This window comes from Hirundo rustica, chromosome 14 (assembly GCF_015227805.2).
Source record: "Hirundo rustica isolate bHirRus1 chromosome 14, bHirRus1.pri.v3, whole genome shotgun sequence".
Lineage (NCBI taxonomy): Eukaryota > Metazoa > Chordata > Aves > Passeriformes > Hirundinidae > Hirundo > Hirundo rustica.
In genome coordinates this window covers 1,594-139,993 of record NC_053463.1, presented here as the reverse complement: position 1 = coordinate 139,993, position 138,400 = coordinate 1,594, and the positions used below count along the sequence as shown (strand labels likewise).

Genomic DNA, 138,400 nt, shown 5'->3' with positions numbered 1-138,400 from the left:
TAGCTGATAGGGGAAATACTTATTATGTGCCACTCTGCCCTCAGGTTATAGTCTTCAAAATCAGTTGATTGTTTCTTAAGGAGGTATTTCAATTTGCCTGTGTGTTGATAACACCTTCTCATTTAGTATAATTTCAAAAATTTTACTCACATGCTGCTACTTTCTGTGCTAAAAATCATAACTTACAAACATTAAATAGAATTAATCGGTGTTTGATTCTTCAATTATCACAGAAGTGAAGAAAAAATAGTGTAAAATTTCATTTTGTATGTCATTTGCAAGTTACACTTTTTGATTATTTTTCTTCTGATGGTAAGGACTGTAGATAGTCTGTAGCATGAAAATGTCCTTCATAATCACTTATTGCCAAAACGAACTTGAACCAGAGGACCCAGGGTGTGAACTGGCAGCAAGTTCACTGGAGGTGAAAGGAGTGTCACTGCTGAGCATGGTGTCATTGTATTTGATCTGTTATTACCATAAGAAAAGATTTTTCTTTTTTTATGAGCTGTGAATGTAATTAATTCTTAAACTGACTCCAATATAGAGTCTAAGGCTACCACTGGCCTTCACTTTATTGATGACTGCTATGAAAAGGTTGTGTTGATCTGGAACCATTTCACCTGGACCCACCTGCTGAAATTAAGGTTGTTCTACAAAGATTTCAGAGATAGGCAATGCCCAGTTTGTTGTTAAAGTGGGAAATGATAAGGTTTTTATAATCTTCCATGGTCTTTCAAATAGACAAAGCAAATTAGACCATTATTTGAAATATAATTTTAGCGTTACGTGGGGTTTTCCCTTTCTTAATTTTAGCCAAATGCATTGCAAGTTGAGTTGTAGCTTGGACAGCAAATACTTCTATTCATCTGCCAGCCCATATATCCAAAATTTAAATAAAAACTTCTTTGTTATTGTTACTACACAGATGGTACTACACAGTCAATGCAATGCCTGACTCATACCTCATCTCTCTCTCTTTGCCCCATCCCAAAACACATATGAAAAGAGCCTCAGAATTTTTTTTCTGATGATAGACTTTTGTACTTACCATCTCTTTTATGTTCTCCATATGTAGGGATCAGCTGTTAGTGTTCTATGCTCCTAAACGTTGTGTTTGATATTTTTTTGATAATTACATTGGTCCCTTAGTTGGACTCAATGATCTTAGAACTCTTATCCAACTTAAATGATTCTGTGATTCTCTGCTGGTTTTAATTTAAGGATTAACTTAAAAAATTTAAGGATGTTTGGGTTTTACATGAATACAAAGAGTGATATTTAAAGAAATTTGTAGGTGTCCGTGAGGTCTGTGAAGTAATTTTATCAAGGTCTGTTTTTCTTCAGTTTTGGGCCCACTGGGTATCATGTGCTGTTTTCCCGATGGAAACTGTAACAATACGTTTGAATTGAGATTTCAACACGAAATATGGAACCTGCTCCAAAAATGCACAAAGTACTACCTGTCTCCTTGCTGAAATCTAGGCAAAATACCCTTTGTGTCACGTTCCTGGTGTGTGAGCCCTGAGCAGCTGTGATCTAGCTGTTCGTATCACCGCTCCCCTCGAAGAACAGCGTTTCTGGCAGTTGTGAAATACTGAGTGAGAAAACGTATTTAATTCTTGGTACCTAACCAGACGGATTTGAGTCCCTGGGGCGGTACACCAGCTGCCGGAATCAGTATTTGCGGATGCAGCTGCTCAGCAGGAGGTGGCGCTTTGCGCTCTCGAAGCAGCAAGCAGAGGGTGAAAGGAAAGTTCGTGTTGGCTGAGTTTAATAATTCCGTTGCTTAAGACTTGTTTCATAATGAGAACTCGTAATTCTTCCTGTCATTCCATTCTGTAATAGATGGGTCTAAAGTGACACCCGAAGCTGGCTTTTAGAGACAGTCGGCTAATTAAATCCTCTGTGCATGAAAACATAGTATCTTGGGGAAATACAGATTAACTGAGCAGTATTAACTGGTTGCTCTTGGAAGAGGGGAACTTGTGCCCCAACTGCACAGCTACCTGGATAAGACTGTCTCTAGTCCCTCAGAGAAACATGTTGACAAGAACAAGGAAGGTCAGTGATGGAAGGGTGGGAATTGTGTCCATCATATCAATGGGTTGTGTAGGTGCTTTAAAAGGAATTTTCAAAGTTGAGATCTTCAAATGTACAGCTGATGCTCAATGAAATGCTATGTAAGTGGTCTTTACCGAGTGAAGTGTCTTGCCAATAGTTAGTTTCATCTGTTGACAGATAGAGAATTGAAGTTCTTTATTATGATGCTGTAAAACTGTGCTTTTTAACTTTTTTTAAAGATCAGCTGTGATTACAGTTTCCTGTATAATTTTACACAGAGAAATCTGATGTGATGATAACTTCTTTTCTACTATTGGTTGTATTCTTCATTTAGTATAGTTAGTGCAACTCCCACTTTTGCTTTTTGTAGTCTGCTGGGACATCATTAATGTTAAAACTTGGAAACCATGTGACCCTAAAGTATGAGGGACACTGTTTATACTTGATTCAAACTGAGACTAAAGAATAAATTTGCACCAACTGGGGATAGTTTCAAAGGGTAGGAGATCTGAATTCCAGGAAATCTGCCTATGACTCAATTAATACAGCATTATGACATCAGGGTAGGCTATTGTGTAGTCAGTAATGTTTTCCCCCTCCCTCTCTTCTTCAGATCTCAGTTGTTTTCTTGGGAGGTTAATTGAGATTAAGTGACATAAATTGCCTCTGAGAGCTGTGGACTGATGCAGCAAAATGTTTATTGTGCCTGAATCACTTCCCCATAGCTGAAAAATTCATTGACTCATGTCATATATTTTCTAGTTTTGAGAGATTTGATTTAATTGCAGCTTTTGATGAGCTTGGAAGCAGTAGCAGTTAGGCATGCATATCTAGCCCATATGCTCTGAGAAAACCAGCATGCACCATTTGCTTAACGTAATGCCCACTGAGACCTCTGGATATCACAGTGAGTTTGTTAAGAATCATGCAGTTACTTAATATGCGGCTAATCAAGAACCTTCATATTGTTGCTAAAGTGCAGTTCTCTATTTAATGGAGCATGGACTTGCTTCCTTTTCAGGAGACCAAAAAGTTTGTTTAACCAGTTGTCAAAATTATGGTTGGGCTGAATGTTAGGAACTGGGAATTTGTTTGGTTGGGTTGTATTTAGTGTGCTACTGTCCATCCTTGAAGTCATGGAGGAGAAGGGAGTCTGGAGACTACAAGGATTAGTGATCATTTTGCCACGTCTGCAGCTGGAATCTGCAATTGCTGAGCAGCCTGGGCAGTGCTACAATCCTACAGCCTGTGTCTCCACTGGCACTGCTGTCTGACGCAAGTGTGTGGTTTGTGCTGAGAAGGTTAGTCCTACACTTATTCTCCCTTCAGTGCTAATGACTGTGTACCTAGGCAGTAATGAAAAGCTAATTTGGTTTCAAATCCATTGCTGTTTTTTCTTGGGGCCACTGAAGTCAAGAGTGAGGCAAGTGAATTTGGGAAGGCAGAATTGCCCCTTTAGTTACTGGTAATAGCTTATGTTGGAATAAGTACTGGTACCTAGCTCATAGGATTAATTCAGTTCTACATACATATCAAATCAGTAATTAGCAAAGAAGGGTCCAAGGAGGACTGAGTCTGAGTGTCTGGAGTTTTCAGTGAGTGACAGGTAGAATAAGCAGGGATGATTGGACTGAATCCAGTCAGTTTATAAATGGAGAAGTCAGCACTGGTAGCATGTCACAAGAGTGTAAGCACAAGATTTATTCAAGGAATATTTAATTAACTGGAAGGTAATGGAAGATACAGTGTATAGCTCTTCCATTACAGAAAGTACTAGATTGCTTAGATGATTTATTACTGGGGAGAAATAATGGCTTCATGTTTTTTCCAAGATACAGAATGAAAGTGATATGACATTTTAAAGCTGCACAGATTGCATTGATATGGACTTAAGAATTTTCACTAAGCTGAGTACTGTCCTTCTGTAGATATACTTTTTCTGATCTTGTTAGATAAAACATTTCAGAGGAAAGATTTTGACTTGGTTTTGCAACATCCACTCTATGGTGCAGAAAATCTGTAGTGTAGCTGCTGTCTGCTGCCTTTAAAGATAAAACTCAACCCAGTAAAAATAATTTTCTGGTTAGGGGACTAAGACACTGTTGCTACGGAACGGGAAGTGGTTTCAATTTTTGTCATGAGAAGTGTATGCTGCAATATGTTATGTTGACCTGTTAAACCTCATACCAGTTACAGGAGTTGTCAGTTGAGTATTTTACATTGGCTGATTTAAATTTACATTTGTATTGTCTGCAGAGGTGTTAAATACAGAATAAAATCTGTCAGTCTGGTATGACTGATGGGCTCTTGAGTAATGAAGCCTGGAACTAAAATGGCAAAAAGGGGTGAATCTGCTGTTGCTAGTGTAGAGACTGCTGAGTTTTACAGGATGGAGCAGCTGTATGTAAAGATGCTTTTCAGCCCCTCTTAAAGTAGCTGTGAAAATAATACTATTAATACACGTTGGAAAACCAGTGAGGTTTTAATAGAAATAAATGTGCTTCTCTAGCCTGTGGGCTGCTGGTCCCATTTGGGAAGGCATCTACGTTAATCTGACATCTTGTTTAGCACTGATAACACTAGAGAGTCCAATTAAAATATTTCAAGAAGACATCCCTATACAAAACTACACAAGACTACACTGATTGTCCGCTAATGTGTATTGAATTTTAGCTAAATACAGCCCCGGGTGCTGTGCTGGAAAGCAGGAAAGCTTGCTATTCAAGCTCCTAATTCCTTTTATATTGATTTGGCTGCTAATGATACAACCTTCTACTCTAATTAACTGACATCTGCATTAGGATGAAAAAGAGCCCCCTGCTTGAAGCTGTCTACTTGTTTGTGTTATGAAATGTGTCCTTCTGTTATATTTTGCCCAGATTAGGTCAGTCTGTGCAAAATAGACCATCTAAAGGATTGACTTTCCTTTTAAATACCTTGTAAAGCGAGTTTATCTTTCTGCTCTCTCCATTTCTGCCTGTTTTTCCAGAGCTTGTGTTGCTGGGAAGCCTGTCCAGAGCTGGTTCACTGACTGGGTGCTTTTCTAAACCTTCATTCCCCATGGACTATTAGCTCCTTTCACTGACTGGAGGCTGCCAAGAAAAGTGTAAATTGAGATGAAGATGGGCTATGAAGACCTGAGGATGATGAGTCATTTTGTACGGTTCAGGTTATGAAACAACTCAGATGTAAGGGACTTAAATCAAGCTAAAAACATTGCTAGATTGAAAGGGGCAATCTGCTTATGAAACCGTGTGGCTGAAATTACAAGTCATCAGTTCTCAGTTTGGGAAATTTTGATGTCAGCATATGAAAAAAATAAAATACATGCTTTTTTTACATCACTTTATAAGTTAAAGACACTAGTTTGCAGAAGTTCATCATGAGCAGTTGTTTGGGTTCATTATGTGTGCTGTTGCCACATATGCGTTTGCCCATTTTCCTTTAGGAGAAGGTTGGGAGGCTCAGGAAAAATTATGTGAAGTCAGGATTCTCTCACAGTTTTACTTTTGTACAAGCTTCGAACCCAGTGACAGGTGCTGTAGGAAGCTGCTTTCTCTTGCTGTGGGGACTGGAACTTCTCTCTTATGACATCTGAAGAACAAAAATTAAAACAGGGCATTAGACTCAGTCTTGGAAATACCTTAACATAGGCAACTGGAATCTGAATTGAATAGTTCATGCTTGAAAATCTGAATTAAATACAGATTTGGGTGGATACCTGAGCAATACTATGCTATCATGAGTAATAGCAGGACTCCTGATGACATCTGCTAACTGAGATCAGTCAAAACCAAATGAAAAATAGTCCAGTAAATCGATCAACTCATAATCTTTTCCATTTCATTAGCATTTTATTGTGCCTGATTTACCAGATGGAAAATGTAACTCAGTGATGCTTGAGAAGGGAGGCCAACCTTGAGCTCTTAGTGTTAGCATTTCAACCTTGTTGAGGGACTATCATGTCCTGTCTAGGATGAATAAAACAGCTCAGATATTACTCCAAATATTTTAGTAAATTGCTTCATGACAAGTCATAATCTTTCAGGGCCCTTCTGTGTTCAAAATGTATATAAAACTGACATTTTCACTGTGATTTGTAGTTTTGTAGTAATTCCATTTACACTGTGATTTGTATTTGCATATAAAAAATGAAGTGTTCAGTGCACAACAGAACTTCTGTTGTGATACCACTACTCCCTGTTGGGAGTAGAATAGCAATTGGTTATGTAGTGTATTTGTGTAACTGGATTCCTTGTGCATTAATTTTTTTACACAAGAATGGATTGAAATTGGGAAAAAAGATGGGAAATCTCTTAGCTGTTTTCTGCTAGAACTGTGATAACAGGTGCACATGCTCGATTTCAAATGACAGGTGTGACTGGAATAATTAGCTGCTAATCTCACTTTTCTACAGAAAGACTGAGCAATTCCTGTTTTGTAGCCCTGAAAACATAATGGAGCCCTGGGGATCATTGACAAAACAAGCTTCTTAGAGTCACTAGCACTTAGCAAAATTGACTTCAGTTAATCAAAAGGTTCTTTAGGGTGGGGGGGTGAGGGGGGAAGGAAGAAGCTGAGGGTTTAGAAAGCTGGAGAACAAGTAACTGTGTGCAGACAGTTAAAGAAATTGCAGTTTCTTGCGGTGAAGCTCAGTGACCTATAATACCAGTATCTAATGGGCAAACTTATATTGAAGTAATTTAAGTACTAGACTGGTGGGGAAAAAAGGTGAAAGGGAGGAGAGTACAGTGGCACTTTGCTCAGCCTGTGTGGACATAGAGCCATTGACCACAACTCTTTGGTTGCATCCATCCATCCATCCATCCATCCATCCATCCATCCATCCATCCATCCATCGTCCACCAATTTGTCCACCCTTCAAATCTCTATCTTCAATTTGGAGATAAGGATGTCATGTGATTTACTAGTCAATTTTGATTGAGCCATATTATCAGTAGCACATTTCTCAGTCTTTTTACAAGTATCTCTGTATATAAATAATCTTCTCTTGTGTTCTCATGCTCACTAGCAATTCTTCTTGCAAAGTGCTTCTAGAGGGTCCCGTCCATACCTCTCAGCTCTTCAAGCATCTCATGGTGTGAACTCTGTGATTCTGGCCATACAGTAAGTCAAAGGCAAAAATGATTTTTCTCTGCATCAGGATATGTGATTTGAGTGTTGCTTAATAAATTTTGTCATCTGATGCGGGGGAAGAACAGCTGAATCACATGCCTTACAGGAAAACAGGTGGGTCCAATGAGAAGAAAGATGAGCCAAAAATCACACAATTATTTTGTGCTAGCTTAATGTCTGCTTGTTCTGCCCGAAGGTAAAGACATAGTTATCAGACCCATTTATCAGGTACACCATTTTAGTATAAACTTGTTTAAAAAAGGGTAGAGCCCCTTTGTCATCTTAATTAGACAGTAACCCATTGATTCCAAGTGGGCCTTCATTTTCTAATTATTTAGTACATAATGTCATTAAATATCTTCGAGTGGACAGGATTGCTCTAAAAGCTTTAGTTCCAGAGCTCTAATATTAGGCTTTTGGCATTCATCCCTGTGTGTGAAAAGCAGACCGTTTGTTTACCAGGAATTTAGATTCCCATTACTGGGGGAATTAGCAGTGAGCTATTAGTCTGATTCAAGCACTTAACAATTGCTGATCATCTCCTCCTAGCTTGGGGATAATGGAGGTGATCAGCTGTAAATGGAAAGTATGTGGGGCTATTTTCACGGAGGCACTTGGAGAAAGTGCAGCATCCTCTGACCTCTGCTAACCCTGGGGTTTGCAAGAAACCCAAACACCAAGTCACTTCCTGGAGGAGAGCTAATCACCTATCAGAAGAGCTTCCATTAGAGACTAACCAAGCTCATCCTCCACCGACCCTGCCTCAAATGAAAAAAGGTTCAGCCACAAAGTCCCTGGGGTAGAAGTGATTAGCCTCCGATTGTATTTACCAGGATCTGTTTCAGTGGGGGAAGCAGCTGTGGAATAGCTGTGGGTTGTGATTCCATAGCAGTGCTGAGCGATCCTGTGGAGCTCAGCAGTGCTGATTGGCTTCCTCTGTCTCCACTGTTGTTCCCAAAAGGCTTGCCTGGTTCATGGACACCTCAAAGATTACTTTGACAATCCTCCTTTTTATTCTTGTGTAAAGTTGCCTACCATTTTGGCAAATAGAGTGACATGATTTTTAGGATGTATTGAAAAAAATACTTTTATTCTTTATAGATGCTGAACCTGTAGCCCTTTCCTATGAACTAAAAGCTACCTTTTACTGTCAGCTGATTTTGAGAGGTGTGCCAGGGATCTGTAGCCAGGAATCACTGTTTGAAACCCACAGTGCTTTAGCTTTTCGTCATCTGCAGTAACATATTGTACCCCCTTCGAAACAGAAAACTGCAGCCACTTGACTCTTACTAACACATAGGCATTTCTTGGAGGGAGTGGGAATGATTTGAATGAGGCAAGGACACTAATTTTGGACTTGCAAAATCAAGGTTTATCTCTGGCATCATCTTGCTTATGACCTCAGGCAAGAAATGTGAATTGCTTCTCCCAATTGTCGCAAGAAACCACTTATCTAACAGTTGGCTGAGCTCACTGCTGGAGGACTATACGAATGCCCTTTGTAAATGCTACATTAGATCAAGTTAAGAGATCTAAGGCTCTATCAGAGTTTAGAAGCCACATCTGAAGTACCTGACAGTTAATGATATCTGTAAAAGTTGTCAAGATGCTTTGTAAGAGATTCTAACTCTGTTCTTTACATTTCTGTTCCATAATGCCTTCAGCAGTGAAGACAAGGAGTGCAGCTTCTATGAAATGCAAAGGAAGGCAGGAGACTTCTAGAGTTGCAAGATAAATTTTATTAGTCAGACCCTGCATTATTTTACTCTTTTAAAATAATCTACATTACAGTAAATAGAAGGTTCCCTCCTCGTAGATGCTTTCTGAATGCTCATTGCTAAGACTGTCTGGATAGAGAATTTTTATTGGATTATTTTTGTGTTTTATGGATTGTCTTTTGTGAGACCACAGGTGCTCACAGGATGTTGTTTTCTACTTTCCAGGAACAGAAGCTGAGGGAGGTTTGTTAATTGCCCTGTAGTATGGTTAGTAAGCTGTTCTGAATGGGTTTAGGAAATGTGCCAGTCTTGGTACATTGGTGGTGCTAACAGAACTGAATTGATAGTGAAACGGGCATGACATTTCCACTACCAGTTCATTTGTGCATGCATGTATGCTGTGTAATTGAAAAACTGTGATATTTGGAGATTCGGTGTTAGAAAAGTCTAAGTGAAAATGAGTTTGGACTCACAACAGTGTCAGTACCTGTGAATGAAGGTATAGATAGAAGTGAATTTTGCTTGCAGTTATTGATGAACTATTGATGAAGCTAAGAAGCAGCTGTGCATATAAAGGTGCATGAAAAAGGGACACAGGATAATTGGGGAAAAAACCAAACAAACTGACATGTTTTGCTTCAATTTCAGTCTAGAGCATGATTTGTCTGAGTGTCAAGCATTTTCCTGTACAACCCAGGATAGGACAGAAGACTGCAATTGCAATCAATAACCTTCTTAAGGATTTAGTGCCCTAAACATGAACAAGAAAATGCTAATCCCTTTTTCCATATCGATCTGTCTTACAGCACTAAATTTGGGACAGAGGAAAGATCACAGCACAGATGAGTAGAAGATCACAGTGTACCAGTGTGTGTGGTACAGATCACTCAGGAATCTATTTCATTATTCTCACAAATATTCTCTCTGTTGTGTGAAATAGTGGAAACAATAACATTTTCTTCTTCCCTGTCACTCTCCATTAATTTCCAGAGATGACAGATGCTATTACATTACAGTCAAGGCTCTTGACACATTTCTAAGTCCCACCATATGGAGGATGGTCTAATGTAGATACTATATTAGGGTTACATGGACTCTGTTTTTATTAACTAATGGTAGCAAACATGTGGAAACAGTGCTGTCTCTTGCTCCAAATAGCCATATTTCAGCAGGTAATGAGAAATACCAACATTAGCACTCTTGTTTATTAAGAAGACATATTCATTCCTACTGCATGTAAATAATACATTGCTTCTCTGTGTGGCAGAGGAGATGATGCTGCTGCGTGCATGATTTCTTTGCTCTGCTTGCCTAGGAAATAAGTAGAAGTCTGGAATTGGAAATGGAAATGTTACCACTGCAGAAGGATAATTACTTTGATACACACAATGATGTAAGATTCTGTTATAAGGTGTCTGACATTGACTGAGAACCACGGCATATTACCTAGGTGGTGCTTCCCTGGCAACAGATAAAACACAGGGTAAAAAGAAATACTCTCTCCTCTGTTCAGGATTATAATCAAGTTTGGATGTGTACAGTATTGTTCAGATTTTTTGCCTCTCAGAATGAGCAATGGAGGAGCTGTTTTGAGCTGAGTTTCTGGCTATTTGAAAATGCAGGCTAGCTGGTGAGGCAGCTCTTGCGCACAATTGATTGTAGACTATTAACCTATGCTCAGAAATCAATATTCACTTAACACCACATTTTAACAGACAAACGCAGCGCAAACTAACAGCAGTTACACATTGCACACATTTACATTCAGAATAAACAGGTCATGAAATAGTGCTTGGCAGAGGAAGAATATGGGCCAGGTGGCTGGAAGGGGACAATGGTAACTTGAATATATGGACAGATACAAGGAGATTTTTGCAACTGAATGTCCGAGGGTTTTGTGATCAATGCACCTTCAATGAGCCAAATGCATTCTCTAAGGGTTACAGAGAAGGCTTGTCCTGAGGCCAGGCAAGATCATCTTTTGCTAGATAAGTGTAAATCTACTGAAGTTGAGCACCGTTCATCCTGAACAACAAAACCCAAGTGTGTTGCTAGCCACAGTAATGGATTCTGTATATGTTGAAGGGACAAAACAATGGAGGATAAACCCTAGTATTGTGTTCTTGATCTGGACTGGTATTTTTCATATACTTAAAAGAATGGATTTGAAAAGGGAACTGAAAGTAATCCAGAGATGGTGTTTACCAGGAACTTCACATGTATGTTTATTGACCTTTACTTGCAACTCACCCTGAAGCACAGGCTTCTAGTCTTTAGGATGATAGGCTCTACTGTATGCCTTCATAGGCTTGAGAAGTGGATACCAACAAAACTCATTAAGTGCAAGGTCCCACACCTGGTTTGGGACAGCCCCCAATATCAGTACAGAGTGGGGGAGTGAATGGATTGAGAACAGCCCTGCAGGAAAGGACTTGGATACACAGCTAGATGGAAAACTAGACATGAGTCAGTAAAATGCGCTTGCAGCCCAGAAAGCCACCCTGCACCCTGGGCTACATAAAAACAAGCATGGCCAGCAGGCTGAGAGGCGATTCTTCCCCTCTACCCCACCCCACCTCCCCACCCAATGTTCAACTCTGGGGTGCTCAGTACATGACAGACATGGACCTGTTCAAGCAGGTGCAGACAAGGCCATGAACATCTTGAGAGGGCTGGAACTCGTCTCCTATGAAGAAAGGCTGAGACAGTTGGTGTGGTTTGGCCTGGAGAAGGCTCTGTGGAGATCTTGTTTTGGTACGTCAGTGGGGATGATAAGCACAGAGAGTGACTTTTTACCAAGGCCTTTAGGGACAGGATGTGGAACAATAGTTTTAAACTGAAAGAGGGTAGGTTTAGATTGAATATTAGGAAAAAAATATTCCCTGTGAGGGTGGTGAGGCACTGGCACAGATAGTCCAGAGAAGCTGTGCTTGCCCCATCCCTTCAAGTGTTCAAGGTCAGGTTGAACGGGGTTTGCAACAACCTGGTCTAGTGAAAGGTGGTCCCTGCCCTTGGCATGGGGGTTGGACTAGTTGATCTTTTAAGGTCCCTAGAAACCCAAATCATTCATTGATTGTATGCCTGAGGATGAGCTCCAGATGGTGGGGTGGTCAGGGACACAGTTAGGTCATCCTTACAGTCAGAAACCAAACCCTGCACAAGTTCTGAAAGAAATCAGACCTTTGACTGAACCTATTAAGCTGGAACATTAGCCTGTTACTCAAAATGTGTACACAGCAGAAGCAATGGTGAGATCTGTACCTGCAGAGCTGCAACCTGACCGGGGGGAGGCAGGGTGCAAATATGTGGGAGGTTTCCAGTGATTGTCATTCTGGTTAAGGACGTTCCTCTCGTCTGAAAGCCTTCTGTTTCCCAAAGGTAAATCTGTCTTGGGACATGCCTGGATATGGAATAATACTAATAATATGGGAAGGAAAGATTCCATTTATGCCACATTAATGTGGGCTCAGCAACAGGGGCAGGAACAGAGCCAGAGAAGGCCAGGAAGTAGCAGCTCCAGAATATACAGAGGAGGCCATAGGCATACTGCTCTCTTTGGAGCTGTCTCGCTGTGTCTTCCCTTCAGCCACCTAGGAAATAAAAAGGAGGGATGAATCCCAGTTAGACACATTTATGCTCAAACTTCTGGCTGCAGAACCTCTAGTTCTGAGCACTAATGTGAGACTATTGAAACTCCTGTGGCCAGACATACAGCCTCCTGTTTCTGCTTGTCTGTGGGAAGAGTAACTTAAGGTAGAGTACTCCAGTGTTCTGTCTGCACATGGCATCCCTTGGTTTGATGTCCAAAGTCACATATTTCCAGATCCAAGGTTTTTCGACTGCTGTCTCTAGGCTACTTGACTTGCTGCTTTGTGGGTGCAACAAAGCATTGCATACCTGGGACATTGCTGAAGAGAGAGATATGCTGGCACTGTCTCCTTGGAAGCTTAGAGAAGATGAGTAAAGTAAGTCTTCCTGTCTTTTTAGAGCTGTCTGCTTCTGGTGCATTTGAGACCAAATGGCATTTTCTGCAAACAGAAGTAAAGAAAGAGTAAAGAGTAAAGAAAAGAGTCTTACTGTGCTTTTCTTGTGCACACCTTGGAGTCTAGTGAACAGAAGTCTAGAAAAGCTGTTTTAGGAAAGGTACTCACAGGCTGTGTGGCCTTGATTTAGAAAATATGTATTCTCTGTTTTGTGAATGGCCTGTCAGCTTGTGGATTTACTTGTGAGATTGAGCAGACTGCAAAAACAGTTTGAACTGTACTTGAAGACTTTTGGATCCTTTTGTGACTTTACCAACTTTGTATTTTGCAAGGGGCAGGTTTGTAGTATCTCGGATAAGATGATTGAATTGTAGATGTGTCTATAGTGCTGGGTGTAAGGCTTTTATATACTGCAGGAGGTAGGTTTAAATATTAATCAATTATGCAATTATGCTGTTTTCTTTTATAGCCTTTTAAAGCTATTACAAGCATGAAATATTTAAATTTCATTGAGGTATGTTGCTAAAATGCTAGGAGATAAAAGAAATACAGACTTAGGGTTACAAAGCTGCACGTAACAGGACTTTTGCAACTGCTGTGCTGGATCTAGTAACAGGCTGCGTTGGGAGCTGCGTATCTTGACTGAGTAAATGAGGGCTGGGTGTGAGTACAGAAAGAGGATGAGGAGGGGAATTCTGAGCCCATAATCCTGGTGCACAGATGTGGTTACTCAGCAACCTATGGATACAGCATATCTGACCTCCCCTTGGTGATGTTTTTGCAGTGCCCTTCATTTGAATGATGTTTGGAAATAGCTTCAAGGGTGTTTGAGATTAAAAGAAATGTTGCCAAAAGATACAGAAACAGTTCTTAGAGCAGATCCAGGCTGGTCCCATAGGTTGCAGAGGAGATCACGGAGACATTGCAGAAGAAGATAGAACTATACACAAGAGCAGTGCAACACAGGATCTTGAAACCACAGGATTTAAATTCTCTCTGCTGAGCTGTTTCTCTGTGATGTGATTGATGCTTACCAAGGCATTTGTTGCTCTCAAACATGCTGAGTATCTGGTCACACTTCTCCTTCTGATTGCCGCTGTTCTCACATGTACACCACAAGGAGACCTCCACACTGGAGTTACTGACATAGTTGGGTGTCATGGGTGTGCCTGTCCCAAATCCCCAGATGAAAGAAGCGTTATGAATCATGTCATACTAAAGGAAATGCTGCCCTAGAGACAGAAGCCTTCCACTGTGATAAGCATGCTACGCAGGTGAAGTCAAGAGTGCCAGCTAGGTGGCCCAGGCTTGATGAACCTACCTGAAGTCTGCTGAGCTGTGAGAAAGTGTTGAGATTGCTACGCCTGACTCAGGCACTCTGTGAGATGTATTGAGAACTGAAGCTGGTGCAAGCATTAAATTGTGATGTGTACACAGCAGGAGAAATGGTGAGAACTGTACCCACAGAGCTCAGTGCAAACTGATGGGGGGGAAAGCTATTTAATGGTGCAAGCATTAAATTATGAAGGATTTTTATTTTAGGATGTGAAGGACTTGCATGGACTCAGCTGTGGTACTGTCACATGGCAGCAAAAGGTACTTTTGCTTCTTGTGTAGCTGGCAAAACTGTGTAGCCAGGTGCCTTTTGACAGAGAAACAAATACTGCACACCTATAGTGTGCCACTCAGGCAGTGTTAATTTAGCACAAAACCAGCAGAGCCATCTAGAAAAATGAAAGGTATAGTCTAGATTTAGAATTTCTGAGGTACTGCTGCTCTTTATATCCTCTTTTAAGCCACTCTGAAAACATTTTAGTAGGTTGGTAGATAGTAAATAACTAAAATCAAAAATGACCTTCCTTCTAACAGCTGGTAGTCCTATATTCTGGCTGGCCCTGAGAACATAGTTCGCACAATACTAGCAAGCCATCAGGAGTTTAACAGTCAGGCAGTGATGGAATGCTGTGTTTAATCACTGCTGTGATGGGATGTAACTCTGTTACCCTGGTTTTTCTGAGCCTTTTGATTTTCTTAAATGGAGTCAGATCTTTTTAGTTCTTGTACAATATTAAGAGCAGTTTTCTACCTTTCTCACAGATGTAACATAAACAAATCCTTTGTTTTTCATTCTCTGTCCTTTGTTTGCATATTTCTAACCTGAAAACAATTGTAACTGACAATTGGTCTGGCCACTGAGGCTGAGAGGTGGAAACCCCAAAAAGCCAATCTTCTGCTAGACCCACAAATGTATAAAAAGTAAAAAATAAACAAAGGGGCTCTCTTCTCTTCGCTCTCTTAGCTGGGAGCTGGTTCAGAAGGACTTCTGCCTTGCGAAATCTCTTGTCTGCGTGTGACTGCTTTGTGTGTCTTGGTGACATAACTCCAGCATTAGGAATGACAATGACTTAGTTCACACAAGCCCACAGAGTGCTGTTGATGAGGCACTTAAAGTGCTTTGCACCAGCTGATGATGCAAAGAGGCATCCAGAAATCTCAGGCAAGGATGGGGCAAAGTACAGCAAAAAATGCCATGGAAGAGCTCTGTTTGGACTGCATTTACCTCCAAGGCAAGGAGCATCAATTAGTAAGGCATATTCACCGGTGTACTGAGCGCTACATCCTGCCAGAGACTAGGACGGTCCTTCACCATCACCTTGCAGCATCAGAGTGCCTGCAAGTTTGTGGCCTGAAAGTATCTACCCTGTATGTTCCTGTGGATATCACTTACCAATCATCCCCATGTAAGCCTGCAGGCATGCAGCATGGTTGTGCAGAGAGCAGCCATCTGGAGATATGTCTACAGGTTGACAATTTTGTTGGAAGTCAGCCAGTCGGGATCTGTAGGAAGGAAAATGAGACCATCAGTGTCAGTGTTGTTCTCTTGGATAACACCCTCTGCTGTCTGACCTACTTGCAGATATGGTCTTCTAAGCAGGAGTCCAAAAGCCAGAGGCAATTTGGTTTGGTGTTATACTGGAAGGAACAATCAGGAACAATAGTTTTACGGCGTCTTTCTCCACAAAATTCATCTTGACATGGACAGAACAGGATCCTTTTGGTGAAATCCTCAGGAACTTTCTCAAAGAAATTCCTTAGCCCTCTGTGGCACTTGCGCCGGTCACACACATCCTCACTTCCTGCTCCCTTGGTGCAGATGGAGGCATAGTCTGTGCGCAGACGAAAACACTTCTTGCTCAGATTACAGACGTGTGTTGCTCTCAGACATGGATTTGTTGCATCTCCTGCTAACTGTGAGCCTATAAAGCCAAAAGAAACACAAAAAACATGAAGCAAGTCTCTAAAAGAGATTCTGTATGGAAGCAGGAGTATGGTCAGATTTGAAAAATCAAAAAGAACCAAGCAAACCAGTCCTCCTATGTGCCTGCAGTATGACACTGTAATTATACTAGTTACAAAAGAGTACTTTTTTATTGGTTCATAGGAGGGTGCTTGTTTCAGAAAATGGATCATTGTGGGTTATTACTGGTTTCATGGGCCTGGATCTGTGGCTATATTTACACTTGGTAGGAGTGACAAATTTAGGCAAGTAGCCAGAGCAGGCATTCCTCTGATTAAAGGGGCCATTACCCCAAATTGTTCTTAATAATCTTCAACACATGAAAAGATAAGAGAGGGCAGAATTAAATCATGTAACCATTACAATTCTTACCTGATACCAAAGCTGCCAGTTTATTATAATCTGTCTTCCAGTGTTCTTCATTCGCTGGATTCTCATAGGGAGAGGTCTCCAAATTGAAATAACCTAGGCAAGATACAAGATATTTAATGCAATGGGAGATGGGAGAAATGCTTTGTGACCAGCTTTGTTGGTTTGTTTGTTTGTTCTCAGATTGATATTTTTCTTATTTATGCCTGTTTCTTTCCTCAGGCTGGAGTTCAGAAATGCTCTGTCTCACCCAAAGCTAAATGCCAGGAATGGTTCTTCTTTTGTCCAGTTGGAATTTGGTCTATGTTGTCATTTGGATTTTTCAGCTTCAGTAAGTATGAGGTTCTGAGCAGCACAGCAGGTTGTAGTGGGAGGTCAAGCAGAAGCATCCCACAGAAGAAAGTAACAGAACACTTAGGGATGCCCTGGCAATATGTGTCATAATCACATGCATTTTCAGTGATGGACAGACAGCACCATTTTGAGGTATTTTTCACAGCACTAAATCTAACTATCTCAGTGTAGCTGTCTTTGTCTCTTAGGGTTGCTGGTATATTTGAAAGGCTGGTCCCATACCAGATCAGTTTTCTCTGCTTATCAAACAGAGCAGTAATGAATTCTCTTTATTAGGAGATATGGTTCCAGAGCAATTACCTACAGTGCTGGGAAGTAGACTTTCACGGTGGTTTTCAACTAGGGGGTGGGGGTAAGCCTTACTAGTAGCTTGTAAATTTGTATTACTTCATCTCACCATCTGTCATGCTGGAGTGAACAGTCCAGAAAATGCGTAAGCAGTGCTCCTGTCTCTTCATGCGCCGGTGACACTTGCAGTGCAGCAAAGAGCTGTTCCCAAGGTCAAGCTCTGCATTCAGACATCTGACCCTGCTGTCGTGATCCAGTGAAAGGAGGCGAGTCTTGGCCAGGGCACAGTTTTCCAGGGTCCTGTATGTGGCATTGCAGGTGGAGTCAGAGAGGCACAGCTGCTCCGCCACGACACAGTCACTGCTGGGCAGAGCCATGAGGTCTCCTGATCAAGTAGAGAAAATACTGTTAGGACCCCAGTCAAGATGAATGCCATACATGCGCCTTGTCATTGTTCTGCAGGGATCCTATCTTCAACAAGGACTCCTTGCAAGAAACAGAACATGTTGGGATCTTTCATGTGGAGTAGTTAAGGAACAAGAGCTGTCTCAATTTAGGGGGAAAAAAAAAGGGGGAAATTCATTAATATAAATGAAAGAAGGAACAAAAGGTTAAATAAAAGCCTCCAAAGTAATTTTGTTCAGCTTGGCCAGGATCAGGGATTGCTCTGTATTTTAGAGACTAATAAATCCCTGTGAAACCTTGGGGTGGCTGAGGCCTGCTTTGAAGAAGCTCTTCTCTCTGGGCACTGAAAACCACAGTGCAATAAGCACATAGTAACGCCATACTGTGTACTGTGAATCAGTGCGGCTGCAATTACTGAAGTATATGCTGGTCATTAAGAGATGTACTGAGAAAACCGTTTATAGGGTATAAAAACAACTACTTTAATAAGCCTGAAGACTTAAGAATGTGTGTTCTTTGCATAATAAAATGAATCCTTGAATAACAAAGGATGCAAGTAGCTTCATACAGAAGGACTAATATGCAGTCAAATAAAGTACATAGAACCCAGTCCCTAAAATCCCTGCCAAAGATGCAGATGAAGGCTTGGCCCATAAGAACGTCATGCAGTTCAAGAAGTCCAAGCCCAGGTGCTGCACCTGGGTCAGGGCAATCCCAGACCCAAGTCCAGACTGGGAGATGAACCAATAGAGAGTAGCCCTCCAGAGAAGGACTTGTGGGTTCTCAGGGGTGAGCTGGTCATGTGCACTTGTAGCCCAGAAAGCAGATATGTCCTGAGCTGCATCAAAATCAGCATGGCCAGTAGACCGAGGGAGTATGTTTTGCCCTTGTGAGACCCCAGACCCCACCTGCCATGCTGCATCCAGGCCTGGGGCCCTCGGCACAGGAAGGACATCAACCTGTTAGTGCGGGTCCAGAGGAGGCCCAAAGATGCTCTGAGGGTTGGAGCACTTCCTGCTATGAGACAGGTTGCGAGGACTGGTGTTATTCAGCCTGGAGAAGGCTCTAGGGAGACTTCCAGTACTTAAAGGGGACTTATAAAAAAGGAGAGACAGCAACTTTTTATACAGGCAGATAGTGATAGGACAAGGGGGAACAGTTTTACAATAGAAAGGCAAGATTGAGATTAGATGTTAGGAATAAGTTCTTTACTCAAAGAAGTAAGGGCATAGCACAGGTTGCCCAGAGCAGCTGTGGCTGTCCCATCCCTGGAAGCGTCCAAGGCCAGGTTGGATGGCACTTGGGGCAACCTCGTCTAGTGGAAGGTGTCCCTGCTCATGGCAAGGGGGTAGATCAAGATGATCTTTAAGGTCCCTTCCTGCCCAAGCCTTTCTATAATTTTATGATTATGTTGTCATGGGTAGGTGAATTCAGTCTGTAATCTTTCTTCATTTCTGCAGTATATTAATCTATTTTTACAGTACAAGTACAATGAAGTCTTGAAACAAGACACTTTCCTAAATATATATATATATATATATATATATATATATATATTATATGGTATGTTTCTTCCCTTCAGGTCAATATTCATTGGCTGGCTTTAGGAAGTTACTGTGCTGAGCCTTACATCTACCTTTGGCGTTCTTTGGCTACATCATCTTACCTATCATTCTGTTGTTCAGCAGGTGCAGTAGTACTATTTCATTCTGCCATCACTATAAATTAGGGGGAAATTTTGGTACAATTCATGTTGCCCAGTGTGCCATCTTCCCCATGTAATATGTTCTCTCACTCACGTCATTTTTGCTAGCTTCATCAGTTTATTTGCTGTAAGCAGTAGAATGCATAATTCCATGCCAGCCTGCTTCTCAAAGTTTCTACTTTCCCTACTGCCCAGTAATATTATCTAGGTACCTCTGTCTCACTTGTACGAGATTCTTTGTTCTTCTAGCAACATACTGTGCTTTGTAGTTCACCTGGCTCTTACATAGAGACTTGATGACTTTTTGAATTCCCTGAAAAATCTCTCATCAGGAATGCTTTGTTGGTTCAGGTAAAGCTGCTCTAAACCTCACCTTTAAAACAGTCCTCCTCTATAGATATCATTTACTAGCTGTGCATTGTTGTAAGCCCTGAAGTTTGGCAAGTTATTTCATTTCTTTAAAATTTTGTCTTAGTAGTCCAGACAGCAACAATGTGAAAGAATGAGAAAGCTAATTCTTTCCGAGATCTGTGGTCTAGGTTGCATGACGTGTTAAAGATGTATGCGTATGGGATCCCCATCTGTAGTTTTAAAAAAAAAAGTAATAACCAATTAATACATTATGATTATTTATACCTTAGAAAAAAATTGTTAGGTACTACAGTACACCTTTATTCCCTCTTTTCAATGTCCTGTCATATAGTTATGTCTATCTTGTTGCCCCTGGTGCACCACTCTATTTAAAGAGACAACAGTTACAGAAGGGACGCCCTTCCTTTATTAAACACGGTTACCAAAGAAGCATTGGCATTTGGACATGGCAAATTTGGGGAAATCTTTTCAATCGTGTGGTGCCAGTTGCTACTGTGGTCTAAGTGCAGCAGCCTGTCTTTTAGCAGTGAAAAAGCTGTAGCTTCTTCTGAGTGTAAAGCACCCCCTAGACAGAAACTATGAATGTTTCAGAGCAGTTTCTAATTTCCTTATTCCTAGTCACATCAGCACCGAAGACTGAACAAGAGATGAACTGGGAAAAGGAATAATTTCAGTCCTCAGCTCTTGTGATTTGGCAATAGTAGGAGGCAGAGTAGAACAATCAGCTGCATCTCTGCAGGAGTTCCTTGCATTGATTTTGGCAATCTGAGCCTAGTCTCGGAAAACTTTGGGTCTTAAGCATTCCAGAGGGCGAATGCATGGGGGGTACCTATCAAAAAGTGCTCTGGGCGAAGCCAGCGAGAGCGCGGGGCAGCCGGGACCAGCTCAGGCGAAAGAATCCCCCCCTTGTGCTCGTCCGGCCGCATTCAGGGATCAGCTCCCGGCATCTCCTCTCGGATTCTCACGCCTGGCCTCCGGGGCAGACGGTCCCATCCCCAGAGCGTCCCTCCAGTTTGGCCACAACCACAGCGGAGGTTGCCAGTTCGGGCCAAAGCAGCAGCCGCCTTTCCCGCTTTGAATCGCGAATTCCTACCCGCCGACTGCGCCCGGGGCAGCTGGAGCCGGTGGCCGGGAGAGCCGGGCAGCGGCCGGTAGCGCCGCGCTCGGGACGCGCTCCGCGCCCGCCCGGCACCGCGGGGAGCAGCGGTCAACCCCAGCGACCGCGACCCCGGCGCCGCTCCCGCAAGCCGCGGCCGCCCCGTGGCGGGACCGGGGTGCGGGCGATGCCGCTGTCTGCCCGCCGGGAGAGGGACGGGGTCGTGCCGCCCTGCCCAGCCCACCCCGCGCCCCGGGCGCTGTTACCGGCTCGGGAGAGAAGCAGCCCCAGGAGCAGCGCCGGCCCCATGCTGGCGGTCGGTGGCTCCGAGCGCTGGGGCTGCAGTTCGCATGCTGCGAGCGGCCCCGCCTCGGTGCTGTTTGAGCCCGGCCCGCCCCATCGAGGTGCGGGCGGCGAGCGCCGCCCCCGGCCCGACCCATCGCGGGTCCCGGACCCGCCCGTGGGGGCCGCGGCGGGCGGAGACGCCGGGGGGCCGTCGGGCTGGTGCAAGATGGGGCGGGTGGCGGGGTCATCCAGCGGCCGCTGTCCCCAGGGCGACCGGGGAGCCGCTGGACCCGGGACAGTGCAGGGACGCTTCAAAGGGGGCGTTTTGGAAGGGGCTGCGCAAGGCGTTTTGTTTATTGATTCATAGCACACCTCAGTACCCAGAGCAGAGCTGTGACTGCGCACCCTTGGGGGCGTAGTTGGGTAAAGGACAGTAAGTCTCCGACTTAGGGGAGTCTCCTTCACTCTAGAAGGAGCGCTGTTGGAGGACACAGAGGCTGACTGGCTTTTGAGCAGATTCCCCAAGTAACTCTTCGGTCTGTGGAAGGGATGACTGAGCTTGTAGCTTCTTCCTTTTGGCTTTGTTGTGAAGGCTGTTATTTCAGTTTCTTAACCTTCTGCTGCCTCTATCTTGAGTGAGCTGCTTGTCTGCGCCCACACGAAAGATGGCACTTCTGAGAGCCCACATGGCATTTATGCAGCTGTGCTTCTTTTGAACACATGCTTTGTTTTAATTTGCATCCTAAGATCAAATTGACCAGTGTGAAAAAGTTACAGTCCAACACATGCACGTCAAACATTAGCATATGAAAATGAGGCAACCGTTTTGTAAGTCAATTGTTTGCATAAATAGAGAGACCTATCCCATCTGCCTGAAAACCTCAACAGAAAGGGTAATAACTGTGCAAATATATTATGTATTCACAATCAAATTCAGTGGTGCCCTCCTCTTCTTGAGTTTTTAAGAAAGGTTAGTCCTGCCTGCTGCAGGGAACTGCTGTGAGAGAATTCTTCTGCATAGAAATTACTGCATATCACCGTATTAAAACAAGCAGCAGTTCCAGTGATATGCTAGACATTTCATCTCTACATCCATGACTGCCACAGCCAGTGAAGAGTGGATTTGACCAAGGAAGTATTTTGTTTGCTGTAGATGCTGATTTAACTTAGCCATACTTAATTTTGTATAGTATTAATCTTAAGAAGATTATAACACGCTGGTGCTTCTGCTGCTTCTTTTCAGGGTTTGAGTCAAAACCAGAGCACTTTGCTGGGAAGTGCAAAAGATGCTGAGTCTTGGTCATTTGTCAGGAGTACCATCAGAGAACTACTGGGGGAGGTAGCACAGAGAAGGGCTGAGCAAACACTTCTCTGCCTGGGCTAATATTTACAGCACCACACTCTGCTCTTTACAGGGCTAGAGACAGCAGACATTCACAGCTACTAGTAACACCTGTACACTACAGAAATATCAACCTAATGCAAACAACCCAGCAGAAGCTGATGTCTATATTTATGGAAAACCAAATAAAACCTCCTCCATTTCCTAGCACGAGTGCTAGTGCCCTAAACGGCTCTGGCTGCTCATTGCCAAAGAAGGTTCAGCAGTTTGACATCCATAGCAGCTACCCATAGTTTTGTGTTTCAGTTCCTGGGATACTTGGCCACTTCTGGCTCAGACAGTTTTATTCTTCTGTTCCTATGAGTAAAGAATTCAAAGCTGTGCTAGTATTTTAGCCTTGGTGGTGTTCACAGCAGGAAGGTCAAAGACATTTAGGTGTCTGTCTGGTTAAGTACAGTCATATGGCTCACTGGGTAGACTATATCTTTGGTGAAAATAATTTTAACTCATTCTACAGGAAAAGGGAACTAAGAAATTATGATGATAAACATTCAGGGTGAGTGTTATAAATACCTATCATATTGTTGGCTTTTCGTAAGTATTAAGTTAAATGCTATATGTGTAATGTTAAAATGGCTTTGCTGTATAGATATAGTTTTTATTTCTGCTATTAGCAAAAATTAGGCAAAGTAGTAATAGTTGATATAGTATGTTTGAGCTGTCTGCTTGGCTGGATAACACCCAGTGAACATATGATGAGGACTCTGCTGCTGACAGGCCAACTATCAACACCTACCATCTGAAAGAAAATATGGACCCAGGCCCAAACTAAAAGTAATAAAAAGAACAGATTAAAGCCACAGCCAAGAAACATGCATGCTCTAAAAAGACAGACCCAAAGAGTAGCCATGCTAAACAATTCCTATAATATAGAAATTAGTTTGTGAAAAAATATAAATGTGCATAATAGTCTATAAATATGCAATGGGCTAATGTAATAGAAAAAGTATTTAAAGAATGTCTCCAAAGCTAGTAAGTGTGCTCTTGGCTAAATGCCAAGCACCCGGCCGTTAACTCTTTGTTTTATCGTTGTCTCCTATTGTCTTTACTTAAACTTTTTAAATTTTACCAAGAAAGTATACCACATTCTTCACAGTGAGCAATGGACATGCTGAACAACAGAACTTCAGTCCAGAGGGACTCTGAGAAATGAAAGAACTGGATCAACAGGTGCCTTATGACAATTAGGAAGAAGAATCATATTCTGAAATAGGGCACTGTGATCCCATGCATCTTTCCTGGCTGAGGACTGAGTGGATGGGAAGCAGTCCTGCTGGAAGGACCTGGAAGTTACCATGGATACCAGTAAGATGTGATTGAATAAAACAACCCACATACCACACTGCACTAGGAAGAACATGGCCAGAGACTGAAAGAAGTTATTCATGTCTGCTTAGCATTGGTGTGGCCACACCTGGACTGCTGTGTGCAGTTTCCTGCCCCTGAAGTTCCAGAGGGATCTGGAGGAACTAGAGAGGGTCCAGTGGAGGTCTACCAAGATGGTAGCACATGACCTACAAATTGATTATCAGAACCTGGGGTTGTTTGCTTGGCAAAGAGGAATTTCAGAGACCATCTACTACCACCCTGCAGCTACTTAAAGGTGAGCTGCAAAGGCGATATGTCATCTCATGCCTGGTGATAAGGCACTTTGGGGAGGCACGCCACAACCCCTGGATCCTAGGGTCCTAAGCGGTCGCCGCTGGTCAGCGTAAAAAGGAGCAAAGTGGGCTTCATATGCAGTCTGAGATTCCTCTACTTACGTCACATAACTTGAATACAGTGCAGAGGTGAAGACAGGGCACAAACCTGGACCAGGGGTTTTAAGGGACAGAAGCAGGGTGGAGTTTGGGGTTAAGGGGCCAACAGGGAGAAGTTCAGGGAGGGACACAAGGGGAAGTTTACAAAACATAATCCCAATGGGAAGGCCAATGTGATGAGATATATATATAAGCAGATCAATGAAGCCTCCAGGAGTAGGGGATTCCCCAAGGGGCAGTCCAGACAGGGGCTGGCACCAGGAGAATTGACAGAGAACATTCGGGAATAGGGGTAGGTATCAGAGAAGACAGACAACCCAGGCTAAACTACCATCTTGGGGGGAGGTGGGGGGGTGGAGAAGGAATAAACCATATGGTATTAAAACACAAAATTACACACTGCAACAGGAATAAACCCAAATGGCAGGTGATACAAGAAGTGATAATGGCCATAAATTCCATCTTGGATTGTTCAGGCTGGGTGATATGAAAAACTTTTTCACAAATAAGTTGGTGCAGTGCTCGAACAGGTAATCTATGGATGTATCACACCTATAGACTGACTAGCACAGAGATGTTGGATCAGAGACTCTCTAAGTCCCTTTTCATCAGCTAGTTAAGGCAGTGGTTATTGTGCACATGCTTGGATGACAGAAGCATTTTAAGGCATGAGCAGCTCAGAAGAAAAATTACTTGTAAAAGGAAAGCAAAAACACTTTTTCAAGAGAAGAAAGGAGGAGTACCTTAGAACAGCGCTATTCTGCTACCTTAAGTCTAAATTTTTTCAGAGGTAAGAACATAGACAAAGTAAGTAGTTTTAATAGTGTATTACACAAGATTTTGATTCAAAGACATTTAAGTGATGTACTGCGAGCCCCTTTTTCTGATCCAGGTATATCCATGATGCGTATTGTCTCTCCTTGTCTCAAGTACAGCTTGATTAGCTTGCAGGACAGTGTAACTGGCAGTGGCAAGACAGACCCAAGCCTTAGGGGCTGTAGCTGTTCAATGTAGTCAGAAAAATAATGGAACTTCATGGTTTTGGAAGAGTATTTCCCAGTTTAGCTCTCTTACTAAAACTGCGCTGCTTGCTTCCCTGCCTTCCTTCAGTTGCAAGAACAAAAGGCAAAGATCCCAAGTGGAGATAAGAAACAGGAAAGAGATGAGGAACAGTAATAACAACAATATTAATAAAAAAAGGTATAAAAAAAAAAAAAAATTTGCATGGAAAGTCCGACAATACAGACAGACTCTTCCCAACTATGTTTTCCCCCACCAGAAGGAACCTCTCCTCCTCAGAAGTGAGGGTTCCTTTCTCTGCCCCCATCAATGATGTGAGGTGGCATCAAATAATATTAGGGTATTGGCCATGCCACCTCCCACTGATTTATGCCAAAACCAGGACAGGAACCAATGATTTTACTTTCTTGTAGTCTGGGAAGTTACTTAAACACATATTAAAGCAATCAAGTTAAAGAACATGGATTAGATTATTTACCCTTGTTTCAGCAGCAGTCCTGCAGCTGCTTTCCATAGTGAAATGGACTGGACTTCTATTAATTCAAGCCATGAGACAGAGGCCACATTAGGCCACAAAGATCAGTGGTCCTACTCTGCTGACACCTTCACTGCCTTTCACTGCTGTGGAACACAGAACCAGAGCCAGTAGGTTCTTATTTTAATCACTGCTGTAAATTTTCTCCTCTTTGCTTGTAAAAGAGACAGGCACATGGCAGGGCAGCAGCACAGGGGCTGTTTACTTTACATGTTATCAGCAGCATTATGTGCTTTAGAGAGTTGTACCAGGAAAGACTGAGGTACAAGCTGCTCCTACTGAGTCAACAGTATGCCCTGGTAGTCAGGAGGGCCAGCCATGTCCTGGGGTGCATCAAGGAAAACATTGCCAGTGAGTCAAGGGAGGTGATACTAGAGACCACCCAAAGGAGGCCACAAGGTCATCAAACCCAGAAGGCCTTGAAACACATTTTTCTAAGCACTCTACCTTTGCCAAACATTCTTACCTTGCTGTTGCCTTACTGCTGGAGTGAGTGTCAGCACAGGCAGGCAGCAGCCAGGACAGCCACAAACCTATGGCTAAACCCCCAAGAGTAATTTATTTCCCTTCCCTTGCTAACTGGGGGATCCCCACAGCAACCTCTTGGCAGAGGCACACAAGGGAAGACACAGGCATCATTAAACTGGTTCATGCCAGAGGATCACCAGTGTTCACATCAGTTTAGCAAGGGTTATTCCCAGCTTCGTGTTTACAATCCTCCTTAAGAGGCAGTCATCTACATCATCTACTTTTAACTCACTCCTCCAAACACATAGTCGACAGCTGGAAGTTCTAATTGCCCACCTAACTAACAGAACAGGAGGAGCACACACAAATCTGTCAAAATATATGGTGGTATATTTGAATGGAATGTGGAAGGTATTGAAGAAAAGGGCCATGTGAGAGTAGATCGACTGTATGGACTTCGCATCAGGTACCAGGAACGTTTGTGTAATAAATAGCTTTGTTTTTCAATACTGTACAGAACTTGCTTGATGTCCTTGTTGTGATTTCTGCAGTGGGTTCTCAGGATTGGCGGGTATTGGAGCGCTGATCCACTACTAGAAGCACGGGACAGGTGTGGGAGACCCGGCTGCAAAGGTGGCAAAACAGAAGCAGAACCGATTTGAATGGCTCCTTGCTTTGTCTCATGTACAGAAAGCTTTCTAAAAAGACCTGAATCTGGATCCCAGGATCCACCTCCCAGCTTTTTGCAATCACCCTCCCTGTCCATTCCCTGCAGCCGCAGCGGCGGCAAGCCGGCTGTGACCCGGGAGATCCGAACGAGCCCGCGCAGCGGCCCCGCCCTGCTCGGCTCGGCTCCGTACCGCCGGGTCCCGCTCCCCCCACACGCCCAAGCTCCGCGGACCGGAAGCGGAAGCGCGCGGCTCCTCTGTGGTGGCGATGCCGCTCGCGTGGGCCCAGCTGCGTCTTTCCGGTTCCGCCGGAGCGGCGCGGGCGGTGAGTGACGGGATCCCGGGTCCTTCCGTGGCGCCGAGGGCGGCGCGGCCCCGCCCGGCCCATGGACCGGCACAAAGTGAAGCGGCAGCGTCTGGACCGGATCTGCGAAGGTGAGGCGGGGCGGGCGCCCGACGGCAGTAGCGGGCAGCGGCACCTGCCCTATGCCGCGGGGACCCGACGCAGCCGCTGCGCGCCCGTGGGGCTGAGTGTCCGCCCGGCCGGCGGCGAGCAGGGCCCCGCCGCACGCGGAGGCGCTGCCTATGGCCTTCTGGAAAGGGCCGGATGCTAGTGACTGTCGGAGACTTTGTGGACGTACAAGTTCTGCTCACTTAAGGGGGAAATGTTATCTGGGTATGCTGGGATGGAGGGGGGGAGGTCACTGGGGAGGGGGTGTGAAGCGACTTTGTCATTCGTTTTAGGAGCCTGGAGTAAGATGGCATGCTGCTGAGTAGATCATCTGTAATACATTATTGATAATAGATGCTTTATTTTCCTTCATCTAAGTGGTGGCAGAGGTGGTTGAGGGTTTTTTCCGAGCGTCTTTTGCTGTGTTTGTTTCTTATTCATGTCTTTTGCTTTGCCTATTCTATTCCTAAATACTATTAGCAACTTATTGGACTAACGGATGAAGGTTCCAGGATTCTTTTCTTTCATATAATCACTCCTGCTGACTTTCTTAATAGGCATACGGCCTCCTATAGTGAATGGCCCAATGCCAGCACGGCCACTGGTTGCACTCCTGGATGGACGAGATTGCACTGTGGAGATGCCCATCTTGAAGGATGTTGCTACTGTGGCATTTTGTGATGCTCAGTCAACTCAGGAAATCCATGAAAAGGTGGGCAAGAAGATGAGCAAGATTTGGAAGTAAAGCTTTGCTACTTAGGTAACCAAACTAGATATTGATTTGGACTGTTTTTTGGTTTTTTTTAATAGGTGCTGAATGAGGCAGTAGGAGCTCTGATGTATCACACCATTACCCTTTCTCGTCAGGATCTGGAGAAATTCAAAGCCCTCAGGGTCATTGTGCGTATTGGCAGTGGCTATGACAATGTTGACATCAAATCTGCTGCAGAATTAGGTATGATTACGCCATTAGGTGTCTGTTGTGATCAGAACTGAATGTGAAATGGAACACTGCACATGTTTTGTGTGTTATAGCTGAGTACATTAAAAAACTTTTATGTTCGAAGATTTGGAGCTGCTCAGTATCAGGTGTCTTTAGGAGGCTGACCAATAGAGGACTGGAAGGTGGCTTAAAAGAAAGATTCTTAGTTTTTAGTTTGCTCTGCTATAGATGTTAGTGTCTTTGTTGTTGCTTGGGATTCAGGAACCTGAATATGGTGTTTAGGTAACTTTTGGTGGTGTCTTTGGTCTTTTTGTGACCGCTGAGCAAATGGATGTCTGAAAGCCACCTGCAAATGCTGATGCAGGATAAACTCACTGTAAATGCTTCATGAGTTTTCCTCTTAATTTTATATTTGTAAGGAGGTTCTGATACAAAACTTTATTAACCCGAAGCATGTGAAAAATGTCTGGATTAGGTGACAAAAAGGTGCTATTTATTAAACAGATGGAAGTGAGACTTCTGGACCTTTTAGCCTCCTAGGTGAGATGGATCACTTAAGTACTCTTCCCCTTTTTAAGTTTTACAAGTGTAAGGGATTCAAAAGCTTACTTAGTGTAATGCAGGTCTTGTTAAGCTTAAGTCAAATACAGGTATTAGTATATAAAATTGAAAGAGGAAAGCATTGCAATTTTCAGATCTGTAAGAATTACTGGTAAATGAAGAATGTGTATTGGGCTAGTGCTTGAATTACGTCAAAAAAGCCTTTTCATTTGGATGATTCAAAGGAATAGTCTCAAGAGTTCCTGTCAAGATCCTTGGCTTTCATCCAGCCTTTATATATTTGTGCTGAGTTTGGAACCTAATGTAGTCTTACATTTCTCTACTTAAGGTCACTTTCTTTGATTCATTCAGATTCAAAGATTTCCCTTTTCTCACACTGCACACTCATTAATCCAAGGTGAAATGAGTCAAAGTTCTTTCACCATCACACCATTGCTTGCCACTTTTGCTTTGGAGTGACAGTGTGATGACCCTTACACATGGCCAGATTTGCTTTTCCATGGACAGTTAATGGTTGTTTTCATGCTTTGCCAGGCGTTTTAATTCATTCAGAGGTAAGATACTGTTCCTTGTGTGTTCTGAATCTTCAGACCAAAGGGCTGTTGTCTGTGTTTGTGTCTTCTTACATTTAGGTGTAATACTGCACGTTAACACAAATCTGTGTCTGGCTGTGTAACAGATGGATGCACGGGGCTTGTCCAGAGTTGAATGAGATGGTAATCAATGAGATTAAGAGAAATTGGGTTTTTCTACCACCCCTACTCATGGCCTCTGAGTCGTCTGTGTGGCATTATGGCAAAACTGGAAATAATTTGATAGAGAAAAACAGTCAGATATTGGGATTGTCCGTGGCCATTGCTCTCCTAATTCTCATGGGAAAGCACAGTCTGAGTTTAGCCAAATGTCTCCTGTGACTAGGCTTATGAAACAATGATGTCTTCATGATGTCTTCAACCATTATCTAGATTTTATTTCTAGTTTTTAGCTAGGTGGTGGACTTTTGAGGTAGAACAGTTGCCTTGGTTTGTCAAGCAACTAGGGTTATGTTTGGGAAGAGACCATTTTTCAATCTAATTTTCTTGGCTGGTTTGTGAACCAGCAGAAATGAAACACTATCTTTCCAGCCTCCTCCCTCTTTTTTTTTTTTTTTTTTTTTTTTTTTTTTTTTTTTTTGTTTGTGTGTGTGTGTCTTGTCATAGACTGCTCAGGACTTACCAGATTTTGATACAGTGTTCCATCTTTCCCTTTTCTCCTTTTCTGGTAGTAATTTATGCTTTTAGGGCTTCAACTCTGCGTTACTAATTTACCATGGGTTTTATGGTCCTTGTGGTTGTATGTTTTTCTAGAGTGGGAGTGTTATGTGTTGTTATTTTTAAGCTTAAGTTCAAATGGATTTAGAGAAGCTCCTGGGGCTTCTGTCTGCATTTAATGAGTTAGTTACTTATTGTTCCTCCTGGGGAGGCTGATGCTTGCAGTGAGCATCTGGACTGTGAGGCATGAAGAGTTCAGCCATCTGTCTCAATTCTTCTACAGTCTGCCTTGTTAACTTGTCAGAAGTATCTGTGGGAGGGGTGCATCTTTTTGAATGCAGATCTCTTTAGTCAGTTGCTTGTGTCACTTGTATGGCCCAGTTTTCTCATTTTAGCTAGTTTGTATGTTTGTTTTTCTGGTAAGTGTGTCAATTAAATAGATATTTATAAGGAAGGAATGGTATTTCCTGGGATATTGGAAAGATGGCTGGTCACATCTGTATTTTTTTGTAGAACGAGGTTCTGAAATGAATCCTGTGTTTCTTGAGTTCTGGAGTACTGAATTATCTTGGAGCATTTGTGCTTAAAGAGCTTTATGTTGGTTTAGAATTGTGATGCTAAAAATTTTATATGACCTCTATGGCTTTGTAGGCATTGCAGTTTGCAACATCCCCTCCTCCTCAGTAGAGGAGACTGCTGACTCTACTCTCTGCCACATCTTGAACCTCTATCGCCGTGTTACTTGGCTACATCAGGCTCTGCGGGAAGGGAATCGAGCCTCAAGTGTAGAACAGATTCGAGAGGTGGCTGGAGGTGCTGTGCGTATCCGTGGGGAGACTTTGGGCATCATTGGACTGGGTAAGTGATGGGAATTGTTAGACTAAAAAGAGAACTGTAAATGTTTTTGGGAAGCTAAGAGTCACATACTGAGAAAAGTGATAATTCTAAAAGTGTTCTTTGTGAAACACACAGACTCTTAAGGAATGTTAGTGCCCTGTTCTGGATATCTTCAAGAGTTGGGTGTATGTCAGGGAATTGGGTACTCTTTTTTCGATTTCAAATGGTTAGAAGAATTGGAACATTCATATAGCTCTTCTTGGTGACCGTTTCCCTCTGCGCTAGGTTCTGTATCAGTAGCAAAGCTGCCTGAAAGGAGGCTACGAATTCATTCTCCAAGTTCTTGTAGCCAGATTATCTCTGACTCATAGTCTAGATTTGGTTTGAAAACAGAACTGCTTCTTGACTAAGCTCTGGCTATTGCATGGGGAAGAACTAGAATTAGCTACACAGGAGCAGCATTGAATAGCCTCCTCTGGATCTCTGTGGCAACCCCAGTCGGGGTTTCCAGGGCTGCGATATCTTGGGCCCTGGCAGTAAACTTCAGTGTAAGCACCCAGTCTACCCCAGTATCTTGTCTTTAAAGTTGTTTTACCTTTCCTTGATGATTGTGGGTTTTCTTTTGTGAAGGCCGAGTTGGACAGGCAGTGGCTCTGCGAGCCAAGTCCTTTGGCTTCAACGTGATTTTCTATGATCCCTATCTGCCGGATGGAGTGGAGCGATCCTTGGGTTTACAACGAGTAGGAACCCTGCAGGATCTACTAATGCACAGCGATTGCATCACATTGCACTGCAGCCTGAATGAACATAACCATCACCTCATCAATGACTTCACTATTAAACAGGTGCAGCAGGAGCTTGATTTCTCCCACAGAGCACTGTGGAAATGAATGCAAACCAAAACTGCTGCTTTCACAGAGGCTGAGAGCGTGTGAATCCTGCTGCCTCTGTTGTGTGCCTCCTGCTGCCTTTGGAGGCTGGGCGCATGTGGATCCGGGTGCCTGTGCTTTGTGCTGTATAGAATTTTATGTTAAGAGAAGAATAGGATTGGCTCTTCTTGCAAAATAGTTTCCTTTATAAAGAATATTTTAAGTGATTCCATCATTTCAAATTATCTTTAAAATAATTTACTCTGCTGGTTAGAGCTAGATGTGGTGTGGCTGGGACTGTATACGTTGTTTTACACAGCACTGCTAAAGCCTCCCTTGCTAGCCCAAGCCCACTGCAAAGCCAGTTTTGGGCTAAACTCCACTAGTCTGTGAATGCTTTCCAGTGCTTTTGTGAGAGACATTTGGACATTGTAGTCCAGTTTTGTATAGCTGGATACTTGATTCATGATTCCTGTCCCGTTTTGTTGGTTGTTGGTTGTTTTTTTTTTTAATATAGTAGGATGAATATGGAGTGCAGAACTTGAGAGTTCCACTTTTGGCCTTGTTGTCTTGTGGTTTTGTTTGTTCGTTTTTAAAGCAAATTTCTCAAGCATTGCTTGCAGGCATTTCCCCTGTGATAAGCTTTGCAGTGAAAGCACTCTTAGTTTCTCCAGGCCTCATCTAATCACTGCAGGCTCCTGCTCATTTCCAGTAGACTTCCCAAGATTCGCTTAGCTTCCATGAAAAGTCTCATTCTCAGTGCACGTACTGTTTTTCTTCTTCCAGATGCGTCAGGGCTGCTTCTTAGTGAACACAGCCCGGGGAGGGCTGGTAGATGAGAAAGCCTTAGCACAAGCCTTGAAAGAGGGGAGAATCAGAGGAACAGCATTGGATGTGCATGAGTCTGAGCCTTTCAGGTAATGTTGTACTTGCATACCTGCTGCTATCTAGTGGTTCACCTAAACTGGATGATTCTTCTGGGGGTTTGGTTTTGTTTTGTTTTGTGGAGTTTTTTTGGGGGTGTGTTGTGTTTTGGGGTTTTTTTGTTTGTTGTTGGTGTGTGTGGGCTTTTTTTGTTTGGTGGGGAGTTTTTTGGGTTGTTTTTTTTGTTGTTGTTTTGTTTTGTTTTGTTTTTTGGTTGTTGTTGTGTTGTTTTGTTTTGGGTTTTTTTGTTGTTATATGGGTTACAGTGATGTCCAAAAGGACAAATGGGGTTACCAGTTCTGGAGAAAAACATTCTTCCCTCCCCCCCAGTTTCGCTCAGGGGCCGTTAAAAGATGCACCCAATGTTATCTGCACCCCTCACACTGCCTGGTACAGTGAACAGGCTTCCATTGAATCCAGAGAGGACGCAGCTAGAGAGATCCGCAGAGCTATTACAGGTAACGAAGAAGATTTGCAGCTGCTGCTGAATTAGTGGCTTTTTGTTAGTTCACTGCAAGGATTATGCTGAGCGTTCTGAATATTTAGACTCATTAACTGGTTTCTGTGACTGGAGTGTAAGTTGATAATTGTATCTTTGCCGTCTGAGAATTCTTGTACCTAATGCCAAAATGGCTCTCCTTGAGAGAGCCTTTTTACCTACATCTTCCAAATCCTTTGCAATAATTCCTTTGACAGTTTTACTGTATGCTTTTTTCTTTGAGTAGTACATGTTGTCTCTTGAAAAAAGTGAGGCTTGGCAGTTACAGTTTGTGGCAATAATTTTGGCATGATCATAGAAGTGGGAAGAAAAGATCAGTTTCTTGCCGTCCCCAGACACAGATGCTTAGAGGAGAGTCTCCCGTACCCAGTGTTATTCTGTGGAGGCGGATTAAAAGATTTTGCACTTTTCCTTTCTACTTTCCTTTGTAAATGCTGCAGGGGACAAATCTCTCCTACCTGTTTTCTGGTTTTTTTGTCACTTTTGGTGCCCTTGCAGGTCACATACCTGATGCTTTGAGAAACTGTGTTAATAAGGAGTACTTGCTGTTAGCAGCTCAGTGGTCCAATATTGATCCTGCAACTGTCCACCCAGAACTCAATGGAGCTGCAGCTTACAGGTGAGATACATAGGTTATCCAAGCATATCTTCCTGCTGAAGTAGGCCAGGGGTTTGACAACTGCTTGTACCTGCAAGCAGGTATGTCTTTGTTCTTATATACTCTATATGAGCTCTTTCCCAAACTCCAGCAGCACTTCTAAAGCTGTATGAGTATTCAACATGTACTTGGTCATATTTAGTTCTAGCCGCATACCGGTCAGTATTTCCAAATCCTTGGAAGACATGCCCAAGAGATACCTTAATATAAGAAAGCCTGCTAAATATCCCAAAAAAGGACTGTAACTCTACATTAGAAATTGTGCATATCATTAGGGCTATATAAACAAAGCACAGTTCTTACATGTAGCCCAGATATGGACCATTACTGAGACATTGTCCAGGGGATTTGTTTAGTAGTCCAAACAGAGTGTATTTGAGTTTATCTGTTACAACCTGGCTAAGTGATTGTGGACAGGTTGCTTCCCTTCTGTTTGTCTCCCATCTGCAAAGTAGGAAATATATTCTCTTTCCTTCGATGAGACATCTACAGACGTTGAGATGTATTTATGGAGAGGGCATAGGGAAGCAGAATGGAAGTGATGGAAGAATAGTTCATTAGCAATTCATGACTGTCACTCCTATTTTTTGTCTTGCATCTAGCTGTTTTATTAGTTTAGATTCTTAATTTTTCTGTCTTGGAGCCCAGTGAAGGATAACTGCAGCTTACACCTCTCCTGCTTATGGGGAGGGAATTCCCTCCATGTGCCTTCATAGAGTGCCTCATATTTTCAACTGGAGATAAATTTTGTATCTGTTTTCAAATGCTTAGTATGTGACCTCGGACTGTCTGGGTCTTTCTGCAAATAGGTGCCATTTGGCATTAGGATACCACTGCTACTCTTCAGCTCTGGAGACTTCCAGTGTTCTATCTCGGAGCATTTCTGTTAGAAAGAGGAATTTGTTTTCAGCACATCTGAGGGCATGGCTCCTTTTCCTTTGAATAACTCTGTTGGACAAGCTTGTAATTTCTATGTTTTTGTTGGTTTTAGGTTTCCTCCAGGAGTAGTGGGAGTAGCCAATCCTGGGCTACCAGAACCACCAGTAGTGGAAGGGATTGTAGCTCATGGGATCCCTCCTGTCTCTCATTCTGCACCACGTACCCCTTCCCCGGGAGAGACAAGCAAACTGGATGCAGAGAGAGAGATTCCTGCTGACCAATAGCAGTGTGTTTCTCTCCTCTCCTTTGACAGCAGAAAAAAGTAGGAGGGCATCTCCTCCTAAGACATTCTTTAACACCCTACAGACACTGTTTCCTGTTCACATGGGACAGGAGAATGCATTTCATTGCCGACAGACTTTAGCTCTTGCCTTTATTTTGTAACCTTTTAGTTATAATTTCCTTATGAATCTTTCTCCTTCTCTGGGGCATGGCAGCAGTGACCTTGCCTCCCCTTGGCTTAATGAATCAGTTCTCCCATGTATCTGCTTCAGTTGTCTGTGACAGGGAGCTGTCTTTGTGTGGTTGAAAATTGAAGTGAAGCCACCTGATCAGGGATGGTCCTCGGTATTCTGAACTTAAGTGTACACTTTTCAGTTGTGACTTGTAACTTAAATTTAATTTGGCTGAACCTCTTTAAGAGTAGCCATGGAGAGTATTAGAAAAAAAATATTAGTGAATTGGAAAAGTTGTGGCTATTGTCTTCATTATACCCTTGATAGAAGGCAGCCAGGCTAAGCTCTGTTTGTTACTTTGTTTTAATTAACATTTCCTGTGAGAACAGGCATAGTGCAGGCACTGTTAGTTCTTAACCATACCAAGTTTTCTCTATGCAGTTCTAGGCCTGAAGGTAAAAGTAACAGTGTCAAAGCCAGCCTTTTAAATAGTTTGGGATGGATTAAAATGTAATCAAATATATTTGGGTGGCCACCCTGTTTGTGAGGCTTCAGAATTGTTCACCCTGGTGTCTATAACTTGGAGAAGGTAAGAAAATGGAGAAATAGGAAAAGCATGCACTGAGAGACAGTGAGGAGCAATAATGTGCAGCTGCAGTTGCTGGTTCCTCACACACAAGTACCTCGTAGTCTGTGGCAGTGTTTATCTACAAGGGATCCATCACACTAGAATTCTAAGCTTTAAGATAGAGGGTTTTTTTCCTTTTTGCATAATTGCATCAGCTAGAAGTAGTATCCTGCTTATCTGTGCTAGTGGAGAAGGCAGCTTTTGACAGTCAGGAGAAAGTTTTTTCACCCAGAAGGCAGCTGAGAACTAGAACAGACTCCCCAGGGAGGCTGGCACAGCACTAAGCCCATCTGAGTTCAAGAAGTTTTTGGACAATGCTTTCAGGTCCATGTTGGGATTCTTGGTGTGTCCTGTGCAAGGCCAGGAGTTGGACTCCATGATCCTGATAGGTCCCTTCCAACTCAGCATATTCTATGATATACTGCGTCTCTATGGCAGGGCAGGGCAGCAGAGCAATGCAAGACAGCAGTTTGTTTTACAAGAATAGGCTTTGTGAAACTAAAAGGAGAACTGATACTCTCAGTTTTTTACCTGAAGCCAAGGCAGAATTGTTGCTGGCAAGTCTTCTCCATTTCACAAATAATTGAATATGAATCGCTTCTTTGAGGGATGTGGAGTCTTCAGCAAAAGAGGTTCCCCAGGAGTAGATTTTTCTTTAATTCCATGTCTTCCTTTAATTTAATCTTGTTACACTTCAGTTATAGCCTTTCCATGCACAAGATGTAACCATACCTGATTGATTTGTTCATGTTGTTTGGATATATTAAAGTAGGTGCTATATGGGAGGCATACCCTATCATGTGGGTTTCTCTGCCTCCCTTGATTATTCTCTCTGTTGTGTGTCTGTGACTGGAAGCTGAACAGATGGGAACAGACTGGAAAAACAACCTAAAGTATGGACAAAATCCACTGTTTAGGCGGTTTAGTTTAGGAAGGTATGGAAAGCTTTCAGAATAACTAACTTCTCAGATTTTTTTTTCCTGGTTTAAATTTTTTCTCTAATACTGCCTTCTCTATAGTGGCTTACTAATAATACAGTGATTCATTCCTTTCTCCTCCCCTTCTCCACTCCCCCCAGCAATTCAAGAAAGGAAAATAGTCAAGAAGTAAACTTCAGGTGTTTTTTTACAAATTTTACACTTTAGCTGTTTAGTATTAGTGAGATAATACTAGTTTTTTAGTGCTGAGTGTCTTTTTTTGATAAGGCATTTGTCTCAGTGAAGTTTCTTCGCTTCTGTGTTTTTGTGGATGATTCTGATTCTACTTCAAATTCATATACCTCCTTGGCTGCTCAGGTTTAGCAGATCAGACTGAGACTGCAGGCATGAGTGGTAGGCATGAGATTCAGGAGAACTTTTTCTGAACAAAAGCCTAGAGCTCAGAAGCCCATTGATTGCAGATGTACCTAAAATAACCATCAGCACTTTCATGAATTCTCTAATCTCTAGGAAATTCAGATTTCACAAGCTGCTGGCTCAGAAAGATCTTCTGATAAGCAGGTGTGGAAAAGTTTTCAGAGAGCTCATCTTCTATTACCACATTAGGGAAGCAGTCTATCAATAACTGCTCTTTATTTGCTGCTGAAAATTCCTGCCCTGCTTAGGGGGTCAGGTCTGAGATTATTTTGTGGTAAGGGGTATCTAATTACAATCTTTGAGGAACAGAGTACATTGACCTTGTCTTTTTTAGAGCACAATGCAAGATAGATTTATTTTTTTAGAAGAGGCAATTTATTTTTTTTTCCTTCTTAACTGCAAGTATCTCTATAGGCAGTCAAATAACTGAGCAGAGGAAGAGTAGAAAGATTTCATTTGGGGGAAACTTGAGTTTCTCCATTCATATTTTTGGTGGCTAGATACATAGGAATTAAATGATTGAGGATGTAATAAATATTTCCAGTTATGGGTACCAAGGAGTTGAAGCTGACAGCACTAATAGTGGCTCTGTTCTATCCAACATGATGTAGGCTTGTTATTGGATTTGACAGTAATTTTCACTTTGATTAAAACCACAGCAGAAAATGTTGAAGTAAAAATGAACACAGCCCTCATCTTGTCCTGAAAGGACTTTCTTTGCATTTATAGGATTACTCTGCTTGCGTGCTGTTTGTACCTCTGCTGACAGCCTGAACCTATTATTGCCTGACAAAGGCTGTTCTGAATGGATAACTCAAAGAAAAAATTACCGGTACTAAAGCATCCTGAGGTCTTCTTTCCCTGAGTGCCAAGTGCTTTGTTAGCACTCTGTTGTGTGATACACTGAACTTGCAGCTCCCCCTCCCAAGCTTAGTGCAGTATACAGAACCTTTGACTTTTTTTTTTTTTAATGCCTTCCTTCAGAACTAGTGCAGAGCTTTAATCCCAAAGAACAGAAGTCTCCCAGGGTGAGGCAGGAGTTCCCTAGCCACACTAATCTGCTTACAGGAGGTGCTCACACTATCCTAAGGTACATTCTGTTTTTCAGGGTCACTGCTGCTGACCAGCCTTTTTTATAGAGGACTCAGAGTTTCAGAAATATATTTTTGTAGACAATGATTAAACTGTGAAACATTGAAATAAAGCATGTAAACAAAAACTTACAGCACTGTCCTCTGTACAGATGTTTTCCTCACCTCAGTTCTCTCCTGGCTTACGAGAAAATGTTTGACTACTTCTTGGATATATTTTAATAAAGTTCTCCAAAGAACATGGCTGCTGTCTATGGAAGGGGTGGCCTTAGATACAGTATTGAAAGGGAGGGTTGAAAACCTGCACAGGTGAGTGTCCGCTTCAGTCACGCTTTTCTCAAATTGTGTAAATTCCACAAAATTGGTCCCTCGATCAGCCACTCTGGCAAATTACTTTCTTTGTATCCTGTAGTATTGACCATCAGTCAAGGCTGTGCAGGTGGCAGTCTGGAGAAGAAGCCATCTTCAGTGCTTAAGGGACACCTTTGGGTGTAGGTTGGTGGTTACTTACCTGATTTCTCACAAGCTGAAATTGTGATGTCTGGTTTTGCAGCCATTTAAGTACATAGTTTACCCTTTCACAATAAAATAGTATTTGAAATTAATGTACAGCTCATGAAACTAATTTTTCTAATTAATCAGAGATCGTGGCAACAGAATTAGCATAGAAAAGTTGGTATTGAATTTACTTCATGTTTTGTGGCTTATGGTGTCTGGGTCAATCATTAATGACACTGAGGAAACTTTTTGGTGGATTTTATCACTGTTGGCCCACCTGGTGCTGTATGCCATTGGAATATCCAGCACCATGCTTGGGACATGGGAAATGCTGGTCTGCTTTATCACAGCAATGGGAGTCTGAGCTGGTTGAATGGGAAGGGGCAAGGGAGGACTTGGAATCTTTCATATGGTGGTACTGTTTCTGGTGCACAGCTGATGATCTTTCTGTTTTCAGTAAAGAAATTTAAGACATGAGGGCCACGACTGGTCTTCAAAGAATGTAGTACTGATCTTGGATTTACCATGGCACTCAGGTGCAAGATATAATGCCTCTACTATCATTCAGTAGTTTCATGTAGGACTGTATTTAAAAAAATTGTGTGTAGTAAATCAAAACTTAGAGATGCTGTACAGCACAGGAGAGCACTGAGTGCTGATGCCACTGATACTCTGAAGTTTTGTGTAGTTGTTCAACTGGTATTGGGCATTGCCTTACCTGTATTCCAGTCAGTACATTTCATCCCTCTAACTATAAAGTAAAAAAGGAGGAAATACCATCTGCTTAAAACAACTGGGCACAACCATTGGAATAAATGGAAGTGAAAGCAAGCAACTTGCCTTTGCTGTTGCTAATTCAATGTCAAATGGGACTGTACCAGAGTGAAGAAACAATACATGCAACAGGAAACCTACGTCCACAAGAGTATCCTTGTGCTGGTATGGCATATAGTATCTGCTCCTCATTCCAATTTATATCACTGCTACTGTGCTTTTACTGCACAAGCAGAAACAGATATAAAATCGCATGTCATTTTTCTAACTGTAGGGTGCTTAAGTATTTTGTGGTTCATGTTGAAAAGGCAGGTTTAGGAGATTGTGCTATGCTACATGATAACTACTCAGATGTATTAGCTAATCATGACATCTGAATTCATTCACATACTGACTTTGTATCCTAATTACTTCCTAAATGCACCCCCTTTGCAAAATCTGTCTCACTGGAAAGCGAAGCACCCCGCCCTGTGCTGCGCTGCCGGTCCTCTGGGGCCGGCAGCAGTTCCTCATGCTATCTGTGGGATCCAGCCTGAGACGCGGGCACTGGTTCTTCCGTGTGTTTACCTCGAAATGTAGCTTAAAACTCGATTTCTGCCGTAATTCCAGGTTTTGAACTTGGCGGTCGTGAGAGATTCATCCTAGGCAAGGCCCACGCCCACCAACCGATCTCCCGCTGCACCGCGGGGCCTGTCCCTCCCGACGGCCCCTCACACCGCCCGGGTCCCGCCTGTCCCGCGCGGGGCGTTGTGGGGCAGGGTCGATCGCGCAGTGCACGCCGGGACGGCGGCGGGCGGCGCTCGGGCCCAGCGCGGGGCAGGAGCCTCTCGGTGCCTCGGGCGGCGGCTGCGGCCGGAGCGCTCGGGCGACGGCGGCGGCTTTGCCCGGCGGGGATGGCGGACGCGGCGGCCTCTCCCGTGGGAAAGCGGCTTCTGCTGCTGCTGGCAGCGGGGCCGGGCGAGGGCGAGACGGCGGGGTCGGAGCCGGGGCCTGCGCTGCCCGCACGGGCCTGGCGGAGCGGCACCGTGAGGGCCATGAGTGGAGCAGTGCCCCAGGATCTGGCGGTGAGGCCCGGGGCGGGAGTGGGGCGCACAGTACCGTGGACGGGGCCGGGGGTCGAGCCTCCCGCGAGGGCCGCGGACGGGCCAGGTTGGACTGGGGCGGGCGGGATGCCGCGGAGGAACTGTGCCGGCGGCCCCCTGAGAACTCCTGCAGCGCCGGGCCCGCCGGACGCTTCCGGGGCTGGAAGCGGCGGGCCCAGCCTGCGACGAGCGCAATGGCGGAGCGACCGGGCAGGTACGTGAGGGGTCCGGCATGCCGGTGCGGTGGTTGGAAGTAGCATACATGTGAAACAAATACGTCTGGGACGTTTCTGATCCTGATGTGTCTATTTGTGTATAACCTCAAAGCTTTATTTTGGGGTTTTGGGGGGTTTTGTTTTTCCGCCGGGAAGATGTTAAATATTCTCGATCAGCGTGAATTATATATGAAAAAATACATTGAGGTCTGAGTTTTGAGTGAGGCTCATCCATTTGATTTTGTCTCAGATTTTGTTTTTAGTTGTAGTAATTTGAGCTTCATGTAATGTATTTAAGCACTCGTTAGCATTTGTCTGGTTTATTTCTAGTATACCTCAGTGAAACGCTTGGGTGGAGATCTTAAAAAGAGCTCTTGAACTGTGTTGGTGGAGTTTCTCTTTGCAGGTGTCAGCTCTGCAGGCCCTTGTTTTTAAGTGCTGGCATGCTTTGAAGGGCTGTGTCTGATTTAGTGACCCATGGCAGCAGGAATGAGGTTCTGTGTTTGTGAAGAGTTTTAGTTCTCTTTATGATTAATTTTTTAAAAATTAGTAGTTACCATAAGTTCTTTGGGCTTGTTTGCAGAGTTCCAGCTTTGAGCTGTTTCTTTGACATTCATCCTCTAGTGATACTCTTTCTTTGGCCTTGTTGTAGAACTGCATCTAAGGCTGTCAGCAGAAAGCAGTGGGCTGGGTTTGGCTTTGCAAACCTGGGGGGCCTGCCATCCTGTGTCTGCAGTTGAGACCTGAGGTTTTGTACTCTAGCTGCTGCCTAACTTGTTCAAGGAGGAGGAAAGAAAAACCCATGCAGAAGGGGTTTCTTCAAAAGGGAGACGTGTCAAGTGTTTGAGACTATCTGAATTGTGAAAGTCTGTCAGGGCTAAGATCCAGCTGAAGAGCCACTCTTGTAGCAGACTGCATTGGACATGTGTCTCATCAGCACTCTTGCATTTTCATTGGTGTGTGAATTCATTGCCTTCATTCAGCACTGCAGTTCTCTCCCCAGTTCCTTTCATCAGTAACCTTCCATTTAATACTGTTTCAGGGGTGTAGCTGTCTATAAATAGTGTATTCTCAAAAATCTATGCAAGAACTGTAAAATGTGAGCTGTGTAAAATAGTCGAGGCAGAATTTAGAGTAAAGTGGGACATTCAATGTTTTCATGTACTCTTCTATGCATAATGAATGCTGCTGTGACAATGGCAACGATATATTATCAGAAAAGAGTTCTTTTTAAATTCATTCTGTCAGAAGAAGTGATGAGTTGGCACCAAGCAGTCAAGCACTGTATAGGGCATACTTTTCTAGGGTAATAATGTGGACTAGGTGTGATAAAGGCTAGGAAAAATTTATTTTCTGTTCTTCGGTCTACATAAGTCTGCTCTTTCTCATAGTATCCTATAAGGATGGTTTCAGTGACTAGCCTGTAGTCTTATGTTGAGCTTACAGAAATACAGAAGTGTAGTTGAATATCTGCACCTTTCTAGGGCAGAAATCTTGGGAATATACAAGAAGTATAAAACTTGAAAGCATGGGTTTTGTTGGGGTTTGTTTGTTTGTTTTTTTTTTCCTGGTCGAGCAGAGACTCTGAAAGATTTTTGGATTATTTTTTCCCCTGTAAAATTTTGGTTAAAGAGAGTAGCTCTTGGACATTCTTATTTTGATATAATGTGGAGTAATCTTAATTGTGGTTAGTCCACAAAAAACAAACAAACAAACAAACAACAAAAAAAAAAGGTATAAAGGTTAATCCTAATTGTTCCATCTTCAGAGAATCTAGAAGAAATCCTAAGGAAAAACTATGCTGCTATTAGACAACAGCTTTGCCTCTTCTAAATGGAAACAGGTATTATCCTATTTCTCAAAATGTTTACTAGAATGGGATCATTAAAGACCTGTTGAGCTTTATTTCAGTCTGTTCCTAATACTGTAAAAGTACATGGTACACACTAGTGGCAAAATAACTCAATGCGTCACATGAAGGGCAGTACTGCTTTTGTTACGTGGAACAGAAGTATGAGAGATGATTGTTTTAATGCATACGCAAGCTCTACAATACCATAAAAGTTAGGAGGCCTGGGACATAGTGTTTTGTGTAGGGACTTCTGGCAAAGTAGCACAAGTATAATATTAGGAAAGCTATAGGCCCACTGAAAACAGAAAGGTGTTTGGTCTAGTTTCCACTATATTGATGAAAATTATTGAATTGGTGGAAGGATATCTTGAAAGGTCTGATATTGTTTCTCAGCAGGGCAGCTTAAGCAGTAATGGAGTTCAAGAATTCATCAAGAGCATTACTTCATATTCTTCCCTTGGGGTTTGAGCTTTTGAGTCTGGAGGGAGGAGTGGGGTAGAGGAGTAAGTGGTCTCTTATACTTCTTTTAATACGGTTTATTGATAAAGCAGAGAGCTGTCTGTCTCCGGTTAGTGCCTCATTGCTTCCCAGTGATGTTGTAATGGTTACAAAACCCTGTTTTGACTATCCAGCTTAAGGTGTTCCTTAACTGATTAGTAATTTTTTGCTGTTCGTCTGACATGTTTGGTTATCTTTGGCAAGTGTGTAAGTTCTGTAGATGAGAGATTGGAATGTGACTTTTTTAACACTTAATAGCTCCAGTTGTTAGGACATGGAATGAGATTTGTAACCTTAGCATTCTTGCCATATAATTTCAAATGACTTTAACAGTTGTCCTTTGTGTTAGGAAAAAAAAGAAGATAATATCTCAGAATAGTGATTTAGGTTTGTAATGTGTGTAGTGTGGTTTATATTGTTACACTTGTAAATAAGGTTATTAAAAATCTAGCAAGTTGGTAATTCTGGGTAATCTCAAGCCATCCAAAATACTTGCATTTGTTCAGGGAGTTTAATAATGTACAAGACAAGACAAAACTGATTTAGAGTGGATTTTGCAATCACAAACCTTGAAGGGTGAAGTTCTGTGAATGTCAGTTAACCATACTGATACAGGCTGTCTGTTGAAGTGCCAAGTAAATGTGTTGAAATTCTCTAAAAAATCCTACTGTGAAAGAGGCTTGCATTGAGTCATCTGTATTTTGGGATGAACGACTTTCATGTCTTCAATTTTGTATAAGAAAATGCAGCATTTGGAGCTAGTGATGTATGTTTGGGGATAAATAATTTTTCATAGGTTAGTAATTGTTAATTTGATTCCCATAGCTATATAGATGTATTCACAGTATTAGCATTGCAACACTTATCGTGATTCTTCGTACTAAAGTTGCTGTCTCATTTTCCGTCAAGATTGTAGGAATATTATTTTCTAGTAAGTGTCTGAAAAGAGGTGAAATACCTTCTGAATTTTTTATTTTTTTAATCAGATCTTTGTGGAATTTGATGGCTGTAACTGGAACCAACATGCGTGGGTGAAAGTCCATGCTGAAGAAGTTATAGTGTTGCTACTGGAAGGATCATTGGTTTGGGCACCTCGAAATGATCCAGTTATACTTCAGGGGACTCAAATCTCGCAGGCACAGTGGCCTGCACTGGTGAGTGTTTGACCAGAAGCCCTTAAATCCTCAGAGATTTTAATCAGTTCCACTGTGAAACTCAAGGCTTGTACAGGCCACCATTTAGCAGGTTCAAAAGTTCCTTGGGATGGACTTTTAGTAATAGGAGTTCCTTAACTGGCACTTAATAGTGCCTTTGGGAAGGCATTGGAGAGGCAGTATGCTTCCAGTGCCTGCCCCAGAAATTGCTATTACATATTGTACAGAAAAGTGATATTTACAAGTTAGTCTCTGAAGAAATGTGTTATGTATCTGAAGAGATTATTTTTCCCTAGTTTAAAACTTTATGTATGTTAGGCTTTTCTGAATTGTGAGAATAAGCCTTTTGGTCTTACAAAGCACTCTCCAGAGCTCTGTATGGTAAAGGCTGTTGCATCAATTAAATAGGTATACCAGAAGGCATCTTTGGAAAGAGAATAGACTGTGTGCTGTGTCTGACATAAACTGGCCACTCCTAATCTAAACATTTTATTTCAGTTTTGTTGTCAGCATTAAATAACACGACATGTAAAATTTTCTCATGTTTCTTGATGTGGTTAACCATATTGCTATTTACATGGCAGTTATGTGTCATGACGCTTGAAAACAAAGCCAGTATATTTTGGCTAGCGTATCTGAAGATACCCATTCTGCAAACATCCCGATGACTAGTATATAGTGAAGAGAATTCCTAGTATATTTCTTCTCTTAGTGGCTTGTGAGGAGAAAAGATCATTTTATGTGAGAATCCTTCCCTCATTTTAATTTCTTTTGTCCCATTTATTTTCTTTATTATTTGCCCCTTCTTATGTTTTTTTTCTCCTCCCACAGTCCTTGGACTGCTTGGTATCCTCCTCTCTGCTTTTTAATACATTTTGTGCATGGGTACACTGAAACGTGTTTTCCTATCAAGGATCGTGTGCCTTGGTAGAATCTGAGTTTAGTACTTTAAATGGGCACTTGGGCTCATAGCAGCAAGTTCATCACTGCATCTTTCTCTGAGGATTTCTTTATTGCACTTCGCTTAAGGCAGAAGAAAACCAGGCCTTTACAGCAGAGACTCTGTAGAGAGTTTTTTTTTCCGTAGGCGAAGTTATCATTTCATTGTATTTCCAGCTTGTCTCCAGGAATGAACTCCAGTTAGTTTCATCTGGGGAACTGCTTTTACACAAGATCAGCATCTTTCAGTTGATTTCCAAATCTGTCAAAATCTGAGTGATTTGGGGCTGTTACCATAGTCTGCATGCTGACTGTGTAATGATTGCAGACTATTTCCACTACAACTCAAGCTTTATCTGTAGGCTTGCTGAAAAAATGTTTCTATCCTCTGTACTCTGGGTAGCCACATGGGCATTGAAGCTTTCTCTAGGTATTACAGGCCTACCCAGATAACTGCATGGGAATCCAGATTGGAGTTAGTCAAAGCCCCAGAGTACATATTTGTAATGGGAAACCAGCTACTTAGCATTACAAAGGGGATGGTATGTTTCAGGAGTGTGGGGGATGATGGGTTTTGTTGGGATTTTTGGGTTTTTTTGTTTGTTTGTTTAAGATATATCACTTATGAATGTGTTTTCATTCTTCATTGTCTCTCTTTTGTAGTCCTGTTTGCTTTCAGGAGATAGTTTTGCATAAACTGAGAAAATAATTTTTTATATTTATACCGTTGTGTATGGGACAATGGAGTGTAAACAAACTTGATGAGAGCTTTAAGGGAAAAATGTCATGAATACTTGTGTTAAAATCATGTAAGTGTAAGTATGAGACAAATAACACATTTCAAAGACTCTAATTGGCAGCTTCCTCTTCCATCAGCAAGTTATGTTATAAGGTTGTCTGGTTCTACCTATTACAAGGTTTCTGAATTCACTAGGTGTTTTTAGTGATTTGCTCTGCATCTTGAACATCAATAGTACACTTGCTGTGAACTTCAGTTTTTCACAAAATACTAGCCAAAAATGCTCTCATTTAATAATAAGTGTGTAACTTCCTTACAGCTAACTTCTGTAGAAGAATAAAACCATCCTTTCATGAGGCTATATCTGAAATATGTTAGATAGTTTGAACTATTGACCAAAGCTTTTTTTTTTTTTTACCTGAGCATCAGAAGGTGATTGCCTATGAAAAACCAAATATCACACACACAAATATCTTGATTTCTGCTTTAATATTGAATGAAAGAGTGGATCCAGTTGTCTGTAATTCCTGTTTGTAATGCAAGAATTATTAGCTTAGACATAGTGACTAATATTTCAATAAATATTTCTTTAAAACTCAAGCACTAGCTGGTACAAGTTGAGAAATAAAAAGTTTTAATTCTTTAAAATCTATATAGCATGTGAAATCAACTGTTATTGGCCTGTATGTGTTCTCAGTCATTTTGGTAACTTCTGTTTTTTGTTGTTCATCAAAGACCTTCACTCCTCTAGTAGATAAGCTGGGGTTAGGCTCTGTGGTCCCAGTGGAGTTTCTTCTGGACAGACATTTACGTTTCCTGTCTGATGCCAGTGGATTACGTTTATTTCAGGTATTTGAACTGTGTTGAGATGAAATGTAAGTTTAGCCTTGTGCTGTGCTTGTCACATTAGTTTTGGGCTTTTTTTTTACTGTTCTGCCAGCATACCCATCTTTCTCCTTTCACTGCCCTGTCACATATTTGTTTGTTTCCGTGCATTTCCAGGTCCTTACCATTTGCACGCAAAAGTACTGATGCTCTCTACATTGTTCGATTGGAGAGCTAGCTGTCATTGTGTAGCTGATAATTACAGTGGAAGTGTCGCAACAGCTTTTGCCTAGTTACTTCTTTTATTCCTCCTGGCATGTTCAGTAATATTTTTCTTAATTTTGCTTTTTTTTCTTGTTTGTCAATCTCTGACCAAGAAGAGCTGTATTGTAAAAATTGTTATTATTAACCTAGAAGATTGTACTTTGTTAAAACTGTTTGTTTTTGGCAGATGGGAACAGAGAGTCAAAATCAGATTCTGCAGGAGCAGCCTTCACTAAGGGAATCTGTCAATGCCCTGATCAGCGACCAGAAGCTTCAGGAGATATTTAGTAGAGGTGAGATGTGTTTTCTGTCTCAGAGTTACTTCCTTGTGCAACAGTTGTAAGATTATGCTGGAATTTGTGAATGAGGTTAGTAATAGTATCTGTTACTGTTTCATTTGTAAGGTCAATTTTCTGTATTTTTCAAGTTTTTTACAGAGTAACATTATTTTTTCTCAGATACAGGTAGGCAGTTGCTGAGATACAGCCAGAGATGTCTACTGGGGATAGTCACTTAAGGTGTAGTTAAAGTGGGACAATGTCCATGTATGTACAACTTCCCTATTTTAAGTTTTAGTTTTGAATTTTTAAAGTGTTGGTCCTTTTCCATGGTTCTGTTCTGTAACTGGAAATTTAGAAGTGAAGTTCCTTTGTAGCTGCTGATCGTCAGAAAATTTCCTTGTAACGGCAGTTCAGTTTTTGACATTTTGATGATTAATACATCAGTTGTTTAAGTTGAATATATGTGTCAATGTGCCTGGTCAGCATAGAGTTAATATCTTATCTGTTGTCTGGATGGTGTATTAGGGTTAAGCCTGATTGTGGCTTCTGTTGTCAGATTTGGGTCATCTTGGTCAAGTGCTAAAATAATTGCTGTCCAGAGTTCATGTGCCAGGGACACCCTAGAGATAGACCACTGTCTTATATTTGAAGGACGATGTAATTCTTAATGGGAATTTGATACCTTTTGGTCAAATAAAATGTGCATTCATAGAAATTCTGAGGACAATACTTCTTACATGAGCAGGTAGCCTAAGAATTGTCCACTTTGAAGCCTTCTTCTAAAGTTCCAAATTCTGGCTGTGTCACATACAGGTTGTTCATGTGGATTTTGATGATCCAAGATTAGCAGAGGTTTTGTCTGGACTTAGGATAGGAGGAAAGCTCAGCATGCTGATGTGGGGGACAAGGGCAGGGTGAGAGGAGACCTTTCTGTAGATGATCTTTTATCTGTGTGAAAGAGCTAAAACTGGTTGGTTTAGAGATGTTGGATATCCAAATACATGTTTCTACTCTGAAACGCATGGCTTTCCATCTGGGATTTGACACGTCTGGACTAAGTCAGAATACCAGGACTGTTCACTGGATTGATGCTGCTTAATTAACCTGTAGGTTAGAAAGCAAAAGAATTTAGTTAGCAAGGAGCCCCCATGTAGCTTGATTTTTGTCAAAGGAGTGAGTTAATTTTGGTCTTTCATGTTTGGTTTTTTTTTTTATGTGTAAACTGTATTCATTTTGTCTTCACAATAGCTTTGAGTTACAACAATGAGGTCATATTGACTTTTTAGAATAAAATGCCTGGTTACACAGGATTTGCAGCAGAAGCCCATGTGTTTTAATTTCTTTCTGCCTGGAGGATGACACTTCAAGCCCTAATTAAGCACGCAGTACTATTTTATTGTATGACTCTTAACTAGTATGACACACAGCTTGTTTTGAAAAGGCACTTAAAGTCCTTCTTTTCCAGGTCCTTATAGTGTCCAGGGCCAAAGAGTTAAAGTTTATCAACCAGAGGATGAAAATAGCTGGCTCTCTGGTGTTGTGAGCCACCAAGACCCAATAACTCGTCTCATGGAGGTGTCTGTGACTGAGGTAAAAATACGAAGCGATGCTTTGGTGTTCGTAAATACCATTCCTCAATATCTGTATGTGGAGAATGGCAGCTTTGCCAAAACTTGTTATTTTGGGTTGTTTTTTCTTTAAAAGATGAGTAATTATTTGTGTTGCATTTCACATATTTTTTCCTGTTACAATAACTTTCCAGAATAAATTCTGTCACCCAAACCGCTTCTATTTAAAAACAAAACAAAACAAAAAAAGGCTGTGAGAGTTTCACTGGAAATGAGCGCTGTAAAAAAATTTCAGAATTTTTTGGAATTACCTCTCTCGAGAAGGGGTGATGTTCTGATGCATAGAAAACTACCAACTACCTTCTGGATCTCTTACACTGTGATCTTCCTATGCCTTCTTTTGGTTTCCATCTGACAGACTGTACAAGTGGTTTTAAACATTGTAGCAAAGCAGATGAATATAAATAAATATATTTATTTATATAAGTATAAATAAATAAATAAGTATAAATAAATTTGATTTATGTATTTTAGATCAGACTATTTACTTTTGCCCTGTTCCTATCAGTAAACCTATGTACAACACAGAGAATCTGCACTGCTAGAATTTCTGGGTTTTATTATTTGCTTCTGTGCAGTCTCACAGGTAGTTCAGTCTTGCCAGTGGCCTGCTCCTTTTTCAGGAACAACTAGGAACGGGTCCATGGTGCTGTGTAGCAGCATCACTCGTCTTGGTTTTCAGGTTCTATCCTGTGTCTCATGCTCACTGCCCGTGTAACCTCTTCCATGTGTAGATTGAATGCACTGAATGAGCAGTAATCCTGCACTCTGACTACTGCTATTGCTGGCACAGAGGGAAAAAAGTATACTATGTGAATCAGCATAGTACTTTGGAGAGGCACAGGAATTGTGGAATTATGTGCATTCAGCAGATACGTGCTCGAAAGCACCCAGCTTCCTGTGTACTTATTGTGAAATAAAAAGTAACCTCCAAGACCAGTTACAGAGATTGGATGTTGCTCCTTTTGGGGAGACACTAATGAAGATACTTAGGCTAAACTGATGTACTTCTTCCAGTAGTCCTTTCTACGTCTGGTGAAGTGAACATGCATGTAACAATGTTAAATCAAATTCAAGAACTGTGTTTTAATGCAATGAATGCCTTTAGAAATGCTCAGTAGAACAAATATACAAGGAAACAGTGGTAGGAATCAAATCTGAAAGTTTTTGAAATAGAGAAGGAGCAAAAGGATAGAAGGTGAATTTAGAAGGCTGTAGTATTACTAAGGAAGTGAGATAGTAAGAAAAGGTAAATGGGAGAGGGCCTGCACAGTAACTGTGTATTTAGGTCTCTTCTGTTGATTCTGTATACTTTGAATTAAAAATTAACCTCTGCTTCTCTTTCTCCTACTTCCTCATTATCAATCTGTATAAAAATTAGAGTGGCGACATAAAGTCGGTGGATCCTCGACTGATTCATGTGGTGATGGATAACGCTTCTCCAAGTGAGGTAGTACAGCAGTTTATTCAGGTCTTCTATATACAGTGTGAAATTTGGTAAAATTTTTGATGTTATCTAAGTAAAATCTGGAAAGGACTAAAAAATTATGCAGTGTTGACTGTGGACTTTGGATAATTTTAATAATTTTCATCTTAAAGTCAGAACAGGAAAATTTTCTTTACCATTTTGATGGTCATAGCTTTCTTTAGAAACAATCTTCTCATTTTGTTCAGGTCTGTTTAACAAGTTTAATGTGGATCTTAGAGTGGGGATCAGTAGCAGTATAACTGCGGTGGTTGTATTCCATTTTAAGGTGTAGTGTTGCTGCCTTTCTCTAACAGGATCACTCTATACTGCTTCACAGACCTTTTAAGGTATTTCTAAAAATTGCCATCTGACTGCTCTGCCTTGTAAGCAGGCTTGTATGTTTGTGGCATTTCACTGCTTCACTTGAGATAGCATTTGAATCTGAATTTTTACCCTAGGCTAAAGGGCAAGCTATCTCCTGCAGTCCAATACTGTAAGCTTTGTGTAGTGGACAAACAGCGTGCCCTTCAAAAGAGTCATGGGTTTTATACTTGGAGCAAAAATTAGTGTGCAGATGGTATTCATACATTATGAAGAGCCTTGTTGAGTATTGCATATTTCTCAAAATTTGCCAGGATGTGGTTCATGCTGCAGCAAGGTAGTTCAGCTAAAGAATTTCTTGTGCAGATCTTTTTCTAGTGCAAAAAAGACAAGACTGCACTTAATGCTTGTGTTCTGTGCTCATATAGCATCTCTCTTTAGATGTCTCAATTTGTGATAAAGTGTTCCTAAACTTCAGAGCAGTGTAATATATTCTGTTCTAACAGAAAAAAGTTCTTTGTGTGGTTATCTGGATATCTGGATTGTCCTGTTGAGCGATTGCATGTCTTCGTCTATTATAGGGAGGTGGCCTAAAAGCGGCTAAATCATCATCTAAAGGGAAAAAGAAGAAAGAAAGTCTGGAGGGAAAGGATGGAAGGAGGAGGAAAAATGTATCAGATCCTGGTTGTGATCCTGCAACGAAGAAGCTAAAGGAGAAGGGTGAGGCAGATAGCAATGGAAGTGATGGAGGTGAGGCAAGCAGAGGTCCCTGGAAAAGAGTCTCCAGTAGTGAAACAGGACTGGATCCAAGGGCCAAGCAGTTGCCTTCATTTATTCCTCAGATTAATCGCAGTATTCGTTTTGCTACTTACACCAAAGAGAATGGCCGAACACTAGTAGTCCAAGACGAGCCAGTTGGTGGTGACACACCATTGCCCTTCACTCCATTTTCTTCTGTGGCTGGACAACCGTTACTAGTTGGATCTGGATGTAAAGAGGCAGGAAAATCACTGGAACAGGTTGGCCAAGGCACGGTGACTTCTGCAACTGCAATTGCTACAAATACAACTGCTTTGACTCCGACAACTGTGAGAATCTCTGATACCAGTTTGCCAGCTGTTACGGGACAGGAGAAACTGAAAACAGTCCGATCACAAGCCCAGGGAGAGGTGAGTAGCTCCTGATCCAACATGTTCTAGAAGGAGTTACATGTTTGCAACAGATGCTCTGCAACATACTACTGTTAAAATGTGTGTTCATGGAGTTGAAAAGACTACTTTTTCTCTCATGAGTCTGTCTGTCTCCTCCCAAAGAAAACTTGTTATCTGACCTAAGAAATTACTCAAAAGAAAAGTAAGATAATTTGTGAAGGAGTAAGAGTTAACTGTGTAGCACTCTTACACTTATTCAGCCTTAGTCTGAGAAACAGAGCTTTAAAATAACCCTAAGCACTGCACTTAATTGATTTTGTTGTGTCATACAAAAGATAACCTGCTTAAAATCTCTTGCCTTTATATAAACAAATCTGCATGAAAATGTGCACTGAGTTGAACATTCAAATTACTTAAAAAAAAAAAACCCTCAAAACCAGAAGAACAATGAGCCCACATTTAGAGGACCTTTAACAGATGCCTGTCTTGTGTGTGAGAGTTGTATTATTTATATAGTATAAAAATGAGCCAGTTGCATTGTATATTATCTAGGACTAAAAGTAAAGAAATAATTAAAATATTTGGGATGAGAGCTCAGTCTGGAAGCAGCTTGAAGACTTTTTAGTTATGCCTTTGTTTACAAGGGAAGGAGTGGAAAAATAGAAGGGGAACCCTGTTAAAAACAAAATAGAAGACTTCTTAAATAAATGAAGGTTTGTAAAAACAAAACAAAAATGAAACCCACTTCAGTAAGCACAACAGAAATAAAGAATCTTGCCATCTACTGTGTAAAAAAAGTGAAGAAAGAAAATGGGAGGTGCATTAGGAGAGTCCAGTGTGATTGCCGGGAAGTTAAAGGCATTGATTGTGTTAGATAATGGAAAAGGTGGAAAGGTTAGATGTTTATATTGGGATAAAGATTCCTAGATGGTAAGGTGTAAAGGAGAAATAGAATTGTTGAAAACAGGAGTGTTGCATAATGAGCATAATATGATGTAATATGAGCTCTCCTATCCCTCACCCCCCAAAAATAAATAAATTCAGAGTTGAAAGCAAGTACAGGTTGCATAATTGTACTGAGAAATTTTGGTACCACCTCTCCTTCTTTCCCTCTCTCCAACGCCGCATCACTTTTTAAAAACATTAATTATTTGGCTTCAGAGTTGGCAGACAGACCACTAGTCTATTCAAACTATCTTTTTTGAGGAGGGAACCTGACATAAATCAGTAAGTGTTGTAGATAGTTCACATATGTTGCTGTTTCAGACTGTCTACTGTATTATAGTGTGACTTGGTCCTTGAGATGACTTCACAACCTTGGTTTCCATTCAAATTCATATTCTTTAAAAAACTATTAGAACTCGGTTTTCTAAAATTATTTTTATCTCATAATAGAAATATCTGAAATTCTGATATCTAGAAGAACTGTTAATAGGTTATGAAAGTTATTACAGCTGGAGATTGGTAATGAGGAACAAGCTAAGTATTAGTATGCAGTGGAGTAGGTATGCAGGAACACTAGTGACCAGTAGGTTGTGTTGCTCGGAGTCTGTGGTTGTATTTAACATGACCTTGAAATAAAATTGTGTTAATGATGAGCAGATTTCTAAGTGGAAACTCAAAGAAAAGGAGTAGAGCTGATCTAAACGATTCTATGAGGAATTAGTCACAGTAAATAATCAGTTACAGTAGGAATGTCAGAATTGGAAACTCTGAATAAGTACCAATTGAGAAGAGAGCAAGTGAATATTCCATATCACAGCTATGGTTCTAGTAGAAATCTGCCATTCACAAAACTTTACTGTATTTAATGGTCATAAAAATTAAGCCTTTTGTGCTTAACTTCTACTGAGTTATTCCCTGGAAGGAACCACATCCTAGGCATCTATCTACCTGTCAGCAAATGTGGCTTGCAGGAAACAGGAATGGTTTGTCCGCTAACTGCTAGCGGGCTTGCTTAGTTTAATTAACTTGCAGACTAAGTTAATTATTTCAGGGGTGCTACTTAAGGAGGTGAAGCTTATCAGAATGGTCTTGGGGGAGGGTGAAAGATTGGAGGGTATTCAAAAGCAGTTTCAATTACAGCTCCCTTTTTGTTGATTTGAATTCAAATTACCAGCAGTTTTACTAACTTGCTTTCTTTCCTACGAATTAGTTCACCTGTCTGGTGCCTCACATTTGTTTTAAAATGTGATAAGACATTAAGTACTAGTTTTCTCTGCGTGTCTTCAATTTCAATAGCTTGTGGGTAGGAATCTTTAAAGAAGTTTCTTTGTTGTAAGTAAGTCTGCTGGAAATTTCTAGTCCTAATGGGTAAGCAGAATGCTAATGGTACAATGAGATGAATTTAAGTATTCTTTAATCAAATAACAATCTTATAATAGACTAATGCTTATTAATTTTGTTTCAGAATTCCCGAAGTTCCCTTTTGGCTGCTTCTTCTGTATTTGGAGTCTCTCTCCCAAGTGCTTCCCAGTCCTTGGTATTTGGGGCTGGAAGGAGCCAATCAAATGGAGTGATGGTTCCAGAAACCAAACCTTCTGGATTTCCTTTTGGCTGTAGTACTGGACAAGAGGCTCAGAAAGATTCTGATTCATCCAAGAACTTGTTTTTTCAGTGCATGTCCCAGAATCTTCCTTCCAGTAACTATTTCACGGTCATTTCAGAGAGCTTGACTGAAGATGTCTCTAGTCGGGACTCATTCAAGCAGTGTACAGAGAGTGTGGGTGCTGGGACTTGTAAAGGTAAAATTCTTTCAGTGGACAGTAAGCCAGGAGCCCAGTCTGGTAGTTCTGTAGAGCGGAAGCTGCCTGTGGAATCTATGCCTACCCTTACTCCAGCCTTTTCACGAAGTCTGTTGAATACTCGTCCCCCTGATAGTCATGAAAACCTATTTTTACAGCCCCCAAAGCTATCACGAGAGGAACCCTCAAACCCTTTCCTGGCATTTGCTGAGAAAGTAGAACTTAGTCCTTTCAGTGGCTTTGCATCTTCATCTCAGACGGGGGTTGGTGCTCCCTCGACACCTGTGGGTCATAAGGTCACTTCTGGCTGGCCAGAATCACTCACCTCTACGGACTCTTCAGCTAAGAAGAAAACCTTGTTTATAACAACTGACTCCTCAAAGATCTCCAGTGCTTCTGGTTCAACAGCTGCTGCTGGTATTCAAAGCCCTTCCACTGTAGGGAATGGCCGTTCCACCTCACCAAACAGCAGCCTGATACAGCCTATCGAGATGCCCACACTTTCCTCCAGCCCAACAGAAGAAAAACCAGCTGTTGGGCCTGGGCAGCAGGACAATCCTCTTCTGAAAACTTTTTCTAATGTGTTTGGTAGACATCCACCTACCTTTTTCTCTTCACAGGCAGAGTTTCCACAGGAGAAGAAAGCCCCTTTTGAAGCTGTGAAAAGGTTCTCACTAGATGAGCGGAGCTTAACATCTAAACAGGACTCCGACTCCAGTACAAATAGTGATCTGTCAGATTTGAGTGACTCTGAAGACCAGTTGCAGGCTAAGGCTTGTATGAAGGGTATCCCAGACCACTTGATGGCAAAGCTAAGCCACAATGCGGAGCGCAATGCAGAATTACTGCTGGGTAAAGGAAAGGGGAAGCAAGCCCCAAAGGGCCGGCCCCGCACAGCTCCCCTAAAAGGTGATGACTTGAATGCAGATGATGTTTTGGAAGCACAGGGAGGTGGGATACTGGGTTATCTCCTGTGTAATGAACTGCGTAAACTAACCACAGTTGTAAACCTCATTCCTGCTCAGTAGGCAGCTCACAGGATGCTTACAAGGCTGAAGCTTAATGCTTCTCATATGTGAATTTGGTGTTCATTTATCTAAGCATGTGTGTCAGGACAGAAGTGTGGTATGCTGCAGGCTTGAACAGACTTACTGGTTTTAAATGGGTATGAACTTACAGATCTCTGAAAAGATGATTGTTGGAGCCAGTATCCTTTTGCTGTTGCAGTTAACTAATAGATTTTTACTTTTACTTTGCCTTACCCAGTTGGCCAGTCTGTGCTGAAAGATATGAGTAAGGTGAGGAAGCTGAAGCAGTCAGGTGAGCCTTTTCTCCAGGATGGCTCTTGCATCAATGTAGCTCCACATCTGCACAAGTGTCGGGAGTGCCGTCTGGAGCGGTACCGCAAATTCAAGGAGCAAGAGCAGGATGACTCAACTGTGGCATGTCGCTTCTTCCATTTCCGGAGGTGCTCAAATTCTTCCTTTCTTCATATTTAGTCTATGTGCAGAGCTTGGCCCATGTCCAAGTACAAAGTAATTATGTTTTACTTATTAAATATGCTTGGGTACAATAATGAAGGTTTTGAGTGTCTTGCATTTCCCTGCATCACCTGACAGGAATTCCCTCATTGGTCTAGAAAGAGCTGCTTTTCAAAGTTAAAGCTATAGGATACTAAGTGAGCCTCTAGGTACAGCCTCAGGAAATTGAATTTGCTTTACTGGGTAGAAATTTGCTTCTGGGTAGCAATTTTTATGCAGTAACTCTCCCTCATTCATAAGGCATTCAGAACAAAAGTAAAATTTTAATCCACTCAACAAACAACTAAACATCGCCAGCATGAGGCTAATGTTTGACCATATTCTGTTGAGTACAGGACTAATTTTTAGGACTAGAGCACTATGTCTGTGTTCTCTCCATGTTGCGTACCTGTCTTACACTTCTTTGACCAGTTGTGTTTCTCTTCATCTTCCTTCATGCATCTTTTTCCAAGAGTAGTTAGTTGACTTTCTGGTATGTAAAGGATGAAGTGAATTTTTAGTATGTGTCACCCATCCAGTAAGCATGCTGCTTCTTTTCCTAAGCTTGTTAAAAATTAATCTAGCTTGAGGTTAAAGATAAGATGGCTTCTGCTTAAAATTGAAGTTACCTTTGATATTGACCGGAGATGTTTAGGGTTCTGTCATACGTTTTTACACCTTTTACTACACAAGGATTAGGAGGGTCAACAGCTACTGGTAAAACAGTAGTGATTCGTCTACGTGGAGACCAGTGTGACAAGGATTTTTGCACGCATCGTAATATGAGCTGTTAGAAGAGCTGCCGAGTGCAGACAGCCCTAGCCAGAACTGAAGTACTGTTTTCTCAGAAGTTGGGAAAAACTTTCTCATTAATTAAAATTGAGAATGACAGCCATTCAGAATTTTGCAAGCAGTGTCATGCAGCAGGTCAAACTGAATTTTGTCATCTCTTTCTATTAATAAGATAGAGAAGTGGGATTTAGCAAGCTGTAGCAATTTCTTTTAGGTGGAATTTCCCACCAATGTTTGCTAGGACCTTGGGATTCATTCTAATGGGTGTTGCAGCCACAGCTTTGTGTGCCTTATTCTCTAATGTTACTGGGATTTGCATAATAGGTGTACTGTCTGTAGAATATAGCACTCTAGCTGAAGTCTTTTCCCCTCTTTCTGGGTTTATGTTCTGGTGTAGATGTCATTATAAGTTAATTAAAGGCGGTTGAGCAATTTCTCAATTACTCCATCCCATTTCCTGCAGGCTGGTATTTACTCGGAAAGGTATACTACGAGTAGAAGGTTTCTTGAACCCTCAACAAAGTGACCCTGATGCCATGAGCCTATGGATTCCTTCTTCCTCCCCTGCAGAGGGGATTGATCTAGAAACTTCCAAATATATCCTGGCCAATGTTGGGGACCAGTTCTGCCAGCTTGTTATGTCAGAGAAGGAGGCAATGATGATGGTGGAGCCACATCGTAAGTTGGGCTCTTGTCATATTTTTTTTCCACCCCTTCTGTATAATGGATATACAATACAGTGGAATAGAATTTAAAATGTCATGTAATTTCTTGTTAAAATGCTTGTCCGGCTCTTCCAAAGAGAGGCTATATTTATATTTACCTCTTGGGGGTGTAAATGAGGGACCAGCATTAGAGGCTTTCTTTTGGATCAGTGCAACATTACCACCAAGGAGGCTAATGGTAACTTTTCCAGGCATTAAATTATTTTTTTCAATAACTAAATTCAGAAATAAGGTGGCTCATGCTCCTAAGAAAATAGAAATAAGCCAGAGCACCTACCGCACTGACCAGCTATGCTTTAATGAACACATTTTCTGATACATTCCTATCCTTTTACATGATGCTCCAGGGACATAATGTAAAAGCTCAGGGTTTTCCAGGGAGGGAGCAGTACTGTAATTCAGCCTGCAAGAACTTAGCTGAGCAATTAGTTGCCAGCTTTCCACTTCAGGGGGGAAAGAAAAAAAGAAAAAAGTAGCCGGTTTAGCTTTTCACATGGATAGCTGACTATCTGATTTTTTCCCTTTAGTTTCTGGAATGTACAAGGGCAGCCATTTGGAGAGCCCCTTCCTTGGCAAATATGTTGGTTTAGAATCTGAATAGTTGACAGAGATCTGATTAGTGAAACTAAATACACATTCTTTATGGTTTTATGTATTTAAGTCACTTGTTCATAAAGCTAGCAGAAGATTTGTAATTTTGCTGTGAGTTCCATTAGTGCTCCATTAAATTCAGCTATTACAGAACATTGTAAGGTGCTGCTTTTCCTCGTAGTGTACATTTTGATACCAGACCTTACCAGTTCTTAGAAATGGGAATTTTAATAGTGTCACCGGACTAGCAACTCAAAGAATGGGGCTATGAATGTAAAAAGTATGTGTTTCTGTACTCTGCCTTCAGGTCATGTTGCTGTGAATTTAGCAATGTTGCTGTGATATTTTCAGATTAGGTGGGAGAAATGCAAAATGTCAAAGCAGTAATTCGTAGTGTGCCTTCTCTCTATAGAGAAGGTGGCATGGAAGCGAGCAGTTCGTGGTGTGAGGGAGATGTGTGATGTATGTGAGACAACACTCTTCAATATTCATTGGGTTTGTCGGAAGTGTGGTTTTGGGGTCTGTCTGGACTGTTACCGGCTGAGGAAGAACCGTCCACGTAGTGGTGAGTACTGGGAATTTTTCCTCCACTGTTATCTTTGACCTGACTATAGTCAGGGAATAGTTTCTGGGAAGTTATGGAAGGTTTTGTGGGAGGGTTACTGAGTATCAGCTTGGAAGGCTGCATGTTTGGAACTTGTCTTACATGCTGCTGTTCCATTCTTCGTTTCCTTATGTACCTGCGTTTTATATATTTGCTTAGGGTGTGGTTCTTGAAATCACAGCATCGGCAGGCATAGATTGTCTACTGAGACAGTTGACTGTATAGTTCTTTCCCTCAGAAAGTATAAAACAAAAATCAAGTAATATCTTAACAGTTCAGAATTGTTGTAAGGGGAACTAGTAAACAGACACTGCAGAGAAATTCTGTCTTTAATAAAGAGATGGATTGGAAAGTTTTCTCTTTTTTTTCCTTTTTTTTCTTTTTTTTCCTTTTTTTTGATTCTGTGACACACCAGGACTTGTAATTCAGGAAGACGTTCAATTTTAAGAAATAAAAGCATGAATGAGAAAGTAGATACCTGGCTGGTGTTGTTGTTTTTTTGTTGTTGTTTTTGTTTGTTTGTTGGTTGGTTTTGTGGGTTGTTTGCTTGTTTTTTGTTTTTTGTGGGTTTTTTTTGGTGGGGTTTTTTGTTTGTTTGTTTTTGGGGTTTTTGTTGTTTGTTTGTTTGTTTGTTTTTTGTACTTTACTGTATTGAGACCGCTTTGGTGGCATGGATGCAAACAAATTACAATCTTAAGTACGATTAATTAGTGACAGTTATGTTATTATATGGACCAGAGGTATAAAATACTGGATGTTGGTAAGTGTGAATACTGCTGTCTATTCATTATGATAACTTAGAAAAGCATTATGATAACAAGAGTATCATATTTTAAAAACTGAGGTTAGAAGCCAAGATATTTAGGTGATTGAAAATAAGCTGCTATAGATGACTGAGGGAAAATTACTGTGGTAGCTGTATAATCTAAAGAGACAGAAGTTGCTGTATATCTAGTCCTAGTGGTCTATATTTATAGTTTATTTCTGTGATCACCAGGTTAATTTCCTGGACTGTAAAGAATCTAAATAAACAAAATAAATACACAAATATTCTGTATTGTAAAGTTTTAGTACAAAATCGATTTTTTTCTTTATTCCAGAGACAGAGGAGATTGGTGATGAAGAAGTTTTCTCATGGCTAAAGTGTGCAAAGGGTCAGTCTCATGAACCAGAGAATCTCATGCCAACACAGATCATCCCTGGTACAGGTAATGCTTGAAACACGAAAGTAAAGATAGCAAATTTTGTATTAATTCTGAGCAAGCAAGTGGAAAAAGTATAAAGATATGTGATGTTGTAGCTGATACCTGTTCTAACATCGATTTAGAGGGCACTTCCACTTGGTGCAGCAGAAGGGTTGAAGCGGAAGGTAACACAAGTAAGATCAAGCTGTGGATTTGAAGTGCACATCCTTCTAGTATTAGCGCTGACTTGTTGTGCTCAGCTGTTTTAAATTGTATTTTAAGTAAATTTGTTCAACTAGCAAGAAAGAGGTTTTTTGGGAAATGGTTTGGTGGTTTTCTTTTTTCTTTCCTGGTGACAGGGGGGGAAGGTAATTGGTCCATGCTGACCATTTACTTGACTGTTTACGTAACTGGTCCTAAAATCATAGAATCATAGCATGGTTTGGGTTTCTATGGACCTTAAAAGATCAACTAGTCCAACCCCCATGCCAAGGGCAGGGACCACCTTCCACTAGACCAGGTTGTTGCAAACCCCGTTCAACCTGACCTTGAACACTTGAAGGGATGGGGCAAGCACAGCTTCTCTGGACTGTCTGTGCCAGTGCCTCACCACCCTCACAGGGAATATTTTTTTCCTAATATTCAATCTAAACCTACCCTCTTTCAGTTTAAAACTATTGTTCCATATCCTGTTCCTAAAGGCCTTGGTAAAAAGTCACTCTCTGTGCTTATCATCCCCACTGACGTACCAAAACAAGGTCTCCACAGAGCCTTCTCCAGGCCAAACCACACCAACTGTCTCAGCCTTTCTTCATAGGAGAGGAGTTCCAGCCCTCTCAAGATGTTCATGGCCTTGTCTGCACCTGCTTGAACAGGTCCATGTCTGTCATGTACTGAGCACCCCAGAGTTGAACATTGGGTGGGGAGGTGGGGTGGGGTAGAGGGGAAGAATCGCCTCTCAGCCTGCTGGCCATGCTTGTTTTTATGTAGCCCAGGGTGCAGGGTGGCTTTCTGGGCTGCAAGCGCATTTTACTGACTCATGTCTAGTTTTCCATCTAGCTGTGTATCCAAGTCCTTTCCTGCAGGGCTGTTCTCAATCCATTCACTCCCCCACTCTGTACTGATATTGGGGGCTGTCCCAAACCAGGTGTGGGACCTTGCACTTGGACTTATTGCACCTAATGAGGCTTGGATGGGCCTATTCCTTCAGCTTGTCAAGGTCATGCTGGGTGTCTGTCCCTTCCCTCTAGAATCAGCTGCTCAGTTTGGTGTGTCCACAAGTCTGAGGGCGTCCTCAGTCTCACAGTCAATGTCATTGATGAAGACACAAAACAGTATTGGTCCCAGTAAGGACCTTTGAGGGACACCTTCTGTTACTGTTCTCCATTTGGGCGTAGAGACATTGACTGTAACTCTTTTGGATGCAATCATCCAGCCACTTCCTTACCCACTGAATAGTCTATTCATTAAACTGTACCTCTCCGATTTAGTGACTAGAACGTTGTGGGGTACTATATTGAAGGACTTACGGAAGTATAGGTAGAATTCAGCTATTTGTGTTTCATTGTTTAATGATGCGGTCTCGCCATTGAAGAAAGCCACTAGGTTATTCAAGTGTGATTTGCCCTTGCTGAAGCTATGCTGGCTGTCTCTGATCTCCTCTGACTTCCATATGTTTTGGCATGCCTTCCAGGACAATCTGCTACATGATCTTACCTGGATACTGTGGTGAGGCTGATGATAATTCTCAGGGTCCTCGTTTTGACCCATTTTAGAAATGGGCATGATGTTTCCCTGTTCCCAGTCCCTGGGGACTTCATGGGACTGCCAAGACTTTCCAAATATGATGGAGAATGACTTGGCAATTATATCGGCTCAATCCCTCAGGACCCTGGAATGCATCTTATCAGATGGACTTTTATATGTTCCAGTTCCTCAGGTGCAGCCCCACCTCAAATACTTTGTGCAGTTTTGGGCACCTCAATACAAGAAGGATATCAAACTGTAGGAGTGTGTCCAGAGTAGGGTGACAAAGATTGGGAAAGGTGTCAAGGACAAGGCTTAGGAGGAGCAGCTGAGGCCACTTGCTTTGTTCAGCTTGGAGAAGAGAAGGCTGAGGGATGACCCCATCAGAGTCTACAGCTTTCTTAAGGGAGTCAGCAGAGGGGGAGGTTCTGATCCCCTCTCTCTGGTGACCAGCAGTAGGACACAAGGAAATGGAATGAAACTGCATCAGGGGAGGGGAGGTTCAGACTCTGCTTCACTGAGAGGATGGTTGGGCACCGGAACAGACTTTCCAAGGAAGTGCTCAGGGCAGCAAGCCTGTCAGGTTCAAGGAGTGTCTGGATGATGCTCTTAGTCATGTGGTTTAGTGTTAGGTGGTCATGTGAGGAGCAGGGAGTTGTTCTTAGTGATCCTCCTGATCCGCTTCCTGCTTGAGATTCTCTATGGTTCTGCAACAAGAGGAGGAACTTTATTCCTCCAGTTTCTGCTTTGAGGTTCAGGGACTTGAGAGAGGTGGGAGGAGGGAATACAACTGAAAGCTGAGTTTGTCAGCTTTCTCCATGTCAGCTGTCACTTGCTCAGAGATCTTATTTGGTGCAGATGGTTTGTGTTGTATACATTTTCTTTAATCTTCCTTTACTGGCCAGGATAACTGTTGAAACCCTTATTATTCTCTGCATCCCTTGTCAAATCCATTTTCATCTGTGCTTTAGATTTCCTGATGCCATCTCTGCACATCCAGGCAGCATCCAGGATGATTTGTCCCTGGTTCTACTGCCTCTGCACTTCATTCTTAGATTTTCGTTTGATCAGGAGGTCCTTCTTGACCCATGTTCTTCCCCTGCCTTCCTTATTTGATTTTTTTACATGGTGGAATTGAGAGCCCTCACACTCCAAGAAAAATGTTCTTAAAGAGCTGCAAGCTCTGTTCTGTTCCTTTGCCCCTGAGGACAGATTCCCTAAGTGTCTCATACACTTATTCTTTAAGCAAGTGAAAGTCTGCTTTCCTAAAATTCAGTGTCCTGACTGTTCTCTTGATCTGGCCCACATCCCTCAAAGTTGTGAATTCCACCAGGGCCTGATCACTGCAGCCCAGGGTGCCACCAGTCTTGACATGTCTGATTAGTTCTTTCATGGTGGTATAGTAACAGGTCCAGTAATGCTTCTCTTGTGGTTGATCTCTTTATGTCATGGATTAAGTTATCCTCAAAGCACTCCAGAATTGTCCTTGATTGCTTGCAACTTGCTATGTTGCTTTTCCAGCAGACATCAAGGTGATTGAATTTCCCGAATCATCATGTGAGCATGATGCTTCCTGTAGTTGAAGTAAAAACACTTTGTCAACAAGCCCCGTTTGGCTGGGTGGACTGGAGTAAACCCCAGCAGTGAGGTTTTCTTTGTTGGCTTGGTCTCTCATTTTTACCCATAAGTTCTCAATCTGTTCATCACTGTTTTTCAAAGATGGCTCTATGTGGTCAGTGTGTTCTACGTGGAGAGTACCTCTCTACAGTGCATCAGTTCTGCAATTCATTCTATCACCTTTCAGCAATAAATATTAGATTGTCGCTTTCCAGTTGCACAATGACTTCTGGCTCCTCATGCTTATCACACAAGCTGTATGCATTAGTATGAAGAGGCCCTCCAGCTGGGCTATCAACCTTACCCCCTCTCGACAAGAACATGCCCAAATCCTTTGAGTTATTTCACGGTTGTTTCCCTCTTGCCTCCTAATACATCAGTGGCCCCTGGCTCTTGTCTGTTGCTCAAATCTGCATCTCCTTTCCCCACTAAATCTAGTTTTAAAGTTCACTATGTAAGTTTGGTCAACTTGTTGGCAGAGGCTCTCTTGCTCTGCTTGGGCAGATTAATCCCATCTGCTCCCAAGAGACCTGACTTCTCAGAAGGAGATTCGTGGTCATAGAAGGCAAAACTGCTGAGTATGGCACCAGCCACACTGCCACGTATTCACCTGGTCAGTTCATTACATCTGTCTTGGTACCAGGAGGATAGAGGCGAACACCTGTGCTCCAGGTACTTTCATCATTGCTTCAAGGGTTGTGTAGCTTCTTGTGCTGGTTCAAAGTCACCTCATTGCAGTATTGTTGAACCCTACATGGAATATTAGAAGCAGATGATAATCTGTAGGATTTGTCAGGTTTGACAGCCTCTCAATGACATTGTGCAGGTAGTGTTATCACCATTCACCACGCTGTACTGTTCAGAGACAATGTCTTGTTATATAGCATGTGACCTTAAAGATACTTTGCAGCAAGTAATACTAAGAAAAACCCACCCCTTTGAAGATGTAGTTTAGGCCTTTTTTTTAGATTTCTTTGCATGTAATATTAAAGACCTAACTTTATTTACAGCACTTTACAATATTGGAGACATGGTTCATGCAGCACGAGGCAAATGGGGTATTAAAGCCAATTGTCCATGTATTAACAGACAGAACAAATCAGTGCTGAGACCAGCTGTCACTAATGGAATATCACAGGTATGTAATTCGAAGCTGAAATTACCTTGTTTGACATTTATATTTTTAAGATCTATTAAAATCTTAGATCCTTTAAGGTAATCTATTGTGAAACAGGAATTTTACTTTCTCCATATATACTCTGAATGTTTTCGTTTAGCAAAAGTCTTCTGGGTCATTTTTTGGGGACGTGAACTGCATCTCTTATCTGCCAAGTGGTTATTTGGGCTCATACTGTTATGCAGAAATTGGGTAGGAAGCCATTCATATTGATGCTGTATTTTAAAACAAGCTGCTATGAGTAGCTTGCAACATGTGCTTTTATTTTGTTTGTGGCTCCTGAAGGAATTTAGAGCAGTTCTGTAACTATCAGCTCAAAAAAAAAAAAAAAATCTTCCTGTAATTAAAAAAAAAAAATAAAGAAAAAAAAACCACCAACAAAAAAACAGAAAGAAAAGGAAAGAAATCAAAAAGATTGGTCTTACGTTAAAGGATGACTAAAAGATGACATGGTAAGAATTCACACCACTGTGCATAAGTGAATACACACAGATAAGAAGCTCCTGTATTCTGCTGCTACCTACGCATAAATAAATTTTACTGTGTGCTTATAGCAAAGGAAAAAAGAAAAACAACAGACAAAACCAAATGCATTGGATATCGAAAATATCCTCCAAGTTAAAACTTCCCTTTATTCAACATTTAGTGGTTGTTTATTTTTTTTGTTTTAGCTTCCAGCTGTAAATTCTAGTGCATCAGTCTCTGGAAACGAGAACACCTTTTCCACGGGAGCAGGGACAGCAGGACTGGGGCAAGTAGATATGGACACTGTACCAAAATTGGAAGCAACTGATAGTAGGATAGAAGAATCTGCAAAGACAGAGACATTACCAACCAATAACACTGGGGAAGTAAAGACTAACAGACCACTTTGTCCAGAAGCAGCTCCATCATCAGCTTTACACTGGCTTGCAGATTTAGCAACACAAAAAGCAAAAGAGGAAACAAAAGGTGAGCAGAAGAAATGTTCTCTTGGGGTTGGAATTAAAAGATAAATTATAATATACTCTTTGATTGCTATTCTTTGTGAGAGTGTCTAGTCCTAAACAGAAAAGAAAAAGGTAAGTTTTCTTCCTGTGCCTCTTAAAACCAGTTTTGTTCTACAGGCTTAGAAAAATACAAAGCTGGAAAGATGATACAGCTGCAGACAATACTATCTTTTCACTCACAGTTTATTTCTGTGCCAGTTTGTGTATTTATTTTCTCAGAAGCTTATGTCCTGGTGTAAAATGATAGTAATTATTTTCAGATGCAGCTTTGTCACTTTATGTTGGAGTAAATACAGCTCTTTTGTATGCTATGTGAAGAGTGCATTTCCAAGGAACTGAGACTAGAGTCCAGTTGGAGAGTTAGATGAAAGCTTAGAGCATCTTTAATACTCAGTAGTTGGAGTGAATACACGTCCTAGATGTCAGAGGTAGCGTGACTAACACTGGATTTATCCCTGCCCATATGTCTATGAGGGACTACTTTACATGTTGATGTGAAATGTTGGTGAATCATGTGCAAATTTTACAGGTCTTAGTCACTGTAATATTTTGACTACCATTAAAATTTGAAACATTTAATATCAAAACATTAATTCTGAAAGTCAGGGAAATGTTTTTAAATTAAAAATTAATTAAAAATTAATGTTTTGAATCAATTAAACATTTTGTGTTTGCACGTGTCAAATCTTTTTGGATCAGATCTATTGTGCTATTCAAAACCCTAGCAGCATATGAAGGGCAAAATCTAAGTGAAGTGTCTGATGTCTTTGATTCTCACTGAGGTGCCTCAATCACTGTTACAGTGATAATTTACCATTACCACAAGATTCTGTTAATATCCTATTTCATGCAAGAGCAAACAATTTCAGAAAACTTTGTGATTGTTTTAACTTTGCCTCTTGGGGATTTTTTTTTTTTTCTCCCCTCCCTGTAATGTTTATATTTATCTTGCAGAATCAGGATCACTGAGATCAGTGCTTAATAAAGAATCCCATTCAGCCTTTGGATTAGATTCCTTCAACTCCAGTGCAAAGGTTTCCCCGCTAACCCCAAAGCTGTTTAATAGCCTCTTGTTGGGCCCAGTGACATCTAGCAACAAAGCTGAAGGCTCCAGCCTCAGAGATCTGCTACACACAGGGCCAGGAAAGCTTCCTCAGGTCCCATCAGACACAGGAATTCCCTTTCCTCCAGTCTTTTCTGCAGCTTCTACGGTAAATAATTTTGTATTCCTTCAATACCTGTTCTAGGGAAGAATTTTCATCTAAATGTTTTTATAGTATTCTACTCTTGAATGTTGAAACAAATGTGATACCTCACCAAAACTCACCACCCCACAAATCTGTAGAGAATTTTCATGCTGATTTTTAGTTTTAGCTTACTACTGCTGAGGAGAGGCTATTCTTTTCAAGAGATAAAAAAAGGGTTAAATACAGCCTATCAATTGTTTAGTTGATAATCAGCATCCCTACAAAAGCTCACCTTAAATTTCATATCTTTAAAAATATTGTAAGAGCATACCACAGGAAAAAGACAAAAACTTAAGAGTAAACCAGTTTCTTAACCTTATGTATATTTAAAAGGCATTTGAGCTAGAGTATACTTGGTGGGATCTGCTGCTCCAGCTGGATCTCTACAAATCTATGGGGCCTGATGGGATGCCTCTGAGAATCTTCAGAGAGCTGCTGATGTCATCGCAAATCCTCTCTCAATGAGTTTCTAAAAGGGCGGAGAGTGCTACCTGGTAAACCACAGGCACGTCAGTCTCACTTAAGTGTTCGGTATAATTATGGAAAAGATTATTCTGGGACATATTGGAAAACATCTGGGGTACAATGCAGTCACCAGTCAGTGCCAGCATGGCTTCGTGTGGGTGAAAGTCTTCCTTACTGAATGTGATTCTCTTCTATGACAAGGCTACCTCATTCATCTAGGAAAGCCAGTCAATGTAATCTTTCTGGAAGTAAATTTTTGATTATGTCTGTCTCAGTATCCTTCTGGGCAAAATGTCCAGCAGACAGTTGAGTAGCCAGATTTGGACAACGTGCTTAGGCACAGGATGGGATTCTTGGTGTGTCCTGTGCAGGGCCAGGAGTTGGACTCAATGATGCTGATGGGTCGCTTCCAACTCAGCATAGTCTATGGTTCTATGGTAACTGTACATGAAAATATGATGCTGCTACGGGAAAGTGAATCCAAGAATACTTTTGCCTCTCGTCACTGAGTACAGGTGAAGAAATTGTGGTCGCTTGTTTTAAAGCAACTTACTCCTTCAAGGCTTGGGATAGCCTGTCTGAACTTGTGTCCCTATCCTGGCAACTCTGTGCCTTCTCTCACCACATCTAATCAGATCTATTGTGTAATGTATTTTTTCACTTTCCTGACTTCTGATCTTCACTAAGTAATTTAGATTTAAAGAACTTCTGAAGAATTCTGGTCCACCTCCTCACTTGAATGTCTGTATGCTTCATATAGAATGAACAAAACATATTTGAGAAACAACAGTTGTGTTACTCAGATTGAGAGAAGCAAGACTGCTGCTGTGGAGAGAATTATCTTGATCTTTCTAGAGTATTGATAGTCTGTTGTGAAGAATAATAAGCATTGTCTTTAATAGTTAAGCTGCATATTATCTATCTTACAGCCTCTAGAGAGTCAGAGGCTGTAATGAGTAATGGTACATTTTTAAGACCATCCAAAGTGGATGGTGTTATGATCTAGTCTTATTTGGGTAAGATGGGCTGCAGAAAACTATCATAATTCCAAGCAGCTGTAGAGAGTGGAATCAGACTAGCAGTGGGGCAATGCCTCTTAAAGGAGCCCAGGGCCCTGGAGGACAATAAGCTGCACCTGGGCCAGCACTGCACACCTGTAGCTGCAAAGGTAAACAGTCCTGGGCTGTATTAGGAAGCATACTACCGGAGCACATCAAGGAATGTGGTTATTTCATTCAGCCCCTGTTGGGATACGCCTGGAACACTGTTTCCAGTTATGATTTCCCTAGGTGAAGAATGACAGTGAAAAATTGCATGGGATCCAGTGAAGGGCTATAAAGAATGATTGAAGAGTTGGAGAACTTGACACATTTGAAAAGGTTCTAGAAACTAGTTCTCTTCATCCTAGAGAAGAGAATACTTTGGGGGTCTGATGAATCTTACCATATCTTAAAGGTGGTTGTAGGGAGTATGGAGGTACTCCTTTCATAAGGATGCATGGTTAACAGGGCAAGAGACAATACCAGTTGCTTTAGGAGAAATTCTATCTAGATATAAGAAAAAAATTCTCCCTTTACATTCAAACAGTGGAATAGGCTGCCCTGAGAAGTGACTTAATCTTCTTCCCTGTGAAGTTAAAAGTTTGGCATGACCCAGCCCAGGGAACAAAACCTAATTTCAACAGAAATTTACACCAGATGATCTCTAGATCATATATTGGACCTAGACTCTTTTACAATTCCATAAGTATTTTTTACTGAATTAATATATTCAGTAATGAATAATGTTATGTTTTAGATTGATAGCTCTTTATATGGTAGATTTCTTGTTTATTGAACTGAAGTTTTTGAGAAGATGGGAATTTTTGGGAGGAGGGAGGGAATGGTGTTGATTGGTTTGTTATGATTTTTTTTTTCACTTGAATGAAAAGGTTTTTGCTACCAGAAATCTGTCACACCCCTGCCCCCTCCCACAAATGTGTGAATAAAGATCCAGTAAGTGTTTATCTTCTGTTGAATATATGAAATATATTTAGTGTCTTAAGTCTTTAGTTGTAAATAAGGCCTACAGGCAGGCTTTTTATTTTTTAAGTTAAAACAAAATTTAAGATTGTGTTGCTACGCTGTTATGAATTTTAAACACCTCTTGAGTTGTAAATGTCCCTTGAGGAGCATGGCAACCAGAATCAGTGTTGGTCTACTAGCAGTACCATTGACATGCAGGAAGCACTTTCTCCTCTCTCTGTCAGTGTTTACTTAGTGTTCACATATCCAGCAGCTTACACATCCCAAGGCTGAATTTACTTTCTTAGTAATGGGATGAGGAAAGTGGGGAGATAGAGTTGAGATATTAATGAAGTCAGGAAAGATATGAACTATTTTTAGTATCAAAGTAGCTGAATTTAGATCATTAAAGTTTTCTATTTTATGTCTGCATAGTTTTTTTCTAGGTAGCCTTTAGTTAGCTAGCCTTGGTTATTTTAACTTCTACCATTGTAAAACAGAGACATAACCATTTCGGTTCTTACTTGGATACGTATCTGTCCCTGATCCAGTTTGTTTCCTGTGCATGTTTTTTTGGTAGCAGGGTGTCTGTGACTAAAGTCACAAGACTAAACTTACCTCCGGATTTATGTCTTCTAGGGGGTCAAAGGTAAAGCCAGCCTGCCAAACTTCTTGGACCATATCATTGCATCTGTGGTAGAAAATAAGAAGACGTCTGATGCTGTAAAACGATCTAGTAATTTAGCTGACACACAGAGAGAGGTGAAGGAAATGGTAATGGGATTAAATGTGCTGGATCCACACACTTCCCACTCTTGGCTGTGTGATGGTAGACTTCTTTGCCTTCATGATCCCAGCAACAAAAACAACTGGAAGATCTTCAGGGAATGCTGGAAACAAGGCCAGGTAGGTGATGAGTATCCAACCCTTGTTTTTTATAAGTCTCCTGAAATTGCAGTGTGTACCTTGGTAAAAACAGTCACATTCCATACTTATTAGTGGTTGTTCACAAGACACTGAGATGGAGTGGAGGAGCAGGCTGCATGTATCTCCTTTGCACTCAGAGGCTGTTCTTGACAGAGGTAGAGAACTTTTCATTTAAGTGTAGCCTGTCCTGTGGAGCTGCACATTCTCTGAGTTTCCTAGGCACAAGCACAACTAGCACATAGCTGTGAGAACTGCAAAGATGACTGTTGTGCCACCAGCTGCATTCCTGATCACGATTCCTCTGGCCAGCTCCTAATAGTCGAAGGAAGGTACTGTGCAGCATACCCTTGCTTGTCTGACTGGAAACTTCATTGCCAGCTTCCCACTAAGTGCAGTTACCTTTCTGTCCTGACTTTTTTGGGGGTGCATAGGAATCTCCTTTTATTTTTTTTAATTTTTCATCCTGTTATATTGTGGATGCTGATAGCCAGGTCAGAGAGGCAGCCAGCAGAGTCTTTTGGAAAGCAAGTTACCTAACTTTCCCACAGTGGCCTGAGAGCTGTGAGAAGGAATTCGAAACAATTTTTGCACCTGCTGTTTTCCTAGTTGTTTACTTGCAAGATGTTTAAGAAAAGGTATTTTTCCCTAATTAGCCAATGATGGTGAGGGGTTTTGGTTTGAGGACCAATCATGTCCTGTTCTCTCAGAACCGTTTGTAAAAGGATGTGATGTTTAATAAATGGGGCTCTCTTTTAGCCTTTTAAGACCTAGAGTCTTGTGTCATTATTTGGCTGTCCCTAATACGATAGTGACGCTATAGTTTTCTGATTTACGAGGGATTTCAGATCATTCTTTTGCAGTGCTATGGTGTCCATCATCCACTTTTCTTTGCAAAGAGCTTCTTAGTCTCTGGCTAGTATACTTTGATAATTTTCTCAACATTGTCTGTCAAGAAATACTGCTGTCTCTCCTAGGGAGGATCCTAAATATCTCGGGAATGCCTACAAAAAATGTACTTGTCAGTTTCTTTGTGAATAAGGCTGGTTAATCACCATGTCCAAGGTGCTGCTTGTGACTGTGGACTTCTTGATAGGTAATTAGTCTTGAGAGACTGCTTATGGACTCTAGAGATATGATTACAGATCTTGTGTCTGATATGCACCTTGCAGCGTGCATCGCCATCCAAGTTGGTGCACACCCTGAGGCTCTGGCTACAACTTCCATGCTTGTGTACTCCTTGTGGCTTGCTATTTTAGGCTTTGCCCCATGGTATGCTTATTGATGCTTTTGGATCGTTTTATCATTCAGAGGACCCCTTGAATAGGAACAGACTGGGCAAGTCCTTTGCTCATTCAGCAATCCTCGAGGTGGTGTTGCAGCCACTGGAGTTTCATGTTGAAATGTGAAAAGGAATTGAACAGCCTCCCTTGTTCCTGCATAAGAGTGAGTTTGTGACCCAGGCAGGCATTACTGTTTCAACAAGGCTGTTTTAAACAGAATTTCTTTAAGCAGAGACTCTCTCAAGAGACTGTGCTCTGTCACAGTTCTTCCTTGGCTTACATCCTCCTGTACATTTCAGCTGCACCTTTAAAAGTGAAGTGAAAGAACATTAATTCTACCACCATTCCCCAAATCCTCTTCCTGTTTTGTGGTTTGGAAAAGGTTATTTGGAAGAAAAACCCTTATCCACCCTCCCCAGCACAATAAATGCACACTGAACACTAGGTCTGTGCCATATGAAGGTCTTGGCAGTAGTGGCAACCCAAATTGTTAAAAGAGAAATTTCTTCTCCCTCAATGCTTAGATAATAAATGGTACTCTTTCAGTGTCACTCAAAAAGAGCAACATTTTTGAGTCCTTTGTCTTAGAAATTGTCAGAAATAAGTTAAACTCTGTCTTAGCCCAGAATTCACTGAGACCATAAGAGTAATTCTTACTGAAGTTGTTTTTCAAGAGTATTTTGCTCTCCTGAAAATGTTTGTTGCTCATCCAGGGATATTGTTAGGATTCTTATGCTATAGCAACCTGGTATTTTCTGAATTTTCATGTTAGGATTTTTCTTTTTTGAGACCCTGAAAATTTGGCATGGTACTGGAGCTTTTTTGTTGTTGTTGTTATCTCCCTGTAGTTTGAGAGTGGATTTGGCAGGAGATATCTACCAGGCAAGTCCACTGTCATTTTATCTTGGAGCCCTATCTGTGTTCTTCATTAGAGGGAATATACTCTTTCTTCCATGGCAAATTTTTCTGCTTAATAGCCAGAAGGGTTCTAAGTACCAAGTTAAGTACTTTGGTTGTTTTGGGGTTTCTTTTAATTGCTATTTACAAGTGGTCAAGTGAATATAGCAGGGATCAAAATGTCATTATTTTTCTGTACTGAAGACAGCTGGTTTATCCATCAGTTTAAAGTCTACCAGCAATGGTTTCTACACATCCTGTGAAAGGTACTGTTATTTTACTCATACGTGATCCCTAATGTTTGTTGTAGAATATGCTTAAACTTTTTTATTACCTTAGTGTTAGCATTTTTGCTGGGATGAGGGAGTGTATTAAGATTTGAGATTGCTATATTTGCTTTGTTATATTAGGGAGGTTTGCTGCTTGTCAGGGTATCACATTTGGGACACAGCGGAAAGACTACTAAAGCTTATCTGTCCCTCAAATATGTACAGTCTGCTGCTTTTCCTTATTGGCACATACAGTACAACTGGGGAGACCAGGACAGTATCAAGAGTGACTGCATGGCTCTGGTAGTGTTAATCAAGGCTATGGAGCCCTCGTAGTTTTCTTACTCCTGCCAGTGAGGGGTAGGGAAGTGGACAGATCGTGCATGGCAGCCATAGTTTGCATAGCTGGTTTTAACCAATAGGATTTTAGGATCGTGGGAACCTCTTTGGGGACTGAAGAGATTTGGAAGAGATTGGATCCTTCAAAGCAAAAAAAAAAAAAAAAAAAAAAGAAAAAGAAAGAAAAAAAAAAAAAAGGCATTTTTGCCTACAGGCTGGCCAACCTTACAAGGAGAGCTTATAAGCAGGAATAAGGGAGGGAAAGTATGACCAGTGGTCAAGGAAGAAATCAGTTGATTGGTTTGGCAAGCAAGCAGTGGGAGGTGATGTGAGTAGGAGTAATCCCATACACAAGAAACCAAAGATGAGAGATGTCCACCTCAAGCATATGCATGTAAGTAAGGATCTGTGTGCATCACAGCATTGTGAAGAAAGCCCTCACACTGCTTCTGGGAAATCAGCATGACTAAGTGTCTTTCTGAAGTACCTGTACACTGATGCATGCAGCACATTGCACAAACAGGAGGAATTAATGTGCAGTTGCACAGCCATGGTCTCATTGGTATGACAAAGTGGTGGGATAGCTCATGTAGCTGTAGTATGGGAAGGAATAGGTAGAGGCTGTTTAGGAAGGACAACAGAGGAATGACAGGCCAGGAAGGTGAGGAGGGAGCATTGCTGTTTTTGTGAGGAAGAAGCTAGAATGCTTGAAGTTGTGTAGGAACTGATGATGAGCCAACCAAGAACTTATGGGCCAGGACTAGTGAGCAGAGTAATGTGGACAACATTATGCCAAGTATCTACAGGCCAACTGACCATATAAATAAAAGATAAGGCCATCTTCAGAAAACTGGAGGAAGGCCTGTGTTCACATCTCCTGGGCCTCATGGGACCACCCTGATACCTGCTGGAGGAACAACACAACAGGTCACAAGCAGTCCTGAAGTTTTCTGAAGTGCATTGATGTCAATGTCCTGAGAGAGCAGATCAAGGAAACAGCTAGGGAACAGCAAGGGCACTTGTTCCAGACCTTGTGCTTTCACACAAGGAAGAGTTAGTTGTTGCTGTGGCGATATGGTGCACCTTTGGCTGCAGTGACTACTAGATGATGGTATTTAGATCTAGATTCTGAGAGGAGGCAGCAAAGCAAAAAATCATGATCACAAATCTGGGCTTTGGGAGAGCAGGCTTTCACGTTTTCAGATGCTTGCTTGGAAGAATTGCATGGGGATATGGTCATGAAGAGGAGCTCAGTGAGAGCACTATCACTGGTGGTATATCATAGGGGGTCACTTTTGGGGTGAGTAGTACTTGTCAAGTCATTAGTGATATAGATGGGATATGATTCATAGACCCTTAGCAAGTTTACAGACAATTAAAAACTAGGAGGAATGATGTAACAGCAGATGGTTATGCTGCTGTTCAGGGGGTCTGAATAGGCTGGAGAATTGGACTAAGAAGAATCTGGTGGTGTTCAGCAAGGGAAAATGCAACATCCTGTACATCAAGGAAGAATAACTCAGCAGTTGCTGAGAAGCAGCTATTTGGAAAGTAGCTTTGTCTAGAAGGATCTTGGAGTCCCAGTGGGTAAGGGAGTGATCATGAGCCAAGAATGTGTCCTCACAACAGAGAGTTGTCAGCAAGTCAAAGGAAGTGATGGTTCCCCTTAGTGTGTTCAGTTCTGGGCTCCCCAATTCAAAAGAGTGATGGACTTACTAGAGGAAGCCCAGTGAAGGGTCACAAAGATGATGAAGGGGGACTAGTGTGTCACTTAGATGAAAAGAGGCTGGGCGAGTTGGGACTGTTCAGCCTAGAGAGGAGAGGGCTCAGGAGAGTGTGGGGAGGAAATCTTAAGAAAAGGGAGCCAGGCTCTTTTCAATACCTACTGACAGGACAAGTGGGATTGGGTACAGGAAGTTCAGCCACAACACAAGAAAATACTCTTTTTCGGTGTGAGGGTAGTAATTTCCAATCTAAATGTTTCTGTTTGGGTTTTTTTCGTTCCCCTGAAATTCACTGGAGTAAAGTAACAAGCCGTTTTTGTTTTTTTAAATCTCACTCTTTTTAGGAGTTGAGGTTTCATTGCTGCCTTCTAGAACTTAATGGCTGTGTTGCATTGTATTTGAAAACCAAGGCCATTTCTATTACCCCCCAAGTTTGTTTTTTTTTTCCATTCATTTCTGAATCAATAGTTGTCCTCATTTAGGGACTAAAATTGAAACTAGGCCTTTCAGAGGCCATTGGACAATGCAAAGGAAGAGCAGTTAGTTACTGGAGTGTTTTTATGCAGCATAACTTGGAAGTTGCTTGTATATAACTGTAGGTATCTTTGCCTAACACACTGAAACGTCATGTGGGGACATCAGTGTTTCTCAGGGTTGTGCTGAGCTCTTCATGTGATTCAACCAAGACCCACCATCAGATCGTTGTTAACATATAGGGCACAGCTTGGAATTAATTCAAACTTACGTAGCCATGGGAACTGCCATTTGAACATAGCAGTAAATCTAAAGCTTTTCAGGTGGTAATAGTCCATGTGCAAGTTCACTTCGTACCTTCTTCGTTTTCTCTCAAGTTTGGTAACTCTCTTTTGCGATGACAGGGTGAGAGGAACTGAAAAGGTTTTGACAGTGTTGGGAGGATATACCTTTCCAATCTACCAATTGGAATTATTATATTGGTTTGGTATACCTTCCCCAACTTTTGTGAGTTTAGCAAATGCTTTGAGTATTTCTGGGGAGAGGCCACTGAAATACCTGTGTGGAATATACGTACATCATTAGCCTAAGCATCTTAAAACCCCTTTTGCAAGTGAACAGCCTTTTTTCCACTACTTGGTTTTGTCTTGGGGAATTAATGTTGATCTGTGATTATACATAAATAACAAGTGAAATAGTTAAACAATTTATATTAAAACACAAAAAATTTGCTTTGTGGAGGCTTTAATACAAATGCTGTTTCTAGTGGTAGTTGCATATCTGCTTGAGAAAAAGGACATGTGGTGGGATTCTACACCTACTCTTTTGCCACAGGTGGACTGACCCTGTCTGGCTGCCATACCCCTCTACCCAGCTGCTTTCTCACTCCCCCTTCTCAACAGAACAGGGGAAGAAAATCAGGTGAAGAAGTCTCTGGGTCATGAAAAAGCCAGGGAGATCCCTTAGCAATTGCTGTCATGGGCAAAACAGGTTTAACTTGTGACAAAGGAGTTGAATTTATTGCTAATTAAAAATAGAGTAGGATGGTAGAGAAGAAAGACAAATGAATAAACACCTTACCTCCCCCCCTCACTTCACCTTTTTCCTAAAGGCTCAACTTTACTCTCTTATCTCTGACTGTTCTAGCTCTTTCCTGCCACTACCCCTGGAGTGACACAGCAGGGAAGATGGAGACTGTAGTCAGTTCATAACACTGTGTCTGCTGCCCTTTCCTCCTCACACTTTTCCCCTTGCCTCAGTGTGGAGTTCCTCCCACAGGACACTGTCCTTCACAAATGGCACCAACATGAGTCGTCTCCATGGGCTGCTCCAGTGTGGGTCCCCAGTGGGCAGTTTTTGCCAGAAAGTTTGCTTATTAGTGGGATTCTCCCTACAGCTTCTGTCAGAGCCTGCTCCAGCATGGGCTCTCCATGAACTTCCTCCAGGGAACATCCCTCTGCAGTGCAGGACCCTTTGTGGACTGCAGATGGATCTCTACTTCACTGTGGACCTCCACAGGTTGCAGGGGGACAGCCTGCCTCACCATGCTCTTCGATGGGCTGCGAGCATCTCCCCCATCACTGACCTAGGTGTATGCAGAGCCATCTTTCTCCCTTCCCCCTGCCTGCCATCCGTGTGTTTTGTGTCCCCCCGTCTCTTTCTCACACACTCTTGCGTGTCAGCCGTGGAGAACTTTTTACCCTTTCTCATTACCACAGAGATGCCACCAGCATCAATTATGGGCTCAACTTTGGCCAGTGATGGGTCTGTTGAGCCAGGTGGAACCATCAGTGTCCACCTTGGGGCAGCTCCCAGCCTCCTCTCATAGAGCCAACACCTTGCCATGGAGACCTAATGCGCTTGCCTTGGCAAGTCTAATCCAATGCTACTCCTAAGGCAACTGCACATGGCATGGAACTAAATTTGCTTTGACTCTGGTTATATGCTTGAGGCACAAAAACCAGACATAAATGAAAATAGATTTGTGGTGTCTTGTATGGTGGTAGCCAGGAGTCTCAGCTCCCTTAAGAAAGTTTGGCTGCATGTGTAAGAAATTTGGTTATGCTGGAGTAAGCATTCATCTTTGTGTTCTCAGCCCGTGCTGGTATCTGGTGTCCATAAGAAGTTGAAGTCAGAGCTTTGGAAACCAGAAGCTTTCAGCCTGGAATTTGGAGATCAAGATGTAGATTTGGTGAACTGCAGGAACTGTGCCATAATTTCAGACGTGAAAGTGCGTGACTTCTGGGATGGCTTTGAGATAATATCTAGTAAGTAATATTTATGGCTGACTAGTTTAACTGAGCAGTCTGTCTTGCTATCTTCAACTCTTCATTTTCCACCTATATTCCTAAGACATAAATTAAGAAAAAGTCTGAATACCTACCAGTCTCATCCAAGGAAGTCATTGCTCCTTACATGTAGCCATAGAAAATGCTTTGTTGGTGAAGATTAGGGCAGGATTGTCCAAGAGAACTGTCTGTACTGCAATGTTTTGGTGTATGTTACTTTCGTGTGTCAAAAAATGATCTATGTCATGGAAAGCTACTTTTTTTTTTTTTAAAACTTTTCCCAGTGAAACTAATCCTCAGTTACCATTTTAGGACAGTAAGTAATGTGTCTACCTTTGCTCTCCTTTCAAACTCAATTTTTATTGTAAAACTAAAGGGAACCTACAGACCTAAAACAGACAGAGACTTTTGATACTAAATCTTGGATTTAGTGGAATACATCAGTCAAGTAAATTTAACATTGCAAATTATTTTTTTACCCTGTGAGTACAAATAGGAATTTATATCTATTGTGAATAGCAATGCCATATGCATGCCTCACATGATAACACATTATTTAATGCTCGAGTTCTTTGAGAAAACCTTCTGTTAAGTGTGGATGGGGAAACTAACCAGCTAAAATTTCTGGGGACATAACAGGTCAGGTTAAAGAGCTTCTGAAAATCAGAGTGCTCCATTTTAGATTGTATATACCTGGATCTGAGTGGTCTTACAGTTACAGATGTTAGAGCTGTAAAAGTTCACTGCAATGTTGCTGATTTTAGAGTTGTGTATAAAACGTTTTCTGTATTTATTGCTGTGCGTGTATTGCAGAAAGGGTGAACTGTTGGATGACATAATAGAATGCTTGTTCAACAGTCAGTGAAGCTATAGATTTGCAGACTAAGCATATTCCCTTCCTAGTCACTTTCCAATCCAAAAGAACTCCCAGGTTTTGACTTGGTTTTTTATATGGTTAGTACAGACTATTTTGTACCATTAAATTTCATACTGTGTGTGTTATTAATCAGAAATAGATGGCCTTGGAGGATATAATGGTGTGGTCTTTGTGTATTGACAGTAATTGGGAAAGTTCACAAACTCTTCACTTTTGTGCTGAGGTCATTCATGAAAATAGTGAATTTGTATGTGTCAAGTTATCTTTGAGAAATGTTACTTGTAGTTTGTCTCCGGACAGATAATGCTTCTTTCAGCAAAATCAGCTTTGTCTTTTCTTTTAGTCAAAGCCTTTACCACACTATGCATGAGAAATATTAGTGACCTAGGCTGGAAAAACCTTATTACTCTTGATAGTTTCTTTTAAGTACATTTTATTTACTTTCTTCAACCATGTTAAATCTCTTATATAGAAGAGTATTATTTGTTACTTATCCAGAGATTTCACATGCTAATTCTTATGAAAACTATTGGCAAATTGCCTAATGTCTCTGACTTCTCCGCATTACATGAATTCTAAATTTTTGAAATATGTGGCTGGCTCCCACCCTCACATTAAGTTACCAAAGAGATTTAGAACAGTCACTGACTTTGGAGGTGTTACTGAGATTATTCTATATGATACTTTAATTAATTTTAATCTTTTTTTTGTTTCTTTTAATACTTTGGGCTCAAAGTGGACTTTTGAAAGGTCTGACTTTTTGTTCCGATCCCTTCTTACACCTGCTTTTCTTTGCTGGGGTTTGTCCAATTTCATGTAATTTGTCAGCTCTATATGTTTTCATCCAGGTAGCTCTTCACTCTAGCCTTTCTGAATAGCCTCCCTGCAAGCTGCTTCTTGTTTAGAACAAAGGTCCTTGATTAATTCAAAATCTTGAATATGGGAAATTGTGAAACATCTGTAAATTCAAGTCCTTAAGCTTTTCAGTTCACTCGCCTCTCTAAAATCTGTAGCTTAGTAAAGTTTGTTATCTTTAAATCAGTCACTTTGGTTCATGTGCCTGCAGTTCTTAATTCCTTTTAATTTCAGTAAAATATTTTTTTATGTTGCAAACTCAGGCTGTCTTCTGTAGCCTGTTGATACATAATGCAGGTGTGATTCACAGGTCTCCAAGTCCTAATTTCTTAGATACGCATTCTCTTCCGATGCTGATCTGCTAGATCAGTTTGGCTGACAATCCTCAGTAAGGTACGAAGCACTGAAGGGTGTTACTCTCTGGGGAAATGAGGATGCTAAAGTGTTAAGACTGCTATACACCTAGTTTTTCGATTGGTGGCCTCATGTAGAGTTGTGAAAAATCTGGTAAAAGAGTGAACTTTGTTTTTCTCTAAACGTTACCATGAGTTCTAAGCTACTCGTGTACCACTTCCAGATAGACTCTCTTAGCCCTGAGATCTCAGGTAGCCCTAAGATCTGAGATAAAAAAAGCAGTTGATATGGTCAGTGCTGTCAATAGCATACATCTACTATTGCATGTATAATGTCATCTTTCTGTGCTGTCCTCTTTCTGTTTCCAGTCAGGACTCATGTAAAACTCTTAAAGTGAAGAACAAATGTTTGGGTTTGGCACTCTGCTAATTTGAGTGCCCCCAGCAAAGAAGAATTTAAAAAACTAAAGGCTGTCTTCCTTTGGGACCACCTGCCCTTTAGCTTTTTGGATGTGGTGTACCATGGTTTCTTGCTTTACACTTAAGTTAGGGTAGACCAATAACCAATAACTTTAATTTTGTAGAAGTACCACTTCTCTTGAAATTAAAGATAAAATTTCCTTAGGCTTTGGTAAAAGGAGTAGGAAGAATGCTTTGGGAGGGCTTGTTTTTGAAGCTAAATAAAAACTATTCTAAGACTTAGCAGCTGTGTAAGGTCTGTCAAACTTCTGCTGTAGGTGATTATATCTTATCTATCTATCTAGTTGTTAAACTGTTGTTGGTCATACTGTGATATTGCTTATAAGCCCAAAACAAAACCAGGATCCATTTTGCTATGCATTGTAAGAGGTACAAAAACCCTTACAGCTTTAATAAGATAGTGGTCTGTGGTAAAAAGGTATTGCATGGAGAAATCTTAATTTGTTTCTTGCAGAACGGCTCAGGTCAGATGATGGTCAGCCAATGGTACTAAAGTTAAAGGATTGGCCTCCAGGGGAGGACTTCAGAGATATGATGCCTACGAGGTAAGTAACCTTTAGTATCAGTGGTGACAGGACTGCTGTAGGTGCTGCAGGAGGATCACCCACCTTTGTCTGTCTTTGCTCTCTAGGTTTGAGGACTTGATGGAAAATCTTCCTCTTCCTGAATATACCAAGAGAGATGGCAGACTGAATTTGGCTTCTAGGCTGCCAAGCTACTTTGTTCGTCCTGACTTGGGTCCCAAAATGTACAATGCGTATGGTATGTGAGTATAGTTCCGCAGATACTGGTTTTTGTGACTCTTTATTACACTTAGGGCAAATAACAAGGCTGTGGCATTAGTCAAATCTCAGTGCTTATAATAAAGCTTGCTGTTACTTTTTTTTTTTTTTCATTTAGTCCTGCAAATCTGGTCTTTCATTAGCCCTATCTCTGTCAGATGTGCCCTTTTCTGCTTTGCATATCCTAGAGATGTACATACAGTAACTTAAGTTTGCAGACAATGATTAATACATATAACAGGCATAATACCAATATTGGGTTCAAGGAAAAGTTAGTATCTTTTTGAGAGCAACTGAAGTGTTTAAGAGGAAAATGACCCACTTTCTGGGCACTTTGACCTGTTTCTGGTCTGTTATGCTAGGTGCTGTTCAGTGAGTTGAGTTCCTAACTTCAGAAGCTTGTATTTTAAACATAAAATAGATAAATATTGTGGTGATCCTAAAAACTCTTGTGGGTACACTTTGTTTAATGTTTGCTGATACAAAGTTTCTTATTTTTAATCTTCTAATTCCCTGCCATGTTATTTGCTAGAGATGGTTAAACAGGAATAGAAAGAGAGGGTGCTGTTGAAGGGCCAGAGGAAAACAAAGGGAACATGTTAATAAGAAGGTCAAAGAATTAAGAAGGAAACATTTGAAATCTTTCTCCATTGCTTATAGTTACTTGAAAGATGTAAGTTCTTTCAACTTACAAAGGTCCAAGCACTTGAGTCTGCAGGTGTTTTTCCTCACTGAATTATCATCTGAATCGTTAATGATGAGCTAATCACCAACTGCTGTGAATTCATGGCCATGGAGTTTACAGCTTAGTATGAGAAAATAAAAAACAGCTGGAGGCTTATACTTCTAACAGTCCATGGACTTGCTGCACACAAGGATGCTAATGCCACTTAAAGCAGTTCTCTCATGCCTCCAAGCAGAGGAAGACTTGCTTTGTGCTTATGATGGCTAAGTTCTCTAATACAGACTGTATAAATGACACTCGGACAAAATTGTAAAGTACAAGTTCTGGCTTTGGTGTTAAAATGCTTTTTTTCTCATGACTTGGGTAAACTAGGTTTGCTACTTATGTTTCCTGTAAAATTATAAAACTAGTTATCAGTAAACTTTCTACTTACGCTACACATGACATGAATATACCTTTTTCAGTTGCTGTTTGACTTTGGTTTCTGTTCTTATTGCTCTACAAAGTTAGCTTTCCAGACAGATTTTTCAGTTAGGTTATTTCTATAAGAGATTAGTCACAGAATATGATTTTATTTTGCACTCTGTTATAGGCTTAATTACTGCAGAAGACAGACGCGTTGGTACCACAAACCTGCACTTGGATGTGTCCGATGCTGTTAATGTCATGGTGTATGTTGGGATTCCCATTGGGGAAGGGACCCATGACGATGGTAATGCTTAAGGAAAGCTGTTTTCTATACGCTAAAAATCAATTGTAAGAAGACTGTAGCTTTTGTTGTTTAAGCTTGTTATATCTCTGATTTATAATTCAAGTATACAAGGCAGTTTGCTACATTTATAGCACCTAATTAAAAGTGCAGTAATGCTTCATTTATTTCCAACTGTGGGAGCAGCAGAGTTTTGCTAGAAATTAGGTACATTCCTGAAGAAAAGGGGAGAAAGAGGAGCTTATTACCCTTTCTTCTCCTTGTATTTGAATAGTTGTTGTTTCATTTAAATTCATGACTCAGCTTTGTGATTAGCTGTCAATGGACATATTCCCTGAATTCTATTAAAATGAAGCTTGATGGGCTTAGAAATGGCACTGTATGATGCAGCAGTTGCAGTGTGACTGAATTTAGTAGCCCAAAATGCTCCTTCCTCTTCTCTGTCAAAAATGAGCAGCTTTGTAATCATATTACATTTACATGGATTCCCCTTTCAGAGGTTCTGAAAACAATTGATGAGGGAGATGCTGATGATGTAACAAAGCAGCGAATCCATGAAGGAAGAGAGAAACCTGGAGCATTGTGGCACATCTATGCTGCCAAGGATGCTGAAAAGATACGGGAACTTCTCCGGAAGGTATGCTGCTTACAGAGGAAGCTTGAGCTTACAGGGTTCCTTTACTAGCTTGCCTATAGCAGCTGAATGATACAAATTGCTATCAAAATCAAGTGCATAGGTATTCCACTTCTGTCTTTGAGGACACTGATAATTACTATGTTCACAGGTTTTCAGCCTGGTCTGGAATCTTCATACTAATGCATGTTGCTATTTAAGATCTAAGTGACCTTAATGAAAATAATGTTCTACCTTGAAACAGTTCATTATGAGTTTTGGTACAGACCATTTTGTGAGCCAGCAGTATCAAGGTGCTGTGTCATGGTTTCCCTCTACCCCATATCTTGGCTCTAGGTTGGAGAAGAACAAGGCCAAGAAAATCCTCCAGATCATGACCCCATTCATGACCAAAGTTGGTACTTGGACCAGACCTTACGTAAGAGACTATATGATGAGTATGGTGTGCAAGGCTGGGCAATAGTGCAGTTCCTTGGTGATGCCGTGTTCATTCCTGCAGGTGCTCCCCATCAGGTAACTATACCAACTCTAGGCTATATTGACAAACTAAATTTGAGGCACAGCAGAGCTGCAGCTTTAACTGGTAATCAATATTGTGGACTTAAGGTTTCTTTTTCTACATATGCAGTTCTTACATTACTAAAAGTTATGTAAGTACCTGAACGATGTGTACATAACTGTGATGAAATTACAGGGGGCGGGAAAAGTGGAATGAATGTAGGGAAAACATTTCTGTGTAGTGAAACTTCAGCCAAGGAAACCAAATTCAAATGGTAAGAGATGTTGCTTTAGGGAACGCTAATGTATATGGGAAAACAGGAAACCTGTTAGATATCTTGTATTTTGTTCTGGTTGTACTATTAGATGCAATTCTGTCAGTTTCTGGTTTTGATGAATAAATGTGTCAGAGCCTAAATGTAGGGGGGCAGATACTGGCATTTTTGAGGGTTTGGTTTTTGGTGTTTGTTGTTGTTACGTCTTTTGGGTTTGGGGGTTTTGTTTTGTATGGTTCATGGTCTTGATATATTGGTCATCTGATATGGGGTTTTAGGTCCATAATTTGTACAGCTGCATTAAAGTGGCAGAAGATTTTGTATCTCCCGAACATGTGAAGCACTGCTTCCGTCTTACCCAGGAGTTCAGGCATCTGTCTAATACTCATACAAATCATGAGGATAAACTACAGGTAACCATTTTATGTCAGTACTCACTAAATACATCCTGTGTTTTGCCAGCTTAGTTCAGTACTAGAAATGTATGCTTAAGGAAAGAGTAACAACTTCCCACAAATCTAGAGGTTTTCATTTGATAGGTATATTACTTAATTTTTAAGTACTTCTGTCTACAGTATTACGTAAACAGAAATTAGTAATAGACTTCTGCATTTCCAGAGAACTTTCCCCTATTAGACTAATACACTCCTAAAAAGGAAAGAGCAGTGCTTTGTTTTGAAGAGAGACATTTATGACATTTATTTGACCAAGTACACTTATGTTTGTTTCTTTTTTGCCTAAAGGAAAACTCCTCTGAAAGCAAAGGCTTATTTAAGTCAGGGATATGGTTTAGTGGTGGACTTGTCAGTTTGTGGTTGGATTCGATGATCTTAAAAGTCTTATCCAACACATGTTAGTCCTAAAATTAAATGTGTTTTGGTTTGAGGAAGCGTGACAGCTTCACCTAATAATTATACACAGAACATAATAGGTACACAAGTACACTGGATATAAGACAGTAAGTTCTGCAGAGAGAAGACCGTAGGAAATCTTGTTGGGTTTTGTCTAACACTTCTGAAGCATTAGTATCTGCTCAGTTTGCAAATTTTGTTGTCAGCATTTTTTGTGTATCAGTAATCACATGTATGTGAAAGGAAGGAGGTGGGAGATCTGCAGAATGGCTGTCCTCATCAAAGTAAGTACACAGTATATAGTCGCTCTCCAGGATGTCACCCAAGACATGTTAATCTACCATGTTAATTCTCTCATACCAATTCAGTGAAAGTTTGCTATAAATTTCTATGTGGATTTTCATGGTATTATAAAGGAAAGCAGAAGTTAAATCAATTCTCATTCTGGTTCTAACACTGTACCTCTTCAGCTGTGATGATACGAATGTGGAAGTGTTTCTGTAAATTAAGAGGTTGTGAATGAATAATGCTTATTATTAACAAAAGAACCAAGAAACAAAACCCCACAAAGTGCAACTCAGTATTCCTGTGAAAAGGAATACTGGTTATATTTGTCTCAGAATTTTTTTTTGTCATTTTTCATGTATATTTTTATATAAACCTCTGTGTATATTTTGATATATTAAAATACACAGAGACAATAACAGCTGCATAAATGATACCAAAAAATGAGGTCACGTGTACATCAGGAAAAGACTGTGGTGCTTGACAGTTAGTTGAGCAAGTGCAATTGAGCCACTCACTTAGGAGGTGAAACTGTCCCATTCAACACCCGGAAACAGAATTCAATAGACTTAGATCAGAAAATATCAGAAACAAGACACAACTTTGATTCTCCAATAGGTAACTGTGAAAAAGATAGCAGTACTAGTGGATTTCTCATCTTGTGCTTGTCTTTCTGCAAGATTCACAAATTTGAAGAATTTCTAGCCTCCATGCTAAAACAGAATGATTCATTGCATCATCTTAATTTTCATAGGATTAAACCATATGATTTTCCTGCATCTTTTAGATTTATGTGAATCTAAGTGACTTGGATAACAAGGACATTTTCAAAATAAACTCATCTATATGACTTCGTAGTGTACTTCCTTCTAGCTCTCACAAGAGAAGGAATTATCTTAAAATAACGAGAGTAAATACACGTTGCTAGGTGACCAGAAAATGAATCAGTGCAGGTATCTAAAATACATGTAATCTGTGACAGTTAAAATTTGCGCTGTTGGTATCCTGAAGCAAAAAGAGGATATATTTTGTGTACTCTTTCCAACTATTACAAATTCAGCTGTCAAGTTGATTGCATAGCTATGTAAGACTCTCCTTGTTAGTTTGTAGAAGTTGATTTTTTCTTTTTTCTGTTGCAGGTGAAGAACATTATCTACCATGCAGTGAAAGATGCTGTTGGCACACTGAAAGCTCATGAATCCAAACTAGCTAGATCGTAGGAATTGCTAATTCCAAATGCCCTGTCAAGTAGGCCTTTTGCTCACGGTATATACAGGGACTGCACACGACTGCCTCTGCAGGAGCAGAGGCTTCTCACTGGGAGCTGGTGTGGTCAGTATTACACACACTCTTCAGCCACTGTTTTCTACACTGCCTCAACACTGAAGGTCTAACGGAACGTTGCACTGTTAAATGCAGAATTCCAGATTCCAAAAGGTGCCATATCCCTTTCCTGTGGCCTTTTGCAAATTGACAGAACATGGAAACCATTCAGTGTTCCTGTATATTACGGTTAGAAATGGTATAAAGAGTGTGGATTTTTTTTCCCTCATGCCTAGTTAGTCTCCACAAAGTTATACAGATCATGCTAGAAGTGGGTTGTCCTTCTGCAGACTTTGTTGATAACTGCTGAAAGAATGTGACCAACAGTAGCCCAACTGCAGAAATTCAAACAAACTTCCCGTGTGAGATACAGGCCAAGGAAAAGGATAAAGCTATTCTCTGCACTCCCCTTCTTCTAGCTGTTTCTCTATACACTGTTGAGTTGCAGAACTAAAGGGAGAACCCACTTTTTTTTCCCCCTGGGAGACTCCAGAAATAAGAGAATTGTGTATTTAGTGAAAAAATAGGTTTGTAGTGAAACAGTTAATATTTCATGAAAGTAGATATTTTTAGTATTTTTGAAGTACCACAGTTGTTCCTGGATTTTCAAGGAAAGGTGTATTACGTTTAGTCTTCCTTTCAATAAAATCAGGAAGTGATTTTTAGAAAGCAGTCCAAAATAGCACAAGAACAGCCAAAGGAGAATTGAATAGAAATTGACATCCCACCTCCCTTGCCCATATTACCTCACCTATCTTTTCCCCCCTCTCTCTATGCCACCCTGCTTCCTCAGAAGTAAAAAGGAGTATAAACTCTGTTCTCACACGGAGATGTTGTACATCTCTCCCTGCGCTGGTGACTGCAGGCAATATTCACCCAATACCAGTGCTACCTGAAAACATCTATAAATCATCTATCCTTTCCAAAGTGAAGGAATAGTTAACTTTTGGTGTCAACTTTGTCCAGAACTATTTTAAGTAAAATGTTCCTGCTTGATAGAACTGTATGCAGAATTACTAATGTCAGCATTGATGCAATGGATTTCATTGTCCGGGTACATGGGGAAATGTATTGACCTTATCTCCAGCTGTACTGTAGTGCCACTTGCAGGCCTGTTAATATGTTCACGGTTATTTCATTTTTTAAAAAATAAAAGTCATTTACTGTAACAGCCTGGGCAGTTTCCTTCATACCTGTACACTGATCTTCCTGCCTTGAGGTTGTCTCAGCCTTTGCCCCTGGTAGTGTAGGCTGCCTGCTAATTTTGACCTGCTGTGTTTGACCAGAAGGCTCATGTGGTTTAGCCTGTCATGCCAAGTATGTGCTGGGAGCACACCAAGCTTCCTGCCAGTTCTTGATTCTTAGAGTTAGTTTGGGTAGAGGATCTGTCTTGTCATAAAAGACATCTCTTGTACTGTGCTTCCCATCTCTCTCTTCCTAATAGGTTGGGGTCCAGAGATGCCCTCTCTGCTGGAGATATGTATAAGTTTTATGGTTTCTAACCTTGGAGGTTGTGATGGCAGTAGCAGTTCTGTTCACTGACATATGGCATTCTAGAAGTTTCTCAGTTTGGTTATTGGGTGCAAAGTCTAGTCACAGGCTTTTGCTGCCTCATACTCTTGCAGCTAGCCTGTGAATATGCGCTAATTCAGTCTGCTATAGACAAGGGTTATTCCAGACCCATGAATTATTCAGCTTCACTGTGTTCTGTTGTGTACAATTTCTTGTGCACTTCTGTTGTACTCTGTGCGTACATATTAATTATAGCTGAGATGTTTCCCTCATTTGTGTGTGAACTGGATATCCATTAGAATTGGGTAAAGATAAAAAGGCAGAGACCTGGCTATATTTAATACAGTAGCATGAGTCATTTTGATTTCAGTGATCTACAATAAGAGTTTTGCATCTCATTCTAAAGCTTTGTTTAGTTTGAGTCTATCAAGTACTGCTTCTGTCTCTTGAATTTCCTTTTTTATTAATCATGGAGTACAATCAACCTGAAGCAATATTCAGCCAAAATCAGAGGGATTATTAAAATTAGGAAATACCATAGAATCATAAAATGGCCTACATTGGAAGAGACCTTAAAGATCATCAGATTGTTCTGACATATATCGTACAGAGCTTATACTACAAGTAGACAGCCAGTGATTATAAAATTGACTTTAAATATGTAATCAGTAGTTTTTAGTTCACAGTAATTTCTAGTTCAAGATTTTAAGGGGCAGCTGGTGTGTTACAGAGAACGTAAGCAGATTAAAGCAGACGTCATAAATCAGAGGGGTTTTAGCAGAGGGAGAATAAAAACTTGAGTTACATGTCTTAATATAGTTTACTGCAGTCATCATACTTGTTCTACCTAGTGCTCTCTTGCCATTACTAAATGGAGGTACATGAGACAGTGGGCAGCACTATTTCTGAATATGGGTTTTAGACTCTGGCTGTCTTCTAGCCAACATCCCGTGTAACTACAGACAAGATGAAGCAAGAATTCAGGAATATATTGCTGTTGGCTTGCCCAAGTGAATTTAGATTGCATTCACAATACTGAAGGTTGGTGTGTGCTCAGCCATGCAAGGGTGTAATGTAATGTCCCCATAATATCCCCAGTCTGAAGATGTCACTTCTTTTCAACAAAAAAACTTCATTTTCTTGATACTGAATAAAAATGTAACAGCATGCAATGTTTAATTTTACAAAACCTAAATCTTTACTTTGAGGCAACTGTACCAGGCAGCAAAAATATAGGAAAAAAATATGTACCTAATACATCGAAAGTTACGTTCCATGTGTTGTTTCTCTGAAAGATTCTTAGATGGCCTTTTGTAAAACCCGAGGATGTGGAATCAGAATTGGAGCAGCAAAGGTAGATAAAGCTAAGCAGTAACTTGAATTTCCCTACAATCCAAATAAGATGAAAGAAGTTATGAGGTATGGATATTATTTAAAACTATTACTCCCCTGTATGTATCATTTCCTTCTTCCTCATTCCTGATAGCTCTGAGGTTCTACAGTTAAGAGGTATTGTTTGAGGTCTGTGATACACTGGTGATCTATTCATGCGTCAAGCACACTTTGTAAGCATTGATTCAGTGGGAAATTATTGTGAAACTACACTGCATGTGATTGAAGCATAGCATAGAAAGGCCTCTTGACAATGCATCTTCCCAGTTCTGGTTACCGGTAAGGAATCTTACCTTCTGATTGTCAACTTCAGTATTTCCCCAAACTTACCACAATAGCTGGTATGCATGCCAATGCCTGCTTGTATTCTCTCTCTTCCAGTGCATCTCAGAATCTGAAATCAGCCCACAGCTTCTTTCCTCTCAACTGGCAGTGTATTTAAGATTCCTACTCTCAGCCTTTGAAAAAGAGTTGCATGTTCCCACCAGGCATTTGAAAAATGATCAGGCAGAAATCATCTTACTTTTCTCTCTTATCTCCCTCATTCCCCTGTCTTGCAGGAGCTTTTTATTTATCTCTGCCTTTATGTAGTCTAATAGGAAAATGGTAATATAAGTTTCAAGAGCTGGATATCAGAAAATACAGGTGTTTCCTCCAGGAAGGTGTCTTCTAAGAGAACAGCCTTTCAATCACAAAGCAAAACCAGTAAAGAAATGTTCTCAGAACAATTTCCAGTTCTAGAGCCTTAGCTCTTGCCAATCTAATTTTTGGCTATAACCTTGCACTTTTTCTGTTTTCCTTCTTTCAGCTTTTGATACTCTGTCACTACAGTCTGCACCTTTGTGTTTCAGGGAGGGTTCCCACTGTGCTCTTCCACTTCATCTTTATTCCTATGACCCATATTTAGTCTGCTAAACTTTTCCAGAGGGAATCCTCTATTCTTGAGCCCTGATAAATTGCTATTCCTTTTTTATCATAGCAGCTTCTGCCTGAACCTCAGCTCCAGCAGGATCTTTAGATCTGACCTGGCATTTTTCTTAATGTAGTTTTGCTTAAGCTTTGCTTAAGCTGCTCTACTCGAGCAACAGCTTATTTGATTTCCATGCTTTATTGTTTAGCCATAGCAGATGGATAGATACTTGGTGATAGATACTTGGTGACCTAGTTGGACTATTTGTGGAACACAAGTTTATCATGAGTTTTTTCAGCAGTAGCATATCTGCAAAAAAACCCATGCAGCCTTAATTTGAAAACAATTGATGAATTGCTTTCCTAGATCGGTCGTAAGGTCTTAATTACACAGCATTATACAATATTACTAATAACTTAATAAAAAGAATACTACTAATAAATATTTTTATTTTAACTTAAACCTGCCCATTTTTGTTCCAAAAATAGCCCTTAAACTACCAGTAGTTTCTCCTTGTGGAAAGCTAAATTAGTTAATGAATCTTTCATTTTCATTTATGATATTGAAAAAAATTGATCTTACTATTGCTCAATGTAAATTGCTAGCTTAAAATACCTTTTCTGAAGTTGCTCTAAAGCTCAACATGCTGCTTAACCGTGAGCTGCCACTTGCATTTACAGCACCACCTTCTGTACTGATGTTGAGATTGTTGTTCTTACCACCATTTGTGTTTTATGCACTGTAAATTTCCATACTGTCCCTTGGCACATTAAATAGCTTAAAACACTAAGGGACATCTTATTTAGGTGTCACTTAGCCACGCTGCAGTTATTTAGCATTTTCACACTATCATATGTGTTACTCAACAGATCCCTGCATTTTCCCTCTTCTTTTTGCATCTTCCACTCACAGGAGCACAAACACATTACTCAAGTAACAGATCTGTTGCTGTGCTGGTCATCAATAGGAAACGGATGCATTTTAAAATGTAGTTATTTTGTTGAAGGTTTTGGGTGTTGGTATTATTTGGACGTGTGAAAGCACAGTCCTTCTATCCTATTAGTAGGTCAGTTATGCCAGTGTAAATTGTGCAGTCCCGTATGCAGTCATTTTGTGGCCATTCATATCCAAAAGCAGACTGTGACAAAATGTTCTTTGTCACTGTCTGTAGGGACATTAGCGTTTTCATCTCTTGCAAGTAATGGGAAGTTGTCAATGTTTTGTATTTGTCATCACTGCTCATTATACTGAATTTCATGCATTCATGAGAAAATTCTTCCCAAACAGCTCTTTGTTTTATTCTGACTCTTCCCTTGGTCTCATTCTTTTGCATAAAGGCTCTTTAGCAACTATCAGCAACTAATGAGACTTTGCTGTAGTGCCTTCCTTCGTGGTTTTTTGACTGGTTTGTTGTTTGTTTGGGGAGTTTTGTTTGGGGTTTTTTTGGGTGTCTTTTTGTTGTTGTTGGGGGTTTTTTTTAGTTAGCTGAAGAACCATAGTAGATTTCTAGTGATTCCCCTCCACCCACCCCCCCACCCCCCCCGTTAAAAAACAACTTATGTTGTAATGGTTATCTCAGTGTGATCGAGAGATTTGTGTATGGGGCCTAATCAATCCTTGACTGTAATACACATACAGACTCACAGGGATCCAGTAATGAACTCTGGCGTTGACTGAGTAGGAAGATTCTTTTAACAGTATTCCTTGGTAAGCTGTTAAAACACAACAGTTCTCAGTACTCCATTTCCTACCCTGCACTAAGGATATTCATTCCCACACACACTGTTCAGCCTTGTTTGTGTAATTAACAAAGTAATCCTTGACCTCTCAGCTTTCGAGGAAAAGTATCTGGCAACACTGAAATTACCTGGAAACTACAAGTAATAGAGCCTTTATTCTTCTGTTTTGATAACGCAAACGGCAGTATCGGCTAGTTGAGTTTTGTTTTGCATCCGGTTTTGGGTGAAACTCGGAGCCGTGGATCTCTGAAGCACTTTTACCCTTAACTACCCTGTTTGCAGCATGTAATAGCTACTGTCTTGATTTCACTGGAGGAGGCAACTGGAGGGAAGATGGCTTCTTTTGTGGTCTCTATTACTCTGTCTTCCCAAGTGCCCGTCATCTCAGTTCAACGCTCTCCTGTAATTTTCCTCACTTTGCGCATGTTGCTTCTCTGTCGTCGTTCCAGCAACGGCACTCGTCTACCTCGCTGCTGCCGTTCCGCAGGTGGGGCTCCATTCCCGGGTTCCCGCCGCACCTCCCGACCGAATGTCAGCGGGGCTTTCCCCCAGCGGGGGGCGGACAGCGCGACTCGCCCGGGTTCCGCAGCGGGGCGGGATGCTCGGCGCCCTGCGGCCTCTTCCTCGGTCGCGTCGGCTCCTCCCATGCGCGTACAAGGGGCGGAGCTGCGCTTGGTGCAGGAACCTGCTCGTTAAGAGCCGCCTCCCTCCGCTGCTTAGCCCTGAGCCGCGCCCGGTGCCGCCATGGTCTCCTGGATAATCTCCCGCCTCGTGGTGTGAGTGTGTGCGGCCGGGGCGCGGGGCCCATCCCAGGTGGTCCCTGGAGGCCGCGGCCCAGAGCAGGGCTCTGGCGGTGGCGTCGGCGTCGGTGCTTCCCCGCGGGACGCCGCCTCCCGGGAAAGGGCGGCTGAGGGCGGGAGCCCTCGCGGGTGGCTGCGGTCGCAGACGGGCGGGTCCGCGCGGGCTGCTGCGGCCCGCGGGCGGTGCCGCGGTGAGGGCGGCTGAGCCCCGCCCGGAGACCGGCATCACGCCGGCACCGGCATCCCGGGGGGAGTGCCCGCCCTTGCTAGCGGGGGCGGTGCGGGCCGCCGCGAGGCGCTGAGGGGTCTGTTCTTCTCGTAGGCTGATCTTCGGCACCCTCTACCCCGCGTACTCCTCCTACAAGGCCGTGAAGACGAAAAACGTAAAGGAATATGTGAGTACGGGCTCGCCGTGCCGGCGCAGCGCCCGCCTCGTCCTTCGCGGCCGCTTCGCAAGTCCCCGGCCTGTCCCCGGGACGATGGCACTCCGGCTCCGCAGGGGCTCGGGTCAGCCAGGCCGCCCGAGCAGCAGCTCCAGTCGTCTCTGGAAAAGCTGCCAAGGATGGGTGCTTACTGAAATGGGAGGTTTCAAACCGTAAACGTGGGCTGTTTTTTCTCAGAAGATGCTGAGTTAGGAAGGGAAAGCGGGGGAAACAGTGCAGTCTGGAAGCATGTGCAAGTCCAGGACAAGTTCTTTCTTGTAACTTTTTCTTGCTTTGTGTCCTCTACTGCCTTTTCAGTACTACTTTTGTTTTCTTCCGAAGGCATGAATAATGCTGCTTGGTCTGTGGCTTCTTTGCTTGTGATCAGTGTTTTGTATTGGTCAAAACTTCATTCTCTTTCCCTCCTGGAACCGTTTCCCTCTGTCTACATCGTAGCTACAATTTAAACCATATTTAAAACCTCAGATGGGGTTTTTTTTGTGATGTGATGTGTCACCTTCTTACAGAAGGGATGTTTTAAGTGGATCAGTTGAAACAAGACTTGTGATGTGGGAAAGTACGGCATTAATTTTTGGGTTTTCTTTAGTGATTCAATGGTATAGGTTTCCTGAAGTAGAAAGTCTGGATTGCTACAGCAGAAAATATAATCTTGGTTTTAGTTTCAGTGAAAATGCTGTAGTGGTTCAAGAAAATGTGTTTGAACTGCTAAAGCTTACATATTATTTTTCCTTGAGAGGACTGCATCAGAAATAAGCGGTTAAATGTTGGACTGCCATCTGTCTAATTCACTTATGTTTGAAGCGCTTCTTCCTTCTCAACACAAGTGGAAAGATGGGGGGGGGAAACATAGCAGAAGGGGCAATATCTGTTCAAACAGTTCTTCATGTGAAAAGTCAGCAGAAGACAAATGCTGTACTGCCCATTTTCAAATCCAGCTGTTTTATGTACTACTGCTTGCTCATAGTGCTTAAGAACCAACATTGGTTAGGGTTTAGTGGTGGAGAAAGGTCGCACAGGTGTATCTGTGCCGCAGTGGTGTATTGAAGCTTGAGCTGACACAGACCAAGCTACTGTAAACAGTCCGTCAGTGACATCAGAGTACAGTGTAAATTTACTCTTCTCTACCGCCATGATAAAAATTCAGGATAAATCCTTGAGCAGTTGTGGCAAACTGCTTCTAGTAGCTCAGATTCTCCTAAAAGCTATTTCTTTCCTTTTACATGTTGTCTTCGGCATTGGTCAAGTCTACATTCCAACTATGCTTTTGTGTTTGCTGAATTCATTTAAGTTCTTGGTGCAAGTTGGGGAGATATGAGATATATAGATATGAGCCATTACCTGAAGCTGGTGATCATCAGGCCAAGCAGCAAAGACTTGACTCCTTTTAGTGGATTGAAATAAAAATGCAGCCTCATTTAACCCTCTGTTTTGGCAGGTGTTTCTAATCTGTCATAAGCAAAAAAAAAAAAAAAAAAAAAAAAAAAAAGGGACTTCTTCCCATCTGCTTTCTGCTCTTTTAGTTTTTGGTCATCTGCAGGGACTTGTTGAACAAGAAGTTGGATCCTTGTAGTTTGTTTAGGAGCTATACTTCTTTTTTGCTTTCGAGCGTAGGGTGAAGGGTGACAGGAGACAGAGGCAAGATACCTGTGTCCAGTATCGAAGATGTGAACATGAAGTTTATTTAAACAGTAACAAAACAATGTCTTCTGTTCTCAGTTCATACTCCCAAGGACTCTGTTAGCAGAGTGAAAAATGAGCACTAAGCTTACACTCAGGCTGCCAACAGTAACCCCTTTTGAGTGACATCTGCTAATATCTGTAAATGCAATAGTTTTCGCTAAGAACAAGCAGACACTTTAGGTTCATTGCTTTGTATTTAATCCCATTTAGAGACAAAATGTCAGCTAGAGATTGATCACGATCCTTTTTTGAATTCTTTAATCAAATCCTACCTAATCTCTTGGATAGAAAAGTATCTTCTGCACAGTTTGTCATCTTACTATTCGCAACCTTTTCCAGATGTTTCATGAAGATGAGCAGCACAGATCTCAACACTGATTCCTGTGGGATTCCACTGGTAACTTTCCTCATTGTGAAAAGTGGCCATTTACTTTTATCCTTTGTTTCCTTTTTTTAACCAACTGTTAATCCTCAGTAGTCCCTTCATTTTTATCCTTGATGATTTTGTTTCTTTAAGTGTTTGTATAGACCTGTTATAAACTATTTAGAAACTTCATATACCCTTGCCCTGTAAGGAAAGCACTATAGCTGGCACAGGCTTATGAAAACCTAAGAGTTCTGCTACACTTGTGAACTTTTTTTTTTTCCCCGAAAAAAGAAACAAACCATAATCTTCATTTTGTTACGTAATATGTAGGTATTTGCTAATTGCTTTTATTACTGTTATTGCCTTAATTTTGCCTAATGCTGAAGTAAGATTTACTGGTGCATAGGTTTTCTGAAGTCTCTCACCCTTTTAGATCCCTTTTTGCAAACTTAGATTTATCATTATTCGCATGCTTCTTCATACAAGAGCTGATTCATGTTGCTGCACTGAGGACTTAACTACTTGTTTCAAAAAGTTGCTTTACATCAGCTGAATGACACCTGCTCTTGTCCAAACTGATGATACAAGGGAAAAAAAAAAAGGGCAGGAGAGAGCCGTACAATACAATTTTTGCCGTTTTCTGTTCAGAAAAAGAAAGTTTACCATAAAGTGGAAATAATTTGGATTACTAACCACTACCTTCTAAATCAATCACTCTGTTAGAGCAGCTGGAGGCAGATTCATTTTCTTTCATGAGAAACTTGTGGAGGGTCTTTCAAGACCAAATCACCACATTTTCCAACACATTTAAGTTTGGGAAAATACCTGCTTTTATAGTATTTGCTGTAGCAAGGATTGTCAACATGTCTTTATTAAATGAACATAATTGTTCCTGTGATTTTAATGTATGGATCTAATATGTGGCATTTCCCTGTTTCAGTTTAGTTATTTTTTCCCATTCTTGATTACACTAGGAGTGTTAAATTGCTTTTAATTAAGGGGTCCTCTTCATTTCTCTGCTACTTATGCTCCTTTTTAATTCTCAACAGGATAGAAAACTTGCAATTGCCCTTATAATTCAGCTGACTCACTTGAGGAATAGTTGGCTTGTAGCTGAGAAACCAATTACTGAACCAGTAGTGTGTGCATCTGTGTTTGTTAGGGGGGAGTTATTTTGTGCTTTGAAAGAAATACTGCCCCAGATAAGGGTGTGCAGAAGTAGAGAGATAGATGATAGGCATCCAAATGTGTCATAATGGTACGGACATATACTCTAAACCTTGAACAAGAAGATTAGGTTGATGTGGCATGTTCTTTGCTTTTTTTACCTCTCTCAAGGAGCCTTTATTTAAAAAGAAAAATTAATTGATTATGTAATTTCTGGGAGTAATGATTAAGGCAAGGAATGCTTTTTAGTGACTTAGAGCAGAATAATGTTTCTTGGTTGTTGTTTTTTCTTTTTTTTTTTCCTAAGGAAAAACTTAACATCAGGAAAATACAGGGCTGCAGCTGAAACTTAAACTTTTACATATGTGCATGTATATATATTTTTTACAGTATTCATGGTATGTGGAAGAGTATAACTTCTTAAAGTAAACAGATAAATCCTTTTGGATAGGCCATTTGGGACATTAACACTGTTGCACCATAATGTTGCTCCAGGGCATGCATTCATCAATGTATCTGTATGTGTTTATCTATTTAGAGCTCAGTAAAATCCTACACGTTTTCTCAGACTAAAATGTACCATTTCTTATATGTCCTGCTCCATTACAGATTATATGTGCCTTCTTTTTGAATCCATCTTAATTTGTGGAGAGGAGTCATTTATACTGGAGAGACATCTCACTTTTTTTCTGGGTTCTGATGTATGTTCATTGAGTGACTGCTCTTTTGCAGGTGAAGTGGATGATGTACTGGATTGTGTTTGCGTTTTTCACCACTGCAGAAACACTCACAGACATTGTTCTTTCTTGGTGAGTTCCCTTGGTGGCACGTTGCGGGTTTTTTTGTTATTGCTGTGTCTTTGTTTTGGATTTTTGCCTGTTTTTTAAGCAGAGAGGAGAAGTGTTAGAATGCTAAGAATAAACTGTGTCTCCTTTAGGAGTTTTTTATCCCTGTGCCGTCAGCAGGTTTCTAGATACTGTGGGTAGTAGCTGCCATCTTAGCTGTTTCAACTCCTTTGCTTGCAAAGTTAGGGAAAATGCACAGTATCTGTAAAAGGATCTTCATCCATTCATAACATTAAATATTTTTGAGAAACTGTTAATATGAACTGGTACAGTTTGAAAAATTATAGTCTAAAAGACACCTTAAAGAAGTGGTAGAAGGAGGGTCCTATTTTGCTTTGACAGCCTTTTATTTGGAAGAGCAGATCACATGCATGTCTGTGCTATGAGTGTTAAACTTCACTTCCACTAGGGAGGGTGGGACAGACTGAATAGAAGGAAGCAGATTCTTACTTCTTTCAGTGCTCTGTGTCACGCTTGGCAATATGGAGGCCTCCAAAACTAGCAATTCATTGTTACAGGGCTTCAGCTGAACCTTTGAAACAGGGTATCTTCAGTTTCCTCATTGCTTTAGTGTTTGAGCTTTGCATACATCTCTGAAACAATGTTAGTCAAGAGCTTCATCTTCTAAAGAATCATGAATTACTACACATGCCCTAGAAAAGTGGTCAGCATCTTTGTTTCTACCTGCATAAGATCTGAAAAGCAGACAAAGATCAAAAAAGTACAAGAACTTTAGCTTGTTCACATAAAGGACTTCTGAAAACAGAAGTTTCGTCCTACTAATTGCGTCGTAGAGAATTTGCATTCACTTGTTTCAATCTCTGCTATTGTATCTTCCCAGACTTTTATTGGGTAACCATTAGAGATGACAGGCTTGGGCTCTGCCTGCCTGCTCTTTTTCATTTACACTGGCCCTGCTTTTTGTCTTATCTGAGGAGTACCTGTTAGAAGTTTCATAAACAGCCATCAGCTTTAGCAGGAATGTGATATTATTAAGATACATGGTTGAAAATTTTGGAAATTGAGAAGAGAAACTAATGTAATATTAACATCCACTAGATGCTCTCTGAAGAAACTTCAGAATGATGAGAGTAGCTATCAGATTGTAATTTGGTGTGTTTGCAGGGCTGAGAGATGCCCTGTTTATGGAGTTTTCATGGCTATGGATGAAAGACTAAATGATACTCGAAGAAGGTATGTCCTAGGATTCTAAAAAGGGTTCTGCTTTTCTGACTTGAATAATTGATACACTTGTTTCTGAGTCTTTACCTCACCTACACTCTTTCTGCTTGTGCTGCTCTCTACTAGTTATCTCTGTCTCTGTGCTGATCTTGATTCCAGTCCTCCATCTTTTTCTCTCTCTCTTTTTTTTTTTTTTTTTTTTTTTTTTTTTTTTTTTTTTTTTTTTCCCATTCCTCTTTCTCTCAGGTTTCCCTTTTATTTCGAGCTGAAAATCGCATTTGTGATTTGGCTGCTCTCCCCTTACACCAAGGGCTCCAGTGTCCTCTACAGGAAGTTTGTGCACCCAACGCTCTCCAATAAGGAGAAGGTACTTGCTTGTTGTTGGACGATATTGACCTGACTGGGAACTGACTGACTTCTATTTCAACTGAAATCAGTGAATCTTGCTTGCGCTGACCTTAGTGAATGTAGAATGATTCTGTGTCTGACAGTAATGTCATACTGCAGCTTACAGAAGATTGCAGTGTAGCCAACAGTTTGCCTAATGCTTAGAAAGTTTGTTTGGCTAACCCGGTGTCAGGAGCCCTTACAGTCACCATCAGTAGTTAAGCCTTTTGAATCATGATAGGAGCAGCATGTTCTGTAACTGGTCTGTTTTTTCACATTGTTGGTATAAGCAACTGCTTTATTTCAGTTGTTATAATTTGGAAATAGCATGCTGTAATTTAAAGTCGCATTTACACACTTTCTGTAATTAGTAGAGAAACTCGAGTTATATGATCAATGATACCTGATGCTAGTAGCCTGAAAAACGTGTCCAGATGAGCTTTGTATTTTTAAGGGTGATGATGGGGAAACTTGGATCATGTTTGTAACGAGGAGCTAAATGCCATGTTCCATGTTGCATTCCTAGGAAATCGATGAATACATTACTCAGGCTTGTGACAAGAGCTATGAAACCATGATGCGAGTTGGCAAGAGAGGGTTAAACCTTGCTGCCAATGCAGCAGTTACTGCAGCTGCGAAGGTAATGCAATGCCTTTTGTAACAACCAGGAGTTCTCCAGCAGTTTATTTTTGTGTACCAGCAGTTAGGTGCTGTGGGTCTATTAGAGATACTAGTACTTGTTGGGCACTAACCTACTTTTCCTTCCTTCCAGTTTGCCCTGCAGTTAATCCCATCCTTTGACTCAGAAAAAGTAGAGGGGTAGTGGGGTGGATTTTGCTTTAACCTCTTGCTTGTTGTTCTTGGGAGCATACATGTTCCCTTCTCTATTTTCTTCAGAGTAATGGGGAATAGGGCAATTTTGTTCCTCATCTGGATGAATCATCCCATGTGAGATGATCTTGGTGAGATGCCTTTCACCCTAATTTTATATCCTCTTAGGGACAGGGAGTTTTGTCTGAGAAGCTTCGAAGTTTCAGCATGCAGGATCTCACTCTGATCCGAGATGAAGACACTGTGCATATGCGAAGCCATGATCCACAACTGCGCCCCTCTGGTGCGGGTCTTCTGGAAACTATTGAAGACTCAGGTACAGAGTGCCTGCTGGGCCATTGTATGAGACCTCAGATGGCGAGCCAGGAGAGCTTCCTTGAGCCTTGGGTCTCAGAAAGGAGTACAAGATAGTAGATTATCTGGGAAAAGTTGATATGTCTTCCCTAGAGCCTTCTCATTTAATATGTATCTCTATACTTATCCCATTATCAGTATTCAGTATGGTTGACATCTCTCTGTCATGTGTTCCTTGACGACGGGCCATTTTAAGCCTCATGAGATTCTTTAAAAGTTTGTTAAAAGTTTTTAAGTTTCTTAGAACTTCTGCTCTTGTTCCTTAGCTTCCTGTTACTCCTCAGGAGAGGAGAGCAGTGTGGCACATCGGTCTAATGGAACCCCACCAGATACTAGAACAGACCCATCAGATGAAGATGCAGGAGACAAACTTCCTAAACGTACCCAGAGTCTCAAAACTCCTAAAAAGGTGATGAAAGCTGAGGTGAGTTGGTGTATAGATAGTTTCCAGCACTGACATTCATTTATAAGCTTGGTTGGAAGGCTCTAGCTTTATAGTCTCAGCATTTAGAAGCCATATATATAAATTTTGTTAGGCTGTCTTTGCTAGTTGAGTCCTACATCAGAGGACTTGCCATCTACTTGCTATACTTGCCTCTAGCTTTTGCATTTTTATCATGCCTGTAAGCCTCTGTCAAAAGCCAGAACCCAGCTTTTCTTTCATTTGGGTTTTGTGTTGAGGGGTGGAGCATTAGATGTTTTTAATGTGTTTTGTTGATAATATCCTCTCTCCTGTCTCCTACAGTCTGAATATATAATAGAGACATTTCTCCCTGGGACAGCCACTTTTTCTTTCATCTAAATGCAGCAGTTGTGTACCCTCTTAGGCCTCCCTTGACTTTTACACATTAGGTAGGGGGAATTACATCACTCCCCACCTACCCCATTCCTGGAGCTTTTTCTTGAAGTTTGAGTAACTAGTGATTCTTATCAAGAAGTTGTCTTCTTATGTTCATGTGATAATCCAAGGTATTTACTGCTATTCAGATGGGATATGAGGTGCCTGATTTCTTATTATTAAAATAAACCATACACAAAAGTAAATGCAGTTGTGTCCAAGAATCATTTAACCTTAGCAATCTTTTTTTTCAGGTGTGTTTTGTAGAAAATGCTTTTTAGGGTGCTGCTTTCCAGATTTTGACTCTTCCTTGAGTGTTTCTTATGGCTTGATTTGTACATGATAAAATGCTTCTCCCTTTTTATGAAGTCGGGGTCTTATTTGCCTATTTTACCCTCACCTGGATTTCTAATGTTATTATTTTTATCTAAGATAAAGAATGCTATATAACTGACTCACACTGTCAAGGTATTCAGGCCAAATATTAAATAGTTTGAAGGAAAGTAATTGCTTAGAGTATGATTTTAAGTTGTACTGTTAATCTGATTTTACAGTGTATGGGAAACCTTAGCATGTGCTTAAGTGCTACTTGTAATAGAATCACAGAATAATTGAAGTTGAAGAGGATCTCTGAATTCATCTGCTTCAAATCCACTGCTCTTGTGGAGCCAGTTTGCAGGACCAGGTGGCTTTTGATTTTCTCCAAGGATGGATTTGATGGATTTGTTGAGTGATTTGTTGAATGAAAAAAAAGGAATGGTTAAATAGCGTTTTGAGACAAAAGATGACATGAATAGGGTCATGTTGTAGTTGTTTTGTCCTATTTTCACTCTGCATTCTTGCATCTTCCTATTAGACATTTAGATGTTAAAATCAACTAGCCTAAGATGCCTCTTTTTCTTTCTCCTCAGCTTCCAGTGAGAAGTGTAAAAGCCCGCCCTAAGAAGAAAGCTGCCGCCTCTCTTGCTTCTGGCGAGTCATCCTAAGGCAACCTCCCCCCCCATCTGTCTCTGTCCTGGGATTTGCCTTTTGCTTTTATGGAGAAACTCTCCAAAGGAAGGGAGCTGAGATTCTTGTACATAACAGATACTGCTTTACAGAGCTCATTCCAAGGCAAGGGGGAGGCTGGGATTCAGAATGCAGAGTAGAGGATACAAATCCGCAGGAATTTTTTCCTTTTCTTCTCTCTGTTGGAGGGAATGCTGATCTATCTGTACATAGCCAGGTGCTTTGGAATTCCCTGTATAACTCTAGTTGAGAATTTTTGCTGGAAAAACTGACTAGGGTTAGAGACATCCGTTGCACAGAAGCTGGAAAAATACTAAACACTGGAATTCCACAGTGTGGGTGGCTCTCTAAAACATCTTATCTTGCTCTGGGTATTCTCCTGCAGCTGTGTGTTGTTAAGAAGTGCCCATCATGAATTTGTATTCCTTAAGAATGGACCATACCTGAAATGCCCATAGCCTTGGAGAAAGTGATGTATGCTGAGTGCTTTTGAACTTAAAAACTGGCTCATGGAAGGTACATGCTAGATTCCCATTACTCATACTGGAATATGAAGAGTTTGGTTTTTATTTTTTTCCTGGAAGGTGAAGGGAGATAACTGGAAAAACTAATAAAGGAAATGTGCTATTGAATGCACATTATATGATGGAGTAGGTAAGAGATACTGTTGAGAAGGAAGGTTTGGCATCTCTAAAGTTTTGGCTTTTTTGAAGTTGCTTGAAATTTATTTCAGGTTCTAATGCTCACTGACTTATGAGAGCATCAGAATGAGGTGAGTCCATGCAGTTCCATGGCAAGCATACTCGCTTTGCCGTTTAGTGGTTGAACTCATGTCATTGTGTTGCTTGTTACTTCAGACAAATCCTTTTATTCTAGCAGATGACTGGGGAAAATCTGACTCAAAATAGTCTGCGGGCATACTTGAGAATTTCAGAAGCCCTACCCTCTCAGCTTTAGGAGAGCCAATCCTCAGGACATGATAACTGAAACAGGTGGTATGCTAACAGTTGAGTTCCGCAGACTTCAGGATTTCATTTATGGGGAATAAAAAACAGGGACTAGGGCACAATACTGTGATTAGTCAGTCCTCTTGCTTTATCCTGCTGCAGCCCTTACACAGTTTTTCTGTCTGACATGTACCATGTTTATTAGTGTCCTGAGACTTGAGCAATACTTAACACTTGGGTCAGAAAACTACAAGGAATGTAGAATATGTATTGTGGGAGTGAAATCACAGTGCTGCAGAGAAAATTTGCATCATGCCAAGCCATGCTAATCTCTTGGATGTTGTTAAGGGGAGAACCCCTGTACACATGCTGAGTCAATGAAAATTTATGAGATTTATGAGTACAGTTCTTGTTATCAAGATCCATAATGAAGCTGCACCATTATAGACATGGGTGTCTGAATGATTACTCGGTGGTCTTAATTTTCACTGAAATTAGTTATCAAAGGAACCTGCCTCCTACATGCAAGTTGGTGTTTGTGTGCCATACTTTTGCTGTCAAATTTCTGAAATTACATTGAATTCTTCACAGAGCCCAGTATTTTGCTGTTGACAAGGTATAGAAGCACTTCTGCAACTAATGCTCCACAAGTATTTCTGTCCTAGAGAACAGCCTTTCAAAAGTTTATAAAGTTGAAGATTAAGACTGAATTTTTTTCTTGTTTCCCATTGTCTTGGTGACACATTGTTTGCTGTTGAATTGACTAGTTATTTCAGGAAACCAATTAAGTTGGGTTTACTATTTTTTGTAGCTTTTAAAAATTTAAGTCTTTATAGTCCATGTTAGAAACTTGCATCTTGTCAGAATTATTTGTCCTAAATTACCCACAAGGCCTTATGCAGAAGCCAGTAGAAAACCCTTGATTTGGTTCTGAAGTTTGGTTCTGAATTTCACAAAAAAACCCAATTATTTTGTTCTTTTTTAGTTTATTAGCAAACTTCATATTCGTGTCTTACTAGCACATGCAAATGCATGTCCTGAAGCAGGAATGCTTTCTTTTTCCAAAGGAAATTCCTCTGGACAACAGATAAAAACCTTTCATGGTTATAGGGAAGATCCAGGTGTGAGAAATTGCTGTGCTAGACTTTACTGAGCAAGAGAGAACCATCATTCTCTATATACCAAGTATGTCTGTGACCACATTTCTTGATTTTTTTTTTTTTTAACTTAAAATTTTGGATGGCAAATTATTCATGTAACTTATTGTAAGGAACTTGGTTTGGAAGCGAAGTCTCCCCTTGTGCTGATCTTCTCGCCCTTTCCTTGTGCATGCACTATGATAGTCGACGATTACTAAGTTTCCACAAATGACTTTCCAGAATCTTCTCTAGAATACATTTATTTGCAATGGCTTTTCTGCTTTGAAGCACAGGAAAAATTTCTGAAGATTCAGTTCTGATATTTGGATTTATCTTTGTCTTCCTGAGCTAGGTCCTGTGCTAAGTAGCTTTTACTTAGCATTGATGCTTGATGTCATTAGCCTGTGGGCAAGTTAATATGGGTCAGTTTTACTCTGACTTTTGTTTATATGGGGAAATTGGCTTTTTGGTTGCAAGAGTGAGTCTGTAGTAGAGTCAGGGACTATCTAGTGTGTGGTATGAAGCTGATGATGTCAAGCAGCAGAACTTACCCAGAGCAAGATCAGTGTCTTAGCATGGGTACTGTTTTGTTCTTCTAGTACAAATGTGACTGCTAGATTGTGCTTTGCTTGATCAGAGCTACTGCAGATCTACCACCACCCATGTGACCTCTTAGTGAGTTTCTAGATATAGTTCTGCATTGGATGGCACTGTCTTGCATAGAAATTCTCTTGTTAATGAGAACGCTGAATGTGCTGTTTTGATAAAATGCTTTTATCAGCTGCAGTTCAGTGTTTTCAGCAGGAAATGCTGGAATGTAGTTTCTCTTCAGTATCATCTGTGGGCTTCATTGTGCAATTAAGCGGATGGTTAAATCTTCACTTAGCAGTAGAACCTGTTGTGTTTGGTAAATGTTTAGATCCTTTTCCTAGTATGCCTGGCCACAGAGCGAAGTGCAGTAAGAGAAAATGATACTTGACAGTGGGAGCTGAAGAGGGTGGCATGTATGAGTCAAACTTCGTGTACCTAAAAGTTATCCTAAAATACCTGTATCGTGAGATACAAAGTTGAAGCCATGACTGCCTAACAGTGTTCTGCTGTTAGAAAAGAAAATAGTGAAACATGGTTTCCTGTCTGAGAAACTTAATGATTTGTTGCATAAAAGGGAAGAATGTTTTCTTGTTTGGCAGTTATCCTCCGCAGAGAGTAAGAAATATGAAAATATAGGGGAAACAACTGTCAGGTTTTAAACCTTTACGCTTTACCTAAACATCTTTATTACTTACTTTTTTTAAATTGAGTTTGTGATTCTCCGGCTTTACATTTCTGGGACTGATTTCTTTTAGACTAGAATAATTTCCTTGGTAGATAGAGCGTATATAGAGAGATGGGTGCTGGTGTTCTTAAAATTGCAAAGCTTGTTCTGGGGAAGTTTCACCTTCCCTCATTTTAGTGAATTGATTTCCATTCTTTGTGCTTTTGCAGTGGTGGGCTTTCTTTTATACATCCTTCTTGGGAGTACGACTCCCTCACAATATACTTCCTTGGAAACCAAGATTTCTAGAGAACCATAACTTTCCAGAAATGATTATTTATTCTGTGCCATCTTAATCAGCAGGAAATTTAGTGCCTTAGGAGAAAAGGAAGATATCTGTGGAGAACCCTGCTGGTTCTCTGATCTACGCATACATAGCATTGTATTAAGGAGGCTCACAAATTACCTGTGAAGTGTCATTGTATGCTTGAGAGCAGCTGTTGAATTGAGCTAATTTTTCCTTTCTGTCTTCCAAAGTTGCATATAGTGCTTAAAAGTGTGGATTTTTCCCTAAGAGAGAAATCTAGGGGGAAAAAAAAGATGTATTCTAATGGGGGCGCACTGTATTGTCACATTACTGCTTGCTGGGGAGATGCTAAATGACATCTCTATGTAACAGGTCTGTACCACAGCTTTTCCTGCTTTAGCCACTAGGAATTTGTAATGTGCTGTCTGGCGGAACCATCTTGTGGTGCTGCTTTGTGAGTTGTCTTGCAAAGTCAGATATGTGAAAAAACAGGAAAGTATTCTGAAGTTACATGAGCTTGTAGAACCATAGAGGTGTCAGACTTGGAAGGGGCCTCTGGGGGTCATCTGGTTCAGCCTTGCAATTCAGTCAGGGCCACCCACTGCCAGTTCCTGTGTGCTATTTCTGGTCTGGAATCTACTGAGTTTAATGTTTAAGAGCTGATAATATGTGCAGAACTGCATATGCTACATGGGAATGTGCTTTAGTGTTACTGAGAAGAAATGTTTCCTGGTCACTTTTCATCTGGAATTTGGCTCTGCTGTAAGACACTATAAACATAACTTGTTCTTACGTTCCTTATAGGTATTGTTAAAATGCGTAAAGGCCTCAAAAAAGATCCCAAGAGGTATGCAGAGTAAGTTGTGAAAATAGCTGGTTTTAACAGTAAATGGAGACAATAACTACATAGCAGCTAAGAGCCCGTCTAGTGAGATAGATAGAATTTGGCTTGAGCTACATACATTGAGATTCTTCAAACTTTCATCCCTTCAGAACAATAAAGTTTGACTTTTACCTCAGCAGGCAACTGATCTGCAGGGAGGACCAGACAAATATCAAGTGTCTCTCATCACTTTGTAGGTGTGTTATGCTGGAGAAGCACTAGCAGGAAGCTTCAGAGGATGTGTTAGCCCAGGGAATTCTGCCCTCTGTCCCCTGCCAAAGCCTGCATTTTTGGGTGAACCAAATGCTGGACTTAGCTATGCTCATATACACGGTTATTTGTAGAATCTCAAAATTCAGTGTCAGATTTTCCAGTGCTCTATTTCTAATGATAACAGGAATTAAAATAATACGAAGTGAAAAGAAACAGTTGGCAGTTGGTGGGGTTTTTCTGCAACTTTTCAGGTAAATTTAGGTCATTGCTATTTATATGACTAAAATCTTTGCCTAAAGCCCCTTGCAAGCTATTACTTTCTTTGCTTTCTTTCTGAGCTCCTATTCTTCTGTGAATTGGTAATGGGTTTTTATGTTTACTCTTACTAAGCCAGGGCTGGCTTCCATTTTACTGACTGGGGAAACCTGTAATACACTGTATTAAGGCAGTAATTTAGTCTCTTTTTTTGTTATTTAAACCTATGACCTAGATTAATACATGTAATTTGTACAACAAAGCCTAAGGCTGGATTCCCAGGTGGAAGTGAGCATCTGTTGCAAATAGGACAGTTTGACGTACTTCCCTTTTCTTGCAGTTGATTCTGGCTGAAATACGCTTACTGCAGACCCTTTGGACAAGAGCATTCTGTCAGCATTTAAGCAGATAATATTAGAAGTAGCATTTATGGGAATACTGCAAAAATAAGTGAACACTAAAGGAGCAAAAGCTCAAGTCTTCTGTAATATATAACTGAGATTACCTAAAACACAAAAATATTTCTGGCAGCAGTGGAAATACATTGCTATACTGACTTACAAAGGTAGGGAATTCAGTCATGGTCTTTGTAGCAGGTTTGGGAGGAAAGTCAGTCTGGATGCCAAGCATACAAAGTTTTACCAGGGAACTAAGTTTTTATCAAAATAGTGCTTAGTAACTTACCAAGAAGAAAGAAGTAAAAAAAATTGACTGTTAAACAGAGAGGAATTTTCCTGATCATCAAACCTAGTATTCAATATAAACCTTCTGTATTTGTGCCTCTGCCTTATTTGGGAAAGCGGTGAGTTAATGGACTCCTTATTTCTGGCTCCTCTGTTAGATTATTTCTCTAATTAATGTCAAATTAGAGATGCAGCATTTTAATGTCAAAGTCCCCGTTAGCACAGTGCTGATCTAAATGCAGTGCCACACAAGGAGGGTTGTGAATTACTTTTTGTCCACCAGAGGGTATAAGCATAACATAAAATCACTGAACCTGAGCGAGAAGAGACGTGTCTCATAACAATTCAATTATGACAGCTGAACAGCAATATTTCCTAGGTGTGAGTGAAGGCCCTCCTTGGGGGTGAGGGGAAAAACAATCTGGGGCTCTAATGGAGAAATGTGAAATAATACTGCTGTTAACCTCTGACTGAAAAGGCTATTTAAGCTTCCTGGGCGTTCTAATTGAGCTGCTATCCAGTGAGGCTTGCTGAGACAATAGTGTTACAGAATAACTGTCCTCACTGTTGTTGTTGTTGTACATTCAAACCATTTTCTAGCTGCAGGAGGGAGCTCTGAAAATGGCAATATTTGTGATTTCCTGCCCCACCCCCCCCGCCACCCCCGGCCCCAGCTTTGCAATTGCTGTGTGTTGTTTTACTTCATACTCTGAATTTTAATAGTATTTCCTGGTAAGGATGGGTATTTTCTTTCAGTTCGATCTATTCTCTGTGAAAAGAGAAGCAATTTTAATCTAAAAATACAGATGTATCTAATGTTATTATCATAATTTGCGACCATGGCAACAGAGAGTTAGCATTCTGAAGAACAGACAAATTGGTTTTTTGGTTGTTTGGTTTTTATGTTGTGTTGTTGGGGTTTTTAAGTCAATGACCTAATTAGCAGTGGATGCATTTCACAAAAAAACCCTGACTTTTTGTATTTGTTAACCATACAAGATCATATGGGTCCGAGGGATTTTGACATTCTTACATAGAAAAGCTGATGAACTGCAGGCTGAATGAGTAGATGGGGTGCAGTGGAGGAAAAAAACTGGCTTAATGGCCAGGCCCAAGGGGGCAGATCAGTGCCAGAAAGTCTAATCAGAGGCCAGCAGCTGGCAGCATACCTCAGGGTTAGTCCTGTTATCTTCATTAATGATGGGGAAGAATGTGCCCTCAGCAAGTGTCCTGGCAATGAAAAACTGAGAGGAGTGGCTGATATGCCAGAATGTTATGCAGGATGCAGCAAGAGGAACATAGGTTATTTTACTTTCACTCTCAAAATACATGGAAATCCTAGTAGGAATCCTTAATGCAACAGTATGAGATTCTTTCCAATGTTGAGAAAATCTTTTATTTGCAACAGCACAGATGGAGATTTGCAGGCTGAAGGAGGAGCCAGGATATACCAGGAGGTTTCTGCAGGAAAGAGAAATAGAATCTAGAGTAGTCCTGGGGGTTCTTCAATGTCAGACTTAGGGGAAATAAAGAAGAAGAATAAAATATATTTGATATGTTTCTATTTTTCCACCATATGATCAGAGTTGGGTAAACCAACACAGTGCTTTTGGGGGGTGCTAAATTTCAAGTACAAGTTATGGATTGCCGTGACATGCCCCATCCTAAGAGTGTGTACTGTGTTCTACAAAACATTTAGTAATGATTTAAAGAGTTACAAGAAATTAACTTATTATTGAGGGAGGTGGGGATGGGTTTTGTGGCTAAGCCTTGTATTTAGTGTGTTTATTTCTGCCAGTGTAGAGCTAACATAAAGGCTCTCTACTGTCAACAGTCAATGTCAGTTTTATAGGAAGTATGTGAATAGAAGTTTGGCCAAAGCCAAACCACAGATTTTTTCCAAGCTTTTCCTTTTTTCTAGGCTCTGTTGGGGAATCTAGCAACTGAAAGGAAATTATATCATTGCTGCTATGGCTTGCTTGTTTGGGGCAATGAATATACTGAATTAAACAGAAGTAAGCAGCATTTAATAGCTTAATTTTTGTAAAAGCCAGCTGTCATGACCATTCTGTATTTACCACAAGAAAACAGTAATTGGTGCATGGAGCCATTCTAGTGTGGAAAGGCTATTACTTCCAAAAAGGGAAAGCAGAGAAACGGCCAACCCAAACTGAATTGGTACAGCTAGTGCAGTCTCCTGTCTCTGATACTGCGCAGTCTGTTTGATGACCAGAGGTTATTTTGGAATGAAACATGCATTGGAAATGCCTCATCATGACACTGTCACCTTTTTACCCATGTGCTGAAGCACAATGGTGTTAAATGACTACGTTTTCCTGAGAGGGGCAGTTGTTTGAATTCTGTCACTAATTTTTTGTAGTCATTAAGTTAGGTCACTTGCTTCAGTATAATGACTTAAATATACAAAACCTAAGTCTCGTGTTGTGCTTGCTTTAATATCCATACTCTTCTTAGGTATCTTTTAACATTCTCTTTTTTGAAGAACCTCTTTTAAAGGGCCCATTGCTTATCTTCCGTTTCTATCCGAAGTGTAATACAAAAGGTTCTATCAATGCAGATGTGCTCTCATTCCACAGGGTGGCAACTCATCCTTATTTCTCTTCTCAATTATTTTGACATTTCCACTAGAAGTGGCTTTCCTGGCTGAGTTTCCTTCTGAGGCATCAGGGTCATAAACATGGAAAGACAGCCCCTCTGTTGGGGTTAAAGAGTATTTGGAAAAGCTCATTATACTGTGTCTATTCAGGCTGTATCAACTTGCTGAAGATTGCTGATGAGCCCAAAAAGGCATCATCTAAGGACTAAATTTTGAACACTTCTTGCTACTGCCTCATGTGGGTCTTTCTGGTAAGTGGTGCTCCCAGTCACAACTGATCACAAGTGTATGATGGCACCTCTAAAGAAAAAGTTGCTGTGATATGGTTTAATTATTGATGTGGGTGGGGGAGAAAGGTTCTGGAGGTTATTTATTCACTTTTTGTTTCCAGATTATTTTGACAGATAAATGTCTTGGATACTTTGAATTTAAATCTACATGTGTCATTTGAACAGGCTTATAGATTTATGAGTTGAAGGTATGGCTTTTTGTTCTTTGCTGGTGAGTTTACATGCCTTTCTCCCACCTCATGCCCCAGTTTCTTGCTACTGATGCCTGTGGATATTATTTTTCAAAATGCTGTTTTGTTATCTTCACAAATTGTGCTCCTAAATCATTTTAGTTTATCTTCATGTCTTATGTGTTTAATCTTCTGCCTTTCCCCCTCTCCACTGTTGACTGAATAAAGATAGGAAAATTAATACAGAGTCCTGCTATTTCTGCTATGTAAAAATAAGGCAAATTTGGGGAATCTGGTTTGTCATGGCATTGTTTCTTCACTTAAATGTCGCCTCTCAGGTTGTGTCTGCTTTCCAGCTGTTAACTGAGGACTTGGATTCCTATCACAAGTCTGTTTATTAGATGGTCTTTTTGTTCCTGTAGAATAAAATATTGTTGCTATTAAGCATCTGGGAGACCTACCTGAATTGTAATTGCAAATAACTTTTGAGGAGGACAGAGGTTGGAAAGCATTAATTTGTGCAAAGTTGGAGAATAGTGAATATCCTTTTCTGGGTCCCTGTGCAGAAGCACAAATGTTTAGTCAGTACTACATAGCTACTATACCTAGGCATGAAACATTAGAGTGGTCAGGAAATAATAACTATCTTGCAGAATGGGTAGTTAAGAACTCAGCTTACTTACTGGAAAACCTGTGGTACAGACAACAGGTGGAGGGTGTGTGAAATTGCAAGTTAAAAATGGGCTGCGAGAAGAATTTTCTGTTGCTATCAGTAACGGTTGGTCTTCCACAGACCCAGCTGGTGAGTAAAGTGAGTAGTTGGGAGCTAGCAGTTGTAGTGGCTGGGATAAGAGAGGAAGTCAGCTAGCAGGATTCTAGTGGCATCTTTATACTTGGTGTATTGGACAGCGTAAGTCTGAGGCTGATAAACTGTGGTCTCTAGCTGGAACTTAGAGTAATGGCCTGAGTCTCTGTTTTGGATTGAGTTGAAATCCTTTTTGGCTTTGAAATTCAGCCTAGTGTGTTGTGGTGGGGTGGTTTTTTTGTTTGTTTGTGGGGGGGGTTTTTTTGGGGGGGGGGTTTGGTGTTTTTGTTTGTTTGGTTGTTGTTGTTGTTTTGTTTTTGTTTGGTTGGTTTTTTTGTTGTTGTGTTGTTTTGTTTTTGTTTTTTTCTCCCCAAAGTAGACTCTTGTGTAGGTGGAGCCTTTCTCTTTTTACCCCCTTGCTCTCAGTTTTTCCTGCCAATGCGATGAATCAAAGAATCATCGATTGGATTGAGTTGGAAGGACCCTTAAAGATCATCTAATTCTACCTCTCCTGACAGCTTTCCACCTTTGTGGATGTCCTTGTGAAGGAAGCAGATTTTCTTCTGTTTCAGCCAGCTCAGATTGGCCATTCCTAAACACAGCAGTTGAAAGCTGAAATGTTTATATAGTAAATAGAAAGTGTTTAAGTATATTTCTGAGCATATGCAAGACTTATGGGGTTATTTTCCTCTTTGTATATGTCTGTGACATTTCATATGCCCACTTGCTCCAACAGCATTTGACCTGTGCCAAATGATTACAGGAGCAGTTAATGAGCTGCACTGGGTTTGGACTTTGAGTTTGCTGTTTATTAGAATCATTGGCAACTGTCGAGGCTGAGCCTCTTCTCCTGGGCTAGCAGACTCAAGTGGAAATTACCACTGAATTTATGAGTTGCTAGCCCTAAACACTTTTTTCTTTATCTTTCATGAACCTCTGACAAGCAAGGAACATTTTTCATCAAAATGACCTCACAGAAATTTTAAGTGCATCCTTCTTTAGCTATTTTACTAGGTATAACTATGCACCTTAAAACTTTAGCATAGTTTCTTTTTCTAATTGCAGGAAAAAAAAAAATTAAACATGGGAGATATATTTTGCACTGCTTTTGAAAAGGCAGTTTCTGCTTTCTAATGAGTTACCTAATACACCGTGCAGTAAAATTTTCATCCTTCCCCTTGTAACTGCACACAAACCCATTACTTTTAGTTTAGCTTGACAGATTGGTGAAATGAAGCCATTTGAGAAGGGACGAGGGCTGAACTTTTGTAGAAATTCCAAACAGCTCTGCACTGAATCATCAGTCCCAAGAGCACAGACATTCCATAGAAATGTCAGACAGTCCTTCTGGCATATTAATGAGAAAGCAGCAATGAGTTTTCAGTCATGCTGATTTTGAAGTTCTTGCTCAGCTTCCAATAAAAATTCTTAGCATTTGATAATAGAACAGTTTAAGCAAATCCAAAATCACAATAAGGATACAATCCAGATTTGGGCTATTTCAGTCATGAAATAGGAGGAGAACCTTGCCTCTAGTGATGTGTTCATGTGTTACTACAATCACACTTGGTTCCTCAGCTTTTACAATCAGGACGAAGAAGACCTTTAAGTCTACCACTATTCTAACTACTTTGAGACTTTTCCTATTGGAAGATTGTGAATTTTAGCTTACTATATACTTAAGCATTGTTTTATCTTTCAATACTCTGGCGTAAATTTTGCATTCAAATTTTATTTGAAGCTTTGTTTTGAAATTTTTGTCACAGATCAACCTTGAGAAATAAAAAGTAAAAAATATATGTTCAGGAACAATAACTTACTGAAGAGATAGGGCGGGAGATTAGGTAGTTAATATGTCTGTGATTTTTTTTTTTTTGTCAAAGGATTTAATGTTTATTGAATGCAATGCAAAAAACTCCCATTCATTTACCACTGAAGTGGAATATCTAAAAATAAAAGGAAGTGCAAATGGGAACGTTAACAGAGTGAGTTCAATATAGGCACTTTGTATTTCCTCTTAATTTTAGAAGTAAAAGAGGAGGTGTTGTCAAATTCTTGTATTCTATAAAAATTAATTCCTTGGGCTTCCTTAGTCTGGGAATAAGAAAAAGTGAATTGACCTGTTTTCACTGCAAGAGCCAAAGGTTTTTCTCCAATACACAAGTCTGTAACACTATAATTGCTAGCCTGTGGGATTTGTTGTTGCAATGTGTCTAAAATGAATGGGTTTATTAGACTTCAAGTGTTTGATTTGTTTTATAGCATACATGGTAACTGAAAATACTGTAGTAAATGATGAAGGAAAAAAAAAAATCCAAGAAAACAACTACTGCTCTTCCCTCCCTTCTCTGCTCACCTGCAAAATGCAAAAATTGCGTATAGTACTCTATGGATGCATTGCTGCATATTTGTACTCTACGTAACATAGCATTTCATGGAATTGTTATTGTAATTAACCACAGAGTCCTCAGTCTTGATGGTGAGTAACAATACAACACAACATGTAATTTGTAAGTCCAGCTAGAAGAGGAAATTTTTTCCTTTAAGAATACTGGTGTCCTTGTGCGTAAGTAATCTTCCACTGGTCTATGGTATTTCTTCATTATCCTAACTATTTATCTAACATGTCTTGAGTTACCACCAAGTCAGTTAAAAATATTACTTTCACTTTTCCCCTGCCTGCATTTACCATTCAGAGAAAACAGTGGTGTTTAGCTATGTCCAAAAATCCAAAACTATTCTGTAACAAGTATATGGAGTTTTTGCGGCACCTGGAATTAACAGTGTGAGCCTAGCTGCTTATAAAATGTCAGCGTTGGAGACGTAACAGAGGAACAGAGCATAACGTCTTTGATCTAATCCAAAACTTTATGCTCAGTCTGTGATAACACCCTCGCCATCTTTCCTGTGCTAACATTCCTTCAGTGGTCCACATTTGTGGGAGGTTCTATGTCTCAATAATAGAAATGAAAGATGAATAACAATTGTATGAAGGATACCAGTTAACATAAGAAATTGGCCTTTCCTGCCTCACATATAAAATATAGGAAACTCCAAACAAATCTTATCCCCTGCGTACAGGACACTAAACATCAGTGTAAGCAGCATCCCTGGCATTTAATGAGAATCTGGTTCCTCAGATACTAGTAAGATCCTTTGCTGATACCATGATGTAGTTGTCATGGTTACAAAAGGACCAGGTGCTAAATACAAAGTATCAGAAAGAGGAAAATGGAGAAAAATCAATGTCCAAACAAAATATCACAGAGGCAGGTAAGATGATATCAAGAAAAAAGAAAGGGAATGGCGGCAGCAACTGGGGAATTCAACAGGAAATAAGAGGAGAGGTAGCTAATGAGGTGTTTGATCCAGAAGCAGACCTTGAAGGAACTTGACATGCTTATGTTTGTAATTAATGAAATACCTTCAAAGAGAAGTCTGGAAATAATATTCCCTAGCTAAAGTCCCTATTGGCTTACTCTCTTTGGAGCTTTGCGAATTATATCTTAAGAATGTACTGTGGAAGACAAAGTTATGTTCTGATACTGAAGCATGGATAGTGAATTTTTTCCCTCAAGACAATACAGCTGGTTGCATATGTGAAAAATATGATGTTGGATATAAGATTCGCATAGAGCATTCCTGACTCTGTGCCCTCTACTGTTGTTGATGTTTTGGGCAAGTTCCATTTGAAAGATGTAGCTCTCCAAGATGTAGCCTCTATGTTCTCTGCCCTGGTTTTGAGGCTGTAAAGATTTAGATGGGCTTTTTTTTAAGTTGGTGAAAGCTAATTGAACCTTTTGTTCTGATGAAAAGAGTATCTGAGATAATAAAATGAGCCTCATAGTGGGATGTGAGTTAGTATCACAGTGATTCCCTGAGCAAGTGGGTTGGGATCTTCAATTAATTCCTACAGCAAGATGGGAAATCAAGTTTCCATGGATACTGAGCCAGCAGCAGCACTGGCACTCAGCAATTACAAGTTAGTTTCCCTAAAGCTTGCTTCCTAAGGAGGATTTGCCTGCCTGTTCCCCCCTCCTCTGTATTCTGCATTTTCAAATAAAAAATTCGAAGACAGATGGACATTTGAGGAATAGTTAGAGAGAAAAAATACTGATCCCCTAACCTAGAAAATTGTGTTCAAGAAATGCAAGTGACTTGCCTAATTTAAATCTACAATCAGGAATAAAACAAAAAACATTAAAACTAGGGGAGGAGAAAGGCTGTAGCCTAATGAACTTTTGACAGTCACTGAGTATGACAGCAAGGCCTCGGTAAGGGCAGACTTATAACCAAGGACACTGTAAGAGCGGAGTACCTTTTCTAGTGCAGGGCTGTAGGTGGTTTCAACATAGATGCTCATCCAGGTGATTGCAGCAATGTGTATATTAGCACTCATGAAAGAAAATTGGAAGGAAAAAAGCGTCCAATTAAAAGTACAATATAGAAACCCCAAACTCTAGTTCTTACTCAAAAGCTTACTGCCAAGACATAGTGATAGGTGGTATACTCACATTAAAAACATGTAAGATAAGCAAGAGGAAGAAAGATATTTGGCAATTATGTGCATTTTTGAACCCCTTTTGATTCAAAGTAATAACTAGCACTGTATTTTTTATCTGCCATAGGATAAAAATTTGAGGAAATTCACCACCTTTTTTTTTACACCATGTAGTAGTCCATCAAGTACAGAATGAACACTGATAACATCCGTAGGAAGGCACTATAACTAGGAGTGTCTTCAATACCTGATCTCCTATTCAAGAAATCCCTAAAACATATTCTTACTGATTGTAATTTAAACTCCCGTTAACCTCTTACGCTGACTTATTTAATATGGTATTTATAGATCCTGGTCAGCTCCATCAGCAAACAGCAAAAACAAAAGCAATTTTTCGTGTTATTTTCCTTCCAGCACTGCAGTGAGAGTGGGGAAAAAAAAAACAACACCAAACTCATGGCATTTGAAAACTGGAAGACAAACTTTCAAACCAGTAAACTGATAGCCTTGCCATAACATGTTGAGTACACAACAAGCACTTTGGCTTTGTTTCTTAGTGAACTATTGCACAAGTGGGAGAGTACTCTGCATAGATATTTCAGGTTAAGCAGAAAGGCAGTAATAGAAAAGAGTTCATAGGTATTTCCGTGATGAATTTTCTAGTGTTTTGCTGTCTAACTCCCAAACCTTTTGTTGTCAGGCTGGTTTGCTTCTGTGGTTTTGTGATATCTTGTAAATAAACACAACTTGGAACACTCTTTGTGCTCTCAAGAGTTGTGCTTGTTCTCAAGGTTACGTAATACTACTTGCAGTATGTGTTCCCTGTAGTGTGCTAGGAGCGTACAATGAAACTGCTCTTTGAAAACAGTTTTCTGTCTGTCACTAGCACCAGTCCAACCTCCTCTACAGAATACAAGGCCTACATCAGAGGCTACAGTTTCATCCAGGCAGTAGTTAATGATGAAGTGCTGGGGGCCAGTAACCTCCACGATCCATCTAACTGAGCTAATTTAAGAGCTCAGATTCAAAGCAGAACTTCCTATCTATCAGTCTTCCTGAAAATCAGTCTCTTCTGCCATGAAATCTTATGAGGAGTTTAAGTGTCACATCTATTGATATTAGTTGTTCTATCTTGATGCAGACAATAAATCTCAAAAAATGGCATCAAAGCTCTTGCTTAGTTTCTCATTCCCTTGATTTTACATCCCTTACATTGCATTTAGTTAATCTTTATACATGAATATGAGCTTCACAATAAAGTTCACTGTTTATAGTCCTATGGAGAAATAAAACCCCTATGGTCTTTTCTTCCGTGTGAATAGCAGTCCACATATACGTTCATCCAGCATGCTATTGTATTGCTGGTGATGGCTGTGTTAGGTGAGGAAAATCATATTCTGCCTACAATTTGTGTTTCCTTTTTTATGAAATGTTAATCCAATGTCAGAAGACTTCCTCATCTTCAGTACACCGAGTCTGCCTGGCATCTTAAATAACCCTTCACCTCTAAAAATACACACACATACGGTAGATGGCATCAGTGATTCTTGTTCTGAAGCACAATGTGAACGTGTGAAATTATTATTACCAAAGGAGGAAAATGAGTTCTTGTGTAACAGTAGCAATGAGAACCCAGCACTGACAGAAGCATCTGTTGTCTTTGTTCATTGACAGCTTTCTGTTGAATGCTTATAATTGTTATTACCTGCTTTGCCTTTCTTCCACTACTTTCTTACCTTTACCTTTCTAATACTTTGTATATATTAATTCTGCAGGGACAAAGAGGACAGCCTTTTATATGGTGAATTGTGTAACTCATCCTGATACCACAGTAGACTTAATACCATTTGTCATAGGTCTAACAGCAAATGGAGGTAAGCATTGTCTCTTGGCAACCACAACCAAATTACTTAAACTGAAGGATAAAGGTTCATCAGAGCAGAGGTGCTCTTAAGCATCAGGGGAAATATTTGAATACTTCAAGTACTGTACAAGCTCTTGAAGTCTCTTAATCCATGCATCCCAAATGAACTATTTTTAAAGGGTTTGTTTAAATCACAGCATGAAAGTCTGAGAGGAAAGCCCTTAGCTGCTAAAAAAAAAAATGACATTGTCTTTCCTCTCATCTATAATGTCTGAGATTAAGATTAAAAAACAAGCAAGCAACCCAATTCTTACACATTCCATGCTCTAATTAATTTTTGTAGAGCATGCCCCACTCTTGAGTACCAGGGGAGAGTTCCCTCTCATGGATAGACAGCACCATCACAGCAAGTGGGAGCAGCATGTTTTGGGCCTGTGTACGGAACGGGTAGAATCACGTACCAGAATGAGGGAAGAATTTTGCAGTAAACACAGGGCATGCAGAGTCATGCATTCAAAAATTGCTGGTAAGAATCTGTTTTCACGCCTTTTAGGACTGAAAAGGCTACTTAAATATTTTCTCATTTATGAGTGCATTTGTATCCACTCCCTCTATGTCCCACCTAAAAGTGATAGAGATTTATTGTAATGAATGTAAGTGTACAGAAAGAAAAAAGTAATTATAAATACATTTCATGTATCTGTAGAGTATCCTACACTACAATACATAGAAATGTCACTGTTTTTATAACCAGATGGCTTGGTTCTGACATGGAGAGTGAGAGGGAAGAAACAACGCATTTCTTTTAAAAGCTGCAATACCCCCTCTTTTCTAATTATTCTAATTATTATTATAGAATAATAAAACATAATAACTAGAGAAATATAGGATTAGAGAATGATGAAACTTTTTAAAGGAAAAGCTGCATAAAGCTTGTTTTATGGTCTCGAGTATTAAAAACAGTACCCAGGGAAAACAGAAGAGAACAGAATGAGGTAATTGGAGGTTTAGGATAAAGACAATTGAGGCATGTGAATTTGAACAATTAGTAAGAGACCTAGAGAAATTATGCTTGCTGATGTTATTAGCACATATCCAGGCAAAAGCAACAGTTCTGAAAGAAAATTACTTAATTTTGCCAATGGACATTCCAGACACAAGGAAACTATGTTTGTGGATAAAGTGAAAAGTGCATCTAATTGAAACAAAATGTTAGAACACCAGGAAAATTACAAAGTTGGTTATTTTTTCTTGCTTTCAGAGTTGAACTTAGTTAATTCAGTGCCAACAGTAACAGTGACATTTTTAGTCTCAGTAGAAGTTGGAAAGACCTGGAAGTAAGCTCACCATGAAAGCAGTTAACAAAAAGTAACTGAGATATAAAGCTGTAATCGTGTGAAAACATATTTCAGGAAGGCACGGTGATTCTTTTATTGGCACAATAGCACAACAGATTAGTTTGAATAAAAAAAAAAAAAAAACAAACAAACAAAAAAAACCCCCACAAACAGTGAAAAATTTAACATTGAAAGTCATGCTGAGGCTGAATATAAAATACCAGCCTCTACTAATAAAGCAAGCAAAACAAACCCAAGGACTTGTCTCATGTAATCTTTAAGTTTGGAGCCATTATCTCTTCTCATTTCCTGACCCCATAGCATTTTGCACTCTGTGTCCTTGGAATAGGATTCCTCCCACTGAAATGTATTGAGAGACAACAAATACATTTGATAATGACGGACTTTCAAGGAGACCCAGTGTACTGCGCATGTTTATTCACTAGACAATCAGAGCCAAAACTGTTAAATTTTCAAATAACATTGTGACTAATCCAGTGGCAGTGTCTTATATTTCTGTGCTTTCACTAGGAGCATTAAGGGAAGTGTTAAAAATTTATTAAAATACTGCCATTTTGGAAAGACATTTCAAATACTGATCTATAAGAGCAAGTTCTTTGGACATTCAAATCATACTACCTAGAAAAAAACCAAAAAAAACCCAAAACAACAAATGTCTGGCTAGATGAACTAAACAGATCTTAGATCTCAAGAGTAAAAATATAACACCTTTAATGTAAATCCTACATACCTAATGTTGTATTCAGAAAAAGAAAATGGAACACAGAAGAGGAGTTTGGAAAAATGCATAACAACAAGCAATTTCCTAGCTCAGTGCACAGGTTGTAAGTCATCCATGGCCTCTCCAGTAGTTCCCTGAAGTCAGCAAGCCTCACCGGAATGGTGCAACATTGCAAAACAGTCTTTATTACTATAACTTATGTGCAGCTCAAGCTCATTACACCTCTTCTTTCTGCAACTCTAAAGCAGGTCTCTTCTCTTATACAAATTGATAAATTAGAATTACATTGCTAAAAATGAAAGTAGTTGAAAGGAAAAACAGGATTAGATTTTTCCATCTGTGATTTCAGATTTTGAAAAAAAAATCCAAATTTTTCTGAATTATGTGCTTCAAAATCTGTAAAGGAATATCAGGCCTAACACAGAGTGTGTGAATGACATTCTCTAGGAATCAGGCACCACTTTCTGATCTTGAAAAGGAACAGAATAAAAAAAGAGGACAAGGAAGATGCAATGTCAGTAAGAACTTCAGAAGTGTTTGTAGAAAAAGTCAAGTTCTGCTACTCATCCTTTTCTAACAGAGCTCCAAACTGTGACATGCTGATGAAAATCAGCCTAGTTGAAATCATTATGTATGGGACATCACAAAACCTGCAGCAGGTGTCTGTTAACAAAGGAAAAGCTCCAAATCACACTTTCAAAATAGAGGTTGGCCGGGTGCACTGAAAACTAGTATGATTTCTCTCCATAAAGTACCAAAGAATAGATGTGCAGTAGCTGCCATTGAGTAATAGCAGCTGCCGATGAGGAGAAGCTTAGTTTTTCCTGGAGGCATTGTGTTGCTACAGCCCATCACCGATTTTAAGGTGGAAATGTATCAGCGTGGGAGGCACTGCACAATGTTACGGACAAGGCACGGTCCTAAATATAGCAACTCCTTTAAAAACCATACACATAGCAAAACTCTAAATATTCTATAAAAGCAGGCAGACAGAGGCCTGCCGTTGCGCGCAACCTGAATATAAATCACAAAGGCGTAGAGCCTAGAGCTACCTTCCCACGGCAAAAGAAGGCCGCCTGGCATAAAGCGCTGTGTGGCCCGGTCCGGCGCCAGGATTTCCGCGGGGAAGAGCCAGCTCTGCAACCGATCGCGAGTGGCGCTGCGGGACGTGCGCGGAGGCGGACCAGAAGAGGAACCAAGTCGCCTGCCATTACGCTCCGTCTCTGCGGCAGAGGGAGCGCCGTCCGCGGCAGAGCACGGAGCCGCAGCCGGCGGCGAGCCGACCCCCTGGCGAGTCCCGCGCTGCACCTGACGATGGGGCGACCGTGCGGCGCGGAGCTTCAAGCCCGGTCACCGGCATCGGGCCCGCCTGAGCACCGGGCTGCAGGCGACAACTGCGGCCCCGCCCCCGGAGCCCCGCGCACTGCGGGGAAGCCCTCGCCGCGATGGCCGCGCACGCGCACTGCGGCCGCACTGCGTCGCCGGTGCCGCCTGGCCCGGCGCCAGGGGAGCCCCGCGCGCCGGCAGCGGGACTGCCCGGGCGGGGCGGGGCGGCGGCCGCGGCGAGCGATTATTTATAGCGCGGGTGGCTCCCCCGGCCCGGGGAGTGCTCTTCAGCGGCTCCTCGGCGTGCGTGTTGCATCGAGCAGGCGGCCGAGGCTTCCGTGCGGGGCCCGTGCAGGGCGCAGCCAGCGCTTTGCGGGAAGGGCAGGAAAGAGCTGTAGCCGTGTCAGGGGACAGTCCTAAGGGCCGGGAGAGCAGAGTCCCGAGCGCTGCGACTTTTCATCGCGCTTAAGTCAGTGGTGGCTGCGGCCATGTAGTACCTGGGGTCTCTGTTTTATCAGTGCCCCGTTCTCCGCTACATGAAGGAGGCGCGCGGAGCCGGGGTCTGTCCCGGTCTGGCGCTACGGGCAGACCTCCGCCACTCTCTTCGGGAGCGGGCGGAGCAGGGCAATCCCGGCAGGCTGCTGGAATACCGCAGATTGCCTTTCCGGGAGCGAGCAGCTCCCAGAAAACTCCACATCGAGGCTGCCGCAGGCGCGGCACCGCTGACCGTTAGCCGCCGGCGCTTGGCTCCTCCGCGGAAACGGAGGAGAGGCGAGTAGTGCGAGCTGAGCAAACGCGGTGGGGGCGAGGGGGAGCTCCGCCCGCGAAAACACGGCGACGACCCCGGGGTCTGCCGGGTGCTCCCCGAGGCTCCTGCGCCACCTGCCCGGGCAGCAGCCTCGCTCTTCCGCAGCCCGGGGCTTCCGCGTGTTCCTGTTACCTGGGGGCGGGCGCGCGCCCGGCTGCAGACTGGCCCTGCGCCCCCCCCAACCCGGGGCCGGAATCGCCATATAAGGATCGAGAAGAGTCCGCCGGAATCGAGACTTATAAGGTTGTTTCCTAATATGGAAAGTACGACCGGGGCTTCCGGCAGACTGGCCGGGGCCGGCGGGGACCAGGGACCCCATCTCCCGGGACCGGCGATGCTGCGGCAGCGCTGCGGCGGCGCTGCCCATGGCGGGGGTCAGGCTTGCACCGGGCGTGGGGCCCTCAGCCCGGAGCGGGAGAGGCCCCCCCGGCCCGGCTTTCCCCGGTGCCAGGCTCTGACGCCAGGAGGGGTCCTCCGGCCCGCATCCATATTAGGGCTTCCTGCTTTCCATATATGGCCATGTACGTCAGGGCTGGGGCGGGCCGCAGCCGGTGAGACCCCATATATAGAGGCGGTGCCGGGGCGGGCGGGGAGCGGAGCGCTTCCAGCGGGCAGAGCCGGGGGGAGCCCCGGGCGGGGAGCCGAACACTTTCAGCAGGCAGCGCCGGGGCGACAGCGGCGCGGGGCACAGAGCAGGCGACGGCCGCCTCGCCGCAGCCGGCCCGTCCGCCGGGCCCGCGGCGGCAGCGCCATCACCGGTCAGAATCGGAGGCCGGCGCCCTCATGGCCGCGGCCAAGGCAGAGATGCAGCTCCTTCCCCCGCTGCAGATCTCTGACCCCTTTGGCGCCTTCCCGCACTCGCCCCCCTCCATGGACACTCACTATCCCAAACTGGAGGAGATGATGCTGCTCAGCGGCGGGGGCCCGCAGTTCCTTGCCCCACCCGGGGCACCCGAGAGTGCGGGCTTCGGCGCCGCCGGGGAGCCCGGAGAGCAGCACTTCGAACACCTCGCGGCAGGTAAGCGCGCTGACCTCTTCCAGGCGGGCGGGGAGTCCCGGTCTGCAGCGGGGGCAGCGGCGCCTGCGGGAATGCCGCTCTGCAGCGTCGCCTCTGTCCCGGCGGCCGCGCGGGGGGATTCTCCTGTGTGCGTCAGCGGCTCCGGACTAGCTGCGGCTGGAGAACTGCCAGCGACGCTGCAATACGTTACTCTCAATTAGTAATTCACTAAAAACTGGGGCTGCGCTGTGAGAGGGATGCCTCGCGAAGCACCGGCAGCAGCTGCAGTGGCTGCTGAAATTAATTGCTATTCCTCTCTTTGCAGACACTTTTCCCGAAATCTCCCTGAACAACGAGAAAACCCTACCAGAAACCAGCTATCCCAACCAAACGACGCGACTGCCACCGATAACCTACACAGGGCGCTTCTCCTTAGAGCCGGCCTCCAATAGCAGCAACCCCCTATGGCCAGAGCCCCTCTTCAGCCTCGTCAGTGGGCTGGTGAGCATGGCTAATGCGCCTCAAACCTCTACTACGCCTACTTCATCATCACCATCCTCCTCGCAGAGCTCCCCACTGAGCTGTTCTGTCCAAGCCAGCGAGAACAATCCAATTTATTCAGCTGCACCAACGTTTCCCAATTCCACCTCTGACATTTTCCCTGAATCCCAGACCCAGCCCTTCCCCAACCCCTCTGGAGCCCCTATACAGTATCCACCTCCAGCTTATCCGACTGCTAAAGCCAACTTTCAGGTGCCAATGATCCCGGATTACTTGTTCCCTCAGCAACAGGGTGAGCTCAGTCTTGTTCCAGCTGATCAGAAGCCCTTCCCAGCCCTTGAGACCAGAGCACAGCAGCCTTCCCTCACACCACTGTCCACTATTAAGGCATTTGCTACGCAGACTGGCTCCCAAGAGTTGAAGACCCTCAACACTAATTATCAGTCCCAGCTGATCAAGCCCAGCAGGATGAGGAAATACCCAAACCGTCCCAGCAAGACGCCTCCTCATGAGCGTCCCTATGCCTGCCCAGTGGAGTCCTGTGACCGGAGGTTTTCACGATCTGATGAGTTAACGCGGCACATACGCATCCACACGGGACAGAAACCTTTCCAGTGCCGCATCTGCATGAGGAACTTCAGCAGGAGTGACCACTTGACTACGCACATCCGCACACACACAGGAGAAAAGCCATTTGCTTGTGACATTTGTGGCAGAAAGTTTGCTAGAAGTGATGAGAGGAAGAGGCACACTAAAATCCACCTTAGGCAGAAGGACAAGAAAGTGGAAAAGGCAGCTCCAGCCTCAACTGCTTCCCCAATTCCTGCCTATTCATCCTCTGTGACTACGTCCTACCCTTCCTCCATCGCCACCACTTATCCCTCCCCAGTGCGCACAGCGTATTCTTCTCCTGCTCCCTCTTCCTATCCCTCCCCTACACACACCACATTCCCATCCCCTTCTATAGCAACCACTTACCCCTCTGGCACTGCCGCTTTTCAGACCCAAGTGGCCACCTCCTTCTCATCTCCAGGAGTTGCCAACAACTTCAGCTCACAGGTGACCTCAGCACTTTCAGACGTGAACTCAGCCTTTTCTCCAAGGACAATTGAGATCTGCTGAGACTACTTTCTGGAACAGGAGGATTCACCTTTTCCATTGGTACTGTCAGACATGGAGTCTCCAACTCCCACAACACCATACGTTGCAAGGCTATTTAGTTTAAACATCAGCTGCCTGAAACAACTGCTGCTTAAGTTTTCCACCTGTGTTGAATGACTTAATTTGCATGGACTGTGGATATAAGTTCAATATAATTTTCCCTGTAAACAATAGTCTTTTACTAGGAAGAAAGGACTTTTGATTAAGTATCTAGCTGATGTAAATTGTACATGTGCCATGGTTTTGCTTTCCTTTAGGTACTATTGATGTTGAAAAAATCTTTGCATATTCATATTGTATAATTTGGAGTTTGCAGGGCCATATTTTGTAAGTGTTAATTCTATTTTAGTGACAATGCTGTAATGCATTTCAAACTTCTTTGGGAACAGCACTTACTGTGTTTGAGCATGTTGGAGTGATGCTGTGTAAATATCACCTGATGAGACTCTCACATGTGGCAGAAGTTTTGTTTTAAAAGTTACAAGTCTTGGTGCCTTTTTGTGAAGCCTTGCTGACGTCATGCGTTTGTGTGAGTGGATGCTTTGCATCTTGCCTTAAAGTGGAAGGGATGTTACTCAAAGAATGTAAGGAAGAGCAGGGAATGGGTGGGGACAGGAACAAGAGAAAGGGCCAGGGGATGGAATGTAAAGGAGAAACAACCAAACCCCACAACACCCCAACCCCCGCCACGCTCTCCCCCCCACCTCTCAAAGTCTATTTTTGTTACAAAAAATGTAAATATATATATATTCAGGAGTTGGAATGTTGTAGTTACCTACTGAGTAGGCAGCAATTTTTGTATGTTTTGAACATGCAGTTCATTATTTTGTGGTTTATTTTTACTTTGTAATTGTGTTTGTTAAAATGAAAGTGACTGTTTGGCTTCTAAACACATTGAATGCGCTTTCCTGCCATTGGGATATTTGGTGTACAATGCCCTTCAGAAAAAAATAAATAAAACATCAAATCGTGTAAACTTACCCTTTCCTTGAAATTACTACTTAGGAAGACTGCACCACAGCTTCAAAGCCACGCATACCACTTTTCTCCTGGGGAAAAAAAAAAATACAACAAAAAAACAAAACAAAAAACCAAAAACAAAACAAACAAACAAAAAAAAACCCAACAAAAAAAAACCCCAACTGTTTAAAGAAAGGAGAGGAAATCAATCATGTCCAGTTGCTTGCAAAAAGCATGGATGGTGCACTCATGTCCTTGCATTAGGTGTATCACCAGCTCTTTTGAAGTAGCCACAATTACTGTCTTCTGGCTTTTCCAGAGCTAACCTTAGACAGAAAAACAATTCTTATAGTGCTGAAATTTAAATTAGAAAATTGGAATCTCAGCTGCATTCATAGGCAGTCAGAAATCTTAGTAGATGTCAAAATAATAGAGCAGTTACTAGGCTGGAAATGCAGTAAGCTCAGTCATAAAGGCTGGTTGACAGAACATAGTCCTGGTCAGCTGAGGGATGCCATAGGTTCCTCCTTGGCACAACATAGGCATATGAGTGTGTGGGCCTGATACCCTTTATTACAGGTGTTTCAGTATTTATAGGAGAAAACACTTCTTTCCCTGGTGGCTTGAAATGCATTTCAGGGGTTATGTGACCACTGCAGACTGAATTCAGAGGAAATTTGATCTGTGAGAGCTGGTGGTGCAAGGTACAGAAGAGAGTTCTGATGTTTCTCCTTTTGGGTAGGCTCTCTACAAGAGACTTATGTTTAAGGTTGTGACTAGCTGGCAGAAACAGGTCTTGATAAATGCACCTAGCACAGTGTAAACTGCCTAGCAATCTGCCAGACACAGCATGCCCTACTCTTAGCAAAATTGACTGTCCTGGCTAGGAAAGGCAATCTGCTGAAGTCCCAATTCTAGTCCTTCTCCTCAGGTATGAAGACCACCTCTGGCAAATGGTACCAATTCTGAAAGATACCTAAGAGCTTGCCAGTTGGTAAATCCCAGTGTGTTGTCTCTCAGACAAGACTGGGACGAGCAGTGGGGAAAGGCCTCTGCAGCTTTGTGCTGGCTTGTGCCTGCAGTGCTGGATGTATTTCTGCAGGATGCTAACAGGGACTTTGCAGCTTTTCAGAAAAATGTGCACTTTTCAACCCAAGGGGCTCTGGCCTCTGTTCAAAGCAGGTTGACTGGCAAGCTGAATTTATGGCTTCAGACTACCTGACCGTATAATCCATGTCAGAAGTCACAGAATTCCCCTTATGGGAGACAAGACAATGAAGGGTCTCCAAATGCGGTGCTTCAAAGGAGGCACATAACATTACGTACAGGTAACGATAAAATTTTTGCCTACACTTGGTTCCCAAAGTCAAGAACAAAGTAACAGCTGGAGTCAGATTGTCCTGGTCTGCGAGCACTGCTCCATTCAGATGTATAGAATAGCTCAGGTGGAAGGGACCCAGGGCCTACAATGAACATCTAGTCCAGCTGCTATTAAGGATACATATATTACAATGTACAAATGTCTCTTCAGTACTGATAGGCTGAGTGACTGAACACCTCTTTAGGAACCCTGTTCCATTTGACTACCCCCTCAGTAAAGAAATGTTTCCTAATGTGAGATCTGAACATTTTCCAACACAGCTTTGAGCTACTCCTGTGTGTTGTTGTCCTGTCGCTGGATACCACAGGGAAGATCAGCACACCCTCCTCTCCACTTCTTCTCCTCAAAAAAATGTAGTTGTTGATGTCTTTTCAAGCTCATCTCTGTCAACTCCCGGTCTAGCCTTCTGGAATTTTGATTGTGCTAAAAACTGACCAAGTAGGCTCTCAAGCAATGCCTGATGAGCCTGAGGGTGCCCCAGGTTCTCCAGAGCACTTTGAAATGAGCAGTGATGGTAATTTCCATGCCTAAAGAGGTAAAAAGAAGACAGGTTCTCTTTGGTGCATTGTGTGAAAAGTGGTCCAAGTCAGGCAGTAGTGCTTGGCTATACAGGAATGAAGGCCAGTGCACTCTTGCTAGTGTAACATAAAGGAAATAAATACATAGGGTCTTCTGCATCTACTATTTTCATGGCCTTTGTCCCATAAAACAAAATCAGATTTCAGGGGAAAAAATATGCTTTATGAGAAAGCATTGTTCATATATTTTCTGCAAGATCTTTCATTTGCTGTTGGCCTGAAGACAGGATTTCTGATTCTTAAAAACTTTCCTTCTAGTCCAGTTAGTAGGATGAGTCGGTTTCAAGGAGATTGCTCCCAAGGAAACCGCAGGTGTTGTCACTGGCCGGGAAAACCCTCCCTCCTGCAGGAAGTGCAGCGGCGGGGAAGGAAGCCAAGACCACTCGCGTTTACGCCCACGCGCAGAAGACCCACTTGCTCGGAACTAAATGTCGGCTGCTTGTGATTTAAAGCCCAGTTCAGATCTGACCACTATCGACAGGAAGGGCCGTCCGGCTGGGCTCAGAGGAGACCGCGCCCGCCCGGCTCCAGGGCTCGCGGCACCGCCCCAGGACGGGGAGCGTGTCGGGGGCGGTCCCATCTGATCAGAAGCCCTGCCCCCGCCACGTCCGGAGTTATGATGACCATATTTGGAATTTCCTCCATGCCTTTTATGGCACTTCCGCGACCCAAAATAGGAGTTTCCTGCTCAGGCGTTCCGGGGCTGCGCCGCGCAGCCGCCGGGACGCTGCAGCGCACCCTCCCTCCCCCTTCCCCTCGCCTCTCCCCCGCCCAGCCGGAGGCCCTCGCCGGGGGCTGCGCGCGGCTCCGGGCGGCGAAGCGCCGCTTTGCTGTGGGTCGCGGCTCTCCGTGGAGCTCTCAAAGGCCGCTGGAGCACAGACCGACCATCAGCGCTCCCTCACTGCTGGTTACTGTTCGTTTTCGTTAACAGGGACTGGGTTGCTCTTCATACAAGCCTCCAAAATAGGTAGGATGCGGCCTCACCTGAGGAATGCTGCAGAGGCCAGTGACCTTGTCCACCCAGCTTTTGCTCTGCAGACCCTTTCTGTAAGCGACTGTTCACGTGGGGAAGTGAGGATAGTCCTCTACTAGGTGGCTGTTTTGTGCTTTAATTGCACTAGAGAAAAATGAGTGTTCGGTTCTCTTTCCCCTTAGAAATAAGCAGCTCAGAATAGGCATACTCGGAGCCCAGTATCTGGTGTGGTACACTATGTGGCCTGTTGCATCGTGTCCTTTTGTTTTCTAGAAATTCCACTGGAGGCTTTCTGTAAAGCTGGTAAAATGCTACTAACTGTTACAGATCCTTCTGTTGTGACTGCGAACTGCTCTTACCAAGTAGCTCACGGGCCCTGACTGGAGAGATGAGACAACACGGAGAAGAGATTTGGAGACACAAAGAAGAGAGAGCTGTAGGCAGAGACTTTGTGGTGAAGAGGTATGAGGACATTGGCCTTTCTTTCCTTTCCCTTCCTTTCCATTCGTACATGTCTGGATTTTGTGCATCTAAGACCTCAGGTAGCCCCAAGAAAAAAAACTTCATAGACTCTAAACTGGTAGCTGCCAGACGGAAGGTGATCTGAGCTACGGCAGATGTCCTTAGAAGGGCTGCCAAGTATGTATTCACTACTAAGGCTGAGTGCAGTGGCTGAAGGCTGGCTCATGGGAGAGTGTCTTTGACCCGTTCTAAACCAAACTGTTAACTAGGGCTGTCCGCTTCTAAAGCAAACTGCACTGCTAGCTAGAGCTAGCATATTTGTTGACTTTTTGGCATAAGTGGCTGTTTATTTCAAATTTTTTTCTTTGAGGCCCAGTAGACTTTAGAATCCTCAAGACTTTTGAGTGTAGATAATATATTTATGCAAAGGGCTTGGTGCTGTGATTGTTGAGGTAAACATCCCATGTTTTTACCTGTATACATTAGCTTAATGTAGCCCTAAGAGGTACTAGTTAAACCTAGAAAAGAGATTGCATGTTTTAAAGCTCACAAAGACTCTAGGATGATATGTGAGATGTAGCTAAAGGACAAGAACTTTAAAAATACTTAAGCTTTTCTGCTGTAATCAAAGATCAGCCTTGACTGCTAGCGTAATGATTTATGGTCTTGAGTGAAACTCTCTCTTCTAAATAGTTGAGGCTGATGCTTATACGTAATCTCTAGTACTCTCCAGGCTTCAATTTGTGATAATTTTTTGGCACTGTCATAACACAAATGATTGTTACACAGGAGTATTTTCAATGTATATGTTTCACTTCTGTAAATACAAAATTCATTGTAAAAGTATCCTTATTGGGCCATTTTTTAACAAGTATATAGGCATATCTTTTTCATTTCTGAGCTTTTCATATCCCATTTTTGTATCTCCAAACACAAATGATGTTACACAATGATACTATCAATAAATGTTGACAGTTGAAGGGTCTGCTGTTCATGTTCTCTGTTAGGTTGACCCGAGTAATGTGACATGACTAATGTTTTCCCAGCTACTGTGATAATGGGCTTCTCCTGTAGCAGTACAACTGTTGATCAGTAAGAGATGTGCAAACATGGAAGTTGGAGTGATGGGGAGGAAAAAAAAGGCACAGAATGCTTTCATCCTTTTGGTAAGATGCAGTTAAAACTTTAAAACAGACTGAGCATTACTTTTTATGTCAGTGGCTGTTTTTCAATCTGACAAGGTTAGTCGGGGATGGCTTCAGAAGCTCATGAAAATACGTTATATAATGAATATCTAAAATCTGTTCATCCTAATTGCTGCACTTGTGTGACTGCACCAGTGTGTGTAGCTCTCATGTTATCTAGCAGAATGTGCCCGGCTGCGTAGTGAGTCACTGAACTGCCTGGTGCATTCTGACATGCAACATTCTGTGAGCTTAGTGTGTGAACTGGAACTCTGTGTCTAGGTTTGCCTGCATTCACAGGAATTCTAGTAATAGCAGACTTGGGTAACCCTTGAAATTCTTTTAAGCACACCTTAGTAAAATCTAAACATTAGTCAAAGAAGTGTGATTATGCTATGGAGTGAACGTGTTTGGTTTTACTGTTTTTATTGCTTTTGACTATATTTTTCCTTGGAATACTTGAAAGAACACTGGAACATAAGGAAATGAGGGGACAGGCTCAATTGAGTGAATCTTATTCCCAGTTTCTTTGAACAAAATGTCAACAGTGGTTCTTAGAATACTGTCTAAGAAGTTTCTTCCTAATTAGCCAGAGAACTGGAGTTGGAAATAGGACGCAAAGTAGAAGGAAATGTACAGCATCAGCATTTTGTTCTGAAGATACTTGTGGGTAAAGCTCTTGGACATGATTCTTAGGTTCTGTTTGTTGGAAATAAGCTTGAGAATTATACGAAGCTCCAGATGTATTCAAATGGACTGGCACACATCTGTGAGGCATTGAATTTAATGGCAGAAGGTATCCATGCATCTCATGTTATTCCTAAGGAGGAGGTCTTTTGTGTACGAAACAAGCCACATGAGGTGTCTAACTGTGGTTGTAATGTGCCACAGATCTCTACGGTCATAACGTGAAGACATTATAATCTTTTTTTAAAAAGCATGCTTACGTTAAAATACAGTAGTTAATAAGCAAGGAGGCATTGATGGTGTTCGTTAAAGGAGCTATTGTAGTCAAGAGGTGTTTAGTCTCTGGGCCGTTGTCCAAGACGGCCCTGGAATGTTTTTCTGGTGATTGTAACCTGTGGCTGATAAATTTCATGAGCCAGAGGTCATATCTTTGTACATTTCATCTGTCATTGTCCAAGTGATTTTGTAAGCTATACTAAGTTTTAGCATTCACAGTACGTGATGGAAAAGTGAATTTTACAATGTCCAGGTGCTGTATAAAGAAAGAGGGAGATGTGTGTTTAAACCTGCTGCATCCTAATGTCATTTGATACCTCTTAAGACTTCTATTATAGAAAATTATGGATAATATCACTTCCATGATAACTGTTGAACTTTGTCATGCTTTTCCCAATCTGCTTTCTGGTTGAAGAAGCAGAGTCTATTTTGTATAGCGGCTGATCAGTATCTTATTTCAAACATGCATATCTTTTAGTACCTTTTGTCATATTGTTACATCATTTCAGAGAGGTAGAGGTCTGCATTATATACCATATTCAAGGAGCAATGTGGATTAATTGTAATGTAATTATTTTCCCCCCTCCTATGTTTTCTGTTATCTTGCAAGTATTTCCAAGTCTTCTATCTGACTTTTGCGCAACGAGCTTTTAAACCTATTAATTATCAAAATCCTGTTTTGGTCGTAACAGTTCTCTGTTATGACGCTGTATAGTATACAGTATTCAAAGTTTAATGTTCAAACTTTGAACGTCCATCCCCTGTGCGCCTTTGTTTTTTATTTTTTGCATTATTCACATTGAAAGGCATCAGCAGCTTTACTGTTTGTTCCCACAATATTGTTAGCCCCTGCAGTGAAAAACATGTCATCTGTCAAACATGGAGGTGTTATCAGATGAGAGTGTTTAGTTCCCAAGCCAAGTCAATCTCCTGCCTTCTGAAGCTCAGAAATCTGGGAAGAGCCCAACTAATGTAGGGCTTGGACTAGCAGATAAAACTGCTGGTAAATGGTAGGGGAAAGCATCCTGATAGGGCACCTCAGTTTGTACAGGAATCATGCAAAAATTGTCCAAAAGAACAGGGATCAAATGGGTTTTACATATTCCTTGGAGACCACAATCCAGTGGGAAAGTTGAGAGTAGCAAGCAAGGCAAAAAAAAGGCAAATGAGCCAGATCTGCCAACAACCTCAAATGGCCACATTCCCTGGCATTGCTGAGGAATTCAGCCAAGCTCCAAGCAAAAACTGTTCCCATATGGAATCCTTTATGGGAGACCATATTCAACTGTGACTCTTCCTGAAGAAAGCCATGGGATAGGTTATCTCAGTTTCAGAGAATATGTCATTTCCTTGGGAAGAAAAAACACTTTGATCATTGCATAACTTTATTTTTGAATAAAACTTTATGTTTGAGCCTCACCAGTAACCTGGGATATCCAAGTGCATCCTCCCTGCCAGGGAGACTGGGAGTACATCCAGACATGAAGAATTTCTGGGAGGGCCCCAGAGAGGAAAGAAGGCTACAGCTTTGCAGGTCTGTGTTATAACCCATCCTGTCAGCCACTCCCATTCGATCACAGTGGATTTATCATCTTGGATTCAACCTCAGCAGCACTAATTGCTGGGAATTAAGCAGCTTTGAGACTTCTTTTCCATGAAACCTCCCCATCCTGCCCTTCAGTCTCGTCCCAGAGGGAAAACCCAAAACTCCATTTTTTTTCCCTCTCTCCCCTTCAATTATCTCCTCTTTTCCTGCAGGCTTTGGACTATCCAAGCTCAGATGTGGATTAGGCAGAGGTTTTATATATTTATATATAGAATTTTATTTATTTTATTTTTCTTTTCTTTTTTACTTTTTAATTACTTTTATTTTGTTTTAATTTTTTTTTCCTTTTTTTTTTCTTTTTTTTTTTCCTTGCCCTTTCTTACCCCGAGTATGTGGCAGATTGTCTGCTGGCAACAAAGAAGTTGGAAAATGACAGCCATGGCCACCCACCGAAGGCCTGGATATAATCTAGAGAGAGCAAAACCTCTGTATTTTCTGCTCCTTTGAAGAACCTGAAGGGAGAAAGCTGTAAATGCCATGGTGCCGTTTTTTCCTTTTTATCCCCTAACAGGTCTCATTCTACCCACGTACAGTGTTAGCAGCAGTCACTTGATGTTGGGGTGTATTTCAGAGGCAGCAATAAAAGAAAGTCTATTTTTTATTCTGTAACTCTCCAAACCTCATTGTTTAGTAAGAAAGAAATCCAAAACAAAGCAAACAACCAAAATTAAAAAAAAAAAAAACAAAAAACCGAAAAAAACCCCACACAAACAACCCTCCACCCCACCCCGAAATAAACCACAGAGAGGAAATCTGCCAATATTATTTTAATGAGAATGAAATCTTTACCCTTTAGAAAAGCAGGCTCACTTAATTCTAATTGATTGTAGTTCTGATGTGTCAGGTTAATGAATTTGTATAGTTTAAAACATCGTTTACCATATAAACAAACAGAAAATTTTAAAAATCAATACAAAAATAGGAAAGTATAATTAATAAAATAGCAGTGTAAAATATGAAAAATAATTTCAGCAATATAAATAAATACAATCTCTATTATGACACGCTATGTGTATTATAATATCTATAATATACATAGGTACGGATATAAAACAGAAATGGTAATGATAAACATAAACATAATAAATACTAAAATTTAAAATATAGCCTAGCGTGAAGGCTTTTTTGGTTTGAATTTGGCGAGTGGCAGGGTTGTGGTAGTTGCGCTTGGGAGTCTTTTGGGGCATTTCTTTTAGAGGATTTTTGGGCGGTTATTTTTGGGCCCGTTCTTTTTTGTCTCCGTTCTGTGCCTGTCCCCGAGGCCGGGCTTTGAGCGCGGGGCATTGCTGCCACCGTGTGTACAGAGAGCGGTACTGCAGCTCCCCTCGTGCCCGTCCCCGCCGCTCGTGGGAGCCCCGGGCTGTGAGCTCAGGGCAGTGCTGCCGCTGGACCTTCCAAAGAGGGCGACAGAAAGGGCGAGAAACGGGCAAAGACCCCGGGTGCCTCTAGCCGGCTGCCTGCGATCGACCCCGACGAAGATACCGGCCGGGTGCGATTTTCCTGGGTGGGGAAATCTTTGAAGTAGCCAAGCTGAGCAGTTGCTGAGAGTTCCAAGGCCGGTGTCCCCTGGGATTCTTGAAACAATTTTTAAATAGTTATCATGGAGTTGAGGCAGTGGCTGGAGTCGGTTTGTTAGAGGGGCAGAAACAACTTTTTGCCTGCATGTGTGTTGGGACAAGCAACCCTCCCTAATGTCAGAATGAATTTGTGTGCCTTCTTTTCACTTTTTTTTCTTTCTAGATTGCAGAGCACTGGGGAGACTGTTTGGGATAAAGAGCAGAAAGCTCCACGCTCCCGAGGGAACGCTTTGGGCACCAGCTTCTTCTGAAGCGCACCGATAATCCCGGCTCCCCCAGAAACCTTCCGAAGCCGGAAGGGCCAGGCAAGACAGCTGCAGGAGGGGTGCGGGAAGCACTTTCTCCCAGGTCTGGATGGCGCTGAGATGGGAATGACTTCAGAATATTCCTCGTGCCTCTCCCGTTGCCAGCCCGGGACTAAGTCGGTGTTCCCCAAGCAGCTGCAGTTCCCTGCGTGTGGTGGGAGGAAGCCTGTGCTGGAGAGCGAGAGAAAGGTCCCTGCTGGTTGCTGTGTCCTCGGTGGGCAGAGAACTGTGACCTCGGCCGGATGGGTCGGTGAGTATCGAATTGATCCTGCCCTCTTTTGAAGGACTTGTTTGAAGGAGTCTTCATCAGGGAACAATTTTAGCCTTTAGGTCTGCTTGGTACACTGTAGGGTCCCTCCTGCAGGCCAAGAGCCTTTCCAGAGCTGTTGTGTCACGGGTTCCTTGTGCCCAGGGTGCAGTTTTTTAGGGATAAGTTGCTCTAGTTTGGAAGCAAGGGCTCTCTTTATCTCTAGAGGCAGAGGCACCCTCCTCTCTCTCTCCCTATTCAGGTCTCCCACTGGATCGAAGCGCTCTCTGGCTTCCACCCCTTCTGGCATGAGTGCTTTTCCCATGGGCTGTGAGTGGATCTCTGCATCCTCTGTGGACTTAATGCAAAGTGACAGGGCCACAACTTGTTTCATCACAGTCCTCACAACAGCTTGCAGAGGAATCTCAGCTGTGACGAGCACTTTGGAGCACTTCTTCCCCCTTTTTTCCATTGACCTTGGTGCCGGCATGTTGTTTTCCAGCACATTCTCACTTCCTCCTCTCCTCTGACTAGAGGAAAAGCTGATGCTCGTAGGTGCTACTGCTAAAAGGCTTCACCAGTTCAGAGATCCCTGGACGCTCCCCCAGCAGCAGGAGGTTGATCTTGTTTAGGCCGCGTGTCGGGGAGTCACTGGCCATGTTTTTGCCACGGGCATCGGGCGGGCAGTGGCAGCCACGGGGGCCCTGGCGCTGTTTAAGGCTTCTCCTGGTGCGTGTTGCTGGAGGAGAAGCTGTCACTGCCAGCCGTGCCCTCCTGCCTGGGGCATGGCTGGCCGTGGGGCCGGGCAGGCCGGCTTTGCCGCGGCCACACCGAGCTGGCAGTGGCCACAGCGGTGCCCAGCCCTGCGCCGCGCCGTGATGGGCCGTGGCACGGCGCCTCCCAACCCCTGGAACAAACTGCCCCTGGGCTGCTTTGATGGTCTTTGTCAATGGGACCATGAGGCCTTACCCACCTTTCTAATTGGGCTGGCGGCACACCCATCTTCAGAGCTATCAGCAAGTGGCTCTGTTGGACATGGTAGAAGCTTCTAGCAGCTTCTCCCAGAAGCCACCTCTGTGGGCTCCCTGCTGCTACCAGAAAACCAGGGTGTGCCAAATCAACACGGCGGTCTTTGCTAGGACTGCTGAGGTGCAATGATGAGCGTCACCTTTTGTAACTTCTTGCTCTGAGCCTGAGTAATGACAAAATTCCCGTAGCTGCTGTCAGTGATTTAAGCATGGCAAGAAACTCACTCCCCATGCCGAGCGCCCCCCCAGCCCCGGAGTCTGTGAGCAAGAACCTGAATGTATTGGATGATGTAACCTAGAAATGTGTGTTCTATTTCATCTGTGGAAAGCAGTTTTTTGGGACATGTTTTATCCTTCTGTTACCCTTCCAGGGAAGAGGGAGACTGATGCCTTCTGATACTGGCCCAGCCATGAAAACCAGGTGAGGCAGTGTTTCTTACCTCTTTCAGCACTCCTCAGTCCTCCAGGGGGGCATTTTAAGGATGGCCTGGAGCTGTTGGAGCTGCCCTGGACAGCAGGCAAGCATAGACTCTCTCTGCTGCTGCTGGGCTCTGGACCCCTTTCCTCCTCTGCCTGCTTATCACTGTCACTACTATTTTCCACATGGCAGGAGGTCCTGCTGAGATTTTCGAACTAGTAGGTGTTGGATAGAGCTTTGTTCCCCCTTGTCATGCCCACGTCTCCTTCCTTCCCTTGCGTTGCTTTTTTTCCTTCTACGGTTTCCCATCACGTCGCTCACAAAACCGGCCATGCACAGGCCACTTTGATCCTCTTGCTTTTTGTATTTGAGCATCCCTTGCATTCTGCAGGGCTCCCCCCGCGATGCCGGAGGTTTCTTAGGTCTGTTTTCTCTTTGTTGTGTTGGTATTTCAATGTTTCATTCCATTCTGGGCTCCTACTTCGGAGAGAAACGTGCAGTCACACCCAAGACAGCAATTTGTAGATAGTAATGTTATTACTGTCACACTATGCTTGTGCAACTGTGGACATCATCAGACCTAAAATAAATACATAATTTCTGCTCATGCTCATTTATGTATTAAAAACTGTAAAGTTTCTCATTTTTGTGTATATAATATTGATTTGTATATAACTTGATTTTTAAATAAAAATGTATCTATTATAGACAAGATTTTAGAATGTAAGAAATTTTACAGGATTTGGAAATAAAAATGTGTGGGAGATTAGGGACAGGCGGTCGGAAGATATCGCGTTGTACGGGCAGACAGAACCCCTCCCTCAATTCTTAGTTGGTTAGTGTCCTTGATAAGGTAAACAACACCTAACTTGTAAGGTAAGCAGACAGAAGTGATGTAGCAAACAGAGGTTTTATAACTCCATGTAACCAGTTAATAAACGCCATTAGCTGTCCACCACACTGGTGTCTGTGAGCTGGTGGTCCGAGCAGCCTGGGTGTGGCCGCCGTGTCGTTCCTGGAACCAGGTTGCTACGCCTCAGTGGATGTAACAACAAATGTAACTTTTCTATATATAAATTAAAAAATAAAAGGCTTGAAAAATGTAAGAAAATAGGATATATATGAAAGAAATAAAAATAATGTGTGTTTACCGCTCAGTCCTGCTCAATGCCCCTCAATTTCTCATTCTGGCCCAGTGTCCTCCCTGATATTCCTTCCGTGTTACTCTGTCCTTTTATCTGTTTGTGCTTCTTATTTTCTCTGTCCTTCTATCTGTCCTCTATGCCTCTCTCAGGATCCCTCTTCCTTTTTTTATTCTGTTGCTCTTTCCTGCTCTGTGGACCATTGTTTGTCACCGTATCTTTCTGTCCTGTTCCCTGCCCCTATTACTCTTTAATAGCACCGTCGTGCTGCCCGTCCCATTTTATTTTCTTCATCTCCATCCTCCCCCTGTCCTTATTTTCTTTTGTTCTGCTCCAACTCCCTCTTTCTGCCTCTTTTCTCTTTCCTGTGTTTCCAGGTGGGATTCCCCAAGGGGCAGGTGGTGCTGCCTTCAAGTGACACGGTTTAGTGGTGGACTTGGCAATGCTGAGTTAATGCTTGGACTGTGATCATCTCAAAGTTCTTTCCCAACCTAAATTATTCTAGGGTTCTTTATCTCTGTTCTGCTCCCTTCCCCCCCTGCCCCCACCCCTCCCTTGCTGTTCTTTTCTTCTTTTTCTTGTGCCTCTTTTGTGTCGTTCTCTGTCCCATTACCTAGCCTTGTGCTTTCCCTGTACACTCCCATTACCAAGCTGGTCCCCTCTCCCTCTCCCTCTCCCTCTCCTTCTCTCTCATCATGGGCCCTGCTGCTCTGTACATTTGGCACTCTCCCGTGACACCTTTGGGTTCCCATTTTTTCATTGCCGTGTCAGTACAGTGACGGAGGTTATCACAGTCGGTGTGGCGTGGGACTTTCTGTGCCGCAGCGTGTGGTTTTTGCAGGAGCGATTTGATCTCGTCTATGGCAGGGATTCAGTTGGAACCTTTGGGTCTGCTGTTGTTTTGCCTGGAGGCAGGTTGAAAAGCGTGGCCTTGCAGCAGGTCAGGGCGCCCCATGAAAGCGAATGAAAGCCACTAAGTGTGCGTTCAGGCTTATGTCTGAGTAGGCAGTGTGAGGCCTTGAAGCTGTGTTGCTAGGGGTGAGTGTTGGTGAGTGCAGGCCTGCTGTGTGAGCTTTGGCATTTCAAAAGCGTAGTC

The 138,400-nt window shown here is 41.8% G+C and overlaps 6 protein-coding genes across 10 annotated transcripts; 5 read left to right on the top strand and 1 right to left on the bottom strand.

The window, feature by feature from the left end:
• Positions 1–5,053: 5,053 nt before the first annotated feature.
• Positions 5,054–21,179, bottom strand: GFRA3 (GDNF family receptor alpha 3). 2 transcript variants are annotated; one of them, XM_040078626.2, is made up of 8 exons: positions 21,055–21,179; positions 17,320–17,595; positions 16,572–16,664; positions 15,813–16,158; positions 15,630–15,739; positions 13,936–14,070; positions 12,816–12,946; positions 5,054–5,658 (listed from the first exon to the last, which is right to left on the bottom strand). In XM_040078626.2, the coding sequence occupies exons 1-8, from the start codon at positions 21,095–21,097 to the stop codon at positions 5,650–5,652; spliced, it is 1,143 nt and encodes a 380-aa protein (XP_039934560.1). In that variant the 5' UTR covers positions 21,098–21,179; the 3' UTR covers positions 5,054–5,649. The 2 variants fall into 2 exon arrangements, with proteins under 2 accessions (XP_039934560.1, XP_039934559.1); XM_040078625.2 differs by lacking the exon at positions 5,054–5,658 and adding an exon at positions 8,922–12,508.
• Positions 21,180–27,194: 6,015 nt separating this feature from the next.
• LOC120759284 (C-terminal-binding protein 2-like) lies at positions 27,195–36,606 on the top strand. The gene is given in 10 exon segments (XM_040078406.1): positions 27,195–27,260; positions 27,262–27,361; positions 27,935–28,089; positions 28,188–28,332; positions 30,783–30,989; positions 31,599–31,813; positions 32,624–32,754; positions 33,092–33,219; positions 33,759–33,879; positions 34,910–36,606. Coding segments are annotated over 10 exon segments (1,440 nt in total). The 3' UTR covers positions 35,082–36,606.
• Positions 36,607–40,491: 3,885 nt separating this feature from the next.
• KDM3B (lysine demethylase 3B) lies at positions 40,492–87,393 on the top strand. Its single transcript, XM_040078405.1, has 24 exons — positions 40,492–40,662; positions 44,232–44,399; positions 46,813–46,926; positions 47,354–47,459; positions 48,913–49,037; positions 50,457–50,525; positions 51,446–52,033; positions 54,426–55,668; positions 56,026–56,227; positions 57,535–57,749; positions 58,800–58,952; positions 60,092–60,199; positions 64,549–64,676; positions 65,387–65,666; positions 66,659–66,915; positions 70,059–70,325; positions 77,425–77,596; positions 80,637–80,727; positions 80,814–80,944; positions 82,242–82,361; positions 82,856–82,995; positions 83,329–83,505; positions 84,044–84,178; positions 86,041–87,393. The coding sequence occupies exons 1-24, from the start codon at positions 40,492–40,494 to the stop codon at positions 86,119–86,121; spliced, it is 5,241 nt and encodes a 1,746-aa protein (XP_039934339.1). The 3' UTR covers positions 86,122–87,393.
• Positions 87,394–92,424: 5,031 nt separating this feature from the next.
• Positions 92,425–110,679, top strand: REEP2 (receptor accessory protein 2). Of its 4 annotated transcripts, XM_040078138.1 has the most exons (10): positions 92,498–92,553; positions 92,900–92,972; positions 95,040–95,097; positions 96,967–97,043; positions 98,205–98,273; positions 98,508–98,628; positions 99,175–99,288; positions 99,648–99,795; positions 100,100–100,257; positions 101,583–110,679. In XM_040078138.1, the coding sequence occupies exons 3-10, from the start codon at positions 95,047–95,049 to the stop codon at positions 101,655–101,657; spliced, it is 813 nt and encodes a 270-aa protein (XP_039934072.1). In that variant the 5' UTR covers positions 92,498–92,553; positions 92,900–92,972; positions 95,040–95,046; the 3' UTR covers positions 101,658–110,679. The 4 variants fall into 4 exon arrangements, with proteins under 4 accessions (XP_039934073.1, XP_039934071.1, XP_039934072.1 ...); XM_040078137.1 differs by lacking the exon at positions 95,040–95,097 and having other exon boundaries at positions 92,429–92,553; XM_040078140.1 differs by lacking the exon at positions 98,205–98,273.
• Positions 110,680–122,417: 11,738 nt separating this feature from the next.
• Positions 122,418–125,460, top strand: EGR1 (early growth response 1). The gene is made up of 2 exons (XM_040078487.2): positions 122,418–122,839; positions 123,144–125,460. The coding sequence occupies exons 1-2, from the start codon at positions 122,605–122,607 to the stop codon at positions 124,439–124,441; spliced, it is 1,533 nt and encodes a 510-aa protein (XP_039934421.1). The 5' UTR covers positions 122,418–122,604; the 3' UTR covers positions 124,442–125,460.
• A 1,872-nt stretch (positions 125,461–127,332) lies between these two features.
• LOC131378657 (uncharacterized) lies at positions 127,333–134,415 on the top strand. The gene is made up of 6 exons (XM_058422518.1): positions 127,333–127,356; positions 128,077–128,366; positions 128,700–128,834; positions 132,396–132,515; positions 132,740–132,778; positions 134,328–134,415. The coding sequence occupies exons 1-6, from the start codon at positions 127,333–127,335 to the stop codon at positions 134,413–134,415; spliced, it is 696 nt and encodes a 231-aa protein (XP_058278501.1).
• Positions 134,416–138,400: the final 3,985 nt, after the last annotated feature.

Excerpts from the sequence above, each read along its gene's own strand:
- KDM3B (XM_040078405.1), top strand. The coding sequence starts at position 40,492 with ATGGCGGACGCGGCGGCCTCTCCCGTGGGAAAGCGGCTTCTGCTGCTG. Across the intron at positions 52,034-54,425 it reads GATCACAAGCCCAGGGAGAG|AATTCCCGAAGTTCCCTTTT; the intron begins GTGAGTAGCTCC and ends ATTTTGTTTCAG. Across the intron at positions 60,200-64,548 it reads ACAGATCATCCCTGGTACAG|CACTTTACAATATTGGAGAC; the intron begins GTAATGCTTGAA and ends CTTTATTTACAG.
- LOC131378657 (XM_058422518.1), top strand. The coding sequence starts at position 127,333 with ATGGTAATTTCCATGCCTAAAGAG. Across the intron at positions 128,367-128,699 it reads CATACAAGCCTCCAAAATAG|ATCCTTCTGTTGTGACTGCG; the intron begins GTAGGATGCGGC and ends TAACTGTTACAG. Across the intron at positions 128,835-132,395 it reads AGAGACTTTGTGGTGAAGAG|CCTCACCAGTAACCTGGGAT; the intron begins GTATGAGGACAT and ends TTTATGTTTGAG.
- GFRA3 (XM_040078625.2), bottom strand. The coding sequence starts at position 21,097 with ATGGGGCCGGCGCTGCTCCTGGGGCTGCTTCTCTCCCGAGCCG. Across the intron at positions 12,947-13,935 it reads TGAGAGCAACAAATGCCTTG|AAAATGCCATTTGGTCTCAA; the intron begins GTAAGCATCAAT and ends TTCTGTTTGCAG. Across the intron at positions 12,509-12,815 it reads TCTCTTCAGCAATGTCCCAG|GTGGCTGAAGGGAAGACACA; the intron begins GTATGCAATGCT and ends TTTATTTCCTAG.
- REEP2 (XM_040078137.1), top strand. The coding sequence starts at position 92,522 with ATGGTCTCCTGGATAATCTCCCGCCTCGTGGT. Across the intron at positions 92,554-92,899 it reads ATAATCTCCCGCCTCGTGGT|GCTGATCTTCGGCACCCTCT; the intron begins GTGAGTGTGTGC and ends TTCTTCTCGTAG. Across the intron at positions 97,044-98,204 it reads ACAGACATTGTTCTTTCTTG|GGCTGAGAGATGCCCTGTTT; the intron begins GTGAGTTCCCTT and ends GTGTGTTTGCAG.
- EGR1 (XM_040078487.2), top strand. The coding sequence starts at position 122,605 with ATGGCCGCGGCCAAGGCAGAGATGCAGCTCCTTCCCCCGCTGCAGATC. Across the intron at positions 122,840-123,143 it reads CTTCGAACACCTCGCGGCAG|ACACTTTTCCCGAAATCTCC; the intron begins GTAAGCGCGCTG and ends CTCTCTTTGCAG.